The 107125-nt window shown below is 42.4% G+C and overlaps 4 protein-coding genes across 13 annotated transcripts; 2 read left to right on the top strand and 2 right to left on the bottom strand.

Moving 5' to 3' along the window:
- The first annotated feature begins 1416 nt into the window (after nt 1-1416).
- LOC146563207 (protein mono-ADP-ribosyltransferase PARP14-like) lies at nt 1417-29372 on the top strand. Of its 4 annotated transcripts, none has more exons than XM_085295614.1 (25): nt 1417-1647; nt 1857-1939; nt 3882-3909; nt 4252-4314; nt 5496-5669; nt 6326-6451; nt 10138-10311; nt 11739-11864; nt 13743-13844; nt 14506-16687; nt 17095-17265; nt 17371-17437; nt 18178-18414; nt 20198-20419; nt 22129-22234; nt 22765-22899; nt 23467-23529; nt 23616-23798; nt 24451-24654; nt 24977-25059; nt 25609-25844; nt 27736-28007; nt 28141-28286; nt 28652-28826; nt 28927-29372. In XM_085295614.1, the coding sequence occupies exons 1-25, from the start codon at nt 1464-1466 to the stop codon at nt 29205-29207; spliced, it is 5823 nt and encodes a 1940-aa protein (XP_085151740.1). In that variant the 5' UTR covers nt 1417-1463; the 3' UTR covers nt 29208-29372. The 4 variants fall into 4 exon arrangements, with proteins under 4 accessions (XP_085151740.1, XP_085151739.1, XP_085151741.1 ...); XM_085295613.1 differs by having other exon boundaries at nt 24974-25059; XM_085295615.1 differs by lacking the exon at nt 13743-13844 and having other exon boundaries at nt 24974-25059.
- A 7055-nt stretch (nt 29373-36427) lies between these two features.
- Nucleotides 36428-51428, bottom strand: LOC146563206 (GTPase IMAP family member 8-like). Of its 6 annotated transcripts, none has more exons than XM_085295642.1 (6): nt 51393-51428; nt 50552-50618; nt 48850-48927; nt 48261-48316; nt 41002-42231; nt 36428-40909 (listed from the first exon to the last, which is right to left on the bottom strand). In XM_085295642.1, exons 4-6 carry the CDS (start codon nt 48277-48279, stop codon nt 39354-39356), a joined length of 2805 nt encoding a protein of 934 aa, XP_085151768.1. In that variant the 5' UTR covers nt 48280-48316; nt 48850-48927; nt 50552-50618; nt 51393-51428; the 3' UTR covers nt 36428-39353. The 6 variants fall into 6 exon arrangements, with proteins under 6 accessions (XP_085151768.1, XP_085151767.1, XP_085151770.1 ...); XM_085295641.1 differs by having other exon boundaries at nt 51319-51394; XM_085295644.1 differs by lacking the exon at nt 51393-51428 and adding an exon at nt 50760-50925 and having other exon boundaries at nt 50017-50618.
- A 3300-nt stretch (nt 51429-54728) lies between these two features.
- LOC146563205 (protein mono-ADP-ribosyltransferase PARP14-like) lies at nt 54729-87385 on the bottom strand. 2 transcript variants are annotated; one of them, XM_085295618.1, is made up of 23 exons: nt 87143-87385; nt 86409-86491; nt 82188-82215; nt 81750-81818; nt 80754-80927; nt 79700-79825; nt 78013-78114; nt 75309-77484; nt 74014-74202; nt 73861-73927; nt 70418-70654; nt 67432-67653; nt 66933-67038; nt 66295-66444; nt 66135-66197; nt 62441-62623; nt 61889-62092; nt 61149-61273; nt 59958-60193; nt 59608-59876; nt 59198-59343; nt 58211-58385; nt 54729-55195 (listed from the first exon to the last, which is right to left on the bottom strand). In XM_085295618.1, the coding sequence occupies exons 1-23, from the start codon at nt 87324-87326 to the stop codon at nt 54915-54917; spliced, it is 5595 nt and encodes a 1864-aa protein (XP_085151744.1). In that variant the 5' UTR covers nt 87327-87385; the 3' UTR covers nt 54729-54914. The 2 variants fall into 2 exon arrangements, with proteins under 2 accessions (XP_085151744.1, XP_085151743.1); XM_085295617.1 differs by having other exon boundaries at nt 54729-55198; nt 87143-87384.
- An 8305-nt stretch (nt 87386-95690) lies between these two features.
- On the top strand, nt 95691-99446 carry LOC146563204 (phospholipase A and acyltransferase 2-like). The gene is made up of 6 exons (XM_085295663.1): nt 95691-95730; nt 96634-96704; nt 97099-97115; nt 97231-97339; nt 97512-97765; nt 98333-99446. Exons 2-6 carry the CDS (start codon nt 96683-96685, stop codon nt 98411-98413), a joined length of 483 nt encoding a protein of 160 aa, XP_085151789.1. The 5' UTR covers nt 95691-95730; nt 96634-96682; the 3' UTR covers nt 98414-99446.
- Nucleotides 99447-107125: the final 7679 nt, after the last annotated feature.

Below are 107125 nucleotides of genomic sequence, written 5' to 3'. Positions count from 1 at the left end.
ATTTCTTGGCCCAGTCTTGACGTTTCAGCTTGTGTGTCTTGTTCAGTGGTGGTCGTCTTTCAGCCTTTCTTGCACTGAAAATAAGTTCCCTGCAATTTCTGAAGAATATTACAGTAAATCTGGCTGAAACTTGGCCCAGACGTACAGCAGGTTTCCCGGAGGAGGGATGTGTTGAAAGTTGGACCTCAACTACTCAGGATGATTTTTAATGAATTTTTGAAAATTGACATAATTCTATTGTATTGACTGTATTGAATTGAATATAAGTTTCCATTAATTTCTGAGGAATTCTACAGTAAATCTGGCTGAAACCTGGCACACAGGTACAGTAGGTGTCCCAGAGGGGGGATGTGTTGAAAGTTGTACATCAACTACTCAGGATGATTTTTCATGAATTTTTGAAAATTGACATAATTCTATTGTATTGACTGTATTGAATTGAATAAAGTACCCTTTAATTTCTGAGGAATTCTACAGTAAATCTGGATGAAACTTGGCACACAGGTACAGTAGGTGTCCCAGAGGGGGGATGTGTTGAAAGTTGGACATCAACTACCCAGGATGATTTTTCATGAATTTTTGAAAATTGACATAATTCTATTGTATTGACTGTATTGAATTGAATAAAGTACCCTTTAATTTCTGAGGAATTCTACAGTAAATCTGGATGAAACCTGGCACACAGGTACAGTAGGTGTCCCAGAGGGGGGATGTGTTGAAAGTTGTACATCAACTACTCAGGATGATTTTTAATGAATTTCTGACATTTCCATAATTGTATTGACTGTATCGGGCCGTTACATTGTAATTTGTGCGCGCGCATGCGCGCGCGACTGCTCGCGCGCGTGCACGTGTGCGCGGGTATAGGCTTTCAATCGGCACATAAAGCGAAAAGGCGCTACCGTAAAGACTGGTGTAAAAGCGCAAGGAAATTTATGCGGCGGATAGGAGGCGGCTGGCTTGACCGCGGCTCACAAATGACGGCTCACTTTACCGCAGTACATTTTCGGTGCGGCTGGCGGAGCGGCTAGCTTGACTGTGACTTCGTAAGTGAGGGCTCACTTGACCGCAGTAGAGGAAACCGGCTATAGATATGAAAACACCCACCTGATCTACACAGTACCCGGCAAAATAAAAACGATAAATCCATCATTTATTCATTTATTTAAAATGTGTGCCTACCTGTAACAAATCAAGGCAGCAGCATTAAAAACACGAACTTCTTTAACTCAAATCAGTCGCGTGCCAGAAAATATCGCAAACCAATAAACCAGTAAAAGTGTCTTTAGATACAAGTAACACGTAACCAGACCTGGTGACCTGTGAGTAACCTGTGAGGCGCGGTTTCAGTTTTCTGGACGTTTGTGACGAAACGAAAGTGAAAGTAAAGTTTAGCCTGAAGTCTCGTTCGGCGGTCAGTGTTTGTGTGTGTCCAGTGTGTAACAGTGTGTGTGTGAAGCAAGATGGAGGGATCCGAGTGTCCGCCTGTGACCGTGGAGGGGGACTGGACTCCGGCTCAGACCAAAGCCCTGAAGAACAAACTGCACATTTACTTCCAGAGCAAGAAGAAGTCGAGCGGAGGAGACTGCTGGGTGGAGGCGGAGGAAGGAGCCCCGAGGGCGGCCGTTTACTTCATCTCACCGGAGGGTGAGTGCGCTTCATCGTGGTTCAGATAGGAAAATAAATCATTTAATAATTAAAAACACCGACAGACGGAGACCTGCGAGTGTAATGATGGAACAAACAGGTCTGAGAGTCTCACTGTGACACAGAATGAAACACGTAATTCAAACAGCTGATCATAAAACTGTGTGTGTGTGTGTGTGTGTGTGTGTGTGTGTGTGCTGTGATGTCAGTGAGAGAGCGAGTCCTCGCGAGGAAGAATCATGAGATCATCCTGGACAGTAAAACCATCCAGTTGCGGCTGAGCTCAGAAGCAGTAAGTCCAGTTTTAGATGTTTCATGTGGATGTTTTTCATCACTCAGAGCTTCCTGTTTGCTGCTCGCTGTCACTGCTCTGGGTTCAGCTCTTTGGACCAAGCACCTTTAGGTTTTTATGACTAATCACCGAGCACCTCCCTTTATACAAATATCACAGTTAGTTCTTTAAAAACAGAAAACTGAATAACTGTGACGTATGAACCAACAGTCTGACGTGTCTCCTCAGTGTTTGAATCATAAACATGCTGTTATGACCAGGGTGACTCCAGCCTGCATGGCAGGTTTTCCTCGTGGTTATAAATCAGTCCCTGGGTGTGTGAAGCAGCAGAAGCAGGTTGGACTTTGAGCTGATATTTTCATATGTTTGCCCGTGCACTGTAATCGTGCCAACAATAACCAACCTGATGTCACATGGTCTTCAGGTTTGTCAGGCAGTGAAATCACCCATGAGGACAGAAAGTGTTCATCCGCTTCCTGATGTCACACTTTTGTCACACTTAAATGTTTCAGATCAGCAAACAAATGTAACAAAGACGACACAAGTAAACACAACATGCAGTCTCTAAACGAAGGAGGTGAGAACCACTGAGCCTGAACAGGTCGTTGCAGGTCGTGATGGCGGCGGTGAGTGCAGCTCGCCGTCTGCCAGGCCTGCTTGGATCAATGTTTATTCAGTGTTTGTTGCCACGGTGTTTCTGCTCTTCTGGTGTATGATATCTATGCTCTCTTTGATATCTGATCACCCACAAAACTTAGAGCGCGATCTGGATAACCTCAAGCCTTCTACCTTTCCTGATGATTTGGGTGTATTTTATGGCGGTGCGATCGCTGGAGCTTGTGTGGAACCAGCCTGTCTGTTCGTCCAGGCCTACCTAACTCATCAGTGCTGTGTAGAGTAGTGGAGACGAGGACCCAAATACAGGATGACACAGGCAGGTAGGAATGAATTGAGAAAAAGGAAGTGATCCTTTAGGCTGATCGTTGATACTCCAAAAGGCTAAGCAAGGAGCGCAGAATGATAACAGGGAAGTATCAAGTTCCAGAAGACCTAAACTGGGAGACGGAGTGGGAAGACAGATGCTCTGACAAAGGAGGACAAGGAGGGTGATTGTTTGGCTCTCAGTAATGCTGCATCACTAACAAACACGACTTTTCTGCTGAAGGAACTCTTTGCTTTCAACGAACTGGATTTTACGTTCCTGACACAGACTTGGCGTGGTGCTGGTGACTCCGCCCTGTTCTTAGTACTTCTTCCTGCCTGTTAGTTTTCTGCTCCCCTCACCCTGCTGGCAGCGCTAAGACGCCAGTGCCTGTTCAAATCCAGTTTCCAGTGTCTTACCCGTTATCCAAGTTTGCAGACATTTGTCATAAACTTCCTTTACTTGTCTTTTGTTCTCCAAACACAGAAAGAAAAGTACTTCAGTTCAGTGAGGCTGAACTCTGCTGGCCGTTCATGAATATCGGCTCCCTGTTAGATTCAGAATTGAAACACCTGCTCCTCACATACAAGCTCTGTAATAACCAGGCCTCCTCAGAGGGGTTCATGTGATTGAGTCAGTTGTGTCTGTAGGTCTTTGCCGTACTATGAAGAGCACTGATGCCATATTAATGTTATAACACTGAACTGAACCAAAGTTCAGTTTGTTTGCAGCAACAGAAAAAGTGTAATAACATTGGTATAAAACTCAAATTTATTTGAAAGTTAAAGTATAAGAAAGATATTTTTGTAATATTTGCAGATATATAATATTACATATTTGTATCATATTCATGTATTTATACATATTAACCTCGTAATGAAGTTGCTTTTGCTATAAATATTTTTCCAAAGTGCAAAACTGAAAAACCCCGTCAGTTTGAATGTTCTTTTAAACGTAACTGTCGACATATTTTCCTCTTTTTTTTCTTCTGTTGCTTTAAACCTTTGTTTTTGTTCTCAGAGCCCAACAAGCAGCGACCGTGTCTCAGGTAAATCCTCCTCCTCGGTTTCTATCATCACTGAATTCTGTTCATTTGTTTCAGCATCTTCTTCATGTGAAATAAGTGTGTGTTTGTGGCAATGAAGGAATATTTTACCAGACTTTATTCAAGCTGAAGCACATTCAGGTCAGATTGCTCTCTGGTGATTTTAATCTCAGATGAATCCAAATATGTTCCTGGTTAAATGATGATTCCCGCTCGTCTGGAGTAAAAGACTCAAATCAATTTAAACCAGTAAAATATAAGAAGTTCCACGTGGGCTTATTTTTAATAACCATATATCAGATCTTAGTGCTCTGACCTCTCTGTGTTTCACTGTGTTCATGTCAGGCTCATCGTCAGACTCAGAGACGCCTCAGGCTGAACCTGGAGCTGCTGCTGCCAGCAAAGAGGGTAAAAACAAAGTGATGAAGAATAAAGAGAACAGAGAACAAAACTACAGGAAGTTTGTATTTATACTTTATACAAAGTTGCATTAACTTGGCATTTGATACATCGACATTACATTTTTTGACACAAACAATTTCAAAAGAATTTGTGGGAAAATGTAACCAGTTTAAAATCGCACTGTTTTGTTTTTCTTGATGAAAATTGACGCTTATATATATTTTATATAAATATATATTTATCATAGTCCAGCTATTTTTTGTTAATGAGAAATATGAAAAATATCTTAAAATGTGAAACTTAAAATGAATTCCACTGAGTTACTCTGCAGTCATGCTTCTTTCACATTTCCACAGCAGTGAACTTTGACATGAACTTACAGAGTCACACAGTGTCTGACATTAAATGGTCTCATCATTGATTTTCTTTGGACTGCTGTGAGTGGACGGACAAAATATAACTGTGGAGTGTTCCAGTGTTCGCTGTACTAATTAAAGGGGTTTTGTGTGGATGAAACAGCCAGAGGAAAACATCTGTTCATGTAACGCACAGAGACAGAGAGGCGGGTAACACTGCCGTCCGTCAGGTCTTAGACCTCAGTGATGAAGCGAGCTGCAGATGGACGGGACCTCCATCCTCCTGTCAGAGAGGAAAACTGAGTTCATTCGACAGAATGGGAGAAGCTTTCTTTAAATAATGATGCTGTGTGTTTTCTGCATCCACAACATCCACCCTGATCCATACTGGACTGTGACAGCTCGTCATCACACACGGGAAACCTTTCAGATTTATTTGATCATATATTCACATCATGAAAGTTCACGCCTGCAGTGCATGTGTGAGAAGAGCTTCATTCTGTGAGGTGAAATTCAAGGACAACAGTTTTTCCTTCATAAATTATTATAAATAAATACTTACTAGTGTTAAGGGCACACACCAGCGTTCGTCTCAACTAAACAAATAAATCAAAACATATGTGGTTCTTCTTCTTAGTCCAGTGTTTTTGGAGCCATTTTTCTTCACTGATTTTATTTTGGATAAAGTATTTTGATTTTGCCCCTTGACGGTGCTTCAAGTAAAGAAAGAGAAATGTCAGCAAAGTTTTAGGAATAACAGACCGAACAAAAGCCTCCTTCCCTCACTGCTCACAGACACTTTCTTTGATCAGGTTTGTGTGTTTCTCTCAGACTCAGACTCGTCTCAGAGCTGTGCAGTGGTTTTGGAAAACGTCACAGACAACATGTCCACAGACCTGCTCTCCATGCTGGTGGAGAACATCTGCAGGTTGGATGAGAACGGCTACAGCATGGAGAGGATCCTGGAATCCAACAAAGCTGTGGTCACCTTCAGCAGCCCTGCAGGTAGGAAGCAAACAGCTACCACCTGATTAGGTGACAGCGGGAAGGAACAACTCCCTTTTAACAGGAAGAATTTACATTCAAAATAAAATAATAATTAAAAAATTATTATTTATTTAAAATAATGAAGGATTTTAAACTTGGTTCTGGATTTAAACTCCACTGGTTCAAGAACTTTTTTGAGAAAAGGAAGTTGGAGATTGGCCTGTAATTAGCTAAGACAGCTGGGTCACTCGCCACTTTAAAGGCCAGGCGCCCATTAATTGAGATAAATTGATCCACAGACATTTCAAAGTGCAGCCAGCAGCTTAGGTTAGCATAGCTATTGAAACCAGGATAAAGGCTCGTTCGGTTCATCCACAGCTTTTGGAATGTTAACCTTCGATAAGTGACTCGCTTTAAGCTCACCTCTGACAGCCTGAGTACACATTTGGGTCCTGCAACAGTCGACACACTAACAGCACAAAATATTAACACATCTGTCTGCAATAAACGAGGATTATTAAATATATAAAGTAGATCCAACAAAGATTGCCTTTATATTTGAAACAAGGACAAAGCCTGACATCATTATATAGATAACACTGTGTAATCCAGCTCTTCTCTCTCACCCTCTCACCTGTTTCAGTGTGAAAGGATTAACCTGGATTATTTTGCAGATGTGGAGAGATTCCTGTCTGTAAGTCAGACCAGCACAAAGATGAAGAAGCATGGACTGACCGCTCGGCCCCGAAAGGTAGCAACAAACATCCGAGTGGAGAGTCTTCCTCCGCCTGTGGTCAAAGGTACACACAGAAAGCAGTACATGCTGCACTTATTCTCTTTTGGCTCTTGACGAAGGCGGTTGCACTTTCTCCCCCTCCCCTCCCTTCCCTTTCCTGCTTGGCTTTCTCATGTCTCTGTCTAGTCTTGTCTACTTCTCTCCCTTTGCCCTGGAAGAGTCTCACAGTCTGTTCTCTAAAACCTGAAAGAGGAATTATGGATTTGACACCCTCTTCTCGACAAGAAGCCTGGGTTCAGGAGAGCCGATTGAAGATGTCTATCTTTTTTTTTTTTTTTTTTTTTTTTTTTTTTTCCCCGCCTGTCCCATTTGGTTCTTTAGCCATCAGAATTGTTGTCTGAAGACCAACAAGGATACCCAATGGATTTACTTTGCCAAATGGATCATCGTGGCATTGCCGTTTTGGTCCATTTGGTCGATCTTTGTTTTTACTATTTATTATATTTTATTTTCAGATGTTACAGACGGGACAGACATGAGTGAGGGATAGGAAAGGGAGAAAGAAAGAGGAAGGAAAGGAAAAACAGAAGGGGAGAGGGACAGTGAGAAAGGGGGGGAGAAAAAAAATTAAAATCTCCTGGATCACCTGTTGAGAGAAGAATAGAAAACAAGCAAAAAAAGACAAAAAAAACAAAAACAAAGCAACATACTAAACACAACACCATCGCATTAATCTAGCTAAGTGTAAACAGCAGTAAATACTAAATATTCAATGTTGTTGTGCAGCACGCAGGACAGATGTGCTGCGAAGTAGCAGCCAAGAAAGGTGTAATTTGGGTCTACGAGCAGTGAACACCCGTGTGCATACCTGTGTGGATCAGCATGCTTGCATTCCAAAGGTTTCTCCATGTAACGATCTGCTAGGCAGTGTGGGGGGGCCACAGCCCCGTCCTCCAGGGCATGAAGCAGGTATGGAGGAGATCAAAACTCCAGACATCCAGAGGCCCCCAGAACACAAGAGACCAAGGAAGACCAACAGAGGGGCAGCCGCGCCACTGTTCCAGTAAGAGCTGAGGAGAGTCCCAGATGAGGGCTCACTCAGCAGCCGCGGAGCAGAAGCCAGGGGGAGTTGCAGTGACGCGCCCGTGAGCTCCGCCGGCAGCCAGCTGTGCCTGAGTGACCGAGCCCCAGGCCGAGAGGCTGGGGGCACCCCACCTCCAAAGTGGTCCGAGCGAGCCCCAGGTTCCAGGCCCCGATAAGCGGCCGCCAAGGAGTGAGCCGGTGTGTACCTGGACGCCCACCCCCAGACACAAAGAACCACCAACGCACCGACACCTGAGGGAGTCCGCCACTGGCAGGGGAAGTGGTGGTGGGGGGAGATAGGCCTCCAAACCTTGGAGGGCCTGAGGTGTCCCCAGAGAGGTGGCGTCTGATACCCAACCTGACATATAGACACAGACATACAGGCACACACAGACACAAACATCCATTCCCACCCTCATGCTCTCATATGCACTCACTCCACACTCAACCAACGTGGAGACAGACATAAAGAGATGCTGTACACACGATCACACTCCCCAAGCGTACTCTACAAACCGGGTCTAGGTACCCTTGCCCCTGGAGGGGGGAACTGCTCCCAGACCCAGGTGGTGTTACCCTTTTCCCTGCGGTGGGGGGAGGCAGACCGCCCCGACTCCGCAGCAGCAGGGAGGCCCCACACTCCAGACCGCAGTCGGGCGGCCAACTCCTCCTAGCCCCCCCGCTCCAGCAGGCCGCAGAGAATGGGGGTGAGAGAAGACTCCAAACCTCCCTCCACCCGCTCATTGTAGTGTTGATGCATGTGTGTTCTAAGGTGCAATTAAAACCCAGGAGGGCATGGAGCTACCTGCCAGAGAGCAGCAGGTAAGCGCATGGTCCCTCCTGCTAGCCCTCAATGACTAAGTGTATTTAAAATTGAGAGGTGGGCAACGACGTCAGGGGTGGGGTGTACACCCTGATGGTAATTTGGACTCCGTGATTGTGCCCACCCCCAAGATCCTATATGTATGTGTAATGAGAGTGTGAATAATGTGAATGTCTAAGTTGTGGGATAAAATTGAGGCAGAGGCAGCCGGAAGGGGACAGAGGGGGGGGGGGGGTAGCCTCCTCTGCACCCTGGTGACATACCCCCACTCCAAGGCCCTGCATGTGTGGGTGGTTGTGGAGGAGCGGGAAGAGGGAGGCAGCTGGAGATGGGGAGGGAAGGAAGGGAGGGGCAGGTAACCCCTCCCTGGGGCCAGCTCCCCCGCTGACCCCAGTAGGCACTCCCACACTCCACGACCCGCCAGGGAAAGGGGGCCCAGGCCCATCCAGACCGGGGCCCAGTGCAGCAGCGCCCCCCGGCCCCACAGAGCCCGGGACAGTTCACCCAACCCCACCACAGAGAAAACTGCACCCACCCCACCATCCACTCATCTTCCAGACTACATAAGACAGTAAACGCCCAGGCTGAGATCTTCCTCCACCTCTCCTGTATCTCCCCCTCCTGCAGAGAGAGTCCCTGAAGAGAGGAAAGCTCCTGCAAGATGTGACCATCTCTCCCACCAGTTGAAGAGCCCCCCAGGTGGCTCGACGCACCGGCGGCACCCTGCTCCAGGGCTGGGCCCCCATGCACCCACCCGCCCACAACCCCGGCAACACACCAACCAGGACCCAAGCCCCCGAGGCCCGGCCAGGGCCCCAGCCCAGAGACGGAGCGCCCCCAGAACCTCACGCCTGAAGACGTCTATCTTTTCGGAACCATGATAACTGATCAGCGCTGGCTTGGCCCTGGCTTATCGAAGAATAAAGTAAGCAGAAACGGCTGTTCAGATCCCCACAAGGCTGCCCGCTGTGTTGATTGGAACGATGGAGCGAGCCGTGGCTTCTCAGAATGGGCTCATTAGACGCAGCACGGAGGACATATTGGAGAAGCTTGCGGCTGCTGTGAGTGCTGAGACTCTGACAACATCTGACAACATCTTGGAGAGGCTCACAGCTGTCGTGAACACTCGTGCTCTGTGAGCAAACTGGATAACTTCTCGGTGTAGCTGGATAACATCGTGGAGAGGCTCACGGCTCTCCAGCGGGAACGGTGAGAGACCAGTGATGGACATTAGATGACTGTAAAATTGACATGCAGCGGTTCGCTGTACTAAAGAAAGAACACCACCGTTATTTCATGCGGCTACCATTTCGGCGCCAGCTGCGGTCTCAAGGGTGGAGCTGAACATAACAAATAATCTCTCCCCTGATAACAAACTGTGTTTAGACTCTTCGATCCAAACGCCCTCGTACACTTACCTCCGAGGCCGAGTCGGACGGCGGGTCAGGGCCCAGCGCTGGATGAATAGCTGCAAAATAGAATTATAACACCTATAAAAGCAGCTGCACAAACAAAACAATAAGTGTCATAATTCTGTCATTTGATCACTTTTTCTCAGTTATAGCTGAATAAACTTCCTACTGTGTTGAGAAACAAATAACAACTCAAACGTGGGTGTGTGCTGACTGATGTTCACTGTTACTTAATCAAATAGCACTAAAACTCTGCTGCTAGTTCAAGCAAACAGCCCAGAATCTGCCGCCCTCACCCTGGAGGGGGCCCTGCACTTTACAGAAAAGAAATGCTGCTGACAGTAAAGTTTTAGGAACAACAGGTGAACAAAAGCCTCCTTCCCTCACTGCTCACAGACACTTTCTTTGATCATGTTTGTGTGTTTCTCTCAGACTCAGAGTCGTCTCAGAGCTGTGCAGTGGTTTTGGAAAACGTCACAGACAACATGTCCACAGATCTGCTCTCCATGCTGGTGGAGAACATCTCTGGGTTGGATGAGAACGGCTACAGCATGGAGAGGATCCTGGAATCCAACAAAGCTGTGGTCACCTTCAGCAGCCCTGCAGGTAGGAAGCAAACAGCTGGATGTTTCCACATACACAAACACAACAAGGCAAAAGGACAAACATCCAAAATCCCCTTTAGATTAACCTTTGAGTCTAATTTTAAACCTGACTTTATAAAAAATCACATATCTGATCTGGAGAAGCACAAAACCACGTGATATGATTTGAATAATGAATCATTTTCATATAAATATTACTTTAAACTACACAAACATTGCATTCCATTTACTTTATATAGCATTAAGACTGTAAAATAATAATGCAGAGGAAACTCAAGAATCCGATAGCCACCTATCGGCAAGCACTTTGGTGACAGTGGGAAGGAAAAACTCCCTTTTTACAGGAAGAAACCTCCGACAGAACCAGGCTCAGGGAGGGGCGGGGCCATCTGCTGTGATTGGTTGGGGTGAGAGAAGGAAGACAGGATAAAGACATGCTGTGGAAGAGAGACAGAGGTTAATAACAGATATGATTCAATGCAGAGAGGTCTGTTAACACACAGTGAGTGAAGAAGAAACACCCAGTGCATCATGGGAATCCCCCGGCAGCCTACGTCTATTGCAGCATAACTAAGGGAGGATTCAGGGTCACCTGGTCCAGCCCTAACTATATGCTTTAGCAAAAAGGAAAGTTTGAAGCCTAATCTTAAAAGTAGAGATAGTGTCTGTCTCAGGATTCAGAAAGATAAAGCTTGATGCTGGATTTAAATCATGCTATTTTAAGAACATTTGTAATAGAAACAAAAAGTAGATAACTGGCGATCTATTGGGGTCATATGGCACTATGAGGTCTTTAGGATCAGACGGGGCCTGATCTCGGTCACGCTCAGCGGCCCTGCAGTGAGGATAACCTGCTTGACTTTACCTCTTACACAAACAAGTGAAGCACATGTTAAACATTTTTTACTTTGATATCAGTAATCATAAATAAATTGGTATCAGTAAAGTAAAAGAATGAAAAGATCCAAATACCTCTACAGACTCTTTGAGCAGAGGAACCTATCACTGCTCTCCTTTATCACCATTCTGTTTGCTGCCACTGATCCCAACGTCTTTGTTGCTTTACATACAACATAATGTCGTCTGGATACAAATTAAGATCACAGCATTGAGCATAATCAAGAACCTGAATGAATATTGTTTCCTTTGACCACAACTAGTGAAAATATTAACTCTCCTAATCCTTGATTCAAATTTGAAACAGGGTCCATTAGAAAGAACACAAACAGCATAAAATGACAGCAGATCTGTCTCCAATAAAGCAGGATTGTTAAATATAGAAAATAAATCTTTATTGACTCTACATTTAAAAAATAAAGAGGAAGCCTTCATTCATTCATAAGAACATTTCTAGATAATATGTTGTAGCCCAGCATTTCTCTCTCACCCTGTTTCAGTCTGAAAGGATTAATCTGGATTATTTTGCAGATGTGGAGAGATTCCTCTCTGTAAGCCAGACAAGCACAAAGATGAAGAAGCAAGGACTGACCGCTCGGCCTCTGGAGGCAGCAACGAACATCCGAGTGGAGAGTCTTCCTCCGACTGTGGTGAAAGGTACATGTGCTCCTAAAAACCATAGACTGTATATAAAAGCCTCTGGATAATTAATACATTATTTTTAATAAACAGCAGGGGTCGACTCCTCTGGTTGAAAAAAGTTTACCAGAACATGAGCCTACTGCTCAATATAGCTGTTATGTTATATTTTTACAGTGGCTTTATTTGTTGGGACAGTTTGAACTTTTCTCGCTTCCAATTTCACCTGAAATCAACACATGAAATCTAGAAAGGAGCTAATCAATACAACAAGAGGCATAGTTACTTATACAGATAATACACAAGCTAAATATAAAAATAATTATCTTCTCCTCAATACAGGAAATGAACTCAGTGCATGAATGAGCTCATTCATCATTATAGCTGTGTACAGTGTAGCTTCCACACTTTTTGCCCCCTGCTGACCCAAATCCAAATGGTGCTGAGTGCTTTAAGGGGTCTCCCTGGAGCTGAGCTGGGCTTTGCCATTGCTACCACATGGCTGTTAAATTGATTCAACCCTAAATTTCTTTCTAACCTTTCGGAACAATAAGGACAATGTCAAGGCTCTGTGTGCGGGCAGGCGGAGATGAGGATCCAGATGCAGGACTCTGAGACGGAATGTAACTGAAAACTTCAGCTTTTATTGCTGGCACCAACACAAAAACAGAAACCAAACCAAGAACCCAAACAGGACCACAAAGGCTGGATCTGAGGGTACGACGCAACACCGAGCACGGGAAAACACAGGGCTAATATACACAGGGACGTAATCAGGGAATGGAAAACAGGAGGGAGACACAGCTGGGAGAAATTGGACTAACGAGACAGGGGAGCAGTAAAACGAATAAACAGAAACCTATAATTCTCATAATGGTCAACGATGTAAAAGAATCAAAATGCAATCCAAAATACAAAATTAAACCAAGACACGAGAAACTCGAAATACTGGGTCAAAACTGACCCAGAACCGTGACAGTACCCCCCCTCCAAGGGCTGGCTCCTGACAGCCCTAAACAAAAAACAGAATAACGAACTAGAGCACCAGGCCAGAGTGGGCGGAGGGGGTCCAGGATGGAGGGACGGAAACAAAACAGAAAAAAAGGAGCATGATTCCATCAGTCCATAAACAAGAAAACAGGTCAACACAAAACTAGATCCATCACGAGTCCACAAGAAAGTTCAGGGGGTCGACCCAAAGGTAGACAGCACGGGGCCAATCAGTTCAGGGGGCCGGCTGTGTGGACCGCAATGGCAGCGACGCAGACGAGACACATCAGGAGGCCGGCCACGCGGAAGGCAGTGGTGGCAACAAAGCAGGTCCGGAAGCCGGCCACGTGGAAGGCAGTGGCGGCAACGCAGGCAAAACAAATCAGGAGGCCGGCCACGCAGAAGGCAGTGGTGGCAACAAAGCAGGTCCGGGGGCCGGCCACGCAGAAGGCAGTGGCGGCAACGCAGGCAAAACAAATCAGGAGGCCGGCCACGCAGAAGGCAGTGGCGGCAACAGAACAGGTCCGGAAGCCGGCAGTGACGACGACCTCGTTCTAACGGCGAAGACCTCGTTCTAATGGCGAAGACGTCCAACCAAAGGCCTGGAAAGTGGCCGGCAAAGGCGAGGTGGTTCAGGCCGAGCTGGGTCGGACGGCGGTGGACTGGCAGAGGCTGACACTGACGCTGGACCAGGCGAGGCTGAAGCGGAAACAGAGGCCGGACCCGGCAAAGCCGAAGCCGATGCAGAGGCTATAGACATTTTTCATTATACTGACAATGAAAAAATAGAAGTACTCAGATTTTTAATGCCAAAAACATTTCTACTAAAATAACCAGATAACGAACTTTGAAAGTAATTTAACCTTCATGCATCTGTAAAGCTGTGCATTTCTGGCTTTTTTCTAGACATACTGGAGTTGTATTTTGAGAAGACTTGGACTCATCCCAAAAACATCATCATGATCCCAAAAGAAAAGGCTGCCATCATCACTTTCAGTGATCCTAAAGGTCTTTTTGTTGTTGATGTAAACCTATGCTGAACGTATGCAGGCACCAGCTTGCTGTAGTAGTGGTGATTAATGTGAGGGCTTTGCCCACCAAGTTCTTTCACGTCTTTAAACAGAAACTGGTTCAGCAAACTTTGGAAACATTTTAGTGTTTAAGCTTTCAGAATGGATTCTGTCCGACTAATAGTTGTCCTTACTGGAGCTAAGCAGCCGAGATGAAAACAACAAAAAACAAACCCAAACGTTAGAACGCATCACTCCTGTACTTTGGTTATATAGTGCTTTCATTCCCAAGGACGAGGTTCGTCTGAGGCAGCTAGCTTCACATAGGAAATATTAGGTCAGCTTTTCCAGTTTTTTAAAGTGAACTTGAACTTAGAGGCAAAGAAATCAGTTATTACTAAAGTTAATAAAATAAAATAAAAAATGCTTTAGATTAATGCCTGTTGTACTTAGAAGTAGTGTACAAATGACTGAAACGGTTAGCTAACAGTGACTGAGAAACTGTAAAAAGTCTAGATCCAATCTGAAATGTGTTTAACTGAAGTAATTTGAAGATGAAAAGTGTTGTAGAAAAATGATATTTGTCAGATAAAGAAGGTTCAGAACCGCAGAGTAACCACTTATCTAACCTTTGCTTCTCTGCTTCTTGTTTGCTGCAGTTGTGGAAAAGATTTGCGTTAAAAAAGACCTTGAGTTGAAGTCTATCACAGTGAAGGTATATCCATACTATGAGTCACTGGGAACCGCCTTGTACAGCAAAGAACGCCCAACATGGAAGATGCCCGAGCCCTTCACAGAGCGTGTTCTCCACGTTATCTGGAAATTCCTTGTGGAGAAGAAACTATCAGAACACATCAATGATCAGATGCGTCCACATTTCTGCAGAGTGGATTTGAATGGCCCCGACGTGAAACTCAGCCCTGTGCCGGAGTTTTTGAGGCAGCAAGATCTGACAGCAGAACATGTAGAAAACTGGATGAATAAGGCCCAACATGCCTTCCGTCGCCTGATGTCTCAGTACATGGCATTCATATGTCACGTAAATGCACTTGGATGGAGAGCTGCAGAGAAAGATGTCCGTTCAGTTGTGAAGGAAGATGCCATCCTGGTGCTGGATACATCCAAAGGGATTCTGACTGTTGCTGGCCGAGCTGATGATATAAAACGAATCAGGGCTCCTGTGGAGAAGATTCTTCTGAAAGCCATGAGTCACATTGAACGACAGACAAACAGCATCTCTGAGGAAGTGATTTTGCCCCCTGCATGGTTCTACATCCTGAAGCAGGAAGGGCTCCACAAAGTTGCTCTGGACATTTCTCCTGAGATGAAACTCTCTTATGATGAAGGCACTCAGAAATTAACCATTACAGGACTCACTGCAGAGTTCTACAAGACCAAGTCATGGATCTCTGAGAAGATAATGAATATGAGTAAGAAACAACAGAATGTCCCCCCATGTCTTCTAGACTTTCTCAGAACATTAGATCCCATGGACTTGTCCCAGGATCTGTTCACATCTCAAGGCATCAGTGCAGTCTACACCATTGAAAGCAAATGGCTTCTCCTGTTGGGGAGTTCTGACAGAGCCCTTGTTGATGCAGAAAGTAAGATGAAGGCTGCTTTGGCTCATCAGATTGTAGAAGTGGAAGATCCGGAAGTTCTAAAACTCCCTACCTGGGTGGACCTGAAACAAAAGCTGCTGGATACCTACAACCTATCCAAGAAAAAAACGGTTGCCATTGAGATGCATCCAGAAAGAAGAAACAAAATAACAGTGGCTGGTTTTGTGAATCCAGTGAAAGAGGTCAGCCAGAGTCTGAAGGAGTTTATTGCAAGCAATTCACAAGTCCTAGAAACCCTTCATGTTGAATCCTGTGCTGTTGTTTCGTTCATTAAAAGGAAAAAATCAAAGGAGTGTTCCAGTATTGTTAAAGATAATCATGTATCAGTAAGGTTTTATGTACAGAAGCAGAGCATCAGCATCCTTGGTGCTCGTCTTCATGTCCAGAAAGCCAAATCCTGCTTTAGGGAACTGGCCAGTGCTCTCTTCACTGACACCTTAACTGTGGACAAGCCAGGAGCAAAGAAATATTTCCAAAACCAAGGAAAAATGTTACTGTCTACATTAATGAATGACTTAAGATGTGCGGTCTTCCTTCGTCCAGAGATTGATGAAGAAGAAGAAGCAGAGAATTATGAAGAAGAAACTAAGCTTTGTTATTGTAAAGTGCAGACCAACAGTGGAGTTCTGATTTCTGTCAGTAAGGTGGACATCTGCAGCTTTGGTGTGGACGCTGTGGTCAATGCAGCTAATGAGGACTTAGACCACATTGGTGGCCTGGCTTTGGCACTGCTAAAGGCTGCAGGACCACAGCTGCAGAGAGAAAGCAGCGACTACGTCGCTAAAAATGGACGTCTACGTCCTGGTGACGCCATCATAACAGATGCCTACAACCTGCCTTGCAAACATGTTGTCCATGCAGTTGGTCCACGATTCTCTGACTTTGACAGGAAGACGTCAGTGTCACGCCTGAAGACTGCAGTTAGAGAAAGTCTGAGACAAGCAGAGATGGCCAACTGCTCCAGCATTGCACTGCCAGCGATCAGCTCGGGCATCTTTGGTTTCCCTGTTGACCTCTGTGCTGAGACCATAGCCCAGGCAGTTCGGGAGTACTGTGACAGCCCACAAGGTCTGAGATCATTAACTGAGATTCACCTGGTGGACAACAGCGATAGGACCGTCAGAGTCATGGCTACAGCTGTGAGCAAGGAGTTCTCTGACCTCAGACCTACCATGACCATCCCACAGCAAGCAGGCGGGAAACGAACAGGAGCTTCAGGGTAATGTTAAAGTTTTTTAATAATGAACTTTTACTGTAAACATCTTAACATTGATACTCATCAAGCTCATGATCACAGGTACCAATATCCAGCTCCATGTAACGTCCTTATTTGGATTTTGTCTGTTGTATAACTGTATAAGCACTTCTGTATACCTGACAGCATGGAGGTAATCTATATCCACAATCCCCCAAAATAAAACTATTTCTTTAAATCTTTTCAGTAAACCTTGTTGATGCTGCGCTAGCTGAGAAAGATTATATCAATTTATTGGTCAGATTTATGGTTTATGGCTTCCTAAGCCACAAAGATGGCTGAGCAGCTATTATTAACTTTAAATGGCTGCTTAAGTATTCAGTCAAATTGGAGTCATTTGGAAAGTATTTAAAATTGTCATTACTTCCTAGTGGACATAAGTGGGGTCGAGGCAGAGGCAGAGGTCAGAACCAATCACATGATGCCAGCTGGTGTAATGAAAAGCGAGAAGAAGGAAGAGGTGGTGGAAGGGGAGGAAATCATCACGGTAACAGGGGAGGCCAGAGCCCCAAGCAACAAATCAGCCATAGAGAGCATGAAGGGTAAGGTGGTTCCCCTTCTATTTCTTTGGTTTTATCACACTCTTGATGACCTCATGTCCATGAGGCCTCTTTGATATCATCAGTCTGTTATCTGATTGGATGCAGGTTGGAGCAGACCACAGCTGAGGGGCTGAAGATCATTTTATGTAAGGGAAACATTCAGGACCAGACTGTGAGTACCTGTGCTGTCATTTGGATCATAGTTTAGAGGATTCTGTAAATGTTCATGTAATTACAACATGAAGGGATAGATTTGGCTTACATACATCTTTAAACCAGGATTACAAGTAAATTCTGGTTTATGCAGTATTTTTTCAATCTGTCGCTGTCTTTTCATGTTTTTGTGGAGTTTCTGTTCTGCTGAACACCACAACAGTGTTCACCACAGGGCCAAATGAGCTTACTACATAAATTCATTTGGCCCTGTGTTTACAAAGGAATGCTCATTGATAAATACAGCACATTCAAACATCCACTGATTCCAATTTGAAAGCTGCTTTATGTTTTTAATTGACTCGTGTGAAGGTGTCACATGTTTCAAACACGACTCAAACTTTGCTCATTTAACTATAATTTGATTAACATGTCAAAATGCCTGGATACATTTCCTGGTCTTTCTATATCAGGTGGGCAAAGCGATCAGACAGAAATAACATATTAATTAAGAACAAAGCTACACACCTTTATCAGCAGGAACAACGAGGGCACATACAAATCTGATCACATAATTAAGAATTTATACTGCAATATTTTTATGGAAGACTGTACAGTTTGTGTATTTTATATACTGTAGTTTGCAGACATTTAGTGTCTCGGCATTTTTAATGCAAAAATAATGAGATATTTTTGATTTTTTACTTAAAACTGGCTTTCATTTACCAAGCTTTTTGTGATTTTACTTTTGTTCCACAGACTGACGTCATCGTCAACACCATCTCAGAGGACATGAAACTGAACCAGGGAGCTGTGTCCAAAGCCATCCTGTCAACAGCTGGAAGCAGTCTGCAGGACGCCATCTACTCTGAAGCCAGAAGGAACACGCTGCGATACGGTGATGTTGTCATCACTGACGGCTACAACCTCACGTGCCAGAAAGTCTTTCACGCTGTTTGTCCTTTCTGGGACAAAGGAGGCGGCCAGGCAGAGGAGGTGAGGCCTAATAAAGGTTGGACACTGTAAACATGAAGGACCCAGGATACACAGTTTAGCTTTCCAGCTGCTGGTCGCACACACACCAGCTCTGGGTCCTGATGCCACTGCAATAAGGAGAGCGTGAATAGTCTATTAGGCTCAGCTGCCCTGTCAGCCTGCCGGTCACTGCCCCCTGAGCCCACTGCACCACCCTACCCTCTCCCAGCCTATCACCCCTTTGGACCACCATGAACTTAAATGACTGTGGACAAATACCACTGGGTTATCTGGGCGTTGGCATCTTTCATGTGGTGGAGCCATTGCAGCTGGGCGTGGTCTGAGCAGAGGGTGAATAAGTGTCCCAGGATGCAATAACAAAGAGAGCTGACTGCCCACTGGATTGCCAGACACTCTTTCTCCACCATGCTGTACCTGGCCTCCCTCTCCGACAGCCTCCGACTGATGTAGACTACAGGGCAGTCAACCCGCCTTACCTGCTGTGACAAAACTGCCCCCAGCCCTCTGTTTGAGACATCCATCTACAGAACGAAAGGGAAGTAGAAGTTACATGTGTGAGACAGGGGCTCCCACAAAGAACCTTTTTAAACCACACAAAAGCCGCCTTGATCTGCTCCATCCACTGGACCAGATCTGGGGCACCATTTTGGTCAAGGGGCTGGTCAGGTTTGCAAAGTTTGGAACAAGACGGTCTTAATAACCAGCCAGTTCCAAGAACCACCATCTAAAGGGCACATCTGTCCTCCTCCCAAGTGGTACCCGATATACTCTACCTCTCTCCCTCAAACCACACACTTCTTTGGGTTGGCCATGAGCCCCACCTGGCTCAGGGACTCCAGGACTGTGGCCACCCGCTGCACATGCTCTGCCCAGGTGTCACTCTGAATGATAGCGTCATCCAAATAGGCAGCAGGCATAAGCAGCACCTGGTCCATGAGGCGTGAGGCCAGGGCTCCGAACAAGCCGAACAGAAGTGTAACCAATTGGTGCAAACTGTACGGAGTGGAGAAGGACAGTTTTTCCTTAGACTCTGCAGACAAGGGCATCTGCCAGCAGCCCTTGGTTAAATCCAGGGTTTGTTGGGTTTTTTTTTAAAAAAACTTGCAGTGCCTAACAAGTCCAGGAGGTGGGAATGGTGGAATTTTGCACCTCCAACTCATCTCTCTTCTTCACCAGGCTCACCAGAGAAGCCTCTCTCCGTGCTTTGAGGAGGTTGAGGTGATATACAAGTTCCTCCCCTGTCTGACCATACCACCTCATAGTCTACGTCCCCCACCTACTGTGTGACCACAAAGGCTCCGTGCCAGTTGGCAAGTAATTTTGAGCTAGAAGACGGGACTAATACAAGCACTTTATGTCCAGGGAAAATGAGTCTAGCCCCTCTGTTGTGCAGGTGCTGTTGACGTTGCTGGACCTGGGACAAATTTTGCTGTGATAACAGAGGGGCTTTTTTTCTATTCTCTTTTCTTTTCTTAAACTCTGTTATTCTTATAAGCCCCAGCATGTGTGAGATACTAACTTCTGATACTAACATAGCACCTCTCTACTCTCTACTCTTCTTTCTACAAGCCTCGCACATTCATCCGATCACTGTTTTCTATCCCCAAACGCTTTTTTACCATCATTCATGCACTCATCCACTGAGGGATGCATCAGGAGAAACTCTGTGCCCCTCACCACCACTGAAAACTCCACTTTTGTTCCTGGTCGTTCACATACCATACTGTGTATCTTGCCCAGTCACTGAAGTCCAGCTTCACTTTGTCTTATCTCTGTTTGTCAGGAGTTAACGTCCATCATCAGATACTGTCTGGTGGAGGCTGAGAAACGTCAGATGGCATCGTTGTCCTTCCCAGCAATCGGGACAGGACACCTGAGCTTCCCCAGAGCCCTGGTGTCCAAACTCCTGCTGAGAGAGATCCGCTCGTACAGCGGCAGCAGAAATCCTCGCTGTCTGAGAGAGGTGGTCATCGTCGTTCACCCCAGTGACAGCCAAACCGTGGATGTGAGTTTGTGACTCTGATAGGAGCTGTTTAAGTGCTTATCATGTTCTGACAGTGAGCACTAGAGACGAGCAAACCCACAACAAACACATGGACACATAATGTGCAGGCAGACACTGATCAGTCACACCGTCACCCTAGCTTAGCACACAAACTGGAACAAGCGAAGCTGCTTGTGGCTACAGGTAGCAAAAACCACACTGAGTGGTGATACACACTGTTAGTACAGTGGTCCCTCGCTATAACGCGCTTCACCTTAAGCCGCCCGTGGATTTTTTTTTGTGTGCAATTTTGCATGTTTCCTGTTTTTTGTGTTTTTTTACAGCGCATTGTGTTCTGCATCCTCATCAGCTGTAGACCATTGTCAATCAATCCCGCGCAGTGTCTCCTGTGCAGTACAGAATGTGTTCGGCTTGTCAAATTTACAGCAGTGTGACTCTGAAGTGCTGTACTGTCAGTGTTGGGAAGGTTACTTTTAAAATGTATTCCTCTGCAGATTACAGAATACATGCCGAACAATGTATTTTGTAACGTATTGTGTTACGTTACTCAATGAGAGTAACGTATTCTGAATACTTTGGATTACTTAACCCTCCTGTTATGTTGGTTATGTTGGAACACCAATTATGCTCCTGGGTTAATTTGACCCGGGGCGTGTTTCCTCATCCAAAAGTGTCAGACACACTGGCACTGATTATTTTACAATTTTCTTTTATAATTTAGATTGTTTTGGTTTTCTGTAGTGATGCAGATGACATGTGACATGTGACTGTTCTGGGTCAATCTGACCCGCAAGATAACAGGAGGGTTAATATGGTATCACAACTACATGAATGTCCTATTGCTGTGTGATTTATTACTATTACTGCAGGTTACTCTCCACAGCAACACCAACTAGATGTTTAAATCTTAATATAATGAGTAACAGTAGGTGGACATTAGGTAAGGCTGCACTTTTTGCAGCGATCTCGTGTAGAAAACTATTCCGTGCGTATATAAAACAGGTCCGCGGCTCCGAACCGTAGCAAAGGGACCTCTGGCTGATACGTCGGGTTCGTGTCGGCTCGTAGCTGAAAACTAGCTTTACTCTGTTGTCTGGGTCAAGTTTGCTAGCGAGAGACAGAGAGAGGCGTTGAAAGGCTGCTGCAACGGAGCTTATTGTTTCAGAGGAAACAGGAACACAGCGTACAGTCGAGTCTTAACAGCTTACTCACAGCTGGGCTCATCAGGCTCTGTTTGGCTGCAGTGGTTATTATTATGTTTACATGCTTCCAGCTCCTGTTTCTGCTCGGTGACAGCTGTACTTTCTTAAGTACACCATTAAGCAGTCAATGCTTTTTATTTCTTAGGTAATGACATTAGCAGAATTATGTTTTGTCAGCAGTGTCAAGCATACAAGCAGCTGATTTCATTAGAGCTGTATGAGAATATATTTGATGCTGCTTCAGGAGGAACAAACCTATGATGTAAACTTAGCAACAAAAAACAATAAAAACTGAAAAATCAAATACAACAAAGATTAAATCAGACTACATTATTACATTAATGTAATAATTAATTATTACATTTTACATTTTATTACAATTATTATTATTATTAATAATACATTATTATTTTTTCTCTGCACTGAGCTGCAGTTACAGCTGCTTCATCAGTGCTGTGAAAACAAAAAATCACCAGCATGAACGTAACACATGAAATATATTATCAGTGTTTCACCAGAGAGTTCACCGGTCAGAGGAACGTCCAACATGAAGCACGTGGTTTTCATGAGGTACCAGCTCAACAGGCTGTCGACCAATCACAGCACTCCTCAGGTAAGAACCATCAGAGCTACAAAGAGCAGAATCCTGTTTAGTCTGATGTTCACAGGTTATTTAGTCGTAATGTAGCAGGTCAGAGATTGGCCAGGACAAACTGAGGATGTTTTAGTTTCACTAAGTGGCCTGATGTGACCATATGAATTGTCACTGATGTGACCATCAGTGACAATTCATATTCGTTAAAGATGTATGCGAGCCTAGTTTGTCCAGCAGGTGTCGCTGTTGAGCTTTATGTTAAACACATTGGACAGAAGAGAGTAAACTCTGTGTGAATGTTGGTGGGTGGACAGTTATTAAAAGGTCTTATTTTAATGCCTTTAGTATAGTTTTAGAAATAAACCTGTAAGAGGCGACGTCGTGCTTTGCTCATTGGCACATTAACTTGACAGGTCCTGGGTTCAGACCTTCAGCTCTGCCTATTCCCGTTTAATTATATGGAAGAGTTGGTCAACTGTGGATTTTAAACTGTGTGTGCGTGTGTGTGTGTGTGTGTGTGTGTGTGCGTCTACATTTCTCTGTCCCAGTCTTGTCCACCTCCCTCGATGTGTACCAGATGCAGATCGATCAACTCACCTTTGAGGCATCATCAGGTGACATTACCAAGGAAGCCAGTGATGTCATTGTCAATTCCTCCAATCAGAGCTTTAACCTTAAAGCAGGTGAGTGTTGACTTTATATTTGTGGCTACAACAGTTAAGACACTGAGTAGGACCTTCCTTCAGGGTGCTGTGCAGTATCTGTGCCGTTCCTAAGACTGATCTGAGATGTTGTTCCTGGGATCTGCTGGAGCCACTCGCCCAGGTTGATAGTCGCCGCACCGAGTGCTCCATTTACCACTGGGACCACCGTCACCTTCACCCGCCACATCTTCTCGAGCTCCTCTCTGAGCCCTTGGTACTTCTGCAGCTTCTCATTCTTCCTGATGGTGCTGTCACTCGGTGTAGCTACATTCCTACAGCTGTCTTCGTCTGCTTGTCCACCTCTGCTGTCTGGTGCTTTGAGCACTCAGGGCAGCGCCCGTCACTGGGCTGGAGGCTCCAGCAGATTCCAGAACAGCGCAGTCCTAGGAACAAACCAAAAATCGCCTGCAGGGCGGGTAGAGAATTATTATTTTTAAAATATGCACATATAAAGAGAACGAGACAGAGGTAACTGTGAAACGTGTTTTTTCTGTGTAACAAAATCTGACTAACTGCACCTGCTGCTCTCCTCTTATTGCTGCTCAGGAGTGTCCAAGGCGATCTTAGACGGTGCTGGAGTAACAGTTGAGCAGGAGTGCGCTCAGCTCGGTGTGTATATGAAGCTCCAGCCTTTTCACTTCCTTTTTAGACTCACTATGCTTCACACTTCTCATAATGATGTTTCCTCCCTGCAGTGACTTCCACGGCTCAGCCTCCTGCAATGATCCTGACATCAGCCGGGCAGCTGCCCAGCAGGAACATCGTCCACGTCGTCGGCCAGAACGACCCTGCAAGCATTAAAAACACGGTTTACTCAGTGCTGAAGGTCTGTGAGGAGAACAAGTTCAGCTCTGTCGCCTTCCCAGCCCTGGGAACAGGTCTGTACATGATGCACACAGCTGTGCGTCCCAGTGTATCGGGCTTTGCAGCAGCTTTCCAGATGTTGCCATCTGCGCTCTCTCCCCTCTCAGCAAATAGTGAGAGCACGACTAGTCGAGTGGACTCAGTTGCCCTGCCAGCCTCTCTGGCACTGCCCCTGAACCCGCTGCACCACCCCTCCCCTGCAGCAGAGCCACAGGCTACACCTCCATCACAACTCGGTTCACTGTGCAGCAATGCGCAGCATCCTTACTTCACCCCACTCTTACAAACCTGAGTTTGTGCCACTAAAATGTCTTTAATACAAAGTTGAAACACAGCTCTGTGTGTCAGATTACACCGATGTGTGATCAGAGCAGCTAACTGTCCGGTGGATTCACTGCTGCGAGGTAGTTTCCATCTCTGCTGCTCCTCCATGCTCGCTCATCTCAGTCACATTAGTGCTTTTTCCAACAGTGCAAATGACTCTGAGGTGGACTGTTGGTGCTCTGCGTTCTAACTGATTTATTTCTGTTTTTCAGTCAGTATGTTTCATTTGTCCAGCTCTTTCTCTTGGCACTGTATTGAAATGAAACTCATATTCTGAATCTAACAAGCTGTCATCCTTTCATCATCATCATCATCATTGCTTGGTCCTTGTCTGCCCATCAGGTCAGGGAGGGGCCAGCCCTTCAGAGGTGGCTGAGGCCATGGTGGATGCAGTGGTGCAGTTTGTGAAGAGGAAACAGCCGAGGTTTGTTCAGAGTGTGAAGATCCTGATCTTCCAGACGGCCATGCTGAAACATTTCCACATGAGCATGAAGAAGAGACAGGAAGAGAGGGTGCAGGAGAAGAGTGTCGTTAGCAAAACTGAAGGTATTACATTGTTTTTTAATCTGTGAACAATAAATCACATTCAGGCTGATGCACTTTTTTACATCAGCTCTTCTTTGAACAACTCTGTCAGTGATGAAGATCTAAGAATAGAAACTGCTACAGTGTCTTAAATATATTATATTTTACTATTCTCAATTAAAATATTGTTTATTTGTTTTTTTTAAGTATAGTGTTTTTGTGGATTTTTCGCACATTGTTTTATGGAGATTGGACTCTATGTGACATTCACAGATCTCTTTGCTATAATACAACATTTTTTTGAGCTGTTTTAGACTAACTTTGTTTTTTGGGCTCGCAGCAGAGCAGCCAATCGCTGCTGACTTAGTCCTGGAGAGGGAGGAGTTTAAGCCCGCAGTGTTTCACCTGTGTGCCGATGACCACAAGGTACAAATTCATTCATGTTATGTTTCCATTCTTATTTATTTATTTTACAGGAAGTCTGCTTTCTAGACAGAGGTCAGTGCATTTTAGGACGAACCCTTTCTTTAAATAGTCTTTTTACTTTAATAGTCAGGCATAAATATATTATTACACACAGTCTCTTTCTTTTATTAATATTGAGCTCAGATCTTCCTACATGTGTAATGCAGAGCTCGAGGCTAGTTTAGCATAAATAACAAAGCAGCAGAGAAACAGATTTCCTTGTTTGGTCAAAAGTTCAGAAAACATTGTTAGAGAATGAATCCACAGTTCCTTCAGAGTTCAGCTTCGTCAAGTCTTTCATCACAGTGAGGTTCACTACCATCGTAAATATAGATCACAGGAAAAATCTCTGCTTCTAACTGAGCAACCAAAACTACACTGAGTTGAAGTAACTGCTGGTCTGTATACGTGTTGCTCACGAGGATATAGTTCCAGTACACTCAGTAGAATACAAATAAAATGATTGTCTTTAAATCTCTGTCATTAACACACATTTGTCTGATGCTGCAGGCAGCGAGTCAAGCCAAGAAGAGGATTATTGAGCAGATTCGGACTGAGCAGGCACAGAAAACCATCTCTGACCCCTGCATTAGTCAGCTGTCACAGGCTGACATGGAAAAGCTGAAGGCTCTGCAGAGAGAACTGACGGTCAGCATCCGCCTGGACAAAGGAGCAGAGGACCAGGACCCGGAGATCCACCTGGAGGGTCTGACCAGGGATGTCTACGCTGCTGAGTCTACAATCAGGTCAGAAAACGGGAAAGCCACATAAACCATTGACATGCATTAATTCCAGTGTTGGGTAAGTTACTTTAAATTAGTAACTTAGTTACATTAGTAGTTACTTTTACCAAAAGTAACTCAGTTACTTTCCCTAGTTCCCTACTTTTATCAAAAGTAACTCAGTTACTTTCCCTAGTAACTCGTTACTTTCAGAGTAACGAGTTACTAGGGAAAGTAACTTTGGTTTTACTCAGAATTCTCTTGTTAATGTGTTGCTTCCGTAACTGGATACCCAGCAAGATTGCCAGTCTTCTAGCTTGCTTACTTGCCACAGTGCACTGTGCCACCTACCAATAGAAAGGAAAAAAATAATGTGCACATTTCCACAAGAGAAATCCCACGCCTGGACTGTCGTTGACCGCCGCATGATTCTAGCCTGCTTTTTACATCCAACACAAAAACTGCAGTCGTGGTGCTTTCGATTGTACTCAGAACTCTGAAATTCTGCCTTCTGAATAGGAAGATGTAGGTAACACCAGACTGCAGATGAGCTGCATACAGGGCTGGACTGGGACAAAATATCAGCAAAATATCAGCATATATCAATATATATGCATCAATCTATCAATCGTTTGTTGTAAGACTCAGATAATTATTTTTTTAAAAGTGAGACATTTTAAATGAGAATAAGAAAGTATTTCTTTGTGCCCCCCTCTCCCTGTTAATGCCCTACCTGCCCCCCTGGCAACACTTTGCTAGACCCGCCCCTGCACAGTTACCAGCTGTCAGCTACATAGAAAAGGATCCTGGTGTTATTTGTCTCTCAGAAACAGTTCATAACTTCAACTCATTCATGTCACCTAAAAGGTAAACCTGTTTCTCCATCACAGCTCTGATGGTTCAGTAAGGACATCTCCTGGTTTCATCTTCATGTTTCCCTCTCACCACATATCCAAACCGACATCATGACCAGCAGCTTTACAGCTGTGGCTCCAGCAAACATCAGCTGATAGTAGAAAGTAATATTAAATAAATTCTAACAACAGCTGATCAAGCTTAAACGTGCTGCTGTTGTTTAGCGCGACATCTGCTTGATGAAAAAGGCCTTGGAGATGAGTGAACTGGTGGAATAAATAAACAAGAGAGAAAAGCCGATCAGCTGATCATTGATCAGTTTCAGGATTGAAGTAGAAACAGGAGAGGGGGGGGGGGGGGTGAGAGAATGAGAGAAGAAGAGGCAGCTGTGCAGCAAAGACACAGAATAACTCCAGCTTTGTGTCTTTTTCATTGTAGCTGAAGTCCGGGACAAACTGTTCCTTTTCACCTCAAAACGAAACACGTAATATTTTCTCTGAATACGAGACGGGACGGTTGGCAACTCTAATAACTTATGAATAAAATAAAGTTCAACATCAGTAACATAGCACCACCCAGCTGTATAGAAACTCCGTCATGCTAGCTAGCACGCAGTACGAAAAAGTCAGCATAACGAAAATAAACTCCACCTAAACTTGGTTCATATCTGACCCAGAGAGACTGCAGGTTATAACTTCTTACTTGAAGTTCAGTTCACCTGACACTCGGGCGGGCGGCCGCTTCGGGTCTCTCCTCTTGCCTTCCTTTTCCTTCATCCACCTGCTGGCCTCCACCACTTGCTAATGTTGTTGAATCTGTGGAAGCTCCGCGATAGCCACCACACGAAGTAACGAATAACGAGCCTATCTAAATCCCAGTAACGAGTAACGCGTTCCTGGTTTTGGCATAATAACTAGTTACCGTGCTCGTTACCACAATAATAACGTAGTTACTGTAACGCGTTACTTAATAACGCGTTAGTCCCAACACTGATTAATTTTTAGGTTTAACATGTTACATGTTAAAGTATTGCTTTACCTTTTTATTTGATGACCATCAGGGACATCATCCGTAAGGTGGAGCGGGCGGAGGCCTTGATGAAAAAGGCCTTGGAGATGAGTGAACTGGTGGAATGGCAATTTAAGGACCATAATGGGTCAATGGTGGCCTTTGACATGAACACCAACCTCACCCTCGAGGAAGCTTTCAAGACCAAACAAAAAGCAAAGATCAAGATCAACAATGACGCGTACACCGCCGACCCAGAGCGTGAAAAAGCAGTTTCAGCAAACGGACGTAATGACGTGGAGCTCCATCGAAAAGACCAGAAAGGTGAGTCAGTAATGTGCACGTAGTCCTCATTTAACCTGCTGGAAGAACACAGAACAATGTGTCCAACGTTTTGCATTGGACCAAGAAAAGGCTGAAAAGTTTCACTGGTGAGTTTTTACTTTTTGTTCTGCAGGTACCAGCGCTCTTCCTTTGCCTTCATGTTGGGAGGACATGAAGGACGACCTGCTGAAGCTGTTTGCTGTGGCTCCAGCATCTAATGAATACAACGATGTGGAGAAAGAACTGACGAAGACCGGACTCAACCTCAACATCATCAGTGTATGTTCAGTCATAAATACACGGACCAGGCTGTATGATGTACACAGAAGTATTCTATATTTTTTATATAATTGAAAACAAAAGGAGAGTAAATTAGTTCCCAAGTCTCAGCTTTAACTTCAGTTGGTTTGGCATAAACTGTAGTGTTGGACCTAAACATGTGACATCACCCACTGGTTTTCCATTCCCAGTTTGAAGCCTTGACTTTGCCACCTTGGATCATTTCAAGCCAGCAGAATTAGAATGTTGAATAAATTATAAATACTTTGTCAACAATCATTAGAGAGCAGACACAGAGGTAAGAAGGACAGTTATTGTACTTCAATGAAAATCACCAACATGATGTGTTTGGATTACGTCGGCAGATCGAACGAGTCCAAAATCCGTCACTGTGGCAGAACTACCAGATCATGAAGAAACAAATGGAGGTGAAGAATAAACACACAAACAATGAACTGCTTCTGTTTCACGGCACCACTCACACCTCCATCCATCTGATCAACAAACAAGGCTTCAACCGCAGCTACGCAGGAAAACATGGTAAAGCCATCACACACAGTACACACATACAAGGGTAGAATATTTCAACACTAGTTTAAGTGAATTAGTTATTCAGTTAATTTGTTCACTCTGTCTACAGCTGCGATGTACGGCAACGGCTCTTACTTTGCTGCGGACCCTTGCTATTCAGCAGGAAACTACGCCACACCCGACACCAGCGGACACAAGCGCATGTACCAGGCCAGAGTTCTAGTTGGAGACTACACCCAAGGACAAAAAGGCATGATCACCCCTCCTCCCAAATCTGGGAGTGCCTCAGACCTGTATGACAGCGTCACAGATGACGCTGCTAATCCAACCATGTTTGTGGTCTTCAATGATATCCAGGCCTACCCAGAATACCTCATCACATTTACATGAAGTGGCACACTCCCAGTCTATCAACTCTGTCAGATAATATAAGATACTGTACGTCTTTGAAGGGGGCGCTGTTGCTTTCATTTTTCTTGCTGCTGGTGTCACTTTGTACTTTAAATCTAATCAGATGCAGTTTGAAGGAGCATTAAAGTAACAATACAACAATCAGTGAGTCTCTTGTTGGTTATTTCATACACGCTTCATGTTGATAATGTTATGTTTGAGTTTACAGATCCTGTTCTGAATTAGTCACTTGAGCTTTGACTGGATACATTTGTTAATAATGAGTTCAGATGCTGCTTTGGTCATGGAAGGACATTCCCCTTCATCAGAGGACTGAGGATGTCCACAGTGATCATTTTCAGAGTTCTACTGAGCACTACTGTGAAGTAAATATACGTCTAAATTATTGTTTATTGCTCAGTCTTCTCAAACCTTAAAATAATTTCAAAGTAACTAAGAACTAGAGCTGTTCTTGACTAGATTCTGATTCAAGTCAGAATGTGGAATCCCACATTGGTAAATAATCCTTCCAAGTTCAAAGTTGAGCCAAACCTCATGGATGACATTTTCATCCAGACCTGTGCAAAACTGAGTGAAGAATCCTGAAAACAAACAAATAGGCCAAACCAGTCAAAAATGTAATTTGTATAATACTTCAGCTTTTGGCCTCATGTGATGACATCCATCGGATTGAAGGCTAACTGTGTATTTATGCTTCAGCAGCAAACCTGTACCTTCCACTATAAACACTATAGTGTTGTAGTGAAACATTATAAATAATCCTATAATAATAACTCGTCTGAACACTACGATGTAACCTGACATGCCACCATATTATTGTAGCGTCTACCTTACAATATACAGCAGCTGTTGTTGTGAGTTGGTGCTGTATAAATAAAATTGAACTGAATCTCCCTGGAAATCTAACTACAGTGTTGTGGATGCATTCAATAACTATTGTGATCAGATCACTGCTGATTCCTCCTCCTGCATTTCTACATATTTCTTTCACCAAAGTTTTCAAATTGGCAGTCAGAAAATAACAACAGTCAATACAGGAACTCACAAATATAAAAATGAACGAATAAAAGCAAATTCATGGAGAGAGACTGGCAAAAGTTAGACGAGAGAGAAAATACAAAGAAATGGAAACTTTAGGGATAATTATGGCCTGTATTTGTATAGCACCTTACTAGTCCCTAAGGACCCGAATGTTAGGATGCCTGGGTCGTTGACCCAGGGTTTTTGAGTTTATTATATTATTTATACTTTTTAGTCTTTTAGTCTTTTTAGTCTTTGGTTTCTTTGAGTTCTGTCTTATGGTTTATGTCTCTGTCTTCTTTAAGGACCATAATGGGTCCTTAAAGAAGGACCCATTAAAGAAGGACAGAGCAACTAAAGACAGAGCTTTAGTTGCTCTGTCTCCCCTATCACCTGCATCCCCTTGTCTAGCTCGCGTCTATGTGTATCCTTAGTTGCTATATCCCCGTGTCCAGTCAGTGTCTGTGTCTGCCCTGGTCCCACGTCTCTGTTCCCTCTGTAGTGCCTGCATGTGAGTCTGTGTCTTTGTTCAGTCTGTGTTATGTGTTTCCTGTTTTACTTTGAAGGTCTCTGTCTTATCTCAGTGTGTTCAGATTACGCTTCCTTGTCTCATCAGTTCTGATTTGTTTGTGTTTCCCTCCTGTTGGCCATTCCCTGATTGCTCCCTCTGTGTATTTAAGCCCTGTGTTTCAGTTTGTCATGGTTGTGATCTACCCTTATCTTGCTGTGTGTGTTCTGTGTAAGGTTCTTTTGTAGTCTCAGTTTTGTTACCCTTTTTGAGTTCAGCATTAAAGCTGTTTTGAGTTCAAGTTTTGTCTCCGGAGTCTGCACCTTGGGTCCTTTTCCTGCCTGCACACAGCCGTCACATAACACCGAAAGCGCTTTACACATCAAGTCCAATTATGTTAAATATGTACCAACATCTTATTTCTTTCTATCATGGCTGGTACAGTATATAAAACATCACATGTACATGTAGTACACACGTGTACTTAATTGAATTGGATTCAACTCAACTTTATTCATTTTCAGAAAATCACAACAACAGGTGCCTCAAAGTGCTTAATTTTGTAGGTAAAGACTCTACAGTTATACAGAGAAGGCAGGAAACAGGTAATGACCTACGCCTGACTCATGTGACGGCACACATGGTTAATAGTGGGTTAAGAACCACCTCTTAAGGGACGACCCCCACTAGGGTTTAAATACCTGAGACTCTCCACCCGTTCAGTCACTTCTTTCAAGCTCCTAACTATGAGAGAAACATGCTCTCTGTTTCTACTTGGTTTGCTCGAGTAAAAGAAGAATTTATAAACTTTGTATTTTCTTCTGTCTCCTTCTTACGCTGATAGCAATGCCTGACCAACGGTGAACATTTAGAAAATGTGTGATCTGCTGCACACAGCTTAACACACAGCTTTCCTGCATGGAGCAACTTTTGTTCCTCACTGGTTCTAACAGGAGCTGTTGATTAGCGATAATTCATTAAAACACAGAAAAATTGTTTATCAGATTATTACAAATATCACTAAAATCATCTGCTGCGACGGGTTCAGGTGAGGGCAGGAACAGAAGTTAATTATAACTAACAAATAAATGCAGAGAGGTAAAAACAAACAAAAAAGTTGAGTGAAGGAGAAACACCCAATGCATCATGGGAATCCCCGACAGCATATGCCTATTGCAGCATAACTAAGGGAGGATTCAGGGTCACCTGGTCCAGCCCTAACTATATGCTTTAGCAAAAAGGAAAGTTTTAAGCCTAATCTTGAAAGTAGAGATAGTGTCTGTCTCCTGAATCCAAGCTGGAAGCTGGTTCCACAGAAGAGGGGCCTGAAAACTGAAGGCTCTGCCTCCCATTCTACTTTTAAATAATAATGAGAATAATAATAATAATAATAACGAACTTTATTTATAAAGCACACTTAAAACCAAGGGTATGCCAAGTAACATAGAGAATAAAAGGAAGATAACAGAAATAGGACCAAAGCAAGTACTAGGTATGCAAGCAGGTAGCTGTCACTGATACATAGGAAAGCAACAGATACAGAACAAACAAGGAATTAAATGAGCATAAAAGTGCATGATATAAAATCATAAAAGAAATATTAACTAGAGGGAAGGGCAAGATTGAATAAGTGGGTTTTTAGTCGTGATTTGAACAGTGCAATGGAATCAGATGCGCGGAGGTCGAGAGGAAGGTTATTCCACAGTACCGGGGCAGCCGGAGCAAACGCACGGTCACCCCGGGACTTCAGCCGAGATCTGGGTTGCGTAAGAAGTAGTTGAGTGGCAGATCTGAGTGTTCTAGCAGGAGTATGTGGTTTGAGAAGTTCACTAAGATAACTCAGCGCTAATTTATTAATAGTTTTGAATGTAAGGAGTAATACTTTAAATTGAATACGGTACTTTATGGGCAGCCAATGCAGGCTAGCTAGGACAGGAGTAATAGGGCAAAATTTCCTGGCACCAGTCAAGAGGCGGGCTGCTGCATTTTGGACTGTTTGCAGTCTAAGAAGAAGAGAAGAGGGAAGACTGTAGTACAAAGAGTTACAATAATCCAACCTGGAGGTCACAAAAGCGTGAATAAGCTTCTCCAGGTCCTCGTGCGGAACATAATGCCTAGCCTTAGAGATAAGGCGCAGTTGGTGGAAGCTAGATCTCACTACAGCAGACACTTGCTTATCGACTTTGAACGAGCTATCCAGCAGTGCACCCAAGTTACTGACAAAGTCACAAGAAAAGCTAGCAAAGGGACCCAGGGCAGCACAGAGTTGGGCACGAGGGATTTTACTGTTGAACACCACAGTCTCAGTCGAGGGAATTACTCAGGAACCATTCTTTGACCTCATGCATGCATTCTTGAAAGTAGTGCAGGGACACAGTAAGGTCATCAGTAAGTTCAAAATAGATCTGTCTTCGGCGTAACAGTGGAAGGCGATATTGTATTTTTCAAAGATTGTATTTGCTCCCTCTAGGTGCAATGAGAAAAGAATAGGGCCTAAAAATGATCCTTGAGGCACACCACAACAGACTGGTGCAGAGGAAGAGGAGAAGGTGCCCAAGTTAACCGAAAAGGACCTGTCAGCGAGGTATGATTTAAACCAGTGGAGGGCAGTGCCTCTAATACCCACAGTGTGTTCAAGTCTTAATAATAAGATGTTATGGTCCACCATATCAAAAGCCGAAGAGAGGTCCAGTAAAACTAGGACCATAGAGCGTCCAGGATCAGTGATTACAAGAATATCATTAAGAACTCTAACCAACGCTGTTTCAGTGCTATGCAGTGGCTTAAAAGCAGATTGAAATTTCTCAGCAATATTGTTCGTGTCCAAGTGCGCCTGGAGCTGGGAGAGAACTAGTCTCTCCAGGATCTTGGATAATAATGAGAGGTTAGAGATCGGTCTGTAGTTTGAAAGGTCTAGGAACAACAAGTAAGCCTGCAGTGTGAGAGCGAAGTGCTCTAATAGGGTGATATGGTACTAGTAGTTTAGAGATGTTGTACAAATGGAAGAAAATATTTGTTTAATATGCACAATGAAGGACATATCCTGGTCAAAAATCAATCAATCAATCTTAGTAAGTTACACGTACATGTTGCGTGTTGCACATACAGTTACCTGCACCCTTTACATCCTTCCCTCTTTACATCTTCCACCATGTAAAAAGGACGTGACATGCAATTCTTTAGGCTTCGAGAACAAAACTGAGAGACTCTCTGAAGGTTAGAGTTAGACGAGTCTAGAAAAGGACATGAGAAGCCAAGCAGGAAAGCTAAGGGAGGAGAGGGAGAGAGATGTGACCGCCTCTGTCAAGAGCCAAAGCAAAATGAGCAAAAATGACTCCAAGGTTCCTCACAGTGTTACTGGAGGCCAAGGTAATGCCATCCAGAGTAAGAATCTGGTTAGATACCATATTTCTAAGATTTTCAGGGCCGAGTACAATAACCTCAGTTTGATCTGAATTAAGAAGCAGAAAGTTAGCAGCCATCCAGGTCTTTATGTCTTTAAGACATTCCTGCAGTTTAACTCATTGGTGTGTGTTATCTGGCTTCATGGACAGATAGAGCTGGGTGTCATCTGCATAGCAGTGTATATGTATGCTATGTCTTCTAATGATGCTGCCTAAGGGAAGCATGTATAATGTAAACAGAATTGGTGCTTGATGATTAAACAGGCTGGACACAATAATATAATATATATAATTATAAATTGAGGTTTACTCAGTAGACAAAGAAACAGTTTGATCTGATTCTTAGGACTGATGTGTGTTTCTTAGTTTAAGTGCACGGATAAAGCGCATGAGCAAAAGAGAAACTCTTGCAGGCGCAGTGGTTTCTTTGTGTGCATAGCTGCTGAGTTCTGCCCACGTGATTGTTGGATTTACACCGGTGAAATGAAATTATTTGCTCTAATTATGTTTTTCCCCCCATGGGACTAAAGATCATTCCATATGCAGCACATCCAGAAGAAAACTGTACCAAAGTAAAGATGATCTGACTGATCGCTTTGAATATGAATCCAACAAGGTTGATTTGAGCCATTCAGTAAAACAAAGATGATTGCATCTTTGTTTTACTGAATGGCTCAAATTTATTCTTCTGCATGAAACTTGTTAAACAGCCAGTTAATGATGTAATCAATAACTGGTATTGATTAAATCTGAAGCCTGAAGTCCATCGGAGCGAAGTAGAAGCGTGTCTGGCTGACCGTACATGAGGAGAGGACAGGAGGTGTCCTGGAGGTCGGAGTCTTGTTGTTGGGACTGGATGGAGTCTGGCTGCTGGATCTGTGCTCTGTGGTCCTGCTTCCATCCATCGTGGTCTGGGTGATGTTCTCAGTGTGAACTGTGGGACTCTGCCCTTTAGGCTGATTTATATCATGAGAGCTGCGTGCTGATTGGATGAGACAGAACAGGACCTACAGGTCCAGGTCTCCATTGTTCAAGTGAACCCCCCCCCCCCACCTCACCACAGGGCCCTGAAGCCATTCAGGAACAAACCAGAGTGTAATCAAAGCTGTTGATTAGTTTTAGTTGAACACAAAGACTTTGATCATTGATTTATTGTAATAATTCATAAAAACAACCCAACATTTCACAGAGATAAAGCAGCGAGCTCTGAACTGTCTGAAAGATCTTTAAACATAAACTGGTTCAAATGGCAGTTTGTTCTTCAGCATCATCTCCAAAAAAACCTCCAGCTCTGAAATGTCTCCTCAGACTCCAGCACTCATAAACGTCCGGTTTCACTAAAATGTTGGATGTTGTAAAACTTCAGCTCTGCAGTAACTGATGTTCACTGCAGCACAATAAATCTACAGCTACAGACATTTATGGTCTGTAGCTGACTTCATGACTCATGATGTCCTTTTTTAAATATTTGATATTATATTTATATTTGTATTGGGAAAAAGACATTTTCTTACAATGCTTCTTATTCTTGGAACAAATGACAGCAGGACCTGAAGCTGTGCAGCTTAACTAAACTGAAGGGTTTTAAACTTATTCTAAGGACAATGCAGAAAGCATCAGTGGCTGTTCCTGTTCCTAATGCTTGTTATTGTATTTTATTTTTTATTGTATTTTTCCAGTTAATTGATTATATGAATTGTAATCACTATAGTGTGTTTTAACATGATATACTTTTGTATGAATATTTTAAACAGGTCACTTTTGAAAATGAGTCCTAGTGTCTCAGTTAGATTTATTTGTATAAATAAAGAGGAAATTCTGGGAAAATTTAAAAGGAACGTTTACAGGATACTGAAGGGAAATCTTAAAAAAAAAATACCTTTGATATAACAGCATTAAAAATCATATTTATGTTTGTTTTTGGAGAGTGGAGACGAGAAAGTCAATGATGAGGGGATGCATAACCAGGGGAACACGGACACGCATACCCCTACTTGGCGGACTAACTCTTCCCGTTCCTCCTCTCTGGAACACTGCAGCCACTTGCCGCATAGCGACTCCACTGTCCAAATGATCTCCTGCTCTTGTGTCGCTGGGTCCGGCATGGTCGCGTTGTACTATCATGATCTGAGGGGACAGACTGTGTGGGTGTGTGTGTGGTGGACCCAGGTGCGAACACAAGAGAGTAGACCGGAGTAAAAAGCGAGCCTTTATTGTGGCTGATGACAGGTCTCAACACAAAGCAGAAACACCGTGACTAAACTGAACCTAAACTAAACTGGGAAACAGATACTGATAAACTAAGGAGACTCAAAAAACCATGCCGATGATGTACAGACTGACCGGGAGGACATGGAGGGTGGGAACACAGACGACGCGACGCAGACTGCATGAAACACAGAGACTAAATACACATGAGGGATGATCAGGGGAAGTGGCCACACATGGGAGCACAGCTGACACACATGAACCTAACGACAGGACAGGAGAGGAGAAACTAAATACACTGACATTGAATACAGACTTTCAAAGTAAAACAGGAAACATGGAGATTAGACATGACATGAACTAAACATAACCACGCAGACATGACGCATGAACCAGGGAGACTTAGTACAGGGGGAGACAACAAGACTAAACAGCAATCTAGAAATTAACTAGGTGAACTAAGCTAAGGCACAAATAAATACAAAAGATACATAAACTCAAACACTGGGTCGCTCGACCCAGGACCATGACACAAAACAGTGAAGAAGGCGCAGCAGCGCCTCTTCTTTCTCAGGAGACTGAAAAGATTCGGCATGAGCCCCCGCATCCTCAGGACCTTCTATCGCTGTGCCACTGAGAGCATCCTCACTGGATGCATCACCACCTGGTATGGCAACAGCAGCACTTACAACCACAAAGCTCTCCAGAGAGTAGTGCGGTGTTCTGAACGGATAACTGGAGGTGAGCTTCCCTCCCTCCAGGACATCTACAGGAAGTGGTGCCTGAGGAAAGCGGGGAGGATCATCAAGGACTCCAGTCACCCCAGCCAGAAACTGTTCAGACTACTTCCATCGGGAAGGATGTTCTGCAGCATCGGGTCCCAAACCAGCAGACTGAGAGACAGCTTTTTCCATCAGGCCATCAGACTGCTGAACACTTCATGGACACCTCAGCTTCACTTACCAGAACTTCAACATTATGCACTCCACACTGTATATAAATGCCACTCGTTTTGCACATTTCCAACTGCCGACCTCTGTAGATTTAATTTAATTTAATTTTATATATATGTATATATACACACACACACTTAGATATACATATTTACTATACATATTCAGTAATGCGCATACATACTATCCCATAGCCCCCATCCTTAAAACCTCCTCCCTCACAGAGAGAATTATGACCTTGTTTTCTGCTTGTCCATCATCTAAAACAGGAGTCTCTGTTTAACGTCTCCCATGAACTTACAATGGCCTCACTGTGGCAAGTGTGTGTGGTAGAGCATAAGGCCCATTTGTAGTCCACATGCATACAACTAAGTGAGAAAGTGATATTACTGTTACTAATGTGATATGATTAAAATATGTGAACAATACACAGGATAAAGAAATCTGCCACCACACGGGAAACATGGAATTGTCTTCCATTATTATGCCGATGACTCGAGGATTCATTAAAAAGATAAATGGTTTATCAGTAGACTCCCTGCTCAGGTGTCTTGATAAATTAAAGGCCTGGATGGCTTTGGGCTTTTTGCATTTTAATGAGCAGAAAACAGAAGTGACGGTTTTTGGTGGCTTTTCTGAGACCACGACTATGGATCTTGGTTCTTTGACACAGTTTGTTAAACCAATCATCACTAATCTGGGAGTTAAAATGGAAAACATACATCAGTGTAAGTGGAGATATTAATTCAATGTTTACTTGATGAAACATCAAGAAAGACATGAAGTTACTGTAAAAAGGTTTTGGACTTCACCATTTAACAACAGTCCACACTGAACCACAGACAAGAACTGTAGTAAAATCAAATAATCCATATGAAACAAGCAAACGACATATCATTAAAATCAGTCTCAGTTATGTCATTAATTATGAAACAAAAACATATTGGAGAATCAATAATCAAATAAAAAAATCAAAGCATTAAAGGCATTTTATTACAATATGCTATTGATTTAATTGATATTAATATATATATTAAAAATTAAGTTAATGCTGTAATATTTGTAATTTAAAGGTCACAGAGAAAATAGAATGACTTATATGTAAACATTCAATTTCATTCAAGTCATAAAAATCTTTTTTTTTACTGAAAGAAAACCAAACTGTCTCTAATGACCAAAACTAAAGACGTTTTCCTCTCACCTATTTATTCATACATTTATGATAAATTGCCTTCTTTACTAATCAAACATATATTTATGAAAATAGTAATGGTTATAAATGAACATATTGTTACTTAACAACTCAGGGACATAAAACTCAGGGAATCCACACGTTCGGCTTTAATAATACAGTATATAATATTAGCCAGTCTGAGTACAGTCTTACTTGATACACATATACTGTGTTGTGATAACAGCTGTATTATACCACTGTCTTTTCATATTTAGACACAACTATAGTTACATGTCTCATTATTAAGTCTCTATTAACTAGCAGTCGAAGTATATTATGATCACACAAAACTGTATTACAGCTTTCTGCCATATTGTTTACTGTAATAATCAAATAACATGTCGATCCACTGTGATTTTTTTATTGACTGTTTTTACTATTATAATTCATTTTTCCCCTTTTCGGATCATTTTGTGGCCTGGCTGCATCTGACATCAGAGATTTGTGTTGAACTAATAAATTCTTCTCATCTGCTGTGATTGTTCATTGTAATTGGAGACAGAAATAAATTACATAATTATGTGAAGAAGTGCTTGTATAATAACTTGTCTTTAGTGTTTTTGTAAGCTAACAAATGGAGTTCTGTAACATACCCTTATATTGTTAGATTGTTTTTTGTGTATTCATTGGAAATGAATACATGTATTTAGCTTTAGAAAATAATGAATCTCCAGGCAGAAGTGTTTTCTATGTGCTGCAAAATATGGGGAAGTATACAGAACTTTAAAGAAGTACTGATTCTTTTTTGTTTTGTTTTTACTGACATAAAATGAAGCATCTGAAACTGTTCGTTTCTTATCACATAACGCTGCAGGCTGATGCATCATTGATCTTTTCTGATAAGATTTCTTGCATAAGCGTAACTAATTCTTTTTCATGTGTTTCCTGGAGTTCCTCTTTTTTATCCTCATCCTTCACTTTCTTCATTTCATTTTCCTGTTTTTCCAGTAATCTCTTGATCCTGTAATAACTAGAATTCCTTTTGATGACATGTTTCAGTAACTCATTCATTTCCTTCTGATATTCTTTCTTCTGATAAGCTAATTCCTCCACAAGTTTCTTTTGGGATTCATTGGCATTTTCAGCTGCCTTTCTGGCTTCTTCTTCATGTTTTTTCTTCATCTCCTCCAGGGTTTTCTTATGTTTCTCCTCCAGCTCTTTTTTCTCTTTTTCCTCCTGTTCTCTTCTGAGGTGATCCTCCTTAAGTTTGTTTTCATATATTTGCTTTTCTTGTTTGTACTTTTCTTGAAGCTCTTTGATTTTTTGCTCTTCCTCTCGTCTTGTCTCTTCTTCTTGTCGTTGTTTCTCCCACCATTCTTTCTGTTCTTTCTCCCACTCTTCTTGTTGTTTTCTCAGCTGTTCTCTGCTTTCTTCCAGCTTTCTGTCGACATTTGTCTTTTCCTCTTTTTCTGACTGAATTTGTTTATCCACAATTTCAATCTGTTTGTTAAAATTCTCTCTATATCTTTCTACTTCCTTTTTCTTAGTGATTTCTTCTTCATTTCTAATTTGTTCTTCTTTTCTTCTCCTCTCTTGTTCGAACTTAATTTTCTCCTCCATTTCCTGGAGTTCTTTGGCTTTTTCTTGTCTCTCCTGTTCCATTTGTTTTCTCTCTTTTTCCATTGTTTCCTTAATGGTTTCCATGTCTTGATTGTATTTTCTCTGAATCTCTTCTTCCTTCTTCTTTAGAATGCTCTCCATTTTCATCTGTATCGCTACTTCAGCCTCTTGCAGCATCTGATTGGTGAAGTAGTTGCCTCCATTGTCCTTCACCATGGTGTCAATCTTTGCTATCAGCTCACTGACTTGTGTGCGGTTTTGTTTCTCAGAGTTATTGAACACATGGTATCTTCCTCCACAGTCAGAGATCAGCTTCTTAAAGGAACTGTGACATTTGTTCTTGATGTAATCATCAACAGACTCTCCCTGACGCTCCAGTTCATCACCTCTGGTTAAAAGAACAAAGGTGAACTTTTCTGAATCCTTCCTAAAGAATTTCTTGATGAGTTTCAGTGTCTCCTTCTCCTCTGCTGTGAATCTGCCGACCTGTATCACCAGCAGGAAAACATGTGGTCCTGGAGCCAGGAGACTGACACATTTCACCATCTCCTCTTGAATTTCTTCATTGGTCAAACTTGTGTCAAACAGACCAGGAGTGTCGACCACAACAACAGGACGACCGTCCACCTCACCGTGTAATTTCTGACATTGTTGTGTAACTGATATTTGACTTGATGCAGCTTTAAACTCATCTCTTCCTAAAATGGTGTTTCCTGTAGAGCTCTTTCCACAGCCGGTCTTCCCAATCAGCACAATCCTGAGACAGTCTGAGTCCTGTTCTCCACCTTCATCGCCTAAAACATAAACATAAAGTTTTATATTTATTATTATAGGTTGTTATGTCAAGACTGTAGGACATCAGACTAAGAAAAATATTTGTGCTTACCTGTGATCATGTTCATCTTCAATTTCTTAGCTTCATCTTGTTGCCTCTTAATGATTTTCTCTTGTTGTAAGACTTTCTCCATTTGTGCATGTAGCAAGGTTATAGCTGTATAACAGTGTGGTTTGCCCATGCTCTTTTCAGACAGGCTCATTTTATCCACAGTCTGAAGCATGGTCTCCAAACTACCCCTCTGCTGTTTAGCCTTGATATTGAGAACCATATGTCTTTGTCTAAAAGTCTGAAGGAGCTTCTGGATGTCCTGGTTTTCCTTGAAAAAGTTAATAACAGCTGGATCTGTCGGATCTGAGTCCACGGTGAACAGAATCATGGTGAAGTCATTGACTCGAGAGCTGAATGTTTCCTGGATGGTCTCTAACTCTCCCTTGTCTTCATCCGTGAGGGGAGCCACAGGTAGGACCAGGATGAAGGCATGGATTGCCTGACAGAGGGAGATACACTTGAATGATTCCTCCATCACTGCCTCCTGAGGTTTTCCATACAAGGCAGGCAGCTCCACCAGGGAAACCCAACGTCCACACACCTCTCCCTGATGTTTAACACACTCTGATGAGTTGGAGACTGAATGAAGCTCAGTCTGACCTAAAATGGCCTTGGCTGCTGACGTCTTCACTGCTCCTCTCCTCCCACACAGAACCAGGTTCACACTGGACTTCACTCTCGTGGGTTTAGCCTCTTCTTTTAACATGAGATATTTTCCCCAGTTTTTACTCACTATTTGATTCATTTTTTCCATAAACTTTGAGTAAGATATGGGAATGTCTTTTTTGTCAAAACTGATATATTCCTGCCTGTGATCACAGTGTTTGATGAGTCTTTCCACTGAGGAACTCTTTCTCTCATTATGTGTCAGGATGACCATGGAGTGCTTAAATGCATCTTGACCAAACACACTGAGGACCAAGTTCAGAGCTTTTCTGTCCTCTTCAGAGAAATCAGATCTCACTAACAGCAGCAGAACATTTGGTCCAGGAGGACAGAGACTCACACAGCTCTTCATCACCTCTAACAATTTATCAACAGACAGACTGAAGATGTCGGGAGTTTTGACTACTGTTAACGGTTTCCCGTTCCACTCTCCAGAGGCAGCGTGACATTGCCTTCCTCCAAGGACTTTAGACACAATGGATCTTTTCTTTCCAGTGATGAGGTTTTCCAGGGCTGATTTCTTGTCATCATTTTTTCCAAACAGCATTATTCTGAGTTCATGTGCTGAAAAGAAAAATTTCATAATGAGAACACACATATGTCCATCTCACTCCTATTTACCACATTTCATTACGTAGTTTTCAATAACTAAATAGACCAGAAAAATTTTCTTTAAAATATTTCTGACTATATCTTTTAGTTGGTTACAGGTGGATCAGCACAGACAGAAAACTTAGGTGTCACTTGAGTCTGTAACACTAACAACTGCCATCAAATTTGAATATTATCTCACTGTCAACTGATCCATCCATCTCTCACCATGTTGTCGCAGTGTGTGTGTGTGTGAAACTATGGACCGTATTTACTAAATGTTGTCCCCAGTTACAGTTAGGTGTGGGTAGTTTCCTTTTACACTCAGCTGTCTCTACAACACGATGGACTGGTACAGCATCCGTATCACTTCAGCTGCAGCACCAATCCATCTCTCAATATCCTGCTTCCTTCTCCCGTCACTTGTGAACAACACCTAAAGATACGTAAAATCCTCCAATTGGGACAGGATCTCATCCATGACCCAGAGTGGGCTCTTCAAACTTTTCCGACTGAGGAACATGGTGGAAATTTGAAAATGTTGATTCTCATCCCCACTGCTCACACTACGCCACGGCCTGTTACAGGTAAACTGGAGGCCATTTCCCACCAGGAGTCTGACTTATTGCCTCCAACGTTCCACATGCCACAGCTGTGAGTTGAAGATCTCGTGGACTGGAGCCTCTGCCAGGCATTCGCAGCGCACCTTCACTGTACTTTTAGGTGTGCTTGGTCTGTCCGTGTGATTCGACTCACCACCAGGTCGTGATCAGCTGATATCTCAGCCCAACTCTTTACCAGAGTGTCCAGAACATATGGCTACAGGTCCAGTGATACATTTACAAAATCCATCATCGACCCGTGACTTGCACCTATGGAAACCCCTATGTTCGAACATGGTACTCGTTATGGACAAAATGGGATTTGCACATAAGTCCGAGAAATAAACGGAGTGTCACAGGGCTCTGTATTAGGTCCCCTTCTATTTATCATTTACATAAACAATCTTAGTCTAAATGTGCTAGATGCAACATTGCACTTCTATGCTGATGACACAGTTATTTACAGCTGTGGTTCAACTCTTGTCCAAGCCATTGACTTCTTGCAGAAAACATTTTCTCCTGTCCAGTACTCGTTACTTTAGCTTAAACTAAAGCTTTTATTCGCCACATGCAGTGGCAGGTTGCCCTGCAGTGGACGAACCCGCCCCCCGACCATACACACACAACACAGACATCACATGGGGATACAAGTCAGAGAACGGTTGCATTACAGAAAAACACTGAAATGTACACTACAATGGGAAAGTACAAGAGGAAAAAAAAGAGACCTCTGCTCATGCTGGGCTATAGGAGGACAGCATGAGAACAGGAAACAAAAAAACTGCTCCGTACAGAAAAGCACATAAATGTCCACAGTACAACAATATGGAGCATGTGACCAGCAACAGGGTTGGGTAGGGGATGAGGAGTAATCTGAAGCGAACACAGCAGCCATCCTGCCACTGCGCCATCTCTCCAGCGCGGGCCCAGACCTGCCTCGTGTTCCCCGACCCGCCTCGTGTTCCCCAAGAGGAGTCAAGCATCGAAGGCGTTGGAAGGGGAGGGGGGAGAGTGAGTGCTTATCAGTGTAAGTGTATGTGTGTGCGTGTCCATAGTTCAGCTGAGACAGTGTCCTTCGCCCTATCAGGCTAAGTAAACAGACTACCAGCCAACCCAGGTGGCCTTGCATGGAATGGGAGGAACAGTCTAAACACAGTCGTTATCAGGGTGTTGTTGTTCGGCTCCAGCCTTGAGCCCACAGCTGGCGCCGAAGGGATAGCCGCAATTAGATGGTATTTTTTTCTTTTATACGAACAACTCATGAGAATTTCAAAGTTGTACTTTAACACTCCGACACCGACACTGGTCTCTCAATCTCCCGTTGGAGAGCCGGGAGCTTCTCCATGATGTTATCAAACTTGCACTCCGTGGTCTTGTCATTCTTGTGCTCAGAGAGCAGATTCTGAGAACTCACGACTGCAGTGAGCTGCTTCACGATGTGATCCAACTTTCGCTCAGAGGTCTTATTCTGAGTGTTCATGGCAGCCGTAAGCTTCTCCAAGATCTTAACCATGCTGCACTCAGGGAGCCCATTCTGAGAAGTTGCACCTTGTCCCAACATTTCAATCCCAGCGGGCAGCCTTGGGGGGGTTTGCACAGCCGGTTCCGCTGTCTTAATTCTCCGATAAGCCAGGGCCAAGCCAGCTCCAATCAGCAAGAACCCTGTTATCATGGTTCCAAATAGATAGATATCTTTAACGTCCTCGATCGACAGTCCCGCCAGGCACACGACCCTCCAGTTATGCCACCCGTCCATCGTGTGTCCGGCAGGGAAAGTCCTTCCAGGGCACTCGGGCTCTCCCGACCCGGGGCTTCTCGTTGAGAAGAGTGTGTCAATTGCATTCAGAGACCAGTTGATCAAATCCATAATTCTCTTTTAGGTTTTAGAAACAGACTGTGAGAGTGTGTTCCAGGGAGAAATAAAAACACGAGACAAGACAAGGACATAAGAAGCTAAGCAGGGAAGATAAGGGAGAGGAGAGGACAAAAGTGTGACCGCCTTCGCCGAGAGCCAAACGAGCAACTCAACTGTTGTTCAACAACTGTTCTCAATTCAGGCAAAACAAAGCTAGTGTTGTTTTCTAAATCAAGGAAATGGACCCAAACAATTCCGTCAGTAACCACTCTTCAGGGTAATATAATAGAGTTTGTTCACACGTATAAATATCTGGGTTTTTCTTTTAATACAAAGAAGCGGCTTGTTGCTGCAACATTTTTACCTGTGCTGGATTATGGGGATATTCTATATATGAATGCTTCTGCTGCTCAATTTCTTCGAATGGTTGATCTGATGTTCATCACTAACCGTACATTTCAGACTCACCACTGTGAGTTCTATTCTCAGGTAGGATGGTCTGCTTTGGCAAGTCGGAGGAACTCTCACTTATGCAGTTTTATTTATATGGCAATACTGGGATTGCTGCCTTCTTATATATGTTCCCAGTATGCAATGAAGCATGCTGGTCGCTATCCTCTTCATCCACAAGGTTATTTGTTGTTTTCTGTTCCATTTGCCCGAACTGAATTTAGAACCCTGTGCTTGGAACAACCTGCAGAACGACTGGAAAATGACTGAATTATTTTCATTAAGTGCTTTTAAATGTAAACTAAGAATCCATGAAACTGTTTCCATTAGACTGATTGTCATTTTAACAGAATTTGGAATTTTTGTTTAATTATATTTTTATTTTTTTAATTTTTATTTATTTTTGCATGTGTGTTGTTGCTGCTGGCTGTGTTTAATTGAGTAACTTTTGTAACTGTGGGACTCTTCCTGCTGCCTATCTTGGCCAGGTCGTCCTTGAATAAGAGGTTTTTAATCTCAATGGATCTTCCTGGTTAAATGTGTGGATGACTGAATGTAGTGTAAAGCACTTTGGGGTGCATAGGGACTAAGTAAAGCACTATACAAATACAGGCCATTTACCATTTAAATAAAGGTTTTTAAAAAAAGAAAGAAAGAAAAAACAAACACACCACTCGGGTTTTGATCCGGGAGGCCGCTCTACCCAATCACGCCCCTCCAGGTCTCATTGTCATTGCCCACATGACCATTGAAGTCTCCCAGTAGGACAACAGAGTCCCCAGGTGGAGCACCTTACCCAAGGACTCCAAGAAGGCTGGGTACTCATCATTCAGCGCATATGTGCAGATGACAGTCAGGATCCATTCCCCGACCCGAAGGCGCAAGTCCAAACCCTCTTGTCCACGGGAAAAAAACCCAACACATAGGCAGCAACCTGAGGGGATACTAGGATACCCACCTCGGCCTGCTACCTCCCACCAAGGGCATCTCCAGCTGGAGACAGTGTCTATCCATTCTCCAGGAGACTGGTTCCAGAGCCCAAGCTTTGTGTTGAGGCCAATTATATCTATTCGGTGCCTCTCAACCTTACACACTAACTCAGGTTCCTTCTCACCAGAGAGGAACATTCCATGTCCCAATTTCTTGTCTTGGTAGCAGGGGATTAGTCCGCTAGGGCCTTGTTCCTGGCTGCTGCCCGACACACTGCACCAGACCCCTACGGTGTGAATTGCTGCGGATTGCAGGTCACCTTAAGCTTCGTGTCCTTAAAACACTCTGTAAGAGTAAGCTGAAATAACTAGTAGCAGACAAGTTGGTGGAGGCTGGTTTGATCCAAGCCCCTTACCTGCCTGAAGGCTCTGGTGAGCTAAGACGAACTTCCTTGTTTGAGGGCGACCATAAAGATGGTTCTAGTATGGATGGTGTGGGAGATGAGCGGGCAAAGACACCGCGTACGCTCCCTGGCTATGATCACCTCTCCTCTGGAAGTTCAGAAGCATGGATTGGGGCCCGGTTAAAGGTGCGACTGGTACGGCTCCATTTGGAGGCTGAGGAGAAGGCCCAGGTCAGGCGAGCTCAGCTAGAGCTTGAGATCCATTGCTTGGAGACAGAAGCAGATAAAGGAATGAGGCTGCGTAAGATGGAGTCTCAGCCACAAGCCTCATCTGTCTCTGCTGTTCTTCCAGGTTCTACCCCGACTTTGCAGTGGCCGAGTGATATATGGCCCCTTTTATTGCAGTGTAAACTGACTGGCAAAGCCCAGAAGGTGGTGGCCACACTTCCTTTACAGGACAGTTTGAATTATTCCAGTGTGAAATCGGCTGTTTTTCAGGCCTATGAATTGGTCCCTGAAGCATACAGGCAGAAATTTCGGCAACAGAGGAAACTTCCCTCCCAAACATATGGGGAGTTTACCAGGGAAAAAGGGATCCTTTTTGACAAGTAGTACTCTGCGTTAAAAGCCAATGATTATTAATCACTGCGTGAATTGATGTCACTGGAAGACTTTAAAAAGGGCCTTCCAGAGAGTGTAGTTTTACACTTGAATGAGCAGAAAGTAAACACTTTAGCAACTGCAGCTGTTCTCGCTGATGAGTATGTGCTCACCCATAAGTCCTTTTTCACAGTTAATGAGAAGTCATGGCTCAGTGCCGTGCAGCAGGCAGGCATGGCTAAAACTTTAGGTTCAAAAGAGTCATGAATTTCGTGTTGTTATAAACCGGGACATGTCATTGTGAACTGTTTGGACCTGAAGCGCAAAACATTAAATTCTCAGCAAACTAAAGATATTGCCTTTGTGAAAGCAGCGTCCCATCCTGAGGTGCTTGGTTGTGGCGGTAAGGTGCCGGGACCTTATTTTGAACCGTTCATCTTTGATGGTTTGGTCTCACTAAGTAATAGAAACACTGACCTGAAACCAGTGCGCATATTGAGAGACACTGGAGGTTCTCAGATTAATTCTTTCTAGTGTTTTGCCTTTCTCAGCAGACAGTGCATGTGGTTTTAATGTTGTACTGCGTGGAATAGAGATGGCTCCCAGACCAGTTCAATGGGTTTATATATAATCAGAATTTGTTGCGGGAGTTTTTCCCATCGCAGTATGCCCAACCTTGCTAATCTTGCGTGTTGTTGGGGTGGGTTAGTGCGTCCTAGTCTGGAGGTTCTAGATCAGTGGTTCTTAACCTTGTTGGAGGTACCGAACCCCACCAGTTTCATATGCGCATTCACTGAACCCCTCTTTAGTGAAAAATAAAATATGATTTTTTTTTTCCAAATTCAAGACATAGATTTTGTTTTACTGGTGCACAAAATGAGCCGTGCATGTCACGGCGGAGGCTCTGCCGAACCCCTGAGACGACTCACCAAACCCCTAGGGTTCGATCGAACTCAGGTTAAGAACCACTGTTCTAGATAATCCCCTCAGTCACAAGGCCCCAGACATTTCGTTGACCCTGAAGCTGTACCCAGCTTGTGTGGTTACTCGTGCACAAGCCCGTAAAGATGTTGATATTTAAACTCTTTTTGTCTAAGTGCTTGTGAAATATTTGCAAAGTGTCAGTGCAGTGTGTTATCTCAGTGAAGATAACTGGACTCACCAGATTCTGAAAAGGCCATGATGTCACTCTGCTGAAAACACCATAGACTGGTTGACCTGTAGAGGGGAAAGTGCTTGATGCTATAAACACAACACTGACAAATACACACTCCAAAAGCAAGGCGACTGTAGAAAATGAATCCTTCTAACCAAAAAGAATCTTTAACCTTAACTATGATGGCATTTTTAATTATTAGTATTTAAATTAAGTGATAAGTATGGAAGAAGCAGAAGCATGTAATTTATGCATAATAATCATTAATATTAACATAATATAAGTTCAGAGTTAAGAGGTTCTCAGTCATCCAGGTCATCGTAGTCTAAGGAGCTTGGAAAGAAAAGCGTCTGGACTTCTTTAAGTTGCTTGAAAATGTTCATATGGCTGATAACTGTGATTTGGTGTTTTAAAAAAAATCACCTACGCATTGCCCCTTAGTATTACTTTGTACTATTATTTCATCTAAAATTTTGATATAATAATTAATTTGACAGTTTTGGGTGTGATCAGTGATTTACTTTCTAAATACATTATCGACAAGCTTCATTTACATTTAATTTGGAAGAATTTACTTTCATTCTAGTTCACTCACCTGCTGATGTCCCCAATGTCTCCTTACACCAAGATCAACTTGACAGTTCAAAAGGTATGATTTAAAGTAGAGCTGTGCCTGGATTAATAAAATAAGATAAAAGTGTTTCACATGGCGATATTTCTCCAAATGTAAAGTTTTAATACAAACTGTGAGTGCTACAAAGATCAAAGTGTTTACAGCTGTTTTCTATGTTTGAAACCATTTCCATTGCATATTTACCAATTGATGAACATATTTTACAAAACGTATTCAAAATTCAAACTATTTAAGAAAAAATATATACAAATGTCACGGCTGCGGCGGCAGACGTGTGGAGTTATGATCGAGGACCCAAAATGGAAGCACGGCCTATGATGCAAGTGAGCTTTATTTAAGGTGCGCAGGATACAGCAGGAGCGGAGACTGGCATACACAGAAACTAAGGGGAACCTAAACAGAGGAAACACAGGGAGACTCCAGGAGACATCGCAGACGGACCAGCGATGAGAACGAGCTGACTGCACTACAAATACACAAGCAGAAACATGAAGGAATGAGGAACAGGTGGCAACACAGCTGGAACTAATTGGGCAAGACGAGACAAGGAAGTAAAACAGAATACATGAGACACAGACCTTCACAATAAAACAGGAAACTCAACACACACAGACTCAGAGACACAAGCTTTACACAGAGACCTGACTACACTGGAACACACAGGCAGGGATGAGTAGACACAGAACAGAGGGAGCACAGAATAACACGAGGAGCAAAGGGATCAACACTAGGACCTAGAAATACAGACAGCAATAACATGAGGGAAATAAATAATAAACAGTGCAACTCACTGAGTCACAGACCCAGGACCAGGACAATAAATACAAACAAAATAACTGAAAACTCACAAGTATATAATTTATGATTACACAGAAGGTTACCTGTTGTAACCAGTAGTGACTGAATGTCATGAAACATCTGGTTCTGGAGGTGGAATGACATGTTCTCTATAAAAGTATGTAATCATATAAGAATTTTACAAAAATGCTAGAAGTAATCTGAAGTGTCAGCTGAGATCAAACAAAACGAAAATCACCACTTATTCCCTCACACTGAAAATTGTATTTACGTCAGTAGTTTCCCTTGTTTTCTTTCGGTGAAGCATTTAGGTATCTAGGTATTACTTACCTGCTGAAGTCAGTTGTGTCCTCACACCAAGATGGCTAAAGTGAAAGTAAAAAAAACTCCAGTTCTGCCTGTGAAATATGTGGACTGGGTGTGGTTTGGAAAAAAATGTGTCAGGTAACACTAGCTTGTTTTTCAGTTGAGAAATATGGACTCAGACATCAAGATGTTAAATCCCACCATATCTGTGCTCTGATAATGTTTTTCCCCCTAATGGTTAAAGTCCTCTTTGTAAAAAACGCGAAGAAGTCATCAAAAAATGTTTTGCAACAATCAATACACTGAAACAAAGAAATTGGTGAGTTTTGGGGAGTAAAAGCTACTGAGATGTGGTGTTTTGAGTCAATGTGCTTTGATCAGTAGTGATTCCATTGTTAATTCAATGGTGCTGGTTTGGTTGGTTATTATGCAAATGTACAGTTTATAAGGTCGAGGAAATCTGCAGTCAGCTGAGACTGAAGAAGTCACTGAGTGACGAAACGTTTCTCCCACTGAAAACATCCAGATGAACACAATCAACTTTTTGGGATTTACTTACCTGGATGACTGAGCCTGAGCATCAAGACATTTTACCCAAGGATGTTTGGCAAGAAGACTGAAGCAGCCTGGAATCAAAACACCAACATTTCGGTTGAGTAGGTGACTTGCTCTACCACCTGAGCTACAGCCACCCCAGACATATTACAGGGTTTAAAGTCTACAAGAATTAAATATCTTGGAAAGAAGAAAGCAAGAAATAAAAACACCTGGAAGAAACTGTTCTTCTTTCATTTACTCATTGTAACTCACTAGGCCAGAGTTACAGCAAGCACAATTTGTTTGTCGCCACAAATGTATCGCCCATATGAGATCACTAAATGTTTCTCAATCCTAAAAGCTCACACGGCGTCTGTTATGCATGTTTAGTTCTGTAAAGAGAGACCTGCCTGACCTGTTTTGTATCAAAACTGTACCAACCTGTACCTGGTTGGTACAGTTTTCAGTGCTTTTGCATTTTCACTTCAGCCAAACACCAGGTCAGACAAACTTTATTTCAAAGAATTGTTCCCCAACCAACAAAAAGATGGATTAGTCAAAGCATTCACAGTAGTGATGCACGAATCATGAATGAATTGTTCAATACTCGAGAATCACTTTACTGACTCATGAATCATGATTCACAAGCCCAACTGACTCATCCCTGTTGCTGTTAGCAGCAATGTATCTAGCTTATAATTAAAATTGTGGAGAAAAACACAACATCCAGTATTGTAACAAAAAATTTCTGCTCTGAACTGGAAGAAAAAACCCTGAGTATAAGCTCACATCAAGAAAATAGCTCCTCGGTTCACAGTAACATCGCTCTGCTAACATGCTAACAGCACATTTGAGCTACTCACCCCCTCCGTCCTGGCTCACAGCTTCTTCTTCTTCTTGGTTGGCAACCAATGTTAAGGCGCATTACCGCCCCCTGGCTCACAGCTCAGTGGACATTTAGATGAAAAAATATATATTTAACACATTTAAGGAAAATACTAATAAAATAAAAAATACAAATATATTAAAATAAAATAAAATAAAATAAATGTTTATTAAGCAATTTTGATAGGAAATTGCTTAATTTTAGAAATGTTTTTGCTCTTTTTTGCTCTATAAAATAGTTGATTTCTTTTAGAATCATTCATCTTAGCAGTAGGATTTACATGAAAAGAGAAACAAATTAGGTTTGAGTGAAAATGTACATTTTTTGCACTCTCTGGTCGACTGACTCAGTGAATCAAATGACTCAAAAAACCGATTCACTTTGGTGAGCGCCTCATTAAAACTCGATTCAGTAAAAAGAATCAAATTTACCATCACTAATTCACAGGCAGAGAAAATTTATACTATTTATACTCATAGAAATTAGTGTAAGAGTGATGATGTACTGAGACAATCTCTCCTGAACCAAATTCCACTTTTGGTTTTAAGTGGCCTCCTCCTTTGTAAGCAACCAGAAACCAGACAAACATGATTTCATTCCATAAGCAGTGTAGCTCTTGTAAAGGTCATCTTCCCTTTACATGAGTAGATCACACATTTACCAGCTAAATGTGGTCTGATAATTTATTTGCAGGTATTGCACAGATATAACATGGATATTGATTGAGTTCTCTTAAAAAAAAGAGTTTACCATGAATCATTTCAATAACTGTAAAATGTCATTTGTCATCCAGACTGTGCTAAAATTTACAACATATACAAGACACACTTGAACACAAAGATGCTACACATACAAATAAGCTGAATTGTCCATTAACTACACACTGCTGTCTCTGAATAAAAGTAACCTTGTACAAGTCTTGCAAACATTTGAAACAAATTTTAAAAGAGGAAACAAAAGAGCAGTTTGGGGCAAGTTACTTTCAAAAAGTAATTTATTATAGTTACTTTCTTGAAAAAAGTAACTGAGTTACTAACTGAGTTACAAGATTCTAAAAGTAATTAATTACTTGAAAAGTAACCATTGCGTTACTTTAAAAAAAATGTTTAACCCTCTGGGGTCCAGGGTATAATCGGCCATTTTAACTACTTTTGATGTTTCCTCCACATTTCACCTTTAAAAACTATTTACTTTGTCTTGTTTGGTATCATCAGCACAACCTCACATGTCTGAATTTACAGTTATCTTTTCATTATATTTTTTACTGTAACAACCACAAACATGTTTAATGAATCAAACAAATTATTTGTGCCACTCTAAAAACATAATTTCTGTCCACCATAAAGGAGAACATCACAGCCTGATACCTGCAGGTCTGACATGCTCTTTTTTGACATGCAGCGGCGCTGCACACATTAACCAGGTAAAATACATATTTAGGCAGAATTGTGCAAATATCTATTTTTTTCAGCAGCATAGAGCTTTTTTTCCAATTATTTTTTAAAAGTCAGGTCAAGGCTCTAAAAGCACAAAGGCGATTCGAGGCTGGCGGCTCACAGCAGTTTTTGTTTGCTGGATCCTTTTAGTTCAGCTGGGTGTCTTTCCTTTTGTTATATTTCTTTAAGAGTTCAAAATGTGTTAATTAAATAAATAAAACGTAATTTTCTCTGTAGCACTTCATGGATTTCATAAGCAACACACCTTAGTAGCATAAAGGTAAAAACAATATATACAGTGTTATCTTCATTTTAGATGTCAAAAAGTATTTGCGGCTCCCAGTGGTTTCTTTTGCATGGAAACCAGGTCCAAGTGGCTCTTTGGGTGTTAAAGGTTGCAGAACCCTGGCCTAAGGGAAGCATGTGTAATGTAAACAGAATTGGTCCTAGCACTGAACCCTGTGGAACTCCACAATTAGCCTTAGTGTTTGAAAAGGACTCTCCATTTACATGAACAAATTGGAATCTATTAGATCAGCGTTCCCTAACCCTTTTTTGTGCCACGGACCAGTTTAATGTCAGACAATATTTTCACAGACCGGCCTTTAAGGTGTTGTGGATAAATACAACAAAATAAAATGATACGACCAAGAAAAAAAAACTGTCGTATTTTGTAAATATAATAATAATAATCGTGAATTCACTATGCAATTGTTTAACTTTATTAACAGCGTGCTCCTGAAATGCGCCAACAACATTTAGAGCAGGGGTCAGCAACCTTTAACACCCAAAGAGAAGTGGCACAATTTAGGGGATGTAGAAACTAAGGGGTTTGATCTGCGATGCTCATTAATTCCACTCACCAAGGGGATTGAAGGTCAAGCAACCGGGGAGTCTGGATGAACAGTCAAGCAAGGACATGGAAGAAAAGTTCCCCTTCATAGAAACTGTCTGAGCACAGGGGACCAGAAATGTATGCCGCCCCTTACCAGCTAGTCTCCGCTTCCAGAACAGTCTAAGCTTCACCTGGACACCTGCTCTTTTTCCTCTCCTCCTCCGTGATTTGTGTAGATCCAGAAAGGTACCACTGGTGACGCCTGACGAAGATCCTGACACCGGCAGCGGAGGATGGAAAATACCGTCGCAGGAGGATGAGGTATCCAGACCCATCATAGAGGATCGAATAGATAGGAGCGTTAGGCGATCACAGACTAAGGCAGCCAACACATCAGTGACAAAAAGGGAGAGCAAAAGGGCCGAAAAGCCCTTTTCCGTGCCCAGCTGTTCCTAATCATCCTCCATATTGTATGGCCTATTTAATGGCGGTGCTGGGCAACAGTCAGCGTGGGAGTATTGTACCGAGCCTGGTAGTAATTGCTGGCATCGAGCTAAGTAGAGACTAACCTGCTGAAGAGAAGACTTAACTTTTTGTATTAATTTCTCCTAGGATAGAGACGGGAGGCTCAGCTGGAGAGGAATTGAATGCTGGCTCACTAGGGGAGAAGACACAGACACAGTACCACACACAATTGGGAAACTCACTCACACGGAGGACTACTTGAACATTGGACTCTTTGTCACCCTTCCTTTTTCACTGTAAATAAAAGCACTGTCTGTTCCTTCAGAAGCTCCACACCCGGGTCCCTCATTCCCCGTGACAACCAGAAGTGATTGAGTGAGTAAGTTTACCAAGTGACGTGAGTTACAGCTACACCAAAGTTTTCTAGATATGTGACTAATCATAGCGACACCCTGGGTGACCTGAAGGGAATGGGAATGGCAGCAGGAGACAATTTAAACTGGAGTTTACTTTTACGATTCTCCGATTATTGTTCACATTAAAGAAATAACAGAGAAGAGAATCACTGGAATTTATTTCAGCGTTAGTTTAATCTTCCTTTAAAATGTGCTTCAAAATATTTAAAAATAATGTGACAACAGCAAATGAAAACAGACAAACAATATTTTATATAATTTGTAATTTTAAAGAATGAACAGTCAGAACAAACATAAGAGGAAAGGTTATTATTTTTTTCTCAGAAATGTTGCACAGTGGTGGCAGCTCATGTAAATGTTATAAGGTATTCTGGGTAAGCCTGGATATCATTGAAGACCACAAACATGGTTGGATTCGACATGTTATCTGTGACGCTGTCATACAGGTCTGAAGCGCTCCCAGATTTGGCTGGAGGGGTGATCATGCCACTGTTTCCTTGAGTGTATTCTCCAACAAGAACCTTGGCCTGGTACATGCGCTTGTGTCCTTTGGCGTCAGGGCTGGCGTAGCCTTGTGCTGAATAGTTTGGGTTCACAGCAAAGTAAGAACCTTTGCCGATTGCTGCACCTACTGACAGAGTGAATAAATAAAAAGATTTAGTCAAAGATGGTCGACAAAAGCTTTTTTTAAGTGAACGCTGCTCCACAGCTGTGGTCTCTGTCAGATATGTATCATGTATGTCATTAGAGTGTTTAACTATCAGTTTGTAGGTGGAGGGTAAAAAAAAGCTGTGGCTTGTTTCTGGTAGCCCAGGTGTAGCCGGGAACATCCGCCCTAAATGTTGGTAAAAAAAAAGGTTTGTGCCTGTTCTTCTAAAGAATATGTAGATAGATCCGACTGAGCAATTTGAAAATCTGTCGTGAAACACGGGATGTTTTATTTCTCCAACAACCAGTGAAAGTGTCATCCATTGATTAATAAACTACTGACTGTAAATAATCTAAATAAAACATGCCAAAAAATAAAACATGGAAATCAGCATAATAACTGCTGAGGAACATCTGTCTGGCCTACAGGGTTGAGCCAGCAAAAGACAAGACAGCAGAAAATGTCTCTCACTGACTCAAGCTATACCTGAGCAGCAGTGGAAGAAAACACAAGGAAAAAAAACAGAAATAGAAATACAACGCGAGTGTTTTTGTTTAACATAATGGAAGAGTCGTTGAAGTGACAAGGAAACAGTAAACGGCTAATAGCAAACATGCATCTCCAGAAATATGATTCATGGCATGTCACGAATTTATCAAATCATCATTTAGCCTGGAGAAATAGTTTGCTGCTTTATAAGAAAGCCGTCCGGAAAGCCAGAACATCTTATTACTCATCACTGATTGAAGAAAATAAGAACAACCCCAGGTTTCTCTTCAGCACTGTAGCCAGGCTGACAAACAGTCAGAGCTCTGTTGAGCCAACCATCCCTTTAACGTTAACTAGTAATGACTTCATTTAATAACTTAATATTCACTTAGACTCTTTTTCTCTAATTGATCTTTCTGAGTCAACTTCAATAATTACTTCCTCCAAACCATCAACGTGTCTTTTAGACCCCATTCCTACAAAACTGCTCAAAGAAGTCCTACCATTAATTAATTCTTCGATCTTAAACATGATCAACCTATCTCTAATGATCGGCTATGTACCACAGGCCTTCAAGCTGGCTGTAGTTAAACCTTTACTCAAAAAGCATCTCTAGACCCAGCAGTCTTAGCTAATTATAGGCCAATCTCCAACCTTCCTTTATATCAAACATCCTTGAAAGAGTAGTTGTCAAACAGCTAACAGATCATCTGCAGAGGAATGGCTTATTTGAAGAGTTTCAGTCAGGTTTCAGAGCTCATCACAGCACAGAAACAGCTTTAGTGAAGGTTACAAATGATCTTCTTATGGCCTCTGACAGTGGACTCATCTCTGTGCTTGTCCTGCTAGACCTCAGTGCAGCGTTCGATACTGTCGACCATAATATCCTATTAGAGCGATTAGAACATGCTGTAGGTATTACAGGTACTGCACTGCAGTGGTTTGTATCATATCTATCTAATAGACTCCAGTTTGTGCATGTAAATGGAGAGTCCTCTTCACACACTGAGGTTAATGATGGAGTTCCACAGGGTTCAGTGCTAGGACCAATTCTGTTTACATTATACATGCTTCCCTTAGGCAGCATCATTAGAAGACATAGCATACATTTACACTGCTATGCAGATGACACCCAGCTCTATCTGTCCATGAAGCCAGATAACACACACCAATTAGTTAAACTGCAGGAATGTCTTAAAGACATAAAGACCTGGATGGCCGCTAACTTTCTGCTTCTTAATTCAGATCAAACTGAGGTTATTGTACTCGGCCCTGAAAATCTTAGAAATATGGTATCTAAGCAGATTCTTACTCTGGATGGCATTACCTTGGCCTCCAGTAACACTGTGAGGAACCTTGGAGTCATTTTTGACCAGGACATGTCCTTCAACGCACATATTAAACAAATATGTAAGACTGCTTTCTTCCATTTGTGCAACATCTCTAAAATTTGAAATATCCTGTCTCAGAGTGATGCTGAAAAACTAGTTCATGCATTTATTACTTCCAGGCTGGACGACTGTAACTCATTATTATCAGGATGTCCAAAAAACTCACTGAAAAGCCTTCAGCTGATCCAAAATGCTGCAGCAAGAGTCCTGACAGGGACTAGAAAGAGAGAGCATATTTCTCCTGTTTTGGCTTCCCTTCATTGGCTTCCTGTTAAATCCAGAATTGAATTCAAAATCCTGCTCCTCACATACAAGGTCTTAAATAATCAGGCCCCATCTTATCTTAATGACCTTGTAGTACCATATCACCCTATTAGAGCACTTCGCTCTCGCTCTGCAGGCCTACTTGTTGTTCCTAGAGTATTTAAAAGTAGAATGGGAGGCAGAGCCTTCAGTGATTCTCACGTATTGGGTTCTGTCACTTCTGCAGCTGGTCCGTCACATTATTGCCACCCCAAAAACACTTCCTCTGTCAATTAAGAGTTGATTTCTTTTCTACTTTCACTTTGTTCTATTAAAATTCATTTGTGTTTCATTCAACTGCTGTTATGTTTTGTTTTGTTTTGACTTGCAGTGTTTGACCTTATAGGCCTCCTTATATTTTACTGCAACACACAAACCTCTGTTTTTTTGTTTTCTGTTTTTCTCCTACACAAGCAGGTGTTCAAAGTTAGCAGTCAATATTATTCTACTAGTAATAGATATGACGTCTTCATGTTACCTAGCAACCATCTACCAATCTAACGAAATCTTATGAAAGATTTGCTGAATTTATATTCACAATAATAACATGTAATTTAGCAAATACTGAATATATGGACTTTGATATCTTTGATATCTCCCAATCATGTTGTCAGTAGTGTCAATATTCCATCATTTCACACATTAACAGCAGAATTTTCTGCAATAACAAACTGAATGAATGAAAAGTTTACATTTTATATTATTGTTTCTGTTTGCACACATTATTTGTTACATATTTGGTAAGGATATTATGGCGTCTGTAATTGATTTTACTGTTCTATAAATGTGCCGTGTATGAGTGTTCAGGTACCGTTTGTTCCTGCGTAGCTGCGGTTGAAGCCTTTGTTGTTGATGAGATCGACAGATGTAGCCCTGGTGCCATGAAAAAGAAGCTTTTCGTTGTTTTTATGTTTATTCTTTGCCTCCATTTGCTTCTTCAGGATCTGGTAGTTCTGCCACAGTGTTGGATTTTGGACCCGTTCAATCTGCCAACACAATCCAAACACATTATTACTTCTCATAGTTCTTACCTTCTTACCTCTGCTTATTTTGTCTAATGATGTGTGTATATAGATATTTATCTTTTTTGCTCAATCATGAAAACATTTCTTCCTTACTCCTTTTTACTAGCAGAAACCTCCACCTGGCTCTCTTTGTACATAGATGAACTTTGAAAGATTTCATCCATATGAAAGAGGTCTGCTGAGGCTGGCTCCAGCAGTTTCAGTCCCCATAGACTCCCATTTTAAATGTCCAAACTTTATAGCACAAATACATACGTTATGGTTGTGTTTTGGTCTCTATAGATAATCACTGCCTTCATACCAACTTTGGGGATGAGGAGGAACTTTTATATAACTTACTTGTTTGATTTATGTGTGTGCTGTTGGAGCCTTTTGGAGCATTGTCCTATTATCTCACAAATAATATGGCTGAAGTTCTGTTAATTATTCTAACAGAGCTCCAGTTTTGGGCCACAGTGAAATTATAGGATTTCACTGTGGACTTAATGATTCCCATGATGCATTAAGTTTTTCCTTTCCAGTCATCTTTCTCACTCAACATGTGTTAACAGACCTCTCTGCACTGAATCATACTTGTTATTAATCCAGTTATAAATGGTGAAGCTAAAACCAAAGCTTTAACCTCACACCAGTGGGTGATTCCATGGTGACTTCATCCATCTTTTATGTACAGCATATGTAAAACCTTCGTTTACTATGGAGACTTTTACTAGTCAATTTTTTTAACCGTCACAGTCATACAGTCTGCTCCGTGTATTTGTGACTGAACATACACTGATGATGTTAACATGAAGTCGATTCTTTGTCAGTTCCTGCTCCACGTCGTTGTATTCCTGAGATCCTGGAGTCAGAGCAAACAACTTCACAAGGTCTCCTTTCATGTCCTCCCAACAAGAAGGCAGAGGCAGAGCAGTGTCATCTGTAAAAATCATTGGAAGAGCTCAGTTCAAACTAACAGTGCATATATACAACATGCTGTGATTAGAGTTTCAGTGGAAGATGTAAAATGTGGTGGCTACAGACTGATCACCTCTTCTGTTTTTCAGCTTGTTTTTTATATTATTATTAAAATTTTTTGTATTTTAAGGGAATAAGTCAGAACTCACCGCTTAGTGTTCATTTAACCTGTTGCATTTTTCTGAGGTAAAACCTCCATAAAAGACAAAGTGCCTAGATGACTCACCCTTCACCTCTTTCCGAAAGAGCTCCATAGGAGGCCTCTTTGCTGTAACTGCTTTTCTAAGTCCTGGATCAGCGGTGTACGTTTCATTGTTGATCTTGATCTTCACCTTTTGTTTCTTCTCTAGCGCCTCCTCCAGTTTGAGGTTGGTGTAAATATCAAACGGCACCATTGAACCACTGTGGTCTGGATACTGCCACTCTACCAGGCTGCTCACTAACAAAGCCTGTCTCTTTGAGTTCTCCGCCCTCTCCACTTTCCGGATGATGTCCCTGATGGTCATCAAATAGAAAAAGCAGTTAGGACCTTGCACTGAACATTCTTGAAAAACATTTACGTCTCTGTTTGCTGACCTAAGTGCAGACTCAGCAGTGAACACGTCTCTGGTCAGACCCTCCAGGTGGATCTCGGGGTCCTGGTCCTCTGCTCCTTTGTCCAGACGGATGCTGACCGTCAGTTTCCTCTGCAGAGCCTTCAGCTCCTCCATGTCAGCCTGTGACATCTGACTAATGAACGGGTCAGAGATGGTTTTCTGTGCCTGCTCAGCAACAATCAGGTCATTAATCCTTTTCTTGGCCTCACTCAAAGCCTGCAGGGTTGGAGAAATCGTGGTACATTTTAGTTACAGGTATCGATACATTTTCTTAAACTCACAGAAATAGATTTATTCAGTGTTCTGGAACCATTTAATGTGCATCAGTCTGTCCAGTAATTCTACACAGGCTCTCTGACAGCAGCCAGATTTGTCTGTGAGCAATGTCGTTCCAGTCTGGAGAGAGAATTTATTTATTTAAGTTCAGCTTGACACATGTCTAAAACTACACATAACACCTCTCTCGCTCACTCACAAAACTTTAAGTATGTGTGGACGAATCACCTGTTATGCACAGATCACGTTGAGTTTGGCTTGTAGCTGCTAACCAGCTGTCTGGTCTGGGTCAACTTATAGCAAAGTGGAGAGAGGCGTCGGAAAGTTGCACCAGCAGAACATTATTCCTCTGGAGGCGGTAAACACAGTGATCAGCTGAATCCTAACATTTCGCTCACAGCTGGGCCTGTTCGACTCTCTTTTGGCTGCAGCAGCTGCTACTATAAGCATACTTTTCTTCTTCTCACTCGCTGTAAACTTCGTACTGCAGATGTTACTCTCACTCGCACACACACTGCAGAGAGAGAGGCGGTCCCTGTCTTCACCACAACATTCAACCGTTGGCACAGAATACATTACCCATCAGGTTAGCTACTTAAAGGGAAGGTTATGCCTGAAACATTTAACATTTTCTTAGGTTTATTTTTTCACCAAAGCTTGTGGGAGCTACAGCTGAGGGGAGCCGTCTTCTGTTTTAGACCACACAGGCTTTGATTTGTTTTGTTCTCTGATTAGCACAAAGATTTGCAGTTTGACTTTGGGCACGTTGCTCGATCCAGATTGCCTTGCTACAATAGGCAGGATATGTTTGATTGTTTGCTTGTTTTCTATCCATCCATGTGTGTGCAAAAAATTAAATATTGTTGGAATAAAAAATAAATGAATAAATGCGTACCTTGTTGTCGTCGGCACACAGCTGAAACACTGTGGGCTCAAACTCTTCCCTCTCCAGAACTAAGTCAACAGAGCTGGACTGAGCCGACCCGGATACCAGACCTGACATGAACTGGCGGACTGTTGCTGAAACAATAATAATATCCAACGTGAATCCATCTGACAACATTTTATGTTATGATCAGAAGTTTCCAAACACTCATTGTGAGCATGAATGTCAGGGTAATTCTGGCCTTTAAATGATTTCTTTATTTTCAATTTAGTGATGATCATTTTCAAACCAATACACTGAATTTTAACTTGGGCTCATTCAAATTCAGTTTTAAAAAGCATTCAAATTCAAGTTCTGCCCGTACTAAAACCCCAATTACAAAAAACATAGAAAACAGATCCTTACACAAAGACATTTTACAGTTTCATTAACATTATTACTGCTTTTTTAAAAGAACACTGCCTATCAAATGCACCATTGCCTTCACCACAATGACCAGGAGGGAAATTAAAAAACATGTTAAAAACACATCAAGAGAGACTTACATCTTCAGGATCAAACCACAGAGATGTTCAGATAGTTCAAGTTATTCTGAAATGCCTTTTTGATTTTGGTCAATAAAAGAGCAAACATTGTCTTTTAGGAGAAATTTACTGGTACTTTTTAAGCCACCATGATCAAAATGAAATGGATAAGTAAACAATTTCTCATCTACAGTTGGGTTTCCCTACCAAACAACAGCGACGTACCTTTGAATTTGCCAAAGACACTCTTCTCCTCCACCGTCTCTCCCTGTCTCTTCTTCATGCTCATGTGGAAATCGTTCAGCATGGCCGTCTGGAAGATCAGGATCTTCACACTCTGAACAAACCTCGGCTGTTTCTTCCTCACAAACTCCACCACTGCATCCACCATGGCATCAGCCACCGCTGAAGGGCTGGCCCCTCCCTGACCTGACAGGCAGACAAGGATGATGATGGTGATGATGAAAGGATGGAAACAGGATGAAGAGTACACTTTGTGAAACTCAACAGAGCAACAATCTCACATCTGGCTGCAACATTCATTACAGCTCGAAGATGAAAGAGTTGGACAAAACCAACAAACTGATGGTTTTGGTGTAATCTAAGATCTCAAAGACTCTGTAGAAGGGATCTGGTTAGTTGGTGTGTTTCAGCTTAATATTAATTTGGTGTGACACAAACTCTGATGGGACCTTTGCCACAGTTCCTCATGCAGTAATGACCTCTGCACACTGCTGCACAGCAAATCAGTGAATACCATAAATAATATGTACAGACCTGTTCCCAGGGCAGGGAAGGCCACAGAGCTGAACTTGTTCTCCTCGCAGAACTTCAGCACTGAGTAAACCATGTTTTTAATGTTTGCAGGGTCGTTCTGGCCGACGACGTGGATGATGTTCCTGCTGGGCAGCTGCCCGGCTGATGTCAGGATCATTGCATGAGGCTGAGCCATGGAACTCACTGCAGAGTGGAAGCACATGAGGCTTATAACACAGTGTGGCAGAATTGGTATTTTCCAGTCCAAAGCGTTACACGTTTGAAATATTTTAAAAAGTATTCCAATCTGATCCATAACTTTGAAATTCTATTTTTCACATCGGAACCTGAAATTTGGTAAAAGGTAGTAACAGCAAGGTAGTGACTTTACAGTAAAGATATTGATCGATATTGATTGTTAGTCTAAGCGATGGGCCAAACACAGCTGGACAGGGCTGTAGAAGTGCATCAACCCAGTAACAGGACTGGTATATGCGCCTTTGTGTGAGGAAGAAGAGGAGCACTGTCAAAATGACCTCCTGCAGGCTACTTGCACATGTTTCTGTGTGAGTAGCTGTGCAAACTGTGGAAACGTTTCAGTAAATGCAAAATTGCAAAGCGTTTAAGTGTCTTATCATCTACAGTACATAATATCACCAAAAGATTCAGAGACTCTAGATAAATCTCTGTATACAAGGGACAAGGATGAAAACTGAAAAAACATATATCGATCATGAGTTTCAGTATTTAGTTGCAAAGAACCAGATGCAAAATTTAATGCTTTAATTGATTAAATAACTCATTCAATAAACTTCATCCTCTACCGCTTATACTTTTCAGGGGCGCGGAAGGTGCTGGAGCCTATCCCAGCTGTCATAGGGCGAGAGGCGGGGTACACCCTGGACAGGTCGCCAGTCTGTCGCAGGGCCAACACACAGGGACAGACAACCATTCACGCCTATGGGCAATTTAGATGAATCAATTAACCCCACTAACTGCATGCCTTTGGACTGTGGGAGGGGGCCGGAGTACCCAGGAGGAACCCACGCAAACACGGGGAGAACATGCAAACTCCACACAGCAATACTCGGCCTGATGGTGGAATCGAACTCAGGACCTTCTTGCTGTGAGGCAACAGTGCTAACCACTGTGCACAAACTCCACCATACCTGAAGTCATTTTAAAAATAAATAAAAAATGGCTTACTCAGGTATTAAAATTTAGTTTAAAAAAGAACATACTTTATAAATGTTATATTAAAACTCAGTGATGGAAACAAAGAATTATATATAAAATACAGAAATAAGGTGACACTAAGTGTAAGTCAATAGAAACATACAAACCTGTGCTTCCTCTGTGGGATTATAATATTATCTAATGCCATGTTAGACCCCTAATTAAAGATTGTGAAACTATTATGTAGTTTTAGTTTGCAGGATTCTCCTGAATTAGAAGAAGGTGAAAACTATTACAGTTATTAAACTGATTTGTATTACATTAGACTGCTGATTGAATGAATGATATTGTTTATGATGCATTATACTGCTGAGTTATAGGAAATACTGTTTTCAGAGAGTCAGGACTTTGCTGACTTTGCTTTTTCTGATAGTGGAGGAGACAGAGAGCACATCACCCCCACCCCAGGCAGACAAAATAGGGAGCCAAGGCCATAAGTCAGGCTCGCTGGGAGTTAGAGAGAATGTGAATGTTTAGGTTTTTACGACTAGGTGGGGGCCACTAGAGGCTAGGAGAGTTTGAGTAACCCTCCACCAGTTTGAGACTTGCTGTGACCCTCTTCATGCATGGCTCCCCATCCGGATGGTTTATGCTCATAAAGTGTTGAATTGTATGGAATAAAAGATTGTTGATTGAGCATTTATACACCGAGTAGTGTCCTTCCTTCAGCCCAAAGATCGAAAGAATTGGGAGGATTTAACACCTAAAAACAGTTGAGCAAGAAATTGTGCCAGAATTTATTAAATGATGAAAATCTTGCAAATAGTTTTGACCAGTTTATCTCCAAAGGAGACAACCTTCCTTGGGCTATTACTCCTCCCGAGTGCCAATATAAACTGCATTTACAAGGCCATGCTCTTTTTTCAGCTGCTCCCTTTAGAGGTCCTCTACCTGCTCTCTACTCTCACTACAGAGCACAGTGTCTGCAAACATCACATATCATTTTCTTAATGATATCAGTAAACTTCTCCATTCTTCAGGTGTCCTCTCATATGTCAAACAGTCTCCTAAAAATGTCTCTCTGTCCTAGACCTCTCCATACCTGCCATCTGCACCAATCACCTTTCCAGTCTTTATTCTCTTCATAGCTGGCATCACTTCCTTACTAATTGCCTGCACTTCCTTATTCACTAACTGCTCTTCATCCTACCCTCCTTTCTCTCTCATTTTTTACAAGTTAATTATTTAACTTGGATATCTGTGAAAAAAGAAATTAAAGATGCTGATCACAGAGGTGGAATCTTAGCAAAAGAATTTGATGCGATTAATTTCAAAATCCATCAGAGACAGCACTCGTTTGTAAGTTATATGCACATTTATAAATAAATGCTATAAAATCAACATTAGTAAAACTATTACATTTGTGATCTCAAAGTGGTCAATATTAGGACGACGTCTTTTCCTTTCATATTTCAGTGATTCGGTGTTTATTCCTCTAGAATTTTGTAATGTTTGCTGAAATTGGAAACGTATTGAACATGTCTGTATCCTGATAAATGGTCCAGTTATTGAAAGTTGAAAGTAAAATTCAATAATTTATTAAAGGTTTAAATTGGTAAATATCTGACCTTTAAGAATTAATAAAGACATTAAATATGTTAGCTCATTTTTTCCATTCCTTTAATGTGAAGCTCTACTTACCTTGTACCAGTCTTTGTTTGAGCCTTATTTTTATGATTGTAATCTTATATGGTACAAAGCGTCTCCTACTTATCTCAACAGATTACAGACTTTACATAAAGCAGGTATACGAGCCATGACACAGTCCACAGAAGATGATCCTACAAACTTCTGACGTTAACTGTAACACTTTCATAATGTCTGTGTTATGTGTAACGTGACATTAAGACTGAACAGCAGACTCACTCACAACACGAAGGAAAGATAATTTTTGAGTGGAAAGAAATGCAAACGTAAATGTACGAGTTTGTGTTAAGACAAGTAAGAGCTTCGAAACACTTTATAAATGTTAACCACTGTCATCAACCACTATCTTTAACAGGAATTTAATAAACTGCTACTAAAATATGTTTGATTCTGAACCCTGTATAGTAAATATAGCTTTGAACTTTAAACATAGCGCAATATTTAAAGTTCATACTTAAATTCACACAACTATTTTCGTGTACGACTGTCTACATCCATTGGATTTGTGTTATTTATTTAGTGATTTAGGTTGGCATTGTACGTACAGTGTATGTTGGGAATGATGTATTTCCTGTATATCATCTGAAATCTAGGATTCTGTTTATGAGCTCTGGACAGTTTTCAGGGAACCTATTTCACAAATAACTACTTTACGTTTGATTTCTGAATAAACTGAAACAGACTTCAGGGTTTTGAAATTAATAAATTTTCAGTTTTAACTGCCTGGTGATGCTGAAAAGGGAGTCAAGTGTGCCGTTCCATGTAGAATAGAATAGAGTAGAATAGCCCTTCATCATCAGTGTACATGTACAACAAAATTGTAGGCACACACCGAACTGCGCACACTCTCGCTCAACTGTTATTCCAGCGCCGTCCAAGATCGCCTTTGACACTCCTGAGAAAAGATAAGAGGAGAGCAGTAAGTCAGACGTCACATTGACTTTGTACAGTTAAATACAGACTTTGTGTTTTTAGCACTCAGAAACACTCACCTGCTTTAAGGTTAAAGGTCTGATTGGACGAGTTGACAATGACATCACAGGTCTCTTTGGTGATGTCACCTGACGACACCTCTAAGGCGAGCTGACCCATCTGCATCTGGTACACACCGAGGGAGGTGGACAAAACTGGGCCAAAAGTGGCTGAAACAAGCACACGCAGACTTTCAGTGGATGATTTTAGACCTGCGATTTTATCTGGAGGCTCGAAATAACACCAGTGACTAAGATCCTTATCTGTAAATAACGAGTCCTTTTCTAATCACTAATTAAATAGCTCAGCTGATTTGTCTTAAATGTGTTAAAACAAGAATTTTCAACTGAATTGAATTGATGGGGTTTAGTGGTTAGAAATAATTTTTCCCTCTTCTGCCTCATACCACTGGCCATCTGAGTCCGGCTCATAATGTTTTTAACATAAAGCTAAAAAGCGACACCTGTTGCACAACCTTAACCCATCGTCTATTTACATCATAAAGACACGAGTTGTTACTGATGGTCGTATCAGGGCTGTTCTTATAAAACTGTGACTGCCATCATGTTTCTATGACCTAACTAAACTCTATTAAATCATCATATAGTGGTTTAATATTAAATAATCACTAATTGTAAAGTTTAAAAGGACTGCTTACCTGAGGAGTGTTGTGATTGGCTGACAGGCTGTTGAACTGGTGGCTCATTAAAATCATGCCGTTCACGCTGGACGTTCCTCTGACCGGTGAACTCTCTGGTGAAACACTGACCAACAACAATATAACTTAGATGTTACTGCTATAACTGCAGCTCAATGAATTGATAAGTTAACAGTTAGACTTATGTTCACACATTACATCATTTTAAACCTCACAGCAGTTGTAATTAGATTTTAAGACAACAAAATTCTAAAAGTAACTATTTGATATAGTCTGGTTTTGTCTGTTTCTAGTTCTTATTGCTTCCTGTTGCTATATTTGCAGGCTGAGTTAATTAAACCTTCTCATCCTTCTCGTACCCGTTTCATGTGATAAACAGTATGTACTGTGTGTTACTCTGTGCTTTCACTCACTAACAGGGTGGGTTTGCTCGTCTCTAGTGCTCACTGTCAGAACATGATAAGCACTTAAACAGCTCCTATCAGAGTCACAAACTCACATCCACGGTTTGGCTGTCACTGGGGTGAACGACGATGACCACCTCTCTCAGACAGCGAGGGTTTCTGCTGCTGCTGTACGAGCGGATCTCTCTCAGCAGGAGTTTGGACACCAGGGCTCTGGGGAAGCTCAGGTTTCCTGTCCCGATGGCTGGGAAGGACAACGATGTCATCTGACGTTTCTCAGCCTCCACCAGACAGTATCTGATGATGGACGTTAACTCCTGACAAACAGAGATAAGACAAAGTGAAGCTGGACTTTAGTGACGGGTTATAAACAGTACGGTGCATATGTTGTTTTTTTTTTTTAAGAATTTTAATCACTTCAAGATCTTGGAGAACATGTTTCCATCACATGCTACCGTGGCTGAATTTACTTTTTGGTGCCACTAGGTGCCGCTAAAGCATCTAAAACGCTCTAATCAAAGTGCTGCATATTCTCTAAAATTTCTCTAATTGAGTGTGTTTAACTGAAGAATGCTAACTAAAGCAAAACTTTGGACGTGGCTTCATAACAAGCTTAATGCTGCATTACCATAGAAATAGTATCAGACACTATGAATGTGGAGCAGAAGAGGATCGTGGTGCTGTGGGGATATGAGGCCTTCGTATAGATGACCACTGTCTTCTGCCGTTCAGCTTCTCTGTATTCTGTCTGATTATTTTCTGTCTCGATATTTGTTATTTGTCCAAAAAGGTCCCGGCCTTATTTTTTTAATATTCAATTAAAAAGAAACATTTCTTCTGAATCATGTAAGTGAGCCTCACGGTTCAGAGGTTCCTTTGACTTTTCTTTGTTTAAAGAGCAGGGCCTCCTCCTGAAGTTGCCTGTGTGGGCGTGTCCTACCAGCTCTCCTGCCTTAGGTGCCACCTTTTTCTTTTGTACAGCATCAGCAATTACAGGTATTTAAGCCCAGGGAAAGGTGAGCTCTGGGCCAGAGAGCCATGTTGGTGGTTGCAGCTAGTGATGGTGAGATGAAGCCTCGTGATGAACTGAAGCTTTCCATCCAACTCGTCGACTCATGGTTCGAAGCATTGTGGTGATTCCTTTGTTCTACTGCACCATCAAGTGAACGATTCAAGTGAAACAGGCTCTGTGATTATAATGATGTGACGTGTAAACCTCTAAACTGAATAAGTAAATTGTTTTCATGGTTATTTATCCGGAATATTGTCTCAGTATGTCTGATACAAACGAGAAAGTGGAAACTATCAGGACAGACATGATTGTGTAACTGTGTAATCATGCTTATGTACATCTGGATAATGACACAAACTAGTGTGTGACGCTTCACTTTTTAATAAACTAAAAGACAGAAATCAGATTATAGGATCTGTAGTGTTGTTTATTTATTTATCTCATGGTGTTTATCATTCGTGACATTTATGACTGTGTGCATGCTTTATTAGGAGAGATGAGATAAAAAAAATCTCTTCCTTGCTGGTTCCATCGAAGAAGAAATGCTCAAGTAACTATGTAGCACGTACGTAATCCAATTCCACAACACAGTGTGATGGGGAATCAGCTGTGTTTTGCTGCCCATTTTATTTCGAATCTGGCGCAAACCGGCGAGCCAGTTCCTGAATCAGTCACATGGTATGGACTGCCCGCGAGGCCTCGAACGTCACTGCATGCGTAATCAAAGCGAGCCTCGATACGCACTTCACAAAAACTCCCCCGAGATTACCGACACACGATTCGAAGCTTCGACACACAGAACACATCACTATATGCGGCTAGTGAGCTGTATGTTGTGATTGCTTGCTCCTGCTCAGTGGAGAGTGTGTTTGGTTACTAATGTCTGTTTGACTTACTTTTCAGTTTACTGACCGATGCTTGAGTTTTGTTTTGTTTCTTTAAATGGTGATAGCAGCTTGTCCGTCTCTTTTAGTTGAGCTATCAATAGAAACTTTAATAAAACTCTTTAATTTAACACTTTTAAATTAAAGAGTACTTTTTGTTACTTCCCCCTCACCGCCTGGACCCTTTTAGGGGAACGTAACACCTTTAAATATCATCTCCCTGCTTAATCGTATCTACACCCATCTGGACCACAATATGTACGTCTCCCACAGTGTGTGTCTGACAAGGTGATTAGCAACACAGGGGCACCACAGGGGACTGTCCTCTCCCCCTTCCTCTTCACCCTCTACACCACAGACTTCAGCCACTGCACAGAGACCTGCCATCTTCAGAAGTTCTCTGATGACTCTGCGGTGGTTGGATGCATCAGCAGGGATGATGAGACAGAGTACCGGGCTGTGGTCGACTCCTTTGTCACGTGGTGTGAGCAGAATCATCTGCAGCTCAACGTGGCAAAGACCAAGGAACTGATCGTGGACTTCAGGAAGACCAGGAAACACTTGACCCGTTTCAATCCAGGGGGTCAGTGTTGACATTGTGGAGGACTATAAATACCTTGGAGTACACATTGACAATAAACTGGACTGGGCTAAAAACACCACAGCACTTTACAGGAAGGGCCAGAGTCGTCTCTATTTTTTGAGGCGACTGAGGTCCTTCAACATCTGCCAGAAAATGCTGAGGATTTTCTATGAGTCTGTGGTGGCCAGTGCGATCCTCTATGCTGTTGCATGCTGGGGGAGCAGGCTGAGGGTCGCAGATGCCAACAGACTTAATAAACTGATCCGTAAGGCCAGCAATGTTGTGGGGATGGAGCTGGACTCCCTCAAGGTGGTGTCGGAGAGGCGGATGCTGTCCAAGATAAAGACAATGTTGGATAACACCTCCCACCCACTCCATGACATGTTGGTCAGTCACAGGAGCTCGTTCAGTGAGAGACTGAGATTACCCATGATGCACCACTGAACGACACAGGAAATCATTCCTGCCTGTGGCCATCTCCCTGTACAACGCATCCACCTAACACACTGGTTACTGCAACAGCTACAGCCTTTTTGCACACGCTCTCCTCTTATTCAGCCATTTATCAATATGTGATTTTATATATACATAAACAGCCTCACCTTCTCTGCCTGGCCGCCTCCGTTGTCCCAGGATGGACAAACAGCATGAAAGACTTTGTGACATGTGAGGTTGTAGCCGTCAGTGATGATGACTTCCCCGTGCCACAGTGTGTCCCTTCTGGCTTCAGAGTAGATGGCGTCCTGCAGACTCCCTCCAGCCGCTGACAGGATGGCTTTGGACACAGCTCCCTGGCTCAGGTTCAAGTCCTGTGAGATGGTGTTGACGATGACGTCAGTCTGTGGAACAAAAGCAAAATGGCACAAAGTTTAAGCTTTAACAATCAACAGTTCACGCAAAAATACAAAAACATTTTATGATTTTCATTTTTAAAACAAATTGGCCGAGGAACTAAATGTCTGCACAGTGTGCCAGACGATACCACACTGCTTACAGCAAAGCAGGCGTCTGTTTAGGCTGGCCAGATTAGATTTTTGTAAAATGCCAACGTTAAAACAGCAAAAACAACCCTGAGCCAAATATTCAGCCCCACAATAAAAGTTTTTCCTTTGATAATTCACATTAAATGATAACAAGGAAATTATTTTTGGATTTTATTGCATTATAACCACTTTGAAAATATGCTTCAGAAGACATTAAACTCCAGAAAACCAGAATCATTCATGATTCCAAACATTTTTTACAAATAAATAACTGAAAAGTGTGCGTGATTATTTGTGATTATTCAGCCCCCTTTGGAATCATGTATGATTTTCGTTCCACTTCTCACGTGTGCACCACTTTGTGTTGATCTTTCACGTGGAATTCCAATAAAATTGATTCATGTTTGTGGCTGTAATGTGACAAAATGTGGGAAAGTTCGAGGGGGTCGAATACTTTTGCAACCACTGTACATCACGTAATTGAGAAATTAGAATATTGTGTTCTACGGTGTCAAAAGCAGCAGCTAGGTCAAGCAAGACAAGAACAACATGGTTACCAGAATCACATGCCAGAAGGTTGTCATTAAAAACCCTTAATAATGCAGATTCTGTGCTATAAATGTCATGGTCCCTGTGCCTCCCCGGCCAGCCCAGTGTGGCCACAAGTGTTTGTTCTTTTTCTCTCTCTCTCTCTCCTACCTGTCTGCCTGGGCGGAGTTCTGATTGGGCTTCCACCCTTGGCCCACGCACCTGCAGCTGATCTCGAGTGAATTGCAGTCGACCTCTGGCTCTTCTTAAGGCTGGGGCTCTGAGCTATTTGTCGCTGGAATATTGAGTGACCCTCGTCAGTATTGCCTGGCTTCTTTGTGAATTAGTTGTTCCCGTACTTGCTGCCGTCTTACCCTCGTCTATGTTTATAGGTTTATCTGGACCCGCCCATTTTGATTCCTGGACCCCGTGAGTGTGAGTGGGTGTGAGGAGTGTTTGGACAAGGAGCGGAGCAAGTGTGAAGACGTGTGTTTCCCCCCTATTGACCCCCGGGACTAGGGATGGGTATCGTTTAGGTTTTACCCGATACCAGTGCCAAACCGGTACTTTTGAAACGGTGCCGGTGCTTAAAGAATGGAGAACACAAACTTTGTCCAAAAACCTCTCATGTTTAGCTGTTTTCCACTTTTTCTTTGGTCATTTTAGCCTTTTTGGCCAGGGTGAAGGGAGTATCTGCCATCAAACAAGAGGACAGCCGCATGTAGCTATGATGATGTTTGCTAGTTCACCTCACATGCATTAATGTAATAACGTGGTTAGCCTACTCAACGTAAATTACACACGAACAACATTAAGCTCCTCACGCAGAGAAGAACGGCTGCTGCTGCATCATCATCCTCATCATTTCTGCTACACTGGCAGGGCTAGGGGCCAGGACTCTCCTCTTCGGGTTTTTGGGGGATGTTGCATAACAGGCAACCCACGCACAGTAGATGTGCTCGGTGTGAGGTCTCGCAGCAAGCTATCAAATACGGCGCATTTCTGGGCTTTTAAAAAAAACGCTATGCGTCGCCAGGTGTTTCATCGGATTCGAGGTGTTACCTCCTTTGACAGTATCACAGTATCAGCTTAAAGCACTTGTTGCTGCTGAGTTTGCATATTTTGCTGTGAAGTACAGCCAGACTTTGACCGCTTCGCCTTGGACATTTTTAATCTGTAGCTCTGCTCTAACAGAACGTACGTACCTGGACCCGCCTACTATCCTCGGAAACGTAAAATTATTCGCTAGAATTCAAAGTGTATGACAGCTCAGGAATAAAAAACAACGAAATAAAGCACCGAAATGTGCGCTGCTTTTCGGTCTGGTTACTACCGTTTATGTCAGAACCGGTACCCATCCCTACCTGGGACCCTGGTGTCTCCCCCCCCACCCCCTTCACGTGTACATAGCGCACCAGAGTGATTAATAAAGTGTTGTTGAACCGTGCTACCTCAGTCTGCGCCTGAGTCCGTTCCACCACCGTGACAATGAAGGCTTTTAAAACCTGACTGAAAAACCTCAAAGACGCCATTATAAACTAGAAAATCTTTCAGCTGACTAAAAACAATTTGTGGAGGAAAAGGATCCCGAGGGGAACATGTGGGCTTTATGTGGCGAACCACATCCTCTAAAGTGGAGAGCGTCACAAGTTCAAACTGAGTGAAAACAGCAGTGCAAGGGGCAGAGACAGAGGGTCAGAGTCAGGAGCTGTGATAAGAGCCCTGGTGGTGACAACCTTTTCAATAAAAAAGTTCAGAAAATTATTGGAAATATTAGGAGAAACTTCCAAACAGACATTCAACGGAGTATTAAGAACAGTGTCAAAGGTCCTAAATAACACACGTGGGTTATTTAGGCTGAAACTAAACCATAATCTCTGTTACTGTGACACACAGAGGGCTGACACCAAACTGTGAATGTAAATAGTGATCTGTTAGATGTGCTGATCCTGTGTTTTCAGTGTCATAATTCTCTCTCTCTCTTTTTTTTTTGGCTGTTGTATCAGTAACTCGTAAAGATAGTACTGAATATTTTATTTATGGGTATCAGAGTAAAGGTAAATATAAATGCACGCCACACTTTTCAGATTTCTATTCGTAAAAACACCAGGTATAAACACTTCACAATTATGTGCTACTTTGATTGACCAATCTCACAAAAATAGAAATAAAATACATTTATGTTTGGGGCTGAAATGTGACAAAATGTGGAAAAGTTGTGAAGAGTTGTGAATACATTTTCAAGGCACTGTGTTTATCCTAGTAATCTGCAAAGTTTGAGAAGTAAAGACTAATAAAAAGACGTGTGATAAGCAAAGGAATGTGAGTGGTCAGATAGGGGTCAACAGAGAGTGATCAACAATGGACAAAACTATGAAGGTTTTCTACAAATTGTAATAATCTAGAATTCACCTTTAATCTTGGTTTTTCTGTGTATGTGATCTAATTCTATGTTCTCATGTTGTAATTAGCTCTAAACCAGCAGTTTACAGAATCCTCTCAGTCGTGATCCAAACAGCACCACAGGTACTCACAGTCTGGTCCTCAATGTTTCCCTTGCACAGAATGATCTTTAATCCCTCAGCCGTGGTCTGCTCCAACCTACACCCAATCAGATAACAGCAGTGATGACATCACACTATGGCAGAGTTTTATACAACCAAAGAAAAGAAGATGAGGAACCTTACCCTCCGTGCTCTCCATGGCTGGTGTGTTGCTTGGGACTTTGGCTTCCTCTGTTACCCTGATGATTTCCCCAAGATTCACCTCTTTCTCCTCGTCCTCCTCCTCGTCCTCCTCCTCTTCCTCCTGTTTCAGACCAACTGGCACCATGTGACTGGCTCTGACCTCGTTCGCCTCGACCTCGGTGATATCCACTGAGAAACAATTTTAAAATATTTAAGTTCACTTTGTTTTAATAAAATGGTGGACATTCAACTTACATGCTGCATGTAAGTTTCTTTGCAAGCACAAACCCTGTGTCAACTATCTTGGTATCAAAATAAAGCTAACACTTGTGAGATTTCATCAGACGTTTAAATATCAGAATCAGAATCATCAGAATCAGAATACTTTATTGATCCCTAGGGGAAATTATTTTTGGTTACAGTGCTCCAGTATAAACAAACGGTAACAAAGACAGACAATACACTAAGTAAGAATAGCACAATACACACACACACACTTTGAAAATATGCTTCAGAAGACATTAAACTCCAGAAAACCAGTAATCAACATGTGAACATGTGAATTACGCACACACTCACATACATTGGGCCTGTTTTGCCTTGTGCCACAGTCAGTTTAAATACCCCTTGTCCCTTTAAACTCTGAGGGGCTGTAACTTTTTGGAATCTATGAGAGCTCAGCTTTTAGAAAATGTATGGTTCACTTGGTTAGTTGTGGTTCCGTGCACATGGGGCTCGGTTGCTTGTTTTGATGGACATTTTGCGAAATGATGTTACTGCTGTTTTAATTGTTTGTTGTGTTTACTGTGTTGGGTGGTTGTAGAAATGGTTTATAGCTTTTAGCTGAGATTCAGAGGTTTCTGTGGATGCCACACATCCCGGGACTTACATAACGACCTCATGTTATAGCAGATAAAATTGAATCTTCCCTCCTTTTTTGTAGCTCTTTGGTACCAGAGATGCTGGGTACCAAAAACAGTAAATCTGAGTGAAGATTTAAAGAAAGTTATATTGTATTTATTTGTTTTAGGGAGAGCGATTACCACCACACTGTCAGTTATGTAGCATGGCAAAGCTAAAGGTTTAGCACAAGAACTGGAAAAAAGCACATGGATGTTGTTACATGTGAGCCAATGCTGCAAGCCAAGCTAGCTGTTTGCCCTGATTCCAGCATTTTTGCTAATCTAATCTAACTACTTGCTCATTGCAGCTTTTGCTTTATGTTTTATTGTTGATGGGCATCAATGTTGAGTTGCATGCAGTAAAAGTTCATTATTAAAAAACTTTAACATTACCCTGAAGCCCCTGTTCGTTTCCCGCCTGCTTGCTGTGGGATGGTCATTGTAGGTCCGAGGTCAGAGAACTCCTTGCTCACAGCTGTGGCCATGACTCTGACGGTCGTATCATTGTTGTCCACCAGGTGAATCTCAGTTAATGATCTCAGACCTTGTGGGCTGTCACAGTACTCCCGAACTGCCTGGGCTATGGTCTCAGCACAGAGGTCAACAGGGAAACCAAAGATGCCTGAGCTGATCGCTGGCAGTGCAATGCTGGAGCAGTTGGCCATCTCTGCTTGTCTCAGACTTTCTCTAACGGCAGTCTTCAGGCGTGACACTGACGTCTTCCTGTCAAAGTCAGAGAATCGTGGACCAACTGCATGGACAACATGTTTGCAAGGCAGGTTGTATGCATCTGTTATGATGGCGTCACCAGGACGTAGACGTCCATTTTTAGCGACGTAGTCACTGCTTTCTCTCTGCAGCTGTGGTCCTGCAGCCTTTAGCAGTGCCAAAGCCAGGCCACCAATGTGGTCTAAGTCCTCATTAGCTGCATTGACCACAGCGTCCACACCAAAGCTGCAGATGTCCACCTTACTGACAGAAATCAGTACTCCACTGTTGGTCTGCACTCTGCACAGGGTAGTTTCTTCTTCATAATTCTCTACTTCCTCTTCTTCTTCCTCTTCAATCTCTGGACGAAGGAGAATAACACATCTTAACTCATTCATTATTGTAGGCAGGAAAATGCTTCCTTGGGTTTGGAAGTATTTCTTTGCTCCGGGCTTGTCCACAGTTAAGGTGTCAGTGAAGAGAGCACTGGCCAGTTCCATAAAGCAGGATTTGGTTTTCTGGACATGAAGACGAGCTCCAGCAAAGCTGATTCTTGGCCTCTGTACATGAAAACTTACTGAAACATTATTATCTTTGGCAATACTGTACCATTCCTCTGTTCTTTTCTTTTCAATAAACTGAACAGCAGCACAGGATTGGACACGAATGGTTTCTTGAACTCGTGAGTAGTTCTCAACAAATGCCCTCAGACTCTGGCTGACCTCTTTCACTGGATTCACAAAACCAGCCACTGTTATTTTTCTCTCTGGGTGCATCTGAATGGCCACAGTTTTTTTCTTCGATAAGTTGAAGATATCTAGCAGGTTTTGTTTCAGGTCCACCCAGGTAGGGAGTTTTAGAACTTCCGGATCTTCCACATTTACAATCTGATGAGCCAAAGCAGCCTTCATCTTACTTTCCGCATCAGCAAGGATTCTGTCAGAACTCCCAAACAGGAGAAGCCCTTTGTTGTCGATGGTGTAGATTGCACTGATGCCTTGAGATGTGAACAGATCCTGGGATAAGTCCATGGGATCCAATGTTCTGAGAAAGTCTAGAAGACATGGGGGGACATTCTGTTGTTTCTTACTCATATTCACATTCCTCTCCAAGATCCATGACTTAGTCTTGTAGACCTCTGCAGTGAGTCCTGTAATGGTTAACTTCTGGGTGCCTTCATCATAAGAGAGTTTCATCTCAGGAGAAATGTCCAGAGCAGCTTTCTGGAGCCCTTCCTGCTTCAGGATGTAGAACCATGCAGGGGACAAAATCATTTCCTCAGAGATGCTGTTTGTCTGTCGTTCAATGTGACTCATGGCTTTCAGAAGAATGTTCTCCACAGGAGCCCTGATTCGTTTTATATCATCAGCTCGGCCAGCAACAGTCAGAACTCCTTTGGATGCATCCAGCACCAGGATGGCATCTTCCTTCACAACTGAACGTACATCTTTCTCTGCAGCTGTCCATCCCGGTGTATTTGCTTGACATTCGAATGCCATGTACTGAGACATCAGGCGACGGAAGGCATGTTGGGCCTTACTCATCCAGTTTTCTACATGTTCTGCTGTCAGATCTTGCTGCCTCAAAAACTCTGGCACAGGGCTGAGTTTCACTTCAGGGCCATTCAAATCCACTCTGCAGAAGTGTGGACGCATCTGATCATTGATGTGTTCTGATAGTTTCTTCTCCACAAGGAATTTCCAGATAACGTGGAGAACAGGCTCTGTGAAGGGCTCGGGCATCTTCCATGTTGGGCGTTCTTTGCTGTACAAGGCGGTTCCCAGTGACTCATAGTATGGATATACCTTCACTGTGATAGATTTCATCTCGAGGTCTTTCTTTACACAAATCTTTTCCACAACTGCAGCAAACAAGGAGCAGAGAAGCAAAGGTTAGGTAAGTGGTGTTAAGGGGATTTTTTTTAATGTTTCTATAAAGATTTATCCAAGTCACAAGGGGTTTTGAACCTTTTTTTTATCTGACATAACCCCACAGACATAAAACATTCTTCTATAACTCCTTTCATATTCAAATTATTTCATCCATCCATCCATTCGCTTCCGCTTATCCTTTCCAGGGTTGCGGGGGGCACTGGAGCCTATCCCAGCTGTCATAGGGTGAGAGGCGGGGTACACCCTGGACAGGTCGCCAGAACACTAACACATAGACGCAGGCAACGATTCGCACTCACATTCACTCACAGATTCACACCTATGGGCAATTTAGATTAATCAATTAACCTATCCGTCAGTCTGCCCCAGGGCAGCTGTGGTTACAACTGTAGCTTGCCTCCACCAGTGTGTGAATAGGGTTAGGGTCAGGACCCTCTTGCTGTGCGGCTACCATGCTAACCACCGTGCTAACCAACATGCCACCGTGCTAAATAAACCTTTAGGGTCGCTGAAAGTGATGATGGCAGCCTGTTCAGTTGGGATCATGACAATTTTGGCCGGCAGAGTCCAGGTCTTCTCAAAATACAGCTCCAGCATGTCTAGAAATAAGACAGAAATACACAATTTTACAGCTGCTTAAAGGATAAATTCAATTTCTAAAGGTTCGTCTCCATGAAATTTGACAATAACGTGAGGTTTGTGTAATGATGAATGAGCTCAGGAACAGCAGAACCCCCTCAGGACATCCAGCATTCATTGTAAATAACATGACATAACTCTTGTTTTAAAACACATATTTATGCCGTAAATAAAAGTCAGCTCAAACTGACAGATATAACTTTTCCAAAACATCACAAAAAACTCTAATAATATAGAATCTACTACGTGTGAGAATCTTTTTTTTACTGCAGGTGTTTTTCTGAAACAGTTTTGGCAAGAAATCCTGAGACATGCTAGGATCTACAATTCTAATAATTCATCCCATATATTGAAAACACACTGTAATATGTGCTGAACCTCACGAAAGAGGAAAAAAACAGATCTGTTTTTTTATTATATTACACACATATTACAGTGTGTTTAAAGAAATTTAAAACCCGGATAATGTGAAATGGTAACAACAAAAAAAGAAAACCAGGAGAAAAGGAATCATCAACAAATATGCAACAAAGCTTCAAAATACACACAAATACACAATCAGCAAACTCACATGAATCTAGTCCCTGTCAGGACTCTTGCTGCAGCATTTTGGATCAGCTGAAGGCTTTTCAGGGAGTTTTTAGGACTTCCTGATAATAATGAATAGTCGTCCAGCCCGGTTAGAGACCATATTTCTAAGATTTTCAGGGCCAAGTGCAATAACCTCAGTTTGATCTGAATTCCTGCAGTTTAACTCATTGGTGTGTGTTATCTGGCTTCATGGACAGATAGAGCTGGGTGTCATCTGCATAGCAGTGAAAATGTATGCTATGTCTTCTAATGATGCTGCCTAAGGGAAGCATGTATAATGTAAACAGAATTGGTCCTAGCACTGAACCCTGTGGAACTCCATAATTAACCTCAGTGTGTGAAGAGGACTCTCCATTTACATGCACAAACTGGAGTCTCTTAGATAGATATGATACAAACCACTGCAGTGCAGTACCTGTAATACCTACAGCATGTTCTAATCGCTCTAATAGGATATTATGGTCGACAGTATCGAACGCTGCACTGAGGTCTAGCAGGACAAGCACAGAGATGAGTCCACTGTCAGAGGCCATAAGAAGATCATTTGTAACCTTCACTAAAGCTGTTTCTGTGCTGTGATGAGCTCTGAAACCTGACTGAAACTCTTCAAATAAACCTCTGCAGATGATCTGTTAGCTGTTTGACAACTACTCTTTCAAGGATGTTTGATATGAAAGGAAGGTTGGAGATTGGCCTATAATTAGCTAAGACTGCTGGGTCTAGAGAAGCTTTTTGAGTAAAGGTTTAACTACAGCCAGCTTGAAGGCCTGTGATACATAGCCGATCATTAGAGATAGGTTGATCATATTTAAGATTGAAGAATTAATTAATGGCAGGACTTCTTTGAGCAGTTTTGTAGGAATGGGGTCTAAAAGACACGTTGATGGTTTGGAGGAAGTAATTATTGAAGTTAGACTTTTATATACAGTCTATGGTTTTTAGGAGCATATGTACCTTCAACCACAGTCGGAGGAAGACTCTCCACTCGGATGTTCGTTGCCGCCTCCAGAGGCCGAGCGGTCAGTCCATGCTTCTTCATCTTTGAGCTGGTCTGACTTACAGAGAGGAATCTCTCCACATCTGCAAAATAATCCAGATTAATCCTTTCAGACTTAAACTGTTTCATCAGAGGATGAGAGACAGAGCTGGGCTATAAAATGTCAGATTTATTTATTTTAGTGTTATTTCTAATAGAACTTGTTTCAAGGTTAAAATCAATGTTTAATCTCAAAGACTGAGCCAGCATAAGCTGTCCACTGATATCAGCTCTACAATGTTTGTAAGGACATTTGAAAGACACGGTTTGAAAATATAAACATCTTAAAGCAACATTTCCAAAATGGTAAATGGCCTGTATTTGTATAGCGCTTTTCTAGTCCCTAAGGACCCCAAAGTGCTTTACACAACCAGTCATCCACCCAGTCACACACTGGTGATGGCAGCTACATTGTAGCCACAGCCACACTTGGGCGCACTGACAGAGGCGAGGCTGCCGGACACTGGCGCCACCGGGCCCTCTGACCACCACCAGTAGGCAACGGGTGAAGTGTCTTACCCAAGGACACAACGACCGAGACTGTCCAAGCCGAGGCTCGAACCGGCAACCTTCCGACTACAAGACAAACTGCCAACTCTTGAGCCACGATCGCCCCAAAACATGAGAAATGAGATCTGGGGTTGAATCCAACGTGAACACTGAGCTCAGACGTGGAGTGAAAGGTTATACAGAGGAAAAAAGTAACCCACATGTGTCTGAAACAGCGTACATTAAGATAACAGTTTTTTATATTTCAAGTTTTGTAAAAACGTATATTAAAATAATTATTCAGTTATTATTTTATAGTTTTATTGATTTGCTGTAAATATGGACAAATCTGCACAATTTATCTGAGTGCTGCATAAAGAGAGTTTTAAATGTAAAATCAGAATCAAAGGTTTTAACAAAGTAGATCTGGGATGCCTGCCCTGTAGTGTAGTGTGTGGGAGGAAAAGTCCAGGTGTGTCCTACCTGCAGGGCTTTTGAATGTGACCACGGTGCTGTTGGATTCCCAGATGTTCTCCATGCTGTAGCCGTTCTCATCCAACCCGGAGATGTTCTCCACCAGCATGGAGAGCAGATCTGTGGACATGTTGTCTGTGACGTTTTCCAAAACCACCGCACAGCTCTGAGACGACTCTGAGTCTGAGAGAAACACGAGTCAGAAACAGCCCATCAGTGTTGGAGGAAAATGATTCTTGATTCCAGGCTGGTGTTCCCTAAAACTTTCCTTCATAGATTCAGAGAATTTGAGACTAATCAGATCTGTCTTTGTTCACTTAAGACTGAAATCACGTGTCCGTTTCCATAACACTAGGGTGTAAGTGCTTATTATTTATTTCTAATAAAAATATTTTAATTGTGAGTCATTCACACCGCTGAGTAAACCTCTTTCACACAACGACTACAGGCGTCAACCTGCGACACTGAGAGTCTGTGACGACCAGGTGAGCCGCATGAGTACAGTGCAGGTCCACTGTGTGCAGTAGTGAGCCGACCTCTGAAGAGGGGGATCCACTCCATCAGGACCACATCTTCATGAACAAGAACTCATCAATAAGACCTGAGAGTCTCATGAACACTGACATTACATAATATAGTAACAAAGTCACCCCCCTGTCTCGATGCATTTCTCTATCCTGACTATTATATCTGCACACACAGCACATTTACTCCACACTGTGAACATCGGCACACATGCTGCTGCTCTGTTCACACGTGCTCACAACTGGACTTCACACTGGTTTTAATACATTTACTGTGTCACTCAGACATTTAGCTCATGCTAATGTTCACTGCAGTGCATGTGTGACCACAGCTTTTAACAGCAGAGGAATCCAGTGGAATTAAAACAAAGTGTCACATACAGAAATATTACATTTGAACCAGCTCCAGCTTTGATGAGGCACTGTGGCACAGTTTTCACAAGTTACTGTCACAACATTTGTTCCATCAGTTTGTTTTTACCCTCTTTGTTGGCAGCAGCAGCTCCACTTCCAGGTTCAGCCGGAGGCTTCTTTGAGTCTGTCGATGAGTCTGAGAATCAAGAGGATCCAGTTTGTCCAGTTTAGAGTAATGATCAGCAAACAGGAACACATCGAACCACAGGCGCTCAGAGAAAAGCTCAGATGAAGCTTGAACACATCAAACTGATTTAAAGTTGATCTTATTGTTTTTCTTCATAAAAACGATGAATAATCAGTCAAATCAGAACATGTTTAACAAACGTATCTGACATCATGACAAATCATGATGTGAATGTGCTTCAACTTAAATAAAGTCCAGTAAAATCTCCCTTCAGTACCACAAACAATCACTGCAGCTCATTTTACACAAAGAAGCTAAAAAAACTAAATAAACTGTGATGATAAAAACTGAGGAGATAAGCTGAGGAGGAGGATTTACCTGAGACATCATCGCTGCTTGTTGGGCTCTGAGAAAAAACAAAAATAAGATTTAATCTAAAGAAAAAATCTGCAATCAGTTTAATGAGTATTTCAAAGAGTTTTGGTCAAGAAAAGAACAACATTAACCAAAATCAACACAAAGTTGACCAAAGCACTGCAAATCAAATGTTTGACCTCCTGCTGGCTCACAAAGTCAGAACATCGATCAGTCCTGCCGATGGTTCGCATGAGAATGACGTCAACTTTGTGATCAAAAGTTTAATCAAAAGTTTTTATCAAGCATCTGTGTAGGACTGGACCTCTTTAGGCTTGTAAAGATGTTTCGCCCTCATCGAGAGGCCTCTGAGAAGAAGGTTTGAGGAGCCATCTGTGCCCACTGTGGATGGAGCTGCTGAATCAGGACTCCAGCTATCAGCCACCTGCAGTCCAACCCCACACTCACACATTTGTTCAGGTGATCCCAGTAAGTCATATAAAGGTGGGGTTGGTACATCGAGAGTGTTAACGACCCTCAGACCATCTCCACTGGAGACAGCCCGCACTAGGGGTTATTTACACTCCACCAGCTGATTTAGAAATGAAGAAGCTTTGTGGATAAGAGGAGAAACGTCTCCACAGACCTGAAGTTTGTGTTGTGAAGTCGCTGTCTTTGTGTGACACACTTTGTGATGTGAAATTATTTTACCTGAGAGATGCAGGAACAAAAGAAATATGAGTGTTTTTGTCTCTTCAGCAGGAAGTGACAGCATTAGCGGATCACCGGCTGAGACTCTGTCACAGTCCTGGCTGTGTCTCAGCACGGCAGTAGCTGTAAGTAATCTGGGCGCTACAGCTTTAAGCAGCTGCGCGCTCCTGCGGACGGTGATCACTTTCTGGCACAACATCTGGAGCTAAGGGGGCAAAACAATCGGTGCTGCTGTTTGACTGAGGAAGAATAAAGTAGTCGTGGTAAACCAATCACATGACCACTTCAAGATGACAAAGCAACAAGGTGACATATACCAGTTTATAAACTGTGCTGATAGGACATGTAAAACCAGAGTCATGATAAACAACATATGGAGGGTTTTCAAGTCAATAGCTTGATATGAATTATATTATCATCACACTAACCTCAACTGCGTCCTTTCCTCTGATAACTTCCTGCATTGTTCTCCCTGATTTGTAATAACTTTTGGCAGTCTATAAAACTGCAAATGTTTTTCACAGTCTGACCGATTGGTACAGCCCAAAACACGTGCATGTCCGTGCTTTGTTTAACTCCAGTATCTCCAATATGGCGATTTCCAGTTTGATGAGATGCCGTGAAAACCCACTATACGCGTGTTTTTCCCTCAATAGTTTCGTCACGTTTACTGTCTAAGGACAGCGCAGCGAGCACTCTCTGCTTATGAGCAACAAACAAACAAACAAACAAAAAAACAAGCCATTCGTGTTGGTAGAAAAATGCACCATGTCGACCAATCAAAAATGACATTTGTTTGTTTAGGAAGAGAGAGCGAGCAAGACAGCAGAAAGAGAGAGAGAGTGTTTTGAGACGTGAGAGATTTGTGAGGTTTAGTGTGTTCTGAGTGTGTACTTAGTGTGTAGTGTTGTGGATAGTTGTATGTTGTGTGTCAGAACAAAGAGGTGACTGCTGTCTCCAGGTATCAGGCTGGGATGTTCTCCTATAAAGTGGACACAAATAATTTGTGTGGCATCTTATTAGATGCAGAACAGCTGATTGTTCTGTAAATAGTTTGAAATTGTTATTAAAGAAAAAGGGTAAAAGTTAAATGGCTGCAAATAACTTTGTTGTTTGCAAAACTTGAGCATATGATTTTAAAATTTATTTAAATTTATATTTGCATTGAAAGTTATGAAATATGATCATTAAACATGTTTGTGGTTGTTACAGTAAAAATATGACTTTTTCTACTCTGATTTTATGTTTTTTGTCTGATTTTAGATCAGTTGTGTTAGTACAGTTTGTCAAAATGAAAACATGACTGTAAATTCAGACACGTGAGGTTGTGCTGATGAGACCAAACAAGACAAATAAACAGTTTTTAAAGGTGAAATGTGGAGGAAACATCAAAGTAGTCAAAAATGGCCGACTATACCCTGGACCCCAGAGGGTTAAACTTTTATTTTAAAGTAACGCAATAGTTACTTTTCAAGTAATTAATTACTTTTAAAATCTTGTAACTCAGTTAGTAACTCAATTACATTTTGAAGAAGTAACTAGTAGCTATAATTATTTACTTTTTCAAAGTAACTTTCCCAACACTGCTTATATATTGTGTGTTCTTTGCTCGTGACTGGTCCGTCTGTGTCACCGCTGCACGTCTTCCCCGTGTTGCCTCAGCGTCGCCTCCGTCAGCTTTCCCCGTGTTTCCCGGTTCCTCATCCCTCAGGTTGTGTTTATGCTTAGCTTTCGTCGGTGTAGGTTTGCTTAGTTTTCTCTGTTCCACCTGTTTGCAGTATTGATCGGCTGTAAAAACTCACTTTCTGTCCAACACGTTCTCCTGCATCCGTGTCTGCATTTGGGTCCTTATTCTTCTATAATTCCACATGTCTGACAGAAACATGTCTGATTACGACCATCTGACCTGTGTGACTGTGAAACTTCATTCTTTTATTCCCAGCTTCAGTGTTTTTCACCAGGCTGTCCACCTTTAAAACCTGCATCTGTATCTGAGACTCTCTGGTTTAAATTTGGGAAACTTTGAACACAGCAGATCGTGCTTCTCTTTTAATCCACGACAGCTTTCCTTCACCTCATGTTTCTCCAAAAATCCAGGAAGGTGATTTTAGGAAAAGAAGAAAGGACATTACATCATAACTGTGATTTTTCTTTAAAGAGTCCAGTGTTGACATATTTTAGTCATATTTGGTGACACTGTGGCAGTGAAGGACCCGACGACAGCAGCGTTGAACTTTTTAAACGTCTTTTCTTTTCTAACTTTCCGGCTGCTTCCTCCCCTCCCAGCAACAGCTTTAACAGGTCAGATATGATTGGATGATGAGGTCAGGTGTGTGAGTCAGACTCCCCTGACACCACACCCTGAAGCCACTGCTCCACCCCTCCCCTGCAGCTCGCAAGCCACACCCCACCACAGTGATTGTTATATAACACTTTAGTGCTCAAACACTAACAGCGCTTTATACAGCACGCCTTGTTTATCCTTTCATACTGTCAGAGCTTTCTCTCTGACACTCACAGTCTGATGGAGAACTACGTCAGGTTAGCACCCTGGCCAAGGATATCAGGCGGGGATCAAACGGATGTGAGAAGTGTAAACTGGGAGGTTTGGAGGTTAAGCTGTGATTTCACTGCCTTATAAACGTGAAGAGAACGTATCATCATCATGTCAGCCAGGCTGGTTATTGCTGGAGTTCAGAGGAGCCACGCCCGGTCACACAGCAGCAAAACACACAAACAGCAACGAGGAGGAGAAGCTGCAAGTGGAAGTCAGGCTCCTGCTGCCGTCACACAGCCAGGAGTTTATTTCCACCCATGAAGAAAACACCTTTACAACCTGCCACACAGACTGAAGCTCACCCTCTCGTAAGGACAGCTGATCCCTCCTCCGTGCTGTTATTAAGACTCTTTGGACTGATCAGCACTGAAACAGGAATCCAGGTTTCTTTAATAAATCACTCGCTGCATCACAAACATGAAGCCACTTCAGTGACTCCATGATTATCGATGCTTCTGGAATAAAAATCTGCCAAATAGTTAACTGAAGTTTCACTTACAAAAATAGGGGAAACTATTTTTGCCCCTAAATTAACCCTAAAATAAATCTGATCAGAGAACCAGTGGAAATATTCACCTTCCTTTAATAACTGCTTCGTCCTTTTCTGCGGGACGTTTGTGTTAAACTATTATTTTCCTGTGAAATGAAACTCTGGAGCTGTGAATCTGTTTGTGTCCTGAGCTGATAAGAAGCTCAGCAGCCATAAAACTCCTGCGTGGATTATTTTACAGTCAGTACCTGATGTTTCCAGATCTCTGATCAGCTCAGAATCAGAGGACCGAGACTGATGTCACAGTTTTCTGTTTTTAAAGAACTAACTGTGATATTTGTATAAAGGGAGGTGCTCAGTGATTAGTCATAAAAACCTAAAGGTGCTTGGTCCAAAGAGCTGAACCCAGAGCAGTGACAGTGAGCAGCAAACAGGAAGCTCTGAGTGATGAAAAACATCCACATGAAACATCTAAAACTGGACTTACTGCTTCTGAGCTCAGCCGCAACTGGATGGTTTTACTGTCCAGGATGATCTCATGATTCTTCCTCGCGAGGACTCGCTCTCTCACTGAAATCACACACACACACACACACACACACACTTTTAATGATCAGCTGTTTGTAAGAGAGTAAGAAACTAATCCCTCCCTGCTTCCACTTCCTGTGAATAAAAGCCTGCTTCCTGTCATGTTTTGGTGACAGCTGCTGAGTATCAAAGCCACACAGAGTCCTGGTGTGGAATCATTTTCATGATTTAAATACACGTTTCTAAAAGTGATGAAGGCTCCACGCACGAAGCATGGAAATAAAACCCTCCAGGAGCTCCGCACTGAAGACCAGAGGAGCTGTGCCTCAACAACAGGAAGGAGTGGCACTGGAGGGGGAAGTGCATGCCGGGAAATCATCGCAGAGGCTCTGGGTGTTTATTAACCAGCTTCAATAACCGGACAGATGTGACAGTATGAAGAATTTCATATTTTAAAGCTGATGTAAGTCAGCTGCTCTCTGAAACTTTCCTCTCTGAGCTGAAAGGTTAAAAACATGAAGTTTTGAGATCCTTCAAAGCTTTGTGGCCAAACTTTCTCTGCAGTCTGTCCGGTCACAGTGAGACTCTCAGACCTGTCTGTTCCATCATTACACTCGCAGGTCTCCGTCTGTCGGTGTTTTTAATTATTAAATGATTTATTTTACTATCTGAACCACGATGAAGCGCACTCACCCTCCGGTGAGCTGAAGTAAACGGCCGCCCTCGGGGCTCCTTCCTCCGCCTCCACCCGGCAGTCTCCTCCGCTCGACTTCTTCTTGCTCTGGAAGTAAATGTGCAGTTTGTTCTTCAGGGCTTTGGTCTGAGCCGGAGTCCAGTCCCCCTCCACGGTCACAGGCGGACACTCGGATCCCTCCATGCTGCCGTCCGCTCACACACACGGACACACACACACTGACAGCCGAACACTTCAAACTAAACTTTACTTTCACTTTCGTTTCTTCACAAAGAGCAAGAACTCCGGAGCCTGACTCACTGTTTATTCTGACACACGAAACTTAACTGTACAAACACGTTTCTTTAACCAGTCGTTCCTTACGTTCAGAATCATTTTACTCTTTTGGGATGAAACTCAAATATTGTTTAAGGCCTTTTGTAATGTTTGAAATCATAAACACGCAGAGAGAAAACCCAGTAAAGAAATGCACGAATACATTTATAGATAAAATACTAGAAACCACAGAAAACGCCGCATTTATTGAAGCGAGGCTGTAAATGCAGAGTAAATATTATAAACCTGATAATCAGCGCTGTTAATGTGTAACATGCTTTAAAAGACAAACAAAATCTACAGTAATAATTAAAAAAATGATTTTTTTTGAGGTGACATAATTAAAAGTGAGCATCAGCAGTTTCAATGTAAACTAACATTTTAGATTTAATTATGTTTCATTATTTTAAATGTGTTGTAAAGGGAAGTTTACGTGTATTGTTTCAAGTACATTTTGTTTTTCTCTATAAACCTGTTAGAGCCGAATACCGCCCCCTGGTGGACACAGCTGCACATTGCGGTGGGTTTTGTTTTGAAATTGCAGAAAGCGAAAGCTGAACATTTAGAAAGATGACCCTCTGTCTCATGACCTTTCGTTCAGCAATCAGCTGATATATTTTCCGTCACCTGACAGAGAGATTACATGTTTGAATTTTACTTCTGACTTTACTTTCTGCAAAATGATCCAAAAACAGGAAGTTAACTAATGACCTATAATAAACATGCATTAGAAGTCTGTCATAGGAGATCATGTGACATTTACAATAAACAAAATTCATTTCACAACATTAACGACGATGCAGGAAAAGTTATTTTATTGATTTCAAGTCTTTTTGCTGTAAATGAGCTCAAACTGTTGAATGTTTCAGAAATCCACACAAGAACTTTTACAGGTCAGTTCCTGAATCTAAGACGCAAAAATATTTTTCTGACCACATGAGACGATTCAGGCTTCATAGGCCGCTTTGTTTTCACCTGCAGAGGAACGAGAACCGTGGTGAGCATCAGGAGGAGGAAGAACCACTTCAACCAAAACAGATTCAAATATTTGTGCTGCTGTTTAAAATGACTGCTGCCTTGGTGCAGGTGTAGGACACCTGCAGGTACCTGGTCCTTTGAGGCATATCCAGCAAACAGGACGTGACAGACATCTGGTTCCCACAGCTGTACAAAGAGTTCAGTTTGATGATCTGATCTGTGATCAGATTTATGTTCAGTTGAAATGATTGACACGTCTCTCTGTGACTACACTACCCATGATTCTTAGCTGCTCTTAGCTGCATGATTCTTGTGCTGTGCATTAAGAGGGCAATGAGATATTTGAATCATAACTGAGGGGAAAGAGGAATTTTCATATTTCCTGTTTTATTGGGGGAGTCGTGATGTTTTCCAGAAAGGTGGAGCTGTGTGGAGCTGCCGACCACAAGTGGAGGATGGGGCTGTGGATTTAGTGACATGTTTGTAAGTGCTGCATTTCCACAGTGGAGCAGTCTCATAGCATCACCTCCAGTTACCACACCTGCTGCTGCACATACACACAAATAATGGTTTGGCCCCATTAACTGCTATTCATCGAGGACTGTCTCATTAGCGCCCCCTAGATGAACTGCAGCCAATTTCGTATGAATATTATTGACTGAAGGAATTGTCCATAAGTCAGAGTGAACAATCTGACTGTTATAAATGTAAACATCTCAAATTTCGAACGTTATTAAAGTTCAGTGAGGGATGTTTGTTAGGTTGTCGTTTACTCTGCCCTCAGAGGATTTAATGACTTCAAGTAAAATAATCATCTATAAGTCTAATACTCGGAGAGAGCTCCATCAGTCATGTGACATCGTCTACAACAAACACAAGGGCTCTCTGGAGACGACAGAATAAAGTTTCCTTACAGATCCTCCTCCACCTGAGACCAGGGGAGGGCAGCAGGTGCTGGGTCTGTCGCTAACACATCTGCAGAACAAGTGTGACAAAGCAGGACAGAGTTTCATTTCTTAATAATTTGTTGCAATTTAATTTCTTTACTTCAGCTTTGATACAGTAAACTGACAGTAGGGATTAATATGAATTAATGAATATTCGCCTCCGTCAATGCGCCCAGGGCGGCTGTGGCTGCAATGTAGCTGCCATCACCAGGGTGTGAATGTGTGCATGGCTGCATGTGTAAAGCACTTTGGGGTCCTTAGGGACTAGTAAGGCACTATATAAATACAGACCATTTACTAGTTACCAATATTTCTGTTAGTTATGTCACATTTGTTGGTCACATATGCTCCACAGGCATCACTTAAAGGACTGCACTGATCATCAAGTCAAGAGAATGCAGGGTTATTTATAAAATATGAAGTTCCATTTGTTACCTTAGCTCGTGGCTAAGATGGAGGTGATTTATAACGTCTTATTGTCCTGAGACTAAAAAACACGTTTCCAACCCTGTTATGATGTCTGGCATTACAGTTTCTTTAACCGTCCGATTCTGGGCAACCTCATCCCACTTTAGTGTTCCCATCATAATTCACCAGTTTTAGTAGCATAACAAACTTTGATCACCAAATTCAGTTCAGTGGGTCTTTCAGGGGGTTGTTCAGCCCCATTAACTCATTACATCACTTCCTATAAATGATGTAACAAGGTTGAGTAAAACACTCAAAATCCAATGAAAGAGGTGATCATCACTTTTATATGTTCAAGTGCACCGTGTGCAGGATTTCATAAAAGAGTCATACCTTCAGCATAATAATATTTCAGAGATGCAGAGTACATTCATCCAGACTTACTGTCATTTTCTTCGTACTTTGTGCCTCTCAGCCACCTGACAAAGTCTCTCCCTCAGAGCTGTGGTGGGGGCTGTCAGGACGTGAGGGCAAGAAGGGCCAATAATCCAGTGCTGAAGTTTTACACGTTCATTTGATTTCATCATTTGATTCATGTTGATCATCTGAACAGGTTTAGATCTCGATCAGGCGAAGCAATGAGTTGATCTAAAATGAGTGTTTTCATACCACAGTCCCACAAATACTCAACACAATGATGTTACCCTGTGGTTGACATAATACAGCTGTTGGTGCAACATATAACAGACAAATTTAGGTTCAAACAAAACAGCAAGATTTGATTTACTGTGGTGAAACTGATGTAATTCCACGCTACACCAGAAGGTGACACTGTGTGTTTGTGTCGGCACTAACCTTCTGAGCTTTGGTAGAAGGATTGAAAAAACAAGAGGCACCAGAACACAATCTGATGCATGGCCCTGTTCTACCTGCTAGCCAAGACGAAAGCAACAAAGGCATGTAGCAGAGGCTGAACAACTCATTCTTTAGAGATAATGGAGGTAAACATACACTCAATACTTACATTTGTTATGATGAAGACACTCGTAGACAAACACGTCTGGAAACTCCTCAAATATCAAGCAGAACATTTTTTATCTGGCACATCTGAAGGTGACCAGATTTATACTGTGAAAGCAAAATACTTGGAGTGATGCCTGCTATGCAGTTTTCCTCTCCATTAAAGCTTAGATAGATATAAATAGATAAGATAGATTAGATTGATACTTTATTGATCCAACACGTGAGAAATTCAAAAGTTAGAACAACATAAGTGTCGAAGAGAAAAACTAAAAAAGCTTAAATTTTAATTCTAAAGCCATTAAATTCCCTTTAGTCTATTTCTGTGAGTGGAAAACATTAAATGATAAAGACTCTGCATCTCAAGCTTATCTCATAATCGTTGCTGTATTTTTATTTCATTATACTCATAAACTGCTGATTCACACTGAGCCTGTCATAACTGCTGATAAATGTCTTGATTTGATGACGTTAGTCTCTGTCGTCAGGTGTCTTCCTCTCCCCCGACACACCCTTTGTCCCTGTTTGCATTCAGCTCTCCTTGGTTACTGTCAGGACTGTGCTTTTGTTCACTGGAGGCAAAAATGATGCAACATTAGTTTCTGGTGAGAACATTTAAGATAAATGTGAGCAAATACTGAATAATAACACTGTACAATAAAATGTGATGTACTTCTTAATTACATACGCTCATGTGTTGGTATAGTTTAATTCAAAGTGGTTTTAACATGTAGTGTGACCCTAATGTAACATTTATGGTGTTATCAGGGCTTTTCTTGATGATCCAGGTCTGGGAATAAAAAAATCTGAACACTACGATGGATCAGCACTCATCTTTGCAGAACTGCTGTAATTCAGCCACACTGCTGGGGTTTCTAACTCGGGCAGCATCTCAGTCTGATTTAAGTCTGGATCTCAACTCGGCCACTCCAAAAGCTTCATGGTTTTTTTTTGTTTTGTTTATATATTTATTTATTTTTTATTTATTTTTTTAGCCAATCAGAGTTGGGGAATTTTGTTTTGGATCGTTCTCCTGCTGCATAACCCAATTGGTCTTGAGTTTCAGGGCATGAATTGATGGGTGGACATCCTCCCATCTGCTGTCTGGGGGGGTTTAGATGTCATTTATCTGTCTAAAGTCCATAGAAACCAGAACATGAACCAGCTTCCATTTAGAGGCAGAATATTTGGAAGCTGACTATGATCCCAGAGTTGATCCTTGAGATGACAAACTGCCTGGAGAAGCAGCTGATTGTGACTTTATTATATATTTTCACAAAGTATTTCATCCATCTATCCATCGCCACGTCACAGCAGCAGCCTAAGCAGAGAAGCCCAGACCTCCCTAGCAAATCAAATGAACAGCAAGAAGTACATACACAGAACAGCAACACATAAAAGCAAAGCCCTGGGGTGTACAGCCTTAAGCACAGAGAAGAGAGCCACACAGAGAGGGACAGAAAGAAGGAGGGGTGTCCTCTGGTCCCTGAATTTATAGGGACCAGTAACCCTGCCCCGTGCTGCTGGGTAACTTTCCTCTTGTCCTCCAGCCAAAGACAGCAGGTGCACGTCTGTGTCTGCGTGCGCCTGTTTTTCCGTGTCTATATGTCAGCTTGGGTCTTAGACTCCGCCTCCCTGGGAACATCTCAGGCTCTCCGAGGTATGGAGGTCTATCTCCCCTCACCACACTCCCTGCTGGTGGCTGATGCCCTCAGACGTTGGTGTGTTGGTGGTTCTTGGTGTCTGGGGCTGGGCGCTCACGTATGTACCGACTCACTCCTGGTGGTCGATTGGCGGGGCCTGGATCCTGTGGCCCAGCTGGGCCCCTTCTGGGGGGTGGGGTGCCCTGCGGCCTCTAGGCCCGGTCCTTTCTGGCACAGCTGGCTGCCGGCAGAGCCCGCGGGCACGCCACTGTAACCCCCCTCTGGCCTCTGCTCCGTAGCTGCTGGGTGACCTCTCACTTGGGGCTCTCCTCAGCTCTCCCCAGGAGGGTGGCACGGTTGCCCCCCCTGGTGGTCCTCCTTTGGTCCTCATATTCTGTGGCCTGGATCTCCTCCATACCTGCTTCATGCCCTGGGGGACGGGGCTATAGCCCCCCACACTCCCTAGCAGATCATTACATGGAGAAACCTTTTGAATACAAGCGTGCTGATCCACACAGGTGTGCACAGACACAAGCTACACCTTTCTTGGCTGCTGCCTCAAAGCACATTGTGCGCTGTTGATCTTGCGTGCTGCACAATAAAATGTAATATTGAGTATCTACTGTTACCTACTGTGAGCTAGTTTATTGTGATGGTGCTGTTTTTATTATGTTGCTCTTTCTTATTTGTTTTTCTTTTTTTTCCTCCCCCCTTTCTCACCGTCTCTTCTCCCCTCCTCTATTTTTCTTTCTCTCTTTCTTTCATTCTTTCTCCCTGTCCTGTCCCACAGTCATGTCTGTCCTGTCTTTAAAAAACGAAAATAAAATAAATACATAATTATAATAAAGGTCAATCAAATGGACCAATATGGCAGGGCCATGATGATCCACTTGGTAAAATAAATCCACTTGGCATCTTTCTTGGCCTTCAGACAACAATTCTGATGGCTATAGATCCAAACGGGACAAAAAACCCAAACAAAACAAAAAGACAGCAGGTGCAGGGTTAGATAAAGGTCCTGGCCCGGGGCCAGTCAGGACTGTGGCTACCCTTTGCTTTGCCTTATCACAATAGGTCACGACACGGTCAAACATCGCACATTACCAAATTATTAAGTCTTACAACAAGCATTCAGCCAGTGGTCTAATCTTATACTATACATGTGAATAATACTTGACCTAACTACATAGGTTACATGCTTGTCTGTGTATACATGGTTACTTAAGGTGATTTTATTGTCACGTGTTACCGGAGCTGGAGAGTAAGTTATTCAGGAAAACTCTTCCTGGCATTAACAACCCTGTTACTGTAAAACCTTAATAAACAGTAGTGAGGGCAAAACGTCCTGTGCTTAAGAGTTACAGCATATACAGTAAAGTATATGTGTTCAGTGCAGATAGATATATAGTTATATAGATACACTTGTCACCCAAAACTCCACCACAGGATTGTATGGATTTTGGTGTAAAATGAACATTTTATTGTACAGGTTTTTTTTTTAATTATTTTGATTTATTTTTAGCATTGTTTGCTTATTCCTGCATTCCTCCTCTGGCAAGAAGCTGAATCTGTTTGGACCTGTTTAGTCTGTTTGTGCTGGGTTTCTGATTCTTGCTCCCCCCTTGTATTTAAAGAACCTCCTAGTAGGACATTTTGGTGCACCAGCTTTAGTGTGTACAAACATATGAGGATTGCCAGAGTGTTTTCAAAATTGTGGTTCATAACACATACTCCCGTATATATATGAGATAGTAAACTGTTACACAGCGTCCAAAAGTAGCAAATATAATAATATCTTCATATTAGATCATCTACTGGAATCAGGAGGTAATTATAAACACTGGCAATTAGATCCTCAATTTCTCACCAGGAAAACATTCTGCAAATACTTAGAAGAACAGATCAAGTTGTTTTTTTGAGACATGACCAAGACGATTTATCATCTCTTTTATTGTGGTAGACGTTTAAAGTGTATGTGAGAGGCTGTCTTTTCAGTCGTCTGAGAAAAAAACGTAATAATGCGAAACATATACAGTTGGAGGTTCAAATACCAAAGTTGGACTCTGCCAAACAAGCATCAGTACAGCTACACAGTAAAATATTGACTCTAAAGTACAAACTCAATAAATTGCTCTCAGATAAAATTTCCAGGACCTGTTAAGCAAACCTTGAATTTGGTGATAAGCTGCATAAATTACTGGCCAGGCATCTAAGAAAGAGAGAAAGTGGTCGGGGTCAGACTCAGGGTTGTTGATTAACTCTCATAAGGATATTGAGTCACTTCTGGCACTGCACTTCATTCTTCCTTCTTTTCCCTTTCAGTGGGTTCTCGTCACTCATGGAAAACTGGAAGTGAAACTATTCTTACTGTGGTTTTTCCCCACTTGGGTGCTGTGAACTGCTGTATGATCACCTGCTTTTACAGCGACTCTGACACCTTCCAGAAATAAACCGTGCAGAGCAGATTGTGTATCCAGTTTCATTTTTCCTTTTCAAAACCAAAAGCAAATATAGATGCTGGCCCCGCCCACCTGGTGGGTGTCTGGGAGGGGTGCGATCCTAAATGCTGCAACTGTGCATTAGAATAAAGAGGCACACAAGCTTGTTTACAGCTCTGACTGCAGGATTTATGAACAACACAAACTTATCAACCACTTCCAATGATAAGCAGCATGGCAGATGTTGATACACTGTCACAAAGGGCATGAACAACCTCAGCAACATGACAACTGAAGCACCACAGAGTGAATCTCATGGTTCACAGTCACCATTATAACAATATCTGTTCTTTGGCCACAGTAAACCACTTGTGCAAACATTTGCATCACCAAACACAATAAACTATAGACTCACAGTGAGTAACTAGTAAATAACCATTGATATAAATGCCATCACTGAAACATGGGAAGATTTCTTTAAAGATGAAAATCTCCCACAAATGTCCAGCAGTTAAAAGTAAGGAATGTTGGATTAATGTGAGTAGAAATAAAAAAAAATAGTGATTGATAAAAGATGTTTTTGTATGTTTTAACAACGTTAACAACGATGCATAACAAAAATAAAGGTTCACTGTGTGGATGATGTGCTGCATGAGTTGCTCATCAGGAAAACATGAGAAACACATTAAGTGCACAGGTATGTCTTTCAGTTTTGTTCTGCTGCACACTTTTATTTTCACTTTTACACTGACTGTGAGGATGGGCTGGGCCACATGTATATATAGCGCTTCACTCTGAGGACTCACAGCACTTCTCTCTGCAGCACTGACTTCAGCAGGTGAGTGGAAAGAAACTCAGACGTCTCTCTGCACATCACACAAACACAGCTTTATATTTGGTTTTACTTCAGATCAGCAACTTTCAAGTTTCAAGTCAAAGTTATAAGATTTCGCTGCTTAAATATAAAACATTACCAGGAACATGATAACTCATAAAGTTATTATAAAACACAGTAAAAGTGTGTTTGTTTTCAGGAGTTTCACAGTGATGATAAATGCTTTAGAAAGATTTACATTAAGTCTTAATAAGCTTTTTTGATAGTGGACATTAGTGGAGTTCAGGAACAGCCACCAATGTTTCATTCTCATATAAAATCTGCCGTCAGCTCATCTCCATCTCTGCATGTCGCTCCAGCTTCATCAGCTACTCTTCTTCTTATTTTGCTCTCAGTGGTTCTTGAGTGAGAAAACTTTGTTCTGTGGGAGGGGAAACTTTCTTTCCCTGCTTTTAAACTTTAGAATGATTAACTTCCTGTTTCATTCTTGAATGCATCAGTTTTGACTTCAGGATTTCAGCTGGTGAATAAATGAAGCCCACACTGAATTATTTGTCCTTAAATCACAGTGTGATGAAGCAGACGTTTCATTAGCCAGGGATGCTAATGAAGTGTGTGTAATGTAATGTACACGTCATTAATCCCTGTAGGGGAATTAGTCCTCTGCATTAGACCCATTCAGTCAGTGCAGCAGTGGGCAGCCACCGAGGTAGCACCCGGGGAGCAGTGAGTAGGGACGGTGCCTTGCTCAGAGGTACCTCAGAGTAGCCTTTCAGTGGATTCAAACCCCCAACCTTCCCATCATGGTGCGACCACTCTACGTACTGAGCTATGAAATTGTGTTTTTGTGTGCGAATGTGTGTAAAAGTGTTCCAGTTAAACTCAAAATGTTCTTTGTGTCACCAGGTCCATCAAACAGTTCAGTCCATCGTTTGTTTCTAAGTTCGGAGACATCATGGGATCATCATTGTCGTCTTGTGAGTCTGTAACTGTTTCTTAGTTTTCCAAGGATGTTGTCATTTCTCGTTTGCCACAATTTACTTTCATCATTTCTGAAAAAGACAGAGGAAACTACTTATGGCCAAAATATGGTTCAATTAATCCAATAAAATAAAAAGCAAAGCTTTTCTCTCTTTATGTTATATTTCCACTGTAGTGTCACTACACTATTAGAGCTTATGCCGAGTCAGACTGCACACACAACAGTTTGTTTACAAGTTGACTTCTTCTTTATTGGGATAACACAGAAGTAACACACACACATAACTGGGCGTGGTTCCCCCTACTGGCGATGGCTTGCATAGCACACAATAATTCTTGGTTCGTACATAACACTGTACTAAAATGGTTTTTGTATTTTTGTTTTTGCAGATGCCGGAGGGGATCAGGTAAGTCAGACCAGTCAGACATGAAGGCTGTGACATGTTACTGAGACTGGTTTTAAAAACAATTTAATTATTTAATTGAGGAATTTAATTTGTTTTCTTTTTTTTCCAATCCCAGGATGACAGGGAGCCAGAGCTCGGGGACTTGATTGAGATCTCCCGTGACAACTATGCGCACTGGGCTGTATACGTCGGTGCTGGCTTTGTTGTTCACTTTGTAAATCACTGTAAGTTTCAGTCTAACAGCCCACATTCATTCAGTGTAGTTTTCAGACCACAAACAATATGTTTGTAGACTTGACTGTTACAATGATCCACTTACCAGAAATGAATAGGTTTGCATTCAGTGTAGAAACTCTTTATGAGCCGTTTTTATTTTCCTCTGTTTCGCCCTGAAAGCTGGAGCTCCCAGCGGCGCTTCTGTCCAAGCTGCAAACGGCATTGTGCGGAAGGAGAAGATATGGAATGTGGTGAGAAAAGACAAGTGGAAAATCAACAACAGCATGGACAGGCAATACAAGCCACGCCCAGCTAATGCTATTGTGGAGGATGCTAAAGCGTTGGTGGGCAAAGAACTGCGATACGACCTTGTCTCATTTAACTGTGAGCACTTTGTCACAAAGCTGCGGTACGGTGTGGCCGAATCATGGCAGGTGGGTTAAACCGTGTTGCTGCTTTCAGGAAACAGTCTTTATGGAGCTGCTGTGAAAAAAATGAGATAAAAAGGCACCGATGTTAGTCTGCTGCTCATGGAAGAAGCAGCTTTACATTATTATTTCATTATTAGGACAAGTAACAAAACCAATAACAATCATTGCGGTGTGTGATATTCTGTCAACTAAAACCCGATCATACATGACACTGACGGCAATTAGTTATAATATTTAGACACACGAGGGTGAAGCACACAGAGAAATGGATTTACTGCAGTTAGAAGCTGATAACCAGCAGAGCTGTGAGGGGCTGCTGCTCAGATTTCAGCTGAGATTTTGAATTAAAACGTTTCTGACTGCTGACCAGAATTATTGATGCCATAATAATTTAAAGAAATAAAAATTCCCATAATCATAGTAATGACCAACAGCTGACAATGCTCGTGTACGTGTTCGTGTGTTTTTACTGATATCTCAGAGTTGTTGAAACTTTCAGTGGTGACTGACGACAATAATCTGCTCATAATGTTCCTGCAGAAAAACTAAACGACGTTTTTCCTCCTGCAGGTGGAAGAAGCAGCAGTCGGAGTCGTGGTTGGTGCAGGCGCCATCGCTCTGGCTGCATGTGCCGCTGTGGCACATAATTGACCTAGCTCATTTTGAATTCACCTGCTGATCCTGATTCCTGCTGTTCATTCATTTTAAACAAATCACTTTGAACAGTCTGGAGCTGCTGTTTTACACAAACACACACACATAGCTGTTAGCTGTTCCCAGGACCGCACTCTTCTGATCTCCGCTGTTGTTCCCGGGATCTTCTGGAGCCACTCGCCTAGCTTGGGAGTCACCACACCGAGTGCTCCGATCAACACGGGGACCACCGTCACCTCCACCCTCCACATCCTCTCGAGCTCTTCTCTGAGCCCTTGTTACTTCTCCAGCTTCTCGTGTTCCTTCTTCCTGATATTGCTGTCATTCAGAACCTCTACATCGATCACTACGGCCGTCTGCTTCTGCTTGTCTACCAAAAGAAGAAGATGACGAATTAAATAGTTGAAGCGTGTAGAGCATAGGTGTCAAACTCTGGCCTGCGGGCCAAATTTGGCCCACAGCCTAATTACATTTGGCCCACGAAGCCAAACCAAATGACTATCAGAGCTGGCCTGCTGGTATTATACAGCTAATATATATATTGTTTAGTATTAAGCTTTGCTTGTTCCATATTCAGTTTTTCAGCAAACTTGTTTGAGTCCATAAGAAAAGATTCATTCTTATATCTGGAGTAAGATTTTTTTTTTCTGTAAATATTAACATTAGCCCGCGACTTTGTTCCAGTTTTGAATTTTGGCCCACTCTGTATTTGAGTTTGACACCCCTGGTGTAGAATAAAATGCTGTATCGATGTATGATTAAAACATGACTTGTTAGTGTTTTGAGGTCAGTGAGACTAAGTGTCAAAAATCAAGGCTGTAAAAATTTTTTTGAACTTAAATCAAAGAGAAATGAGGCTGAGTGCAGCTGCACCACAATAACTGATGATCAGGTACATGATTCCCCAAATGCTTTATCTTAAATTTAAAAGAACTTGTCATCAAAATGTAATATTGACATGTGTCAGAATAGGATACACCTGTGTATAAAAGCTTTCAGTGATTTATGAATAAATACTGTCTGATAATAATTCACTGTTTTTTGTGTGACTATTGAAATACAGAGAAACCTACAAATGATTAACACAGATTTGTTTTCTTCAGATTTTCTATTTGCATAGAAGACAAAGAAGAGAGAAAACACACAGCCAGAGCTGAAGGTCTGTGAGCATCAATATTTCTGCACAGAACTGAGCCATGAGTCCATTTTCCAACAAAGAAATCCAGCGAGAGAGCGATGGCCAGCTAGCAGATGATCTCTGAGACTGAAGAAAAGACAACAAAGTCCAACTGAGTGTGATATTCTGGATTAGGCTCTTTGAAAAGATCAGGACAGAAGGACGTGGATAGGTGCCTTTATTGAACAGCAGGACATCACACACTAACTTGTTGTTTTCTTAGTGTGCAGAAACTACCCTTTTTCGTTGTTATATATTGGTCAACCAAGAACTAGCCCTGTAACAGGCACTTCTGTATTTTACCACTGGGGGGCAACAATCCACTCTATTACATTCCTCCCCTTTTAGATTTGTAATTGAAATAAGCAACCCTTTAAAGAATGTATTTCACTGCCCCCACCAAAAGAAATATTCTGTGGCCCTTACGAACAAAGAACAAATGTAGCCATTACTTTTATTATTAAACTGTTCACTTCTAAAATAACTGGCAGTAAATAGCTAAAACATAACTCTACATTTTCAAAGATTCAGTCTCTTTGGGGGAACTCTGCGTCTCTCTGGGTATCTGCGTTCCACAGATGGGCTTTGGGTGGTTTCTGGGGTGGATACTGGTGGTTCATCGGTTGTCTGTTTAGGTGGTTCAGGAGGTAAGGGGTGTGATGTTAAAATCCCAGGTGGAGTTGGTGGTATCTCTGGAAAAACACCGTCCATAATCACTTCTGGCCGTCCCTCCGAAACCGGTGAAAATATAACTGGGGGTTTTTCCACAGTTTGTCTCCATGGTAACAGGTGGTCCACATGTATTGTGCGTGTTCTCTGTCCCTCTTGTATCAGGTAAGTAACACTTCCCATTTTCTTCAGAACCGTTCCCTGAGTCCATTTTGTTTCCCCCCCCTGAAGTTTCGGATACGCACAGCGTCTCCCTCCGAAAAAACACGAACAGGTTGGGTTTTGTAATCATGGTGTCGCTTCTGCTCAGACTGTTTCTGTTCAATGTGTCTGCTTAGTTCAGGTTTCAGCAGGCTGAAGCAAGTCCGGATCTGACGTTTCAGGAACAACTCTGCTGGTGTACGACCCGTCACAGTGTGCGGTGTACTGCGATACATGATAAGGAAGTTTGCCAAACGATGACTGAGTGGCAATGTGGCCTTACCATCTGCTTCCAGCACATTTTTCATCAGGGATCGTTTCAGGATTTGTACTGACCTCTCTGCTGCCCCGTTTGATGCAGGATGATAGGCAGGAACAGCTGTGTGTCTGATTCCATTTAACTCCAAAAACTGATTGAATTCCTTTGACACAAGTTGAGGTCCATTGTCTGAAACAAGCTCTTCTGGAAGTCCATATGAAGCAAATAACCCTCTCAAAACCTCAATGGTGTTGTGTGAGGTAATGGATGGCATAGGGAACACTTCCAACCATTTTGAATGACTGTCAATGACAACTAAAAAGTACTGCTTGCCTTTTTCAGCAAAATCAATGTGAATCCGTTTCCAAACTCTCTCAGGCCACTTCCACGGATGGAGTGGTGCAACGGGTGGTGACTTCTGTACAGCCTGACAGACTGAGCAGCTTTGAACCAGTTCTTGTATATCACCATCACAGCCTGGCCACCACAGGTAACTGCGAGCGAGTGCTTTCATACGACAGATACCTGGATGTTCATGATGCAGGTCTTCCAGCACTTTCTGTTGGTAAACCGGTGGAATGATGACCCGTTGTCCCCAAAGAACACATCCTTGTTCTGCTGACAGCTCGTGTCTGCGTGTAAAGTAAGGCTTAAGTGATTCGTCTTGCATATAACTCGGCCACCCATTCATGGTGTAGCTCCAGACCTTGCTGAGGATTGGATCCTTCATGGTTGCTCTCTCAATGTCTTTAGCTACTATTGGTAGCTCTTCCACATGTGAGAAATAGAAGATACTTCCCTCCTCTGCAATGTTGTCTGGCGTATTCCGAGGTAGACGTGACAATGCATCTGCATTAGCATGTTCAGCTGATCTTCTATATTCAATGTCATAGTTGTATGCCATTAGAATAAGAGCCCAGCGTTGCATTCTTAGTGCAGCGAGTGTTGGGACAGCTGACTTTGGCCCTAGTATAGCCAGCAGTGGCTTATGATCTGTTATGAGGGTGAATTTCCTTCCATACAGATATTTATGGAATTTCTTTACTCCAAAAATTATGGCAAGGGCCTCTTTTTCTATCTGGGCATACTTTCGCTCAGCTTCAGTTAATGTTCTTGATGCGAAAGCCACAGGCCTTTCCTCTCCATTTTCCATGACATGAGAGATGACTGCGCCCAATCCATAAGGTGATGCATCGCAGGCTAACTTCAATGGCAGATTTGTGCTGTAGTGGACCAACACTTTGTTCTGCAGCAGTAGACTCTTTGCATCCCTGAATGCTTTTGCACATTCCACGGTCCAAATCCATTTAGCATCTTTCCTCAACAGGTTATGCAAAGGCTGAAGAATGGTGGATGGATTTTCCAAAAATCGACTGTAGTAATTTAGAAGACCAAGAAAGGACTTCAGTTCAGTGACGTTTGTTGGTTCTGGTGCATTTGCTATGGCTGCTACCTTTTCCTCTAAAGGATGCAGACCATCCCTGTCAATACGATGTCCCAGGTACTCCACACTGCTCTGAAGAAAGTGGCACTTGGAAAGCTTCACTCTGACACCATGCTTCTCCAGACGTGTGAGTACTTCCTCCAACCTCTTCAAATGATCCCTTTCAGATGAAGCAGTGATGAGGATGTCATCCAAAAAGCAGGTCACATGCTCCATCCCCTGAAGGATTTGATCCATCACAGACTGGAAAAGAGCCGGAGCACTGGAAACACCATAGCTGAGGCGATTGTACTTATAGAGACCTTTGTGTGTGTTGATGACCAGATACTTCTCTGATTCTTCATCCAACTGTAGCTGCTGATAGGCATGAGAAAGGTCAAGTTTACTGAAGGATGTTCCTCCAGCTAAAGTGGCAAACAAATCTTCCGTATTAGCAAGTGGATATCTTTCCTCTTCAACACACTGGTTGACACTGACTTTGTAGTCACCACATATCCTAATTGTTTTGTCTGCTTTTGGCACAGTAACAATAGGGGATGCCCACTCACTTTTCTCAACCTTTGAAATAACCTTCACCTTTTCCAATCTGTCCAGCTCCTTTTCCACAGCTTCTTTTAGTGCATAAGGAACTGGGCGAGCTTTACAGAAAATTGGTGCAGTGTTTGGTTTAGTGTGGATTCTAGCTTTAAATCCCTTTATGCAGCCTTGGTCATCCGAAAACACTGCCTGATGGCGCTGAATCACTTCTAGTACTCCTGGCTTTGCTTCTTTCTGCACCAGTACCTTGTGTACTGTGAAAATCTGTTTCCAGTTCAGCTGTAGTTTCTTTAACCAGTTTCGTCCAATCAGAGCTGGTCTGTCTCCCTGAACAACGATCAGTGGTAGGGTGATGTTTTGAGTCCCATACTGTACTGGTAACATAATATATCCACGCACAGCAATGTGTTGGCCTGAGTAGGACTTGAGCTTTAGCCCACTGGCTGGTTTTATAGGGAAATGAGTGAGATGCATCTGATAATACTTGTCTGATACTACCGACACTGCTGATCCTGTATCCAGCAGCATGGTGGTGTTCTTGCTCCCAAGCGCAACATCCACTGTGTATCCCTTCTCACTGGAGGTGATGGAGTACATTGAATATACTCCAAAAAGTTCAGCTTCATCATTCCTACTTGAACATTCATCCTCAGTTTCCAAATACTGAGTTTGCTGACTGAATTTTTTATTCCTGCAAGCACGTGCAATGTGTCCTATTTTTGCACAAACATGACACTTTTCACTCTTAAATTTGCACTCGCGTGCTGAATGCTTTCCACCACAACGATAACATGGTTGCTTCATTCCTGTGTCTTTTTTAGGTCCCTTCCAGTTCTTTGGCTTGTTATTACCCTCTTGCCTGTTCTGTCCTTTCCATCCTTTGTTGAAAAAATTTGGAGCATTTGTCAAGGCATTTACGTGGTGAGGGTCCTGGCGTCCTGAGAACTCCATCGTATTTTTCGAAGCGAGTTCCATGGATACGGCAATCTCACATGCACGTGGAAATGTAAGATCTTTTTCCGATAGTAGCTTGCGCTGCACAGCATCAGAACGCAGCCCACTAACAAAACGATCCCTCAGGGCCTCATCCAAATATTGTCCAAAATCACATGTGGCTGACAACTGCCTCAGGGCGACAACATAGTCAGAAACTGCCTCCCCTTCTTTCTGGTTACGTTTCTGAAAACGAAAACGCTCAGCTATCACCACTGGAGTCGGCTTATAATGCGCACTTAACGCTCCAGTCAGCACTGCATATCCCATGGTACTCGGTACCCTCGGAGACACAAGATTCTTTAGCAGCCTGTATGTATCTGCTCCGATCACAGAGAGAAACGTGCACACTTTCTTCTCATCGGAAACATCATTTGCCAACATCCATTGCTCCAGCCGCTCCAAATATGACTCAAAATCTTCCTTCGATTCATTATACTCTTCAACACGACCCACATGCATCGCCATGTTAGCTCACCAAAAGCTGTTCCGCTGCAGCCGTGAAGAAAACGTCTTGGTTTGTCTTTTTTCTTTACATGTGAACACAGCCCTTCTACTGCCTCTGTCACGCTGTGGAAATCTTTAGAATCCTCGTCACCAGTTGTGATATTCTGGATTAGGCTCTTTGAAAAGATCAGGACAGAAGGACGTGGATAGGTGCCTTTAATGAACAGCAGGACATCACACACTAACTTGTTGTTTTCTTAGCATGCAGAAACTACCCTTTTTCGTTGTTATATATTGGTCAACCAAGAACTAGCCCTGTAACAGGCACTTCTGTATTTTACCACTGGGGGGCAACAATCCACTCTATTACACTGAGGGAAGAACATGAGAAACAGAGGCAACTATCAGGCAGCGAGTTGGAGCCAGAGTTTTATTGCTTCATTACTGATTGAAAATGTGGGAAACCACCATCTCCAAAATAAAAATAAACCAGGAGGAAACCAAAACTCACAAAAGTAGACAAACACACACAGACAGGAGGCAAAATATAGAGGTGTTGTTCAGCACTGGAGGGAGGGCGACCACGGCAGATGACATCACACGCTCTGCACTGCATTTTGTTCTTTTGGAGATGAAATAAATATTTTATAACACAGTGGGTTCATTCTGAGGCAGGAAAAAGCTTTTATTTGTGTACAAACCTTCAGTGACCCGTGAATGAAACTGTGAGAATAATAAAGTTTGTTTTATGGATGATTTTAGTTTCAAGTTTACGGAGAGTAAGAGAGCTCAAACCCAGACCACCAGCTGCCGAACGGCTGAGAGCGACCGGTCTGGATTCGAGTCCAACCCATGGCCGCACGTCTTCCCCGTCTCTCCCCGTCTCTCCCCCTGCTCTTGTGTCCTTTCTTCACTTCATCTATCAAATAAAGCTAAGAAAAGGTCAAACAAACTACTATTTAAAAAAACACTACAAAACCGGAGCAACTCCAGGTCACAACCTGATAACTAGGCATGAAGGATGCATCACTTTTCCAGAGTCCAGTGTTTATGCTCCCGATCAAACTGAAACCTTTAATGCAGATTAATTTCACTAATCAGTGCTTTTCTTAGAGTTACACAGATGTTTAGTCCCCTGAGTTTCTTTCTACAGGGAGTGCAGAATTATTAGGCAAATGAGTATTTTGTCCACATCATCCTCTTCATGCATGTTGTCTTACTCCAAGCTGTATAGGCTTGAAAGCCTACTACCAATTAAGCATATTAGGTGATGTGCATCTCTGTAATGAGAAGGGGTGTGGTCTAATGACATCAACACCCTATATCAGGTGTGCATAATTATTAGGCAACGTCCTTTCCTTTGGCAAAATGGGTCAAAAGAAGGACTTGACAGGCTCAGAAAAGTCAAAAATAGTGAGATATCTTGCAGAGGGATGCAGCAGTCTCAAAATTGCAAAGCTTCTGAAGCGTGATCATCGAACAATCAAGCGTTTCATTCAAAATAGTCAACAGGGTCGCAAGAAGCGTGTGGAAAAACCAAGGCGCAAAATAACTGCCCATGAACTGAGAAAAGTCAAGCGTGCAGCTGCCAAGATGCCACTTGCCACCAGTTTGGCCATATTTCAGAGCTGCAACATCACTGGAGTGCCCAAAAGCACAAGGTGTGCAATACTCAGAGACATGGCCAAGGTAAGAAAGGCTGAAAGACGACCACCACTGAACAAGACACACAAACTGAAACGTCAAGACTGGGCCAAGAAATATCTCAAGACTGGTTTTTCTAAGGTTTTATGGACTGATGAAATGAGAGTGAGTCTTGATGGGCCAGATGGATGGGCCCGTGGCTGGATTGGTAAAGGGCAGAGAGCTCCAGTCCCACTCAGACGCCAGCAAGGTGGAGGTGGAGTACTGGTTTGGGCTGGTATCATCAAAGATGAGCTTGTGGGGCCTTTTCGGGTTGAGGATGGAGTCAAGCTCAACTCCCAGTCCTACTGCCAGTTTCTGGAAGACACCTTCTTCAAGCAGTGGTACAGGAAGAAGTCTGCATCCTTCAAGAAAAACATGATTTTCATGCAGGACAATGCTCCATCACACGCGTCCAAGTACTCCACAGCGTGGCTGCAAGAAAGGGTATAAAAGAAGAAAAACTAATGACATGGCCTCCTTGTTCACCTGATCTGAACCCCATTGAGAACCTGTGGTCCATCATCAAATGTGAGATTTACAAGGAGAGAAAACAGTACACCTCTCTGAACAGTGTCTGGGAGGCTGTGGTTGCTGCTGCACGCAATGTTGATGGTGAACAGATCAAAACACTGACAGAATCCATGGATGGCAGGCTTTTGAGTGTCCTTGCAAAGAAAGGTGGCTATATTGGTCGCTGATTTGTTTTTGTTTTGTTTTTGAATGTCAGAAATGTATATTTGTGAATGTGGAGATGTTATATTGGTTTCACTGGTAAAAAGAAATAATTGAAATGGGTATATATTTGTTTTTTGTTAAGTTGTCTAATAATTATGCACAGTAATAGTCACCTGCACACACAGATATCCCCCTAAAATAGCTAAAACTAAAAACAAACTAAAAACTACTTCCAAAAACATTCAGCTTTGATATTAATGAGTTTTTTGGTTCATTGAGAACATGGTTGTTGTTCAATAATAAAATTATTCCTCAAAAATACAACTTGCCTAATAATTCTGCACTCCCTGTACTGTTTAATGTCAGTGCCGCTAAGCTTTCAGCTGAAACTTGTATTGACACAAATGACTGCTTGGAACAATGTTCAGTTGCCAGAATGTGAGCTCAGCCTGAGACACATCAGTTGTGGAGGGACTTCCTGCTGTTTCACTCTCGGCTGTTTCTGACATTAAAGGTCACGAATCAGAATCCTCAGTTAATCCCCGAGGACATTATGTAAATTCATGATGTTAAATAGGGTCAGTTCTATAGAGTCAGATGAACTCCTTCTTTACCTGGTAG

This window comes from Mchenga conophoros, linkage group LG12 (genome assembly GCF_057382185.1).
Source record: "Mchenga conophoros isolate Kocher_MC1m ecotype Shallow Benthic linkage group LG12, M_conophoros_male_GT1.1, whole genome shotgun sequence".
Taxonomy (NCBI): domain Eukaryota; kingdom Metazoa; phylum Chordata; class Actinopteri; order Cichliformes; family Cichlidae; genus Mchenga; species Mchenga conophoros.
Note: the sequence above shows the minus strand (reverse complement) of the source record. Positions and strands in the feature narration are given on the sequence as shown.

What these genes read in the sequence shown, in the direction of transcription:
- LOC146563207 (XM_085295613.1), top strand. Translation starts at nt 1,464, where the DNA reads ATGGAGGGATCCGAGTGTCCGCCTGTGACCGTGGAGGGGGACTGGACT. An exon ending in TGCGGCTGAGCTCAGAAGCA is followed by an intron (nt 1,940 to 3,881) that starts GTAAGTCCAGTT and finishes TTTTGTTCTCAG; the next exon opens with AGCCCAACAAGCAGCGACCG. An exon ending in TGCTGCTGCCAGCAAAGAGG is followed by an intron (nt 4,315 to 5,495) that starts GTAAAAACAAAG and finishes TGTTTCTCTCAG; the next exon opens with ACTCAGACTCGTCTCAGAGC.
- LOC146563206 (XM_085295642.1), bottom strand. An exon ending in GAAGATGAACATGATCACAG is followed by an intron (nt 40,910 to 41,001) that starts GTAAGCACAAAT and finishes TTTATGTTTTAG; the next exon opens with GCGATGAAGGTGGAGAACAG.
- LOC146563205 (XM_085295617.1), bottom strand. Translation starts at nt 87,326, where the DNA reads ATGGAGGGATCCGAGTGTCCGCCTGTGACCGTGGAGGGGGACTGGACT. An exon ending in TGCGGCTGAGCTCAGAAGCA is followed by an intron (nt 82,216 to 86,408) that starts GTAAGTCCAGTT and finishes GTTTTTTCTCAG; the next exon opens with AGCCCAACAAGCAGCGATGA. An exon ending in AGCCATGGAGAGCACGGAGG is followed by an intron (nt 73,928 to 74,013) that starts GTAAGGTTCCTC and finishes GATTGGGTGTAG; the next exon opens with GTTGGAGCAGACCACGGCTG.
- LOC146563204 (XM_085295663.1), top strand. Translation starts at nt 96,683, where the DNA reads ATGGGATCATCATTGTCGTCTT. An exon ending in TGTTCACTTTGTAAATCACT is followed by an intron (nt 97,340 to 97,511) that starts GTAAGTTTCAGT and finishes TCGCCCTGAAAG; the next exon opens with CTGGAGCTCCCAGCGGCGCT. An exon ending in GTGTGGCCGAATCATGGCAG is followed by an intron (nt 97,766 to 98,332) that starts GTGGGTTAAACC and finishes TTCCTCCTGCAG; the next exon opens with GTGGAAGAAGCAGCAGTCGG.